General features: G+C 47.0%; 5 protein-coding genes across 7 annotated transcripts; 2 read left to right on the top strand and 3 right to left on the bottom strand.

Annotated features, from left to right (window-relative positions):
- Positions 1 to 1,383: 1,383 nt before the first annotated feature.
- Positions 1,384 to 17,652, bottom strand: LOC135248544 (cdc42-interacting protein 4-like). Its single transcript, XM_064323322.1, has 14 exons — positions 17,604 to 17,652; positions 14,603 to 14,659; positions 12,996 to 13,143; positions 12,526 to 12,588; positions 11,032 to 11,136; positions 10,525 to 10,653; positions 9,628 to 9,780; positions 9,153 to 9,335; positions 6,481 to 6,645; positions 4,733 to 4,842; positions 2,899 to 3,031; positions 2,606 to 2,682; positions 2,355 to 2,485; positions 1,384 to 2,229 (listed from the first exon to the last, which is right to left on the bottom strand). Exons 3-14 carry the CDS (start codon positions 13,101 to 13,103, stop codon positions 2,078 to 2,080), a joined length of 1,509 nt encoding a protein of 502 aa, XP_064179392.1. The 5' UTR covers positions 13,104 to 13,143; positions 14,603 to 14,659; positions 17,604 to 17,652; the 3' UTR covers positions 1,384 to 2,077.
- Positions 17,653 to 31,586: 13,934 nt separating this feature from the next.
- LOC135248541 (protein GPR108-like) lies at positions 31,587 to 43,278 on the top strand. 3 transcript variants are annotated; one of them, XR_010328452.1, is made up of 19 exons: positions 31,587 to 31,845; positions 33,183 to 33,305; positions 33,423 to 33,473; positions 33,915 to 34,000; positions 34,744 to 34,826; positions 35,413 to 35,663; positions 36,261 to 36,323; positions 36,550 to 36,651; positions 36,874 to 37,007; positions 37,156 to 37,231; positions 37,323 to 37,396; positions 37,889 to 38,006; positions 38,167 to 38,297; positions 38,805 to 38,848; positions 39,399 to 39,448; positions 39,526 to 39,609; positions 39,929 to 40,050; positions 40,427 to 42,395; positions 42,470 to 43,278. XR_010328452.1 is itself a non-coding variant. In XM_064323316.1 (18 exons), the coding sequence occupies exons 1-18, from the start codon at positions 31,753 to 31,755 to the stop codon at positions 40,512 to 40,514; spliced, it is 1,773 nt and encodes a 590-aa protein (XP_064179386.1). In that variant the 5' UTR covers positions 31,587 to 31,752; the 3' UTR covers positions 40,515 to 43,278. The 3 variants fall into 3 exon arrangements, 2 of the variants coding, with proteins under 2 accessions (XP_064179386.1, XP_064179387.1); XM_064323316.1 differs by having other exon boundaries at positions 40,427 to 43,278; XM_064323317.1 differs by lacking the exons at positions 31,587 to 31,845; positions 33,183 to 33,305; positions 33,423 to 33,473; positions 33,915 to 34,000 and having other exon boundaries at positions 34,761 to 34,826; positions 35,385 to 35,663; positions 40,427 to 43,278.
- A 3,231-nt stretch (positions 43,279 to 46,509) lies between these two features.
- On the top strand, positions 46,510 to 53,350 carry soul5l (heme-binding protein soul5, like). The gene is made up of 8 exons (XM_064323315.1): positions 46,510 to 46,711; positions 48,520 to 48,579; positions 49,464 to 49,545; positions 49,939 to 50,059; positions 50,706 to 50,845; positions 51,173 to 51,336; positions 51,652 to 51,798; positions 52,570 to 53,350. The coding sequence occupies exons 1-7, from the start codon at positions 46,692 to 46,694 to the stop codon at positions 51,794 to 51,796; spliced, it is 732 nt and encodes a 243-aa protein (XP_064179385.1). The 5' UTR covers positions 46,510 to 46,691; the 3' UTR covers positions 51,797 to 51,798; positions 52,570 to 53,350.
- Positions 53,351 to 56,249: 2,899 nt separating this feature from the next.
- LOC135248539 (keratin, type I cytoskeletal 13-like) lies at positions 56,250 to 63,184 on the bottom strand. Its single transcript, XM_064323314.1, has 8 exons — positions 62,427 to 63,184; positions 61,765 to 61,847; positions 61,316 to 61,472; positions 60,737 to 60,898; positions 59,684 to 59,809; positions 57,325 to 58,847; positions 57,076 to 57,107; positions 56,250 to 56,421 (listed from the first exon to the last, which is right to left on the bottom strand). The coding sequence occupies exons 1-8, from the start codon at positions 63,081 to 63,083 to the stop codon at positions 56,390 to 56,392; spliced, it is 2,772 nt and encodes a 923-aa protein (XP_064179384.1). The 5' UTR covers positions 63,084 to 63,184; the 3' UTR covers positions 56,250 to 56,389.
- A 10,211-nt stretch (positions 63,185 to 73,395) lies between these two features.
- On the bottom strand, positions 73,396 to 108,552 carry LOC135248580 (calmodulin-regulated spectrin-associated protein 3-like). The gene is made up of 19 exons (XM_064323377.1): positions 107,942 to 108,552; positions 94,445 to 94,716; positions 89,922 to 90,041; positions 89,556 to 89,642; positions 88,463 to 88,495; positions 86,805 to 86,852; positions 85,223 to 85,361; positions 84,230 to 84,369; positions 83,947 to 84,040; positions 83,764 to 83,815; positions 82,058 to 82,128; positions 81,749 to 81,821; positions 79,003 to 81,262; positions 76,822 to 76,850; positions 76,284 to 76,570; positions 75,745 to 75,832; positions 75,511 to 75,629; positions 74,394 to 74,512; positions 73,396 to 74,092 (listed from the first exon to the last, which is right to left on the bottom strand). Exons 1-19 carry the CDS (start codon positions 108,072 to 108,074, stop codon positions 73,790 to 73,792), a joined length of 4,467 nt encoding a protein of 1,488 aa, XP_064179447.1. The 5' UTR covers positions 108,075 to 108,552; the 3' UTR covers positions 73,396 to 73,789.
- Positions 108,553 to 110,743: the final 2,191 nt, after the last annotated feature.

Here is a 110,743-nt window from a genome sequence, read left to right as displayed (position 1 = left end):
GCTGTCAAAGCACTGATATGTCAATTAAATCTGAGCCAAAACTGCTGTGCATACAGTGTATAAAGCCGCTACTCAGTTCACGGCACTCAAGGTCCAAGAACTGCTGCTTTCCCACCCTCCCTCTACCTGGGAGTCAGGTGTGAAGACAGTCTGGCTAATCAGTATCACTGACTGTTCAGTTAATTACCTGGGATGAGAAGAAAACCAGGGCCGGATTTGGAGTCGGGGGCCAGATCTGAGTATCCAGGGTATAGAGCAGTTCTTCTCAAACTCCCCTGTGTATGCTGGTTTTCATTCCAAATAAAAATCAAATCCCAGGATTTTTGCAAGCTGTAAATTTTTCTTTATTAGGTGCTTTTCACATTTGGAGAGATTATTTACCCTTAAACCACATCGTCAGAAATACCTATGCATGCCATGAAGAAAAAAGATTCTCGTGTGCATATCGTGCTATAATGCAGACAATTCAGAGAAAAAGATTTTTTTGGATCAAATGAAAGATTTAATTTGTTTGCTGCACAATTCCAAATGTTTCATTTCATATTTTTTTCCCTTTAAACTTATTAACACAAGGCAGGCTTGGCTCATTATCATTTGCTTTGTCTTTGAATTCCTCATTATCTTCCAGATGGTTAGTTTCTGTGGCCAGGTGTCCACAATTTCACAGTATGAATGTGGGAATTGTATTCTTCATTGCATGCATGACTTAAGAGGGTAGATAATCCCTCTAAACACAAAAAGCACCAAATTAAGAAAACAATAACAGCCTGTTAAAATTCTGGGATTGCAATTGTGGTTGGAATGAAAACCAGCATAGAAAGTGGCTCCCCAGGCCCGAGTTTGGGAAGCACTGGTATAGAGCAGGGCTGCCCAGCTCTGTTCCTGGAGATCTGTTTTCCGGCAGTCTTTCAACCATTATTTGGCTCACCTGACTCAACGAATGAGCAGCTCAACAAGATCTCTAGCTGTTGAGTGTGGTGTGCTATTGTTAGGGTTGTAGTGAAAGCCTACAGGAAAGCAGATCTCCAGAAACAGGTTTGAAAACCACTGATATAGAGGATGCAAGAGGTCATATTCTCTGCATTATAAACGTTTCTACTGTAACTGATGATTTTGGCCCTGTTGCCACAGTGTCTTCAGTGGGGTGAGGGATATTTCTCCTCCCCCCACCCTTTTTCAGTTTACATTTTAAAAAATGAATGTTTTGAAATAAAGAAACTACTGGAACATTGGTGCATTTTGGCATGATTCATTTTTTTATGTGGAAAAAAACCCTGGTATTGACAGGGAACACAAATTGATTTAAAGCTGGAAATTAAACCCAAGTGTGTGGACATGCGCACACGTGCACACACACCAATAAGGACAGGGTTCAAGAACACATGAAATACATACGTGTCATTTATTATTCTTTTTTTAAAAGTCATCTATGTCCTGTTACAGTAAAAGAGAAAGTAGATACAGGTCACAGACTCGACTAAATTGTTCCACAGTGATGAAAAAGTCACTGTTGGCGTTTCTGGAAATAAATTGCAAAAAATAAAAAGGAAACTAAAGAACAGACCTCAAGATAGATTTACACATCTGCTCAACCCTTTACAAGGTTTATGAGGATTTAAAAAACTAAGACAGTGGTATTGTGACAGATAAAATATATTACTTCTTACATAAATATGATCGTCCAACAAAAAAAATTCTGCAAATGTTTGTCTTGAAGTACTGGTCTGCATTTCAAACAGGAAGTGGTAGTATGTGAGTGAAATGTGTTTCTTTAATCCCAATCATTCAAATGTGCACACACAAACACACAAATCCTCACATGTGCACACTCCTTTCTAACCCAGTCACACACACACAAAAGATAGCATTGACTCCATGTAGCACAAAAAAGGTCCACACCCACGCACACACTCACACACAGACACACACACGGACACAGACACACACGCACATGCATGCACACACGTACGCACGCACGCATGCACACACACACCCAGACACATACACACACACACAGAAACACACACACACCAGTCCCAGGCACGGCAGGCAGGTGTGTAGCTCTTGGCTAGCGCGGTTACATTCGGGGGCTGATTCTGACGTAGGAGGTGGGGATATAGCCCTCGTCCCCGCTGGAGTTCTGAACCCGTGTCCACCCGTCGCCCTTGTCCTCCTCCACCACCGCAAACACCTCGCCCTCCCGCATGGGGATCGTACCCTCACTCGAACCTGCAGCCGGACGGGCGAGAGACACACAGGTGAGGGGGGGGGCAAGTACAGGTGAGAGAAGAGCAGAGATGCAGGTGAAACAGTACAGGTGTGGCCGCAGCAGTCACACTGGCTGCAGATCTCACCTTCAAAGTTGTAGAGCGCTGTACACTGGCCGATGGGGGCGAAGGCTTCCTCGTCTTCAAAGTCATCATCAAATTCGTAGATGGCCTGGGGGGAGTCCGTCTTTTCCTCATGAGAGCGAGTACTGCCCGGACTGCGATTGGAACCACACACTGATTAAAGCATGCACACACGCCCAACACACATGCGCAACAAGTGCACGCGCATGCACGCACACTCACGCACAGCTGATCACAGCGATGCTTTGACCCACCTGGATGTGTTGTGGGAGTTGTTGTTGCTGAAGCCATGTCGGATTTCAGCTCGACCTCCCGCCTCTATTAGCCAAGACTGCAGGACAAACACACACACACACAGGGGTCAGTGTGAGACCACGGGATTGGCCACTGAGACAGACAGAGCCCAGAGGACTGGCCAATGAGAGAGACAGAGACCACAGGATTGGTCAATGAGTGACAAGAGACCATAGGATTGGTCAATGAATGAGACGAAGACCAGAGGATTGGTCGATGAGAAACAGTGAGACCACAGACAGGCCAGGCTGACCTCGTATTTGTGCATCTCCCCCTGCAGTCTCTCCACATTGTGGGCCGTCTGGGAGATCTGAGGCTCCAGGCTGCCAGCATCCCCCATCTGAGGATTCTTCTCATACACATCCTTCATCTTCTCCAGCGCCTGACTGAGGAGTGACAGAGAGAGGGAGAGAGAGTGGGGTAAAGGAAGGAGAGAGAGAGAGGGAGAGTGTCTTCATCCTCCCTAAAGCCTCACTGACACAGAGACAGAAAAAGAGGGAAGCTTTGTGCTCCGTGCACACAGCCCCCGGTCCACTGCTATAGCAGTGCTGTCAGAAACAGGCACTGTCAGAATCCCATGTCAGAATTACAGCATTCCAGAGGAAATCTTAATCCCTGCAGACAGGTACCATGGAACACCGAATTAACATGCTGAACAGGCGTTATTTTTTAAAGGGGATATAGCCTGGCCATACACGTTAATAAAAAAGAAAAGACTGGCATTTCAAACAAAATATAAAATTTGGACGCAATTCCAAACCAGCCCTATGAAGGATAAAGAATTGAAGAATTCAAGAACTGGGAAAAGCTCTAAAAAACATTTCAACTGAAATTCTGGTAATCTTTCATTCCCTTTTGTGATGCTGAAGAAAAGACAGCAATTATGAACTAGTCTAAACCAGTTCAACCCAAACCAGTCAAACCAGAACTTAAACCAAAATGTGGCTTCACAGTATCACTCCAAAGAAAAAATGGCTCAACCTTAAACACCGACACACTCCACCAAAATTTTAGTAGAAATCACAGAACAAACCGAATTCTTTTTAGCCCAAAGCAGAACCATTTAATGCAGACCAACTGTAAACAATTCAAAAGAAAAATCTGAACAAACGCAGCCTAGCAACCACACAGTACATAAACAGCAAAAGGACGGCATAAGAAATCCAAGAGTAAAGCGTCTATGAAGTCAGACAACTGCAGCTGACTAAGATGGAAGATAGCTTTCCTGCTTTCTTGTCCACCAATGTTATGGACAATTATGTGCTCCCAAGGGGGGCTGCCGGCCACAGTCAGCATACCAGACCATCCACACACTGGAACAGTGCCTTAACAGATACCAGACCATACAGCCCATCCACACATTGGAACAGTGCCTTAACAGATACCAGACTATACAGCTCATCCACACACTGGAACAGTGCCTTAACAGATACCAGACCATACAGCTCATCCACACATTGGAACAGAGCCTTAACAGATACCAGACCATGGAGCCCATCCACACACTGGAACAGAGCCTTAACAGATACCAGACCATGGAGCCAATCTACCCAATGCAAGAGAGCCTTAACAGATACCAAACCGTGGGGCCCATCCACACTCTGGAACAGAGTCTTAACAGATTCCAGACCATACAGCCCATCCTTGTTGACCAGTTAACCACAGGAAGCCTAGTTTAGTTGTTCTTACACTGTTGTTGTTTTCTTTACAAATACATATTACCCATGGCCACTGGCAATTTGCTTTGGCAATGCAGTGTCCATAGTCACACTATAATGTATAACCGACAGCCCTGTACCTCTGTAACTGCTGAAGCTAAGCAGGTGAGGGCAAGGCTAGTACTTGGACAGGAGAAACGAACTGGACCGCTAATCGAGGTGTTGGTGGGCCAGCAGGGGGCGCTTTTCCGTTCAGACCCAACAGAAACCCAATGCCTCAGTACAGTGATGGGGACACTGTGCTATAGAAGGTGCAGTCCTTCGGAAGAGAAAGAGGGAGGGGCCCAGGCACATGCATCCCACGGGCGGGCTAGCCGATAGTGTCAGGGAGCCGGCGGTGGGCGTCGCCAAGGAGACGGCGATGCTCACCTCTGGTCCACCTCCTTCTGCAGCTCCTTGCTGATTTCATCCATCTTCTGCTGCAGCTTCTTCCTGCGCTGCTCCGGAGGCAGGTGGGCAAAGTCCTCTGAGACTGCGTGCTGGTGGGAGGGGCATATTACACACATTACACACACACACTATGACACACACAAACACATATATTAAGTACATGCATACATTATACACAAACACATACATACACACAAACATATATTACACACGCACACACACTATAACACACACATACACTCACACACACACACAATAACACACACATGCACATACACTCAGTTTTTCTCTGTGTGGTGAGGAAGATAAAGCCCTTCCCAGTATTGACAGTGTGGTGAGCAGATCAACAGCCCTGTGAAACAAACCCAGCACCACCAGTAGAGCTCCACCAGAGACCAACCAACCCCCACGTCAAACCCTCTCCCCCACCGCCCCGACACAGACCCCCCCCAACACCCCCACCCCCACTCTTCCACATGGATATTCAACTTTACCCACACTGGGATACCCAAATCAGGCCTCTAATTAAATGCTGTACTGTGTCATGTTGTTGGTTTATCCATTAACTACTATCAGCTGAAGCAGATAACCGCATCGCCCCCGCTTGTTCCTTCCACCTGCATTCTTGTGCACTACACGATCTCCTCTGGATAAGAGTGTCTGCTAAAAGCCTACATATAAACGCAGCTATAATCAGGGAATGATTCAAGCCTGCGACACCAGGTGGGTGGATCCTCTGGCCAATCAGCGGCATTATTAAATCGGTTATCTGTCAGGCACTACTACAGAGCCAGATCTGAGTACGTCTGCTGGGACACAGATCAACGCTCGCTCCGCTTTTAACAACAGAAAAAAAAGAGAAAAGTGTGGAACAGCGGAGGAGTCTCGTGTGCGATAATAATTATGCCCACCAGGGGGCAACCTCTGCAATGTTCACCCCAAGTCCTGTCTCTCAGAGACCAGAAAATTCCAGAAACCCCAGTGATGGTTTCTGTGGTGTGGTCCCACTCAGGAGTGAAGACTGCAGACCGTCGCCCAGTCACAGCTAACCCCGCCAACAGGTGACCCCCTCCACAAGTGACAGGTGTTACTGTCACCTGACGTTTGCACACTCTTTCTTCCCCCTTACCATAGTGACAGAAGAGTGAGGCTTCAACCAACAAACGAAACCAAATTCCACAAAAACCAAAATGGGTGAAACCATTATATGCCATAGCCAACCAATCAATTTGAACCAAAGTGTTATTTGCTGACCAGTGCATCAAGTGGGTTAGTTTGATTGGTGCAAACAACTAATCAACTTTAAGTATACAGAATCTCTGGCCATTATGAGGTTTCTGATGCCCCATTATGACATCACTACCCTTAAACCCATCCGGAACACCATTAGAGACCCTTGACCATGTGAGTCATTACCGAGGACTTCTCTGGAGTAAACATCTGAGGGGGAAAGAGACAGAGAGAGAGAGACTGTATAACTGCTGTTCACTAGAGAGACCACAAACAGCACGTCCACTATCAACAGCAGTTAACACACACAGAGAGGAGCTCTCCCCCCCCAGGGCCAGTTTAACCCTCTCCTCCCCCCCAGTTCGCCCAGCGGGGCCTCCATAGCACCGTCAGAAATCGGGAGGCGATGTCATCCATAGTCAGCCAGCCTGCCAATCTAACGGACATGCCGGATGACGTGCGTCACCTGACCCCTGACCTGCTTGGGGGGGACTCACCGTTCTCCTCAGCGTTCTGAAGGAGGATATTCGAGGTTTAACCGTCCTATTGATCTCCTTCAGGCAGTACGACAGGGGGTCCCGGCTGAATTTGGGGGCGGGGAGTCCATTAGCTGGCGAGGGGTCGAGGTGTGTGGAGAAGGGGGTGAGTGGGGGTGGGGGGAGCTGGAGGGAGGAGGGAGGGAGGGAGGAGCCAGGAGGACGAGGACGACAAAGGAAAGAAAGGAACAACCCATCACCACTACACAGAGAGGAGAGGAGAGACAGTGAGAACACCGCCGCCACATAGCATACACGACCATCACCTCAGCGTGCAAACACACGCATGCACGGATGCACACACACACGCACGCGCGCACGCACACACTGACGTAAACATGCTCACTCGCTCTCTCACACACATACACACACTACACACATGCACGCACACACACTGACATAAACACGCTCACTCGCGCACACACAGATACACACACACACGCACGCACGCACGCACGCACACTGACGTAAACATGCTCACTCGCTCACTCCCTCACACACACACACACACACACACGCACGCACGCACACACACTGACGTAAACACGCTCACTCGCTCTCACACACACACGTACGCGCACGCACGCACACAGCAGAGGCCTATGAACGGAGCAGCACACCGGCATTTCACTGGCCGACTGAATGACACAACAGAGCGAGAGACAGAGGGACACGATCAGCCCCGTCCCACCGGACCACCTTTCCACTGATCTCAGATCAGCTGCATCCCAGGCAGGCCGTAAGAGCGTCTGCATGCCTGACTTAGACACAGCTTTCCTCACACGACACAGTGAGGAAACACACCGGTCCCCACAAAGCCACTTATTTCCAACTGATGCAGTGTGTGTGTGTGTGTGTGTGTGTGTGTGTGTGTGTGTGTGTGTGTGTGTGTGTGTGTGTGTGTGTGTGTGTGTGTGTGTGTGTGTGTGTATGTGTGTGAGTGAGTGTGTGTGTGTGTGTGTGTATGTGTGTGAGTGAGTGTGTGTGTGTATGTGTGTGTATGTATGAGAGTGGTGAGTGTGTGTGTGTGTGTGTGTATGTATGAGAGTGTGTGTGTGTGTGTGTGTGTGTGTGTGTGTATGTATGAGAGTGTGTGTGTGTGTGTGCCGGTATCAAACTAAAAACCACACTAAAACCGCTCGGCCTCTACGGAAGTTCCTGGGCCGGCGCTGGGCTACGTCAGCGCGTCCTCCTAACGCTGAGACTGCTCGGCCAGGTGCACAACCGCACCCACGCGAGTCGCCCCACACACACAGGCCGCAGTGTCAGGTGTGAGCAGCACGGTTTGAAGCCGCTCCCATCGGCCCTCTTCTGGGAGTGTGGTAAACACTGGCCTGAGTGTTCAGGACCCAGAAGGATGTCAGAAAGTTCTCTCAGAGGAACCTGTGCAATTAATCATTTAAAAAAAAAGAAAAATAAAAGAAAATAAATCAGAGGAAAGGGGCGGAGCCCGGAGACAAAGCTACATGCAGCCAATCGCAAAGCCAAAGCATATGGCGATTCAGTATCTTCACGGTGTTAGACAACAGGACACAGAACAGGAAGAGACAGGACAGAGGACACAAAAGGATGGTGGAAGTGAAGGAGGGTGGGGTGGGAGGCATGCGATTAAACCAGGGTTTGGTGCTGGGGGGGTGCACAGGGGCGCATGGTTCTGGATATCCATGGAGTTATCTTTGATGATGTCACTAACGTTCACAATTAATGCACCTCAGCACCTCAAACTGAGACTTAATCTACACTGCAATGTACACTGCACTTGAATTACTTTGTTTTTATTTTGTCGATGTGTCCAGTGTGATTGGATATACATTAACCTAATGAGATCCCACTCCTGTGCGTTGACCTGCCCAATGAGATCTTGGTTCCCTGATAAACTGTCCAATCAGACAGATTCCCTGTGGCGAGCTGACCAATGATAAAGAAATGGGAGACATGAACGGAGGGCCTGATGCAGCCTGTCAGCTAGCTGTGAGTCACGCGGTCACAAACTGAGGCATGCAATACAGACATGGGGGAGGGGTGAGACAACAGCCTGCCTGGAGTGCGACTGGTCTGTGGAATATGGTGGAATGTGATTGGTTACTTTTCAGTATGGTGGAGCGTGATTGGTCAGTATACTGCAAGGTGAAGTGTGACTGGTCAGTATACTGCAGAGTAGAGTGTAACTGGTTAGTATCCAGCAGGGTGGTGTGTGGTTGGCAGGAGGTACAGGTGTGATGGTCAGGGATTCACAGCCATGCAGCAGCCATTCCACTGTCTGCTTCCAGACAGCCAGCCGAGCGAGTCACACATTTATGGCATGGCACACATTTAACCCACACGTGACCTCTGAACTCTGACCCCCTCCCCCCTATTTACGGGGCAGGTTCTCGTTCAGATAACATACGACCTGCAATGACAGGAAGAGCCATAAACCTTCTGCAGCTGAGGGAAAATCTCCAGATGAGAGCAAGCTGTCCCTGATCAAATAGGACATCTTGTCTGTACGAACACGAGACAAATAACTCGAAAACAGGGAACAGAAATCCCGTCACATCAGTTTGGAAGTGAAAAAAAGACTCTCACGGTAAAGGAACGCGCAGCCCCAGGCCTAGCGCTGCGGGGCTGCGCAGCAGTAGCGGTTCTCTCACCTTCTTCTTGCTGAAGGGCCACAGTTTGGCCTTGTTCTTGGTCAGCAGGTCAGGCTTCCCCTTGAGGGTCCCCAGGCTGCTCTCTGAGGAGGCGCGGTTGATGCCGTGGCTGTAGTCCTCAAACTCCACGTCCCCCGGCCGCTCGAACCCGGACTTGTGCTGCTCGATGAGGAGCTGAGAGTCCTGCAGGAGCACGGGGGAAAAGGGTACACAGAGCAGGGTTCAGTTAAACGCTTACACACTTACTTACACACACACACATACACCCACACACAATTACACACATCCATATACACACACATATATACACACAAACACGGACAGACAAATGCACACATGTACATACACACACACACACACATCCACATCCACATACACATACACACACACACACACACACACACACACACACATCCATACACACATATACACACACACACACACACACACACGCGCATGAGTGTGTCAGACTCACGTTCGCTGCGTGGCTGTAGGAGTGGTTCCCTGCTTTGGAGATGCCCTCCAAGCATTTCCCGATGATGGGCATGACACGTTTCTCTGTGTCAGCAAAAGACACGTACCCCTCCGCCAGCTTCCGAACCCGCTGCTCCTCCACCTCCTGCAGTTTCTGTGGGAGACAGACAGGGGGCGCCGCACACTCAACCGTGACTGCAGAGGCACAATACGCTGCTCTGGAAGACTCCAGAACTCCCCTAAAGCACACGAGTGTAGATGCCCTCAGCCTCTCAGATTAAATTCAACCACATATTGCTTTTAGCAGCAGTCACACCACTGTATTCCACGCTCCTATGAAACGGTGAAAGCTAAGCAGTGCTGGGCTAGAACAAGGCTTACTAAAACACCCAGAGCTGCCCTAACAAGGGTATAAACACCCACAGCTGCCCTAACAGGGTTATAAACACCCAGAGCTGCCCTAACTAGGGTATAAACACCCAGAGCTGCCCTAACAGGGGTATAAACACCCAGAGCTGCCCTAACAGGGTTATAAACACCCAGAGCTGCCCTAACAGGGTTATAAACACCCAGAGCTGCCCTAACAAGGGTATAAACACCCAGAGCTGCCCTAACACGGTTATGAACACCCAGAGCTGCCTTAACAGGGTTATAAACACCCAGAGCTGCCCTAACAGGGTTATAAACACCCAGAACTGCCCTAACAGGGTTATAAACACCCAGAGCTGCCCCAACTAGGGTATAAACACCCTGAGCTGCCCTAACAGGGTTATAAACACCCAGAGCTGCCCTAACAGGGGTATAAACACCCTGAGCTGCCCTAACGGGTATAAACACCTGCGTCCCTACAGGGGTATAAACACCCAGAGCTGCCTACAGGAGTATACGGTGTGCTTACGCTGAAGATCTGTGGAATGTCGGTGAAGTAGAACTGGTTCTGCTCCTTGTTGTACTTCTGCAGCTCAGCAGCATAATCGTTGCGACACTCCTCCGCTGTGTGTGTGCGCGCATGCGCCTGCATCCTGGCCTGAGCGCACACACACACACACACACACACACACACACACGCAACACACACACGCACGCAACACACACGCACACACACGCACGCGCGCACACACACACACGCACGCGCACACACGCACACACGCGCGCGCACACACCGTGCGTGCACATGCACAGACACGCACACAAAGTCACACATAAATACACAGGTAGATATACATGAAGCACACAACAAAAATAAAACAATGCTTATAAATGAAGCTCAGTTTGGAAAGCTGAATTATTTCTACTGTGAGTATGTGGGCGTGTGTGTGTGCTCTTGTCTACGCATATGTGCACATGTGTGTTTATGTGTGTGTATGTGCACATGTGGCCATGCGGGTGTGCGTACAGCACCCACCTTCTCTACATCAGCTTTAGTGGCGTTGGTGTCCTGGTCTGCTTTCTCTGCGTTCTGATTGGCTTTCTCAGCTTCACGCCACTCCCTCTCAAAGCGCTTCTTAGTCTGCAGAGGGAGAGTGATTCAACCAAGCAGCACCCAAACACAGACCCTGTACCCCTGTATCCCCCCAATACCACACCAACACGCTAACACAGACCCTGTACCCCTGTATCCCCCCAATACCACACCAACACGCTAACACAGACCCTGTACCCCTGTATCCCCCAATACCACACCAACACGCTAACACAGACCCTGTACCCCTGTATCCCCCAATACCACACCAACACGCTAACACAGACCCTGTACCCCTGTATCCCCCCAATACCACACCAACACGCTAACACAGACCCTGTACCCCTGTATCCCCCCAATACCACACCAACACGCTAACACAGACCCTGTACCCCTGTATCCCCCAATACCACACCAACACGCTAACACAGACCCTGTACCCTGTATCCCCCCAATACCACACCAACACGCTAACACAGACCCTGTACCCCTGTATCCCCCAATACCACACCAACACGCTAACACAGACCCTGTACCCTGTATCCCCCCAATACCACACCAACACGCTAACACAGACCCTGTACCCCTGTATCCCCCCAATACCACACCAACACGCTAACACAGACCCTCTACCCTGTATCCCCCCAATACCACACCAACACGCTAACACAGACCCTCTACCCTGTATCCCCCAATACCACACCAACACGCTAACACAGACCCTGTACCCTGTATCCCCCAATACCACACCAACACGCTAACACAGACCCTGTACCCTGTATCCCCCAATACCACACCAACACGCTAACACAGACCCTGTACCCCTGTATCCCCCCAATACCACACCAACACGCTAACACAGACCCTCTACCCTGTATCCCCCCAATACCACACCAACACGCTAACACAGACCCTGTACCCCTGTATCCCCCAATACCACACCAACACGCTAACACAGACCCTCTACCCTGTATCCCCCAATACCACACCAACACGCTAACACAGACCCTGTACCCCTGTATCCCCCAATACCACACCAACACGCTAACACAGACCCTGTACCCCTGTATCCCCCAATACCACACCAACACGCTAACACAGACCCTGTACCCCTGTATCCCCCAATACCACACCAACACGCTAACACAGACCCTCTACCCCTGTATCCCCCAATACCACACCAACACGCTAACACAGACCCTCTACCCCTGTATCCCCCAATACCACACCAACACGCTAACACAGACCCTGTACCCCTGTATCCCCCCAATACCACACCAACACGCTAACACAGACCCTGTACCCCTGTATCCCCCCAATACCACACCAACACGCTAACACAGACCCTGCACCACAGTACCCCAGTACTGCATCACCACCGCCCTCCATCCCCCCCCATATCCAAAACAAACCCCCCCACCCCCCAGGTGAACTCACATTATCAAGGTGCTTGTAGCTGCTCTCCAGTGTCTGCTGGGCCTTCTTAGCCTCCGATAGGCACTGGAAGAAGGAAGGGAGGGGGAAAGAGAGAGAGAGACAGAGGGAAAGAGGGAGAGAGAGAGAGAGAGAGAAAGGGGGGGGCAGACAGACGCAGGACAGAGAGAGGAAGAATTAGAGTCAGAATTAGAGTCCCCTCCCCCCTCCAAGTCTCTCCCCAACTCCTTCTGTCCCTCCTCCCTTTACCCCCACCTTCCCTCTCTATCTATCCTCCCACTCTCCTTCCTGGATTCGTTCCCCATATATCTCACATCTCCCCCCATCTCTGTCTGTTAGCCTGTCAGTCTGTCTGTCTGTCCCCCTCTCTCTCACTGGCTGTCTGTCTGTACCTCTTCTCCCCCCCTCCCCTTCTCCCACTCTCCGTCCTCTCTCCCCCTCCCTCCCCCCCTCCACTCCTCCTCCTCTCTCACAGTTTTGCGCTCCTGTTTCAGGTCCTGCAGGTACTTGGTGAGCTCCAGACAGATGGAGAGCATCATGGTCTCGGCGATGACCTCCCTCTGGCCGGCGTAGTCGTTCATCTCGTTCAGGATGTCCACAAAGGCCTGTTGACTGGCGAACCTGCAGGGGGCGACAGAGAGGATGAGCGTGGGGAGGGGTCTGAGGTAAGACCACACGGGGGCGTGTGCCCTCCACTCAAACCCTTCCTGTAAGAGCCAGGACCGGACACAGCCCAGACACAGCTAGAACCAGACACAGTCAGACCAGAACAGAGCAAGAACCAGACACAGCTAGAACTGGATACAGCCAGAACCAGACAGAGCTAGAACCAGTCACAGGCTAAACCCGACAAGGTCAGAACCTCACACAGTCAGAACCGGACACAGTCAGAACCAGGGAGCCAGAACACATATCAGGAACAAAAGGCATGTCAATCTTTCGCCTGATCTTTCATTTTCTCTCTCACCTTCATCTATCCATCACTCTCTCTCACTTCCTCAAACTCTTCCTTTCTCACCACCTCTAACTCCCTACCCCTCTCTCTCTCTCAGCTTTCCCAACTCTCCACCACTCTCTCTTCCTCTAGAACTCTCCTCATCTCCTCTACTCTCCTCCGCTGTCCAATTCTCCATATTAATCCTGTTGTTCTCCCCCCCCTCCCGCGTGTGATTTGCGAGCAGGAAGGTCATCATGTGACGGCTCATGAGAGAGGGCCTGCGGGAGACTTTCTGACACACTGTTCCCTGTTCCCTGTTCCTGCTTCCGCCAAACTCGTCCCGACCTCCTCACAAGATTCATGGGTTAACTCCAATCGCTTATTCTGTAACCGACGTGGCTTCAAAGCGATGCCTGACTGAGCAAGGACGCTCCGTTTGCCTAATACACACTGCCTCGACTCCTCTGTCCGCGTAGCTTTTCCTTGCATCTTTCCTCGCTTCCTTAGCTCCACCCGTGGGAGGATGCAAGGAAAAAACGCACAAAAAAGATACGTGGACGGAAGAATTGAGGAAACGCGTATTAGTCAAATGAAATGTCCTTGGCTCAGTCGAGCGCCTGTTCGAAGCCACATCAGTTACAGACGAGGCAGATGGGGAGAGGAAGATCCACAGATGGATCACTTATACGTCATGCTTCAGCAGACGATGCACTTGTGTATCCTCACTGAAGCATCCGAGAGCGTCGTTCCTCCTCCAAGGAGCATTCAACAGGCTGGAATGTCCTGAAAGATGGCGGCTCACAGGAGTCCCTGTCTCTCTGCAGCTTCATGCTCTGTGAGCCTGAAGGGCGATTTGCATTCAGAATGTTTTCTCAGTGCAGTCGGTGAGAAAACACTGGCAACCAGAGCCCTGACAAGCACCTGACCCTGTACAACAGCGTCCCTCAGCCACAGTGACAGAGTAGCCTGTGCTCAAGCAAAGCTACAGGAAACTGTGTTATAACCGCAAACTGGACACAGAGTAATAATTCAGATACAGGAAACTGTGTGTGACAAAGCAAAGCTACAGGCCACTGCGTTATAACACAGTTTAATCGCGCACAGTATAATCACACAGTTTCATTGCACACAGCTGCCTCTTACCGGCACTCCTGTTCCTCCTTGCTGCCGCGTTTGGGAGTGTACTTCTTTGTCAGGTTTCTGGGAGTGAGAGAGAAAGAGTTACATCACTGCCACTCTGCAGACCGTCTCATTCACAAACATAGTCCCTGTGTAAGATCCGTGACTGCACACTGTAATCTCTAATCAGTACCTGCAGCTCACTCTAGAGATGACAGGCTCACAGGTTACCTTAAATCTGCTATCATTGTTACTGGGTTCTTCGCTCTGAAATACTTTCGGGAAACCAAAATAAATAATTTGTTTAGAAAATAATCACTCGGTCATCTCTGTTACGGCATGCCATAACCTATGATTCCGTCATTTCCGACATCATCAAAGTCCACAGCCCCAATCATCTCTGTGACCAATATCTGGTGACCTGTACTCCGGATGTCTGTCTGCAGTAGCTACCCGATACCAGTTATCACCGTTACCATGACATTACCGCTGTAATCTTTACTCAAGTGATAGACATTGGCCAGCCAATAAAGCGCATCTGAATAATGCCATGTGACCCGTCAGAGCGCACAGCTGTTTTCTTTGTGTTCATTCGCTGTTAGAGACGGGACCCAGGGCCAGTGCACATGTGACCGTCTGCTCTCACTTCCTGTTCTCTCCAAAAGAGGGAGGAACAGAGAGGGGGGAAAGAGACATGCGAGAGACAGTGCAAATGATTTATTTATATAAATGCATATATAACAATGAACGAGAGACAGACAAAAGAACAGACAGAGAGGTATATGGATAGTTATGCATACCAGCATATATAATCATTGTTTATACCAATAGTGTTTCTACATAATTGTTTACTATATTCAAACCAAAATGTTTTGTTTGTCATGCAAATAAGGCACGTGTGAATTTTAATGAGGAGACATCAAGTAAAATGCATTAATATTCACTTTCATTTTTTTTTTTTTTTAACCGTTTACTCTGGTTTATGCTTTGATGTGCCCAGATATTTTAAGCGGGCAGAGTCACTATAAAGGCCACTGGAAGGGCGTGCCTTTTGTACGAACACAAAGTCTGTGTTTGTCACGACAACAGAGCAGCCAGAATTAGAGAGTAAAAAAGGAAAGAGAAACGGAGAGAAAAAGAAACCGAGTGAAACAGAAATAGAGGACGATAAAGAGAGAGGAAAACGAAATGCCTTTCCTGTTAATCAGTGCCCTAATCGTGTGTCGCGCTACACACCCTGGCGAGAGGGCACACCCCTCCGAAAGAGAAAGGGCTCGGTCAACCGCTTCAGATAATCTGCCACCTGGCTCTGCAGCCGCAGACTGCAGTACGGAGGGAGGAGGAGGAATACAGAGAGGAGTAAGCCACTCACAGACCTGTCAGTATTATAACTACTGTTATCATTAAGTCATGTTTTATTATTATTATTATTACTAGTAGTAGAGTTATTAGATTAGTGGCCATATTATTATTTTTTTTTTTTTTTCAAATCTGGCATCTCCACTCCCACCCGAATTTGGAATGTCCAGTTCACAAACTGTGTACAAGTGCACTCACATACGCCCCCTGCTGCCGGCTCGGGAGAGCGAAGACAACCCGTGCTTCTCCCCCGAAAGACAGACGCTTCTTTTCACACCACAGCCACAAGCCGCGCATAGCAAGGGGGAAGGAGACCCAATCATACGTGAGCGCAGAGAGCTAGCCATGGGAGCTTTTAGCAAGTGAGCTACCATACCATACCAATGTTTCCTAGAAACTTTACCCCGAGCACCTCATCATGGAACGTTTCATAGCACGTTACAGAACCTGATTACGCATTACAGTAGTATTCCAGTAATGTGGCAGTGCTACCGTCTGATGGGTCCCCAGCCCGAAATTCCTGCTCTGTTCAGGCGAAATGAAAGAGATTCCTATCATAGTACAGGTGACTTCACCTTGGAGCACATCAATGGCTAAACAGTTAGTGGGTGGATCTTGGCACTGCACGCATTCAAAGGCAATTCTCTACTGCCTGCAGTTCCAAAAATGGAACGACCACTTAAGTTAAGAGGACTACAGTAAAACATGTGAGTGTCCCTCTCCCCTGGGCGAAAAGCGGATGATAACCATCACCACAATGTTATAATCACCATGGAAACACTGTGGCTTTAACAATCCTGACCCGGTATGTATTTATTTATTTATTTACTTATTTATACAGGGTGGGCTGACTGAGCGCACATGTTCTTTTACAGCAATGCCCTGTGAATGCCCCCTCAAGTATCCTAACCTGCACGTCTACGGACTGTGGGAGGAAGCCAGAGTATCTGGAGGAAACCCACACAGTCATGAGGAGAACACACAAACTCCACACAGAAAGGCCCCAGTGACGGTGACGGTGCTACCTACTGCCACCACAGCGCCGCCCTGTAGCCAATGCCCTTAGGACATTAGAGTCATTAGGGCGCATGCCGCAGCAACATGAGTGTGGGGTTATAGTGCATTAGGGCGGGGTTATAAAGTGCATGAGTGCAGGGTTATAAAGTGCATGAGGGCAGAGTCATAGGGCATTGGGCATTGGGAAGGGTGTATAAAGTGCATGAGGGTGGGGTTATAGTGAATGAGGGAGGGGTTATAGTGCATTGGAGCAGGGTTATTCAAATGCATGAGTGGGGTTATAGTGCATTGGGGCGGAGTTATAAAGTGCATGAGGGTGAGGTTCTAAAGTGCATAAAGGTGGGGTTATAGTGCATTGGGGCGGAGTTATAAAGTGCATGAGGGTGAGGTTCTAAAGTGCATAAAGGTGGGGTTATAGTTCATTGGGGCGGAGTTATAAAGTGCATGAGGGTGGGGTTCTAAAGTGCATAAAGGTGGGGTTATAGTGCATTGGGGCGGAGTTATAAAGTGCATGAGGGTGAGGTTCTAAAGTGCATAAAGGTGGGGTTATAGTGCATTGGGGCAGAGTTATAAAGTGCATGAGGGTGTGGTTACAGTGCATGAGGAAGGGGTTATTTTGCATGAGGGCAGGGTCACACAGCAGCCCTACCTCAGCTGTTTGGCGTAGTTCTGCTGAGTCGTCAGGTCCTCTATCACAAACTTGCGTAGTCACGGTCAGCCAGACTGTTATGTGCTGTCCAGCACGTCGTACTGGTCCTGCGGGGCCAGGGAGGGGTACAGTCACTTCGGCTCCGCGTAATCCCCAAAAACAAAATGCACCCAGCCCAAACAAAGCCAGTCGCGGCCTCCTCCCCCTGTGAGTGTGGCGGTGAAAAGGCCCACGGCGTTTCCGACACCCCCGCGATCCCGCGGTGGGACGCTCAGAGAACAGCTTGCAGTCGCAGCCACCAGTCTCCCCAACGCTTTTCCTTCACATTAACCAGGAAAAACTGACGTTCAGTTCAACCGCTCGACATTCTATGGCGTACCAATGTGTTTCAGACATAACTGTGATCAAGAGACATTCAGGGCCAAAATACAGGAGAAATCACACCCATGTCTATAATTTACCCATTTGTTTGCACTACTGCAACAGTCATTTGATAACGGTTGATGATTAGTGATGCATTAAAAACTAGAGCCAATCAAATTTGGCTATAACCAACGAACAGGATAAAGTCCAAATCACCACGCTTTTATTATGAAGCGAAATTATTACTATAAATGAAACGGAGATAACACCAAACAAACCTTGTCTTAAATAGACAAGTATCAGTTTATGGAAAGCACCGCTCCTACTGGTTTCTCCTGGGTAAACACCTCACAGTCCCTTCCCATGATCCTCTCTGCCCACACCAGACGCATAATGGCGTTAGGAAAGCACCTGATTATAATGGAAATCCCACCAATGCCTAGTGTTCTCCTGGTGAAACCACTTTTTGTTTTTAGGAAAACAGCAAGACATTTGCTTCTCCTTTTTCAAAATCCTACTTCTGCTTCCTCTACTGCTCTCCTCCTCATCATTCACTTCACTCGGCTCGTCTTCCTCAAATTCCCTCCTCCTCCTCCTCAGCACACTCTGAGGCAGACGGTGCGCTGATTAGATGTGTGAGAGTGCACAATGCCTCACCTTTACTAAGGGCCTGTGATTTCATTGGATGCGGAAAACGAAATCAGCAGTATTTGAAGAGCGGGCCCTTTGCCAACGAGTAGTTAAACTGCCGTTTCCACACACTGCCAGTGAGGATTGATATGCAAATGAAGGTCCCGTGGCCCACTGCTGAATGGCCGCTGAACAAATAAAATGCTCCGCAGTCAGTGACGTGATTGGCTGGGCCAAAATAAAGGGGCAGGGATACAGATGAGAAAACAGAGGACTGTCAGACAGCCACAAAGCTGGCTTACTCCCAGCCACTGGAGCAGATAACGATGGGGAGGACAGGAGAAGGCCATTCCGTAAGAGCCCTTCTGTTTGCTGATTATTAGTGCTGTTCATGTTTAGACACAAGTTTAAAGGACTATAGAAAACACTAGCCAAGTATACTCACACACGTGCAAATCTATACAAGCATACAAAAGCGCTGCTTCCAGACCTGGCCTATGCTGTAGTAATGTCTCACACGCACACACACACACACACACACACACACAGACACAAAAGCGCTGCTTTCAGACCTGGCCTGCATCATTGTAATGTGACACACACACACACAAAAGCAATGGGGTCACGCTCCAGGCCCCTCAGAGGCACTGTGGGTAACGGCCCTGGTGATGTCACAGTAAGGCCACAGAGTGTTTGTGCAGCATGTCCCAATGCCAAACGCAGGCCTGTGAGGACAGCGCTGGGCGGATCACCATGGCAACACAGCGCCTAGCAAGACGAGGGACATTCCTCCCCCCAAGGAGCGCCAGGGCCGCACGTCAACATTCCAACGTCTCTCTCTCTCTCCTTCTTACACTCCCTTTCTCTCTCTCTCTCCTTCTTACACTCCCTCTCTCTCTCTCTCTCCTTCTTACACTCCCGTTCTCTCTCTCTCCTTCTCACACTCCCTTTCTCTCTCTCCTTCTCACACTCCCTTTCTCTCGTTCTCACTTCCCACACCTCCTTGCTCCCATCTCTGACAAGTTGACTCATTGCTGTAAACAGCCATTCAGCCCATCCAGGCTCTTCCACGTCCAGACCGAGAGACCGAGGCTTGTGGATCCTGATTCCTGGACCCAGAGAGTTGCAGGGCCTTCTGGGATCCTGAGTCCTAGACCAGAGAGCCACAGGGCCTTCTGGGATCCTGATTCCTGGACCCAGAGAGCCGCAGGGCCTGCTGGGATCCTGATTCCTGGACCCAGAGAGCTGCAGGGCCTGCTGGGATCATGAGTCCAGGACCCAAAGAGTCGCAGGGCCTGCTGGGATCCTGAGTCCATGATCCAGAGAGCCACAGGGACAGATGTTTTTGTTTTCCCCGTGTAATTAACAACCACTTCAGACCCAAGGAAGCAGGCTGGGGGTTAGCTGTGTAATCATCTACTTTAAATGAGCAATTAAGCCAAGAGCAGAGTAACAACAAAAACCCGCATAGCAGACCCTGCCGATCCCCAGGACCATGCCCGGGGACTCCAGTAGGCCTACAGACCATGTACGCAGCATCCAGTCTGGACTTGAACAGCCTGCGTCTGGACTACATGACCTAGAGAGCTGTTTGGCATGCTGAAATCTGTGTGTAAAGCAAGCACTTTCTGACCACCCAGCCCCCATCTCCACTTCGTCCATCCTCACACTGATTAATATACAAATACACAGGTTTAATATAAGGTGTACAAAAACAAAAAAGCACTGCTAAACGACAGCGCTCTGCACCTTCACATAAAATCGCGACTGCACCAAACTGCACTACTGCCACAAAAACAGGCATTTCAATGACGAGTAAGCTACTTTTTTGTTGTATTGTTTACCGTTTTTAAAACGCTGCAACCCTGACAGCTGCGGTTTTGTTAAGAAATGGTGCGCCAGCAAAGACTCTCAGACCAAAATAGAATGAAGAATTCTGCACACAGCGTTCTCCGACAAAAGAACCAGACGGCTCTGAGCGGCTTCTCGGACACCTCTGGCCTAATGAGTCCCTCAAGCCTCCCAGTGGCTGGGAATGTGAAACCGCAGTCACAGAGAACTGGACTGTACACTGGTTCTCAATGTGTTTCAGCACTTAAAACAAGTCACTGATTGGCTAAATAGTCCTCCACACACTTTGTTTCCCAGCCTCTAGAATAGCACATAGTAAACAAAAAAGCCTCCAGACACTTTGCCCTTCCGGGACTGTGGTTTGGGATCCCTGCCACATACCAAATCATAAACAGCAGCCAATAAAGAAGGCTCTTTCTTGATTAACAGTCACACACTCCAACTAAAATAGGAACACTGTGGGCAGAAAAGCAGGTCTTTGATTTATAAAGGCACAATCAGATTAGAAAGAAGGGTGGACCATCCAGCTCTCCTATAAAATAAAAATTAAAAAAAATATTTGCAGCATCACAGTCGTGACAGAGATCTTTCTGAGCACGACCGCGTGTATTCGCCAGCTGAGGTTGGTGTGATCCCTGGTTTTTGTGGTATTCCGGAGCCGCCCTCCCCCCTGACCGCCATCCCATAAATGCAGTGCCTGATCCCAACCATTATAATCACAAACCGCGGCACAACCGCCATGGCACAACCGCCATGGCGACCGAGTGGGAGGCCTCTGTGTAAACAGAAGGCCAGAAACTTCAGGAACAGATCTCCATTCTGAATCCATTCTCTTCAATGAGACAAGAACATCCCCTCATCAAACTGAAGAAATTAGCAGTCAGTACCTCATATAAATGTTGGTGGTGGTTACTCTTTGCTGTATTTGCAGCAAAAGTGTTTTTATTAAGGAATCAGGCAATCAACATAAAAACGTTTCTAAATACTGAACTACAAAAATTATGAGGGTGCAAATTTCATAGCGACTGGTCAGATCTGCAAGCGTAGTTCTATGTTGTACATAATTTCTTCACACAACTGTTTGCTCATTGCCAACAATTTAAAAGAAGATTTGGCAGCCATTTTTTCATGTTACCGCTGCTTCTTTCTTGAATTAAAGGAAGGAAAGTTTGTGACTCACTTCACTGAAAATTAATCATTTTTGGTACAGAAATTGGAACAATAGAATTTTGCCCCAGCTAACACAAAATGGTCCACTGGAATGCTTTGTCAATGTTATAACATTGCGACTACACGGCAGCAACATTGTGAGTATGTTCTGCGTTTGCTGCAACAATTCTCAACCTGTTGATTACAAAGTGCTGGTTCAGCTGGTACGACCATCTGCCAAGTCAAAAGGATTAAAGATTCTCTGCAAAAAGAACTCCTTGTCAAACCTGCTAAGGTGGACGGACGTTGGACTGTCTTTCACAACCCTGGGGAAAGATGGCCGCTCAGAGTCTCACAGCCGCAATTAGCAACCCAGAGACCTCGAGGGTCACAGCCTCCGTCCCACCGGTGGGCTAATTTCAATAGCAACGCCAACCTGCCCATTTCAGAGGGAACCTTTCCTATCATCTCCTCATTTGCAGTAAGGTCAAATATGAACGACACACCTCAACAGCCGGGCTGTAGTTCTGCAACAACACAGCAAAGAGACATCAGGCCTGGGGTCAAATAGTCTTTTGAAGAACATGGACTGTTTACACATCAGTGGAAAAAATTTTTTAACTCCTGGAGGTTATGGACAATTTGGAAAGAAACATATTCCAATTTATTTTTAACTAGCATTCTGAAGAAAAATAAAACTTCTTTCCATGTTTGGTTAGTAAAATGTTTTATTGAAAATCTGCAGGGATGTGCAAGATGCCCTTCACATTTTACAAGGGTTAAAGTGTTTCAACAATGCACTGATAATGGAGATAGTGATGATGTCCATTCCAAAATATTCCATACAATTTCAGTGAGTGTTTATTTTTTCCCTATCCCAGCAAGTGCATTCTTGCAGATTTCAAGTAATTCCTGTAGCCTTTGTGATGGCGAAAGATGTTCTATGAGGGGGGTGATGGGGGTTAGAGGGGCTCATTTGAGCTTCTTCTCCCAGCAACTGGACCCAAGTCATGTAGTCATACTGTATTAATGTCTGAAACCTGGACTCAACTCAACAGCTTACAACACAACCAGCCCTGGAAAAAAAAACACGCCAGGCCGCAGTATGCTGCAAGCACGGCCACTGAGAGGGCAATTGTGTGCTGCCTTTATGCCGTGGCCAATTACCTACTTTGACCTAGTTGCCATGAGTTACCCCACAAGGGACTTACGGGAGCCAATGCTCCTCCCTCCGTCTCCTGAGGAGTATTGCAAAACAGCAAACCATTCACATTGAACTTCCTGTTCAATAGACAGAACGTTTGAGAAGTGACTACATGTTCTGCGTGTTGAATAAGCACCTAGTCTTGATGTGACACGAGAACGCCAATAATAGGCCTAGAGATACTTTTTCTAGCCTAAATGTGAAGTCCGACCGGAGTTGAGTAAAGACACAGATCGATATTCCTGCAACACACATAAAAATCCTAATAAGCATGCGGATGGCTAATAAACTTGCTCTTTCGGTGCGGATGGCTAATAAACTTGCTCTTTCGGTGCGGATGGCTAATAAACTTGCTCTTTCGCGTGCCTCGTCTCTGAAACTGCACAAGGCAGAACTAGCAACGCGCGCCAGCTAGCCCACATAGCTGATATGATGGAGACTATCATGGCTCAGCGCCTGCAGTGAACCAATGCCCGTCCACAACTAGAGTGTGAAAGAAACTCGTCAGGCACGAGTCGGCTCTGTGGGACACCGATTGTCAAACCTGGCTCAAGACCACTTAAGAATAATCTGTCAAAAAAACTGTAGCGATTGATATTCGGCCGAGGCGTTTCTTGGCCCACGGCTTGTCTGGACGCCACGTAGGCCTAGGCTACTGCCCGTGGCGAATGTGCGGGGGGTGCGAGACTGACACTGCCACAGAAGTGCTCTTCTTACAACAGCATCCACAACCCGTTTAACCGGCCACCTATACACACACACACTGGCCCGTGTCTTTCCTGTTTACGGAATGCCGCACCGACGTCCCCTCCGGAACAAGTCAGAACACCGTCTTTAAAGAGCTGACCAAAAAAGACGCACGTTGGCCGCACTGCTGGACTCGGCTAGCCATGGAAATGGAGCGCAAATCGACCATGACAAAATAAAAGGTCGCAAGCAGACGAGGACAGATTCGTCAAATTATGATTTGTGATTGCCTTGATCACACAGAGACATTTTATTCCTCCTTGCGAAAGAGCTCGGCTGTGGTCTGCAGTTTGTAGGCTACAGCTGCTATTTAACTCCGAGAAAGTACCAATTTTACACAGATTAATTAAGTTAAACGACTCAAATAGGCGACTGCATTCTGGAGATATACCCATAAATAAGTGGCATGTCCTGTTTTGCATAACAGAAAACAGTGCATTACATCACCACTCAAACGCGATTCCTTAACATAGAAAAAATATTATGATAAAATGTTATATTGCTTCTGCGATCTACCTTAGAATAACGTAAAGTCAACAAGTTAACATGTTGAGGTACACTTATTTAACTGGAACTGTAGAAATCCTGGCACCGAATCTGCGAATGGGTAGGACCTGGTACCGAATCTGCGAGGGATCGCCGATGAAGAAGCTCGTGCCAACAACACTGACCTAGACGCTGGTCACGCGAACACAAAGTCCTAAACAAGAGTTGAAAATTTTTTTTTAAGCAAAGCAGGCAGGGTAACTAAAATGCCCTCGCCAAAGCATTGCGTAGCTTATTGTCCCTGCGGCTAAAATCTCCATAAAACCGCGCTTGGTTGTAGAACGAATGAACAAGAAAGGGAGGAAGCGACCTCGAAACCTAAAATTATCCACGGTGCCTTTTTTGGGGGGACATGGCATCACTGGCCAAATCCAGTCTTTCGGGACACGACGAGTAAATGATGGAGCATCGTCTGTGAAAATTAGGGCATAATTACTGCATATGCGAGTGGGAAAATTCCGCTGTGCGCGCATTGCTTGTGTCAAATGGAATGTGGGTCTGATTTAACGTTTAGGTAGCCAGCTATAGTCCAGGGGGGGAAATCACAAGCTTAAAAGCTAGCCGAATATCAATTATTTAACAACTTGCTTTGCAAATAACCATTTGGCGTGCACCAAACCCAACATTCAAGACCAACAAGACTGCAGTTTGTGCATCCAGTAAAGTCTTTAAGAAAACTCTATCGAACTTAAATCTGAACTTAAAACTATATTCTAATGCTTCAACCCTGAGTATTGGCATTAACTGTTTGCAAACTTCATTAACAACTAAACGCCTTGTCAGTCGACGAAGTTTTCTAGTCTTTCAAGGCTGTTACAGCATCTTGTTTAACCTGACTGTCGAGCAGGTTTACAATAGTAAATTAACAAATATTCCTTGTAACCAGATAACTAACACCGCTGTTAAACCAATGAATCAACCAAAACCTTCCCCAATATTAAAACAAGTGTGCACTAATTTATATTCATCCGGCCATCTAACGATAATGCTTATCAGGGTTATTGTTGCTCATGTTACCAGAATCTACGCTAAAAACACCAGTTACAGATACCGCCCACATAGCAAGTAAACGAGGCAACCGTAGCTAGGCAGCTCGCGCTCATCCCGCAACATAGGTATAGGACCTGAGGCTAAAGGAGAAACGAACTATCCAACATAACCTCATAAAATAATACTAAATTCACTCTATGCATGTCGCTGTAACTCAGAGCGAAAAAAAGAAATTCCGTAACGCGGTCGCTTGGCGCTGGAAAGAACATCCCTTGTTCAAACAATGTTTAAATATAAAAGGGTATCATTCTCACACTTGTGCAGAGTATGTCAAAAGTTAGTCCACACACATAGGCCTAGCTAACATTAAGTAAAAAATTTTAACTACAAAACGTTAATTTTCTAAATGGAAAGAACGCTGCATTAGTTTGCCACAGTTGCTCAATTCTAAATTAGCCTGGTAGCAGCCCCTTTCTGGTGATAATTCAGCTTTAGCCACTTGTAAGAACACGAAAACGTTACGAAAAAACAAATAACTTATAGTCAGGTATTTTTTTGTAAATTTACATTAAGGTAACTTTTGGTAGCTGCCTTCTATTTGTTAGCTCCAAATATCTACATTGTTACCTAAAAAACTAGCTAGCTTGGTAATTAACGTTTGCTAACAACTTACCCAAAGCTCTGTTCCCCAACCCATTACAGAGTTCCGCTGTAATTTATCCTTAATTTAAGCAGCGCGGAGTTATCCTGATGTTCAGAAGTCGCTGTTCAAAATGTATGAACAAGCTAGCTTGGTGGAGACTGCGGCAGATGCTGAATGTGGTTTTCTGTACTAATGTTTTAAAAAACGATATCGTCAGGCATTTTCGTCTCTTTTCTCTCACTTAAGTTTTGGCGACGCAAAAGTGGGATAAACTTGTTTCGTAGCGTCACTCCCAAATCCCAGGTCTTAAAGGAGCCGGATCCCTTTTTCTTTTCCATTCACTAATTCGGCGCGAGCTTCGCCATACGCACGCGCACGCAAAAAGAAAACTAACTAGTAAGCTATTACAGTTTTTCAATTGCGTAAACACAATTCCTGAAACACTAAACACATTCTCAAAACTGTAAGCACAAACCCCACAACAGTAAAAGTGTTTACCACAACACTATGTTTCACCCTCAAAATGGTTTACTCAAGTTTCAAAATTAAACAATTGTCAATGAGTACAACAATTACACCAAATTAAAATATATCTTTATCAGTGCATAAACAAAGGCACACAATATACTAAGTATCTACATCAAAATGACACAGTCAACCCTGAATAAATGTTCCTTTACCTTCACTAGGTAAATAGTGTTGCAGTCAAAAGATTGTTACACAAGAATTCAACAAAAATATTTATTCACAAGTTTGACAGAATGTCTTTACTGTAGTAAAACCAGAACAAATGCAAGCATTTACAGTAAAGCAAAACAATGATACAGCACTGTAAATTGGAGGTGGTCAGCTGTAATGTGTAAAAAAAAAAAAAAAAATTTTTAAAACAACCAACTCAAGACATTTCCTCTAGCTTTTTACTGCCCATCCACTCACTCCTCTCTGTTGGGCCACAACTGTTCATCAACATCGCACCTGACATTTTCCCTTGCCATGCAACGTTGGAAATATCTTCTTGTATGCCGCTGCCATCCCCTGCAAGCTTCCGGTGTGATGTCCTCACACCCAGCATCCATGGCTTCTAGCAAGGACATCTGGGTATGAGGCTGGTGGTCATACACTTTCCATCTCCATGCTGAAAATAATTGGTGAATATGGTGGGAGGAACAGCATTGCCATCCTTGGATGGGCAACAAACCACTCCCCGATGAGAGGAGATGGGTGAAAGCTGACATTGTCCCAGATTACTACGTACACTGGCAAGTCAGCCCTCACCAACCACCTCTCATCCTCAGGAATGAGATTGCCATAAAGGACCTCCAAGAAAGCCAGGAGACGCTGGGTGTTGTAGGGCCCAATGAGGGAGATGTGGGCAATGACACCATTTTCTGATATGCCGGCACACATCGTTACATTGCCCCCGCATTGACCTGGCACATAAATTGTGGCCCGGTGACCTATACGATTTCTGCCACGTCGTCGAACTTTTCTTAAACTGAAGCCTGCCTCGTCAACATATACAAATATTTGTGGCGTTTGTTCGCCTCCAACTCCATTACTCTCTGCAAAAGATACAAAAACATATAGTTTAGAAAACCATGCTACTAGAGTACAGTAAAGTACATGCAGGCCTACAGTACATCCAAAATGTTGGTTATATATTCTACAAAGAAGGTATTTATGTAGCGTTACTATGCAATGGTAAGACATTACAGTAGTGTACATTGATGAGGCCTTACCTGTACATGCTGGTGCCTGACCTCCTTCACCCGGTCACTATTCCTTTCAAAAGGAACAGTATACAGTTGTTTGAGTGATAATTGGTTTCTCCTCAACACCCGGTCTATTGTGGAAAGGCTCACTGTGTTGATGTTTCCAAATATGCCATTATCTTCTGTCACAGCGCTCTGAATTTCTCTGAGTCTAATGGCATTATTTGCCCTCACCATGTTGACCATTTCATTTTCCTGTTCAGGTGTGAAAACATTTCTTCTTCCTCCAGCATGGGGTAGTGCTTCAGTTCTATAAATGCAAATACAGTAAGAATTGATAAACAAATTCAGTGTAATCTAAATTCTAAAACTTGACAAGCGTATATGGAATACTGTAAAGAAATATGTAGCATGATCACGTACCTGTTTTTAATCCTAAATGTCTGGATTATTGAGGCCACTGAGTATCGGCGGAAATTGGGCTGGACCCTCTGACCAGCCTCGGCCATGGTTAGGCCATGGTTAAGTACGTGGTCCACAATTGTAGCCCGTATGTCATTCGAAATTCTTCCAAGTCTTTGACTTTGCCTACCCTTGCCTCTTCCCTGTCCCCTGTGCCCTCCTCTCGCACGACCACCACGAATTCGGATACCGCTCCCTCTTGCAAGACGTCCGTAGCTTAGCAGTATATATGTGTTCTGATGTAATTGTTGGAGAATTGCACCTGTAGCTAAACTCTGTGTAAAGTGGACAGCATGTGTGATTGATTGTTTTGAGCTGTGAGAAAATAATTTGTGGATAAGATGGACAAGATTTGCCTGAATTTTGGATAAATTGCAGACATTTATATTTTTATAAGGGAGCCATACATGTAGACCTATTTTCATAAGGAGATCCTGAGTGCCAGTGTATTGGTTGTTGTTTGTACTATTTTGCGTGTAAGGATTTGCACAATGAACATATGTATAAATAGATGTGGGAGTGGCAATTAAATGAGAAATGGTATAATCCATTTTGATTAGGGTGACTTAATCAATTAATTTTTGTGCCAATTACTGACATTTGTGTTTACTAGTTCACAGAAATGTGCTTTATATTAGCATTTTGTGTTAAAGTAATCAAAAATGATATAGTGTTTTGAACAAATGAGTTGATGTTGGGGTTTGTGCTTACAGTTTTGAGAATGTGTTTAGTGTTTCAGGAATTGTGTTTAAGCAATTGAGAAAAAATGTAATGATAAATATCGTCTGACGTCATGGTTATGTTCGTGTGACTGCATTACGACATGTGGTTTAAAAATGAATTGTTGGACATGCTGCTACATGTGCAGTTCCCGCCTGTTATAAAAAAGTTTTTCTCCAAATATTTCCCATTTACAGTACACCGTATTTATTAATAGTGCACAGCCATGAAGATTAATGAATACATTTCCCAATTCAAACGCAATCAGCAAGTGTAATCCGTACAGAAGACAAACAATTATGGGTGTAGTATAAAGGAACTTTTGTAACCTAAAGGTCATAGGTTTGATTCCCTGCCGTGCGCTGCGGTAACCTTGAGCAAGGTACTTAACATGCTTCAGTGAATATCCAGCTGTATAATTTAATGCAATGTAAATGCTCTGGATAAGAGTGTCTGCTGAACGCATGTAATGTAATTATTCCAGTTTCTACATGCCACCGTGTGTTCGGTGATGGAACTACAGCTCAATGACTGGAATTATTGTACAGAGCCGCAAAAGTGTTCATACTATTTCACGCTGAGAACATACCACATGTGAACATTCGTTATATGTATTCGTTGTATCTCATCAGCTAATATATCAATATTTGATATCAGATTGATATCAATCAATTTCAATCAATCTATTATGCCTTCGTACACACCATGTTATCATAAAACTCAGTCAATTACAGTGCAGTCCATACGTATTTGGACACTGACACAATTTTTGTTGTTTTGGCCCTGTACTCCAGCGCATTGGATCTTAAATGAAGCAATGGATATGAGGTCAAGTGCAGTCTGTTGCTGTTGTTGTTTTGGTGGAATTTGCATGCTAGAGGAATGATTTCTGTCAGGATTTTTCAGACCGTGAGAGAGGCCAGTGATTTGAACAGACACAGATCTTAAAAGCTTCTATAATGGTCTTCAAATATATCCTTTATTCTACATATCAAGACAGCACAACTCCATTCTGTGTCTAATCTAGTACTGCCCCATCCCCCCCCCCCCCCCCCCCACCCCACCCCAACCTCCAACAGGGCTATCAAGACACTGCATGAAATGACAACAATTGCAGCCTGTTCCAGTGTGTATATTGCTGTACAGAATGATATGTACACATATGCTGACCATCTGAAGAGATAAGTTATTTAACTGAAGGTCAATTTCATAGCAGACCTGTCTGCTCTACACGCAAGAAATACTGATTTCTTAGACGGATTTATTTGATTAATTAACTCAGGAACAGCACCCGTGTGGAAGCACCTTCTGTCAATATACTCTGCAATATGTATTCATAATACAATATGCTTCATTTATTCAAGTGTTTTTTCTTAAATTACCTGTGTGCTACTGCAGTAGACTTCAGAGACATGAGTTAGCACATTCATTTCAGCTACAGAATGTCATGTCATCCCTGGAGAATCAATAAAAGTGCACTTGGCTCTGTGACAATGCAGTCATTGATGTGGCAGCAAAACAGGATAAGGAACTAAGTTCAAAGAATGGATATAGCTTCAACCTTCCTGGCAAGTTTACAGTGTGCCACTCTATTTATATATTTGCTTTTAGCTTCTGCTTTTAAGAGGCCTAAAACCCCCTCCGGTTGAACATGTCAAAGCAGCTCAGTACAATAAAGATAGTGGTAATCTCAGACGCACATTAGAAATTCCAACAGTTTCAGGAATATCTCTCTCCAGAGATGTTCAGGAAGAATGTTTCAATCCACCCAGGATCCTTAAACCCTCCCCTAATCAAGTGTAATATCTTCCTGTTTTCATAGAATAACCATCTGGGACAGACATTACCCAAAAAAAGGCAAATTGTTTATATTTCTACTAAAAGTCCTTAGCAGACTGGGTGCAGAGGATTATGGGAAAGGTCAGACGTCAGTAGGGTTTGGTATAAAATGGGACTACGCAAATGATATTTTGCCACACAATCCCCCCCACCCACCCTTAAATTGCCCATAATATCTTCCTCTTTTCATAGAATGACAGTAATTATTACTGCTCCAAATGGTAATGGTGAAATGACCTCAGAGAAATAAAGCTCTTTGTACACTATAGGCTCCAACAGACCAGTCATTCTTAAGTAATGTAAACATATTAAAATTCAGCTGGAAATTTATGGATTTATGAATTTTGTTCTCACTCCTTTGCCACTGAATTGCAGTATATGTAATCCAATAGTGATGGAGCAAGAAGAAGAAATACAGCTATAGCTATCTATGTGTACTGATTTTTATTTTTATTTTTATTTTTAATAATGTATGATCCAGCTCATCAAATGTAGTAATGTATGTCCGTGTTTTTATGTGGGTTTATGCAAGAGTTCAGAAACCTAGAGGGGGTTATAGATAGATTGATTGATTGACTCGTTGATTGATTTAATTTATTTGACAGTCATCAAAAAATACAAGAGGAAGTTCAAGAAGGAACATCATCAAGTACCAATCAAAAAAACTACCAAGAATAACACAAGAAAGCTCAAAAGCGTTCTTCCACTGGTAGAGGCCAATTCCATTTAAATTTAGCCAAATTAATAGGAAATTCAACCTACCCGCAGGCTACCCATTGGCTTTTTCAATGACTGTATTTAACTTAAATTCATTTCTAAAAGTGATTGAATTTAAATTGAATTAACCATCCCCACCCCCAACTCTGGCAAAAATGCACTTATTTTCGCTGCCTGCATGCCGGTGTTCTTTTTGTGTGCCCGTGGTTTTTACAAGTAGGTAAACACTTTGAGCACATGCCTCCATCCTGTGACCTATCGCTTTAGACACTCATCTGCGTCAATAACTCAAACGTGGAATTTTACTGGTTTAAAACCTGTCCATCATAAAAAAGGCTAGGCCAAGAGTCTTGTCTTACATTTCATTGGCACATCCACCGCATCAGGGGGCGTGGTTCTCTTGGTGTCGCTGTGGTGACGTGTAAGTTCTGACAGGAGCAGGAAGTAACCAGGAATTAGAGGAGGAATAGTTTAGGAAATACCCAACGTTAGCTAGAAACCTAGGTATTTATCTAGCTTGCCGACGGGGGCTAGATATTTGGCATACAAAGCAAACATATTTATGTCGTTTGTGAAATGGCCATGTATCAAGACGTTTGTTTTTCAGTCTTCGTGGCTGCACTCCTGTTTGGCATTTGCGATTCCAGAATACACCACCTTGTACTGAAGGTATGTATCAACTAGCAAGCTAGCTGCTTTTCCTTACTACTCGGAGCAGGGTTGCATGCCTGTTGTGTTGACCTGTTTGGGTCATTAATGTTGGCTAGGGCTTTCCAAGTTTGCAAATGAGCCCTTTCTATCAGCAGCTACCATTACCTCACGAAATCTCCTGCAGTTAGCATTTGGTAGCTAACTGGGTAACTAGCATCGCATATTATCAAATGGCATGCAGGAAGGAAATTGCTATCATACATTATCTGTTTGATTCTTTCAAATCAATGGCTGTTTAATGCTGTTAGTATCTCTCAGATTACCTAGCAATTGAATCGCTAATGTGTATAACTTATTTATGAAACGCAGGTTGTGAAGTTAGATCGACATCTAGACTAGCTAAACAGCAAGGTTGTGTGTATTTGTCCCAGCAACAGCTTGCTGGCTACATCGTTTAGGCCGCAGTCTAAGTCGGTAAATTTTAGCTAGCGGCGTTTACAAATCATTGTTCAGCATTTTAGTAACTTGCACTACCGTGTCTGCTTTTCATCTGATACCAGAAGCCGACGTACTGCTGATGCATTGTACAATTTAAATAACTTGTCAATGACAACCTCATACTGACCCAGTTTGAAAAGTTGTAACGTAATGTTGAAAGACCAGTACCTGTTTTGAACCGACGCTTCCGGTACATTCCACCGCAACCAGCCGAGCAAGCGATTGAGTGAATTCACAGTCGCGATCTCTGCTGGCAGTTGAAAAACAAGGCAAACTGTCCTCTTGAAATCGCGACAGCGTAGCCTATATTATGAGTTATAAAATGGCAACATTTGGCTTCTATATATGACTACTACATTTTAATGTAATGGTTTGCATTGTTATTGATAGATGACATGGAGTTGTATCTTAATGTTTAAATCTGGCGATCTTGATGGAGGCAATTTTCATTGCAGTGTTTCAAAGACATTGTCAATATGACCCAGAAATGTTTACATGTCTGACCTGGGCTTGTTATGCCATATTTACACTGTGATGTTACTGTTATGCAACAGTGAGCAGTGACTCCTTAAACGCTGGATTTATCTGTCTGTGGACTTTCTCCCTCCGTGATCTCATGGCTCTTCCATCCCGTTAGAGTCCTATAACTCTATTACATCTCTTCTGACTCCCCACCACAACCACCACACACACACACACACACACACAAATGAGTCAGGTCAGCCAAATCACCAACCATATTCAGCAGTGAAAACACACTTGTTCAGACGTTCATCAATTTGAACAAACTTTAGATTTCTCTCCATCCGTAAATTTTTAATATTTACTCTGGAGTGACGACACTTCCCCCCCCCCAGAATGAAACCCGCTTCATCATCCATCTCAACACCTTCGGCTTCTATGCTAAGGGCACCCTTGACGTCAACCTCAAGGCTCTCAACCTGCGCAAGGACCAGAAGATTGACTTCTCTAAATACCCTGTGAGTGTGCTCGCAGCCATTCCCCCTAGCTGCCGTTGATGGAAATGCACCAGTATCACCTTCCTGAGTAGCCGTGTGCTGAAATGACATGCCTGTCTGTGACTCTGTCCTCCGCAGATGGGCTTCAGCCTGTCCAAGTCTCGGGTGAACGGGCTTCTGGCCTACACTGTGAGTATGCTGATTGCTGGGTACTGTCTGATCAGGACAAAACTGTCTGCTGTTTACAGAGACAGGGGTGAGAGGGGTACCTGGGCAGGGGACAGGGAAATGAAAAGAGGAACCTGTACAGGTGAGACGAAGGTGCTGTGGGGACAGCTGAGTGGGTTACCTGGGCAGGTGAGTCAGATGTGAGAGCAGTACCTGGGCAGGTGAGACTGGTGAGAGCAGTATCTGGACAGGTGAGACAGGTGAGAGCTGTACCTGGACAGGTGAAACAGGTGACAGCTGTACCTGGGCAGGTGAGACATATGAGAACGGTACCTGAGCAGGTGAGACAGGCAAGAGCAGTACCTGAGCAGGTGTGAAAGACCTGCGAGGGGTACCTGGAAAGGTAAGGCAGGTGAGCAGCGTGCCTGAGCAGATGAGACTTTCCTTATGTTCCCTGTGCAGGCAGAGGACACAGAAGAATGTCAGCTGACGAAAACCAAGAGTGAGCAGCCCCTAATTCTTTTCCTCATTGACATTGACAAGCTCAGGTGAGCAATGAAATGGTCACCAGTGCATGTGTGTTTAACTTTTTTGTATTTGCAGGCAGAATGTAATTTTAGTTTTGTTTCATTTTTATAAATCAAAAATATTTTTATTTTATTATCTTTTTTGTAATTTGAATGTACATTGTTTTTTTTTTTCTTTTTCTCCCATTTGTGTAAATTTTCTCTATGTGTAGTGTGAGTGCACAGTCATGTTTGTGTTCTTCTGCAGTGTAAACGTGCGGTCATGTTTGTGTTCTTCTGCAGTGTAAACGTGCGGTCATGTTTGTGTTCTTCTGCAGTGTAAACGTGCGGTCATGTTTGTGTTCTTCTGCAGTGTAAACGTGCGGTCATATTTGTGTTCTTCTGCAGTGTAGACGTGCGGTCATATTTGTGTTCTTCTGCAGTGTAGACGTGCGGTCATGTTTGTGTTCTTCTGCAGTGTAAACGTGCGGTCATATTTGTGTTCTTCTGCAGCGTGAACGTACGGTCATGCTTGTGTTCTTCTGCAGTGTAAAGGTGCGGTCATGTTTGTGTTCTTCTGCAGTGTAAACGTGCGGTCATATTTGTGTTCTTCTGCAGTGTAGCGCTGCGGTCATTTTGTGTTCTTCTGCAGTGTAACGTGCGGTCATTTTGTGTTCTTCTGCAGTGTAAACGTGCGGTCATTTGTGTTCTTCTGCAGTGTAAACGTACGGTCATGCTTGTGTTCTTCTGCAGTGTAAAGGTGCGGTCATGTTTGTGTTCTGCAGTGTAAACGTGCGGTCATTCGGGGAACAGGACAGCCTCCTATCAGAGACACCGAAGGCCAAGGAGGAAGACGCCGAAATCCCTGGTCAGTGATGCTAAACGCTACGTGTCTCTGATAAGCGTTCTTTCCTCTCTCTCCACGTTGATGCATCACAGCAGGCTGGTGTGTGTTCGTGCGTGCGTGCGTGCGCGTGCGTGTGTGTGTGTGTTTGTGTTATTGACATGTTACTTCCTGTTGGAAATGTGAATTTTGAGCATACGTGTTTCAAAGACCAAAGGGATGCTATGTAACATAACGCTTATGACATACTGTTTCCAGATCAGGTTGGCTGTAGGTAGGTGCTCAGTCATTCAACAGACTGATTCCAAATCATCAGTAGGGCTGTGGGTAGGGGGACAGTAGTACACCAACCGACTGATTCCAGATCAATTGGGCTGTAGTTGGTCAGTAGTGCTGTGGTACACTGATTCAAGATCAGTTGCACTGTAGGCATGTGCGTAATGGGGTGCAATATTGAAACTAGATGAGCATGGCTGTAGGTAGATGTTCAGTGGGGCTTCAGTGTCCTGATCCTGTGTCAGTTGGATTGTTGGTTTGTCTGCAGTAGAGGTGCAATGTTGATTCCTGATCTGTTTGGTTTAGCAAACCCACTCTGCCCACTCTTGCACAGAAAAAAAAGAAAAGAGAGACCTCACATCGGACCAGAGTAAGACTACAGTGAGCAAAGACACGGAAGAGAAAGGGACCAAAGCAGAAATGAGTCAGAAGGACGAAGAAGGAAAAAAAGATCTGAGTAAGACTACAGTTGGCAAAAACACGGTAGAGAAACCGAACGAAGAAGAGGTTGACGAGAAAGATGAAGAAAAGCAGGACCAACCGTTGGAGGAGGAAAAATCTGTGACGGAGAAACCTGCCAAGAGCGTGAGTTTGTGTACCTGTAGTGCACTGGTAGGGATCAAGTGACCTGTGTGTACCTGTAGTGTTGGTAGGGGTCAAGTGAGCGTGTACCTGTAGTGAGTGTGTTGGACAATAAAGAACATCTGTCTATCTACCTGTAGTTTTAGTACTGAACAGGTGAGCGTGAGTGTGTACCTGTAGTGTTGGTAGTGAACAGGTGAACGTGTACCTGTAGTGTTGGTAGTGAACAGGTGAGTGTGTACCTGTAGTGTTGGTAATGAACAGGTGAGCGTGTACCTGTAGTGTTGGTAATGAACAGGTGAGTGTGTACCTGTAGTGTTGGTAGTGAACAGGTGAGCGTGTACCTGTAGTGTTGGTAGTGAACAGGTGAGTGTGTACCTGTAGTGTTGGTAGTGAACAGGTGAGCGTGTACCTGTAGTGTTGGTAATGAACAGGTGAGTGTGTACCTGTAGTGTTGGTAATGAACAGGTGAGTGTGTACCTGTAGTGTTGGTAGTGAACAGGTGAGCGTGTACCTGTAGTGTTGGTAATGAACAGGTGAGTGTGTACCTACAGAGAACAGGTAAATCTGTTCCTCACAGACTACTTCTGCCTTTTGCAGGAGGGGAAGATTGACGGGAGGACTCTTGCTCTCCAGAAAATCGGTGACTCCTACAACTTTAGTGTAAGTCTGGTCAATCCTTCCGGTTGCTACCATTAATGTGAAGATGGGGAGGACGTGGTGGAGGTCTGTCTATGGGGGTGGGGGGTGCGGGTGCTGCAGTATCAGCTGTTGGGGTTTTTTGAAAAGATGGAATCTGTGATGCAAATATCTTTACCATCATTAGTCTTGCCATTTCTCTCTCTCCCTTGTTATTCCTTTCACATCCTCTCCCCCACCCCCTACACAGTTCCATATTACGATTGGCTCCCTGGCTGAAGGTCTGTACAGCCTGAATTTCCATAGCTGTTACAACCTTGTTCCCGGAGTCAGCAATCCCTACAACCTCAACGTGAGTGCAGCGTTATTATTCTCATTATCTTGTTCTCCTGTTGAGTTTGGTTGAGTGGTTGAGTTCGGTTGAGTGGTTGAGTGGTTGAGTGGTTGAGTGGTTGAGTAATTGAGTAATTGAGTGATTGAGTGAGTGTGCGTGTACATGTGGGCCTGTGCTGTTTGCACTTTAGTGAACCTTGGTGACAGAAACGGGTGTAATGGCTGGTCCTTGGCGTCTCAGGTGGAGGTCATAGAGCAGAACCCAGGTGGTTACCTGTCAGCTGCAGAGATTCCCCTCCCACTCCTCTTCATCAGCATGGCCATCGTCTTCTTCGTTGCAGCCATGGTCTGGGTTTACACCCTCATGCAGCACAGGTAACCATATAGCTCACCTGCAGTACCTGCAGCACAGGTAATCACACAGCTCACCTGTGATATAGGTAACAACCTGCTGTGCAGTGCTATGTGCTCTGTGTAGTTTTAATATCTCTGTTGGTGAAAGTATGTTTCTCTCTCTGTGTAGGTACAGTGTGTTTAAGATCCACTGGCTGATGGCAGCTCTGGCCTTCACGAAGTCCATCTCCCTGGTCTTCCACAGTGTGAGTGGCTGAAGCTAGTCTGATTGGCAGAGCTTTCAATGTTAGATGAGATTAAATCTTCACTGCCGATCTGTCTCCCTTTCTCTCTTAGATTAACTACCACTTCATCAATAAAGAGGGACGCCCCATTGAAGGCTGGGCCGTCATGTACTACATTACACACCTGTGAGTCTTTCACCTGTAACCACAGTGTTAGTCTTTCACCTGTAACCACACTGTTAGTCTTTCACCTGTAACCACACTGTTAGTCTTTCACCTGTAACCACACTGTTAGTCCCTCACCTGTAACCACAGTGTTAGTCCCTCACCTGTAACCACACTGTTAGTATCTCACCTGTAACCACACTGTTAGTCTTTCACCTGTAACCACACTGTTAGTCCCTCACCTGTAACCACACCGTTGCTCTCTCACCTGTAACCACACCTTTGCTCTCTCACCTGTAACCACACTGTTAGTCCCTCACCTGTAACCTCACTGTTAGTCTCTCACCTGTAACCACACCATGTGTGTGTTTGCATGGGTGTGTGCGTGCGTGTGTGTGTGTGTGTGTGTGTGTGTGTGTGCGTGCGCGTGAGTGTGTGCGTGCATGCACGTGTGTGCGTGTGCGTGTGTGTGTAGAGGTCCTGCCTGTAACACACATGATTGTCTCTCTGCAGGTTGAAGGGAGCTCTGCTCTTCATTACTCTGGCTCTCATAGGCACAGGCTGGGCCTTTGTTAAGTACATCCTCTCAGACAAGGAGAAGAAGATCTTCATGATCGTAATCCCCCTGCAGGCGAGTTTGTGTCTGCCTTTAGATGAATACATGCGCCTGTGAGTTTCTATGACTGTGTGTGCGTGTGTGTGTGTGTGTGTGTGTGTGTGCGTGCGCGCACAAGCATGTGAGTATGCGTCTCTGTGCGCATGTGTTTTATCCTCTCCTCTCCTTCTCGCAGGTCCTGGCGAACGTGGCTTATATCATCATCGAGTCGACGGAGGAGGGCTCCAGTGAATACGCCCTGTGGAAGGAGGTGCTCTTCCTGGTCGACCTCATCTGCTGCGGTGCCATCCTCTTCCCTGTGGTCTGGTGAGTGGGAGAAGTCGGGGGTGGAGCTATCCTCTTCCCTGTCGTCTGGTCAGTGGGAGGAGTTGGGGCGGGGCTATCCTTTTCCCTGTGGTCTGGTGAATGGGAGGAGTCAGAGGGGTGTGGCTATCCTCTTCCCTGTGATCTGGTGAATGGGAGGAGTCAGAGGGGTGGGGCTATCCTCTTCCCTGTGGTCTGGTGAATGGGAGTCTGTGCTTGGGGGGGTAAATGGTAAATGGACTGAATTTATATAGCGCTTTTATCCAAAGCGCTTTACAATTGATGCCTCTCATTCGCCAGAGCAGTTAGGGGTTAGGAGTTAAGTGTCTTGCTCAAGGACACTTCGACATGCCCAGGGCGGGGTTTGAACCGGCAACCCTCAGACTGCCAGACAATCAGTCTTACCTCCTGAGCTATGTCGCCCCCTATGTCGGGGGGGGATCCTGTTGATGGGATTGGGGGGGGATGGTTGTCGTGTGTACAATGGTGACAATGTTCTTCCTCCTCCAGGTCGATTCGCCACCTTCAGGACGCCTCCAGTACTGATGGAAAAGGTGAGTCTGTCCATCTGCTCCATTTAACCTCTTACTAGAGTGTCTCTGAGAGACAAAAGGATGTCCCTCAGCTGGGGTGAGTCTCCTCACACATCAGCGCCCCCTGCTGGTCCGTTAGGTGTCTGAAAGTTCATCTGTTGAGCTGCAAATCAAGCGGCTTTCTCTGACTCGTGGCTGTGCGAATTTGCACAAACACTCGTCTCCACTCTCCTGAAACAAACAGCGGAGGTTTGCGATGAGCACAACTGGGGTTCTTCAAACTGGGCGGGAAGAAGGGAGGGGGGCAGGCATTTGGGGGAATGTGTACATGCTCCACACCTGGAAAATGGCTAAATCCCTGAGGTGTGAAATCAGTCAGTGTGTGGAATAGCCTGTCAAGACCAGGCATAATATGGTTCTGTATACTATGTAGTCTGCAGGTAACCAGAGCACTAGGTACAATTTAGGAAAATGGTGAGCATTGTTGGGGTGAATGGTCTGTCCACATCATTGTTATGTTATGTGTGAGAATTTGCTCATCGTCTGTGTGTCTGTGTGTCTGGCCCTGCAGCTGCCATGAACCTGGAGAAGCTGAAACTATTCCGGCACTACTATGTCATGGTGAGTGCATATCGCCGCCGTGCTGGCTGCTGTCCGTTCGCTACGCCATTTTTTGCTGACCCTCTGTCCCTCTGCAGATCGTCTGCTACATCTACTTCACCCGCATCATCGCCTTCCTGCTGAAGGTGGCCATCCCCTTCCAGTGGCAGTGGTTCTACGAGGTAAGAGCCCGGGGGGGCGGGGGGGGCTACTGTGACATCACTTGATGACATCACACACACCCTACACCTCCGGTAACCAGCCCTGTTCCTGGAGATCTGCTGTCCTGTCGGTTTTAATTCTAGCCCTAACAAAGCGAACCTCATTCAACAGCTGGTGAGCTCGTTAAGCTGATAATTAGGAGTGCCAATTTAGGGTTGAAATGAAAACGTACAGGATGATGGATTAGGGTTGGCTACCACTACACGCTCTTGGTATGTGCGCTAATGCCAGTCCCTGAGTCTGACTGGCGTGTGACTGACCTGTGTTTGGTCCCTGCAGTTCCTGGTGGAGATCTCCACCCTCATCTTCTTTGTGATGACGGGGTACAAGTTCCGGCCAGCCTCCAACAACCCCTACCTGCAGCTGCCCCTAGACGAGGAGGACGTGGAGATGGACGAAGTGTGAGTCCTCGTGTGTGTGTGTGTGTGTGTGTGTGCGCGTGCATACGCGTGTATGGATGTGTGTGTGTGCTCGTGTGTGTGTGTGTGTGTGTGTGTGTGTGTGCGTGTGTGTGTGCGTGTGCGTGTGCGTGTGCGTGTGCGTGTGCGTGTGCGTGTGCGTGCGCGTGCGCGTGCGTGTGCGTGCGCGTGCGTGTGCGTGTGCGTGCGTGTGCGTGTGTGTGTGTGTACGCGTGTGTGTGGATGTGAGTGTGTGTGTGTGTGTGCTGATGCGTGCGTGCGTGCGTGCGTGCGTGTGCGTGCGTGTGTGTGCGTGTGTGTGTGTGCGTGCGTGTGTGTGTGTACCTGTGTGTAACATTAACACTCTCTCTCACTGCAGGGTGACTGAGTCGGGGGCTCTGGAGGGCATCTCCCGGGTGAAGAAGACCCAGAACGGCCGTGAAAGACAGAGAGAGCCGTCTCTGTGAGTCCCAGACTCAGCCTCTCTCCCTCTGCTCCCTGGGCTGGGGGGGAGGGGGTGCACAGGAACAACAACCCCCCCACCCCCCCACCCCACCCCTGCCTGTGTCCGGACTACGGCTGTGTCGCAGCCACGGCAACCGCAGCCTCTCTATGCAAGCGGCAGACGTGGGCGTGTGCTAGGATCTGTCTCTCTCCTGCAGACGTGGGCGTGTGCTAGGATCTGTCTCTCTCCTGCAGACGTGGGCGTGTGCTAGGATCTGTCTCTCTCCTGCAGACGTGTTTCTCACCCCCCTCCGCTGATGCTGGGGGAGAGCCTCTGCCCCATCCCCCACCCCCCCACCACCCCACCACCCCAAGGAGGGGGACGTTCCAAAGACCGCTCTCATTCTCGCCTGTCGCCGTGTCTGTTTTCCACACCAATGCCTCTCCCGTCTTCATCCGTGTTATTTAAAGGGTACCCCGTCCCTCGTCTTCGTTCCTGTTTATTTTAGTGTGTGTGTGCCTGTGTGTGCATGTGCGTGTGCGCATGTGCTTGCGTGCGTGCGTGTGTGTGTGCGCCTGTGTGTGTGTGTGCAGAGAGGAAGGCATGGTTGTATAAGACCTGCAGGAACCTGGAGAATCAGTTGCTGTGCAAACCCAACACTCAAGCTTCGAACCATCGCTCATTCGCTTCACTGAATGTCCTTTTGATATCTCTGACTTTGCATACAGTTTCTAAAAAGAATATGAATAATAACTATTGACTGATTTTACTCTTGTTTTATTCTCTTTTTTTTCCATGTGGGTTGTGAGTCTTGTGGGCGGGTTCCAGTGTACCTGCCCAGCGTGCTATGAATGATGTCAATGAAGTCTGATTGAGTTATGATGATATGACTGTAAAACAGTTCACTGCAGTTTCATCCCTGGCAGAGTATTTATGAAATGGCTTTATTATTGTGAACTGGTTTAATCTGCGGTCTAACGGTTCAGTACCAGGTACTAAATGGCTCCACATCCCAGGATGCTCCTTCAGACTCTATACTCTATTCCACTTCTTTGTTTGTGTTCTGGGCCACCAGTCTTTCTTTTGACAAACACAACTTTGTATTGATATCTCCATTTATTAGGCAATTATACCATCTTATGTTAATATTAGGTGTTTGATAATTACATGTCATTGTATATTAATTGCTCCAATAGTGTATTGTTATTTTATTCCTTTGTGCTTCACACTTATCTGGAACGGGGTCACGGGTTTGAATCCTGGCTGTGCATGTGACAGCTGTGGCCCGCAGTCCTGTCCTGTAATTTGATTGGTTGACATGGCACCTTTTGACAGAGGGTTTTCGTTTGGCAGGATATTCCCCTTCTCGTTAACACAACAGCGACCTCTCTGGTCAGCAGGGGACCTGCAGCCTGCTTGCACCATTGCTCCATGGCCAGCAGAGGTCACACCTGCACATATTTAACAGAAAGCGCGCGCTCTCTGGATCTGACAGAGGACGTCCGAGGAACAGCCTACTAATGAGACCAGACGATTCCAAATTTGGGAATTAAAAAAAAAAAAAAAAATTAAAAAAAAAGCTTTAAAATTATTTTTTTAAATGAAACTCGGGACAAAAAAATGTCTAATGTGGCCCTTTGGCCCTTGTGTTTTCCCCTCAACAGCAGAGTTGGGATGAGCTTTATTTATAAAGATGTTTTTCTAGGGTTATTTGTGGGACTGATAAGTCGCTGATCCTGGATCGGTGCCTGTGGGTGCTCTTACAGGGTGGACTTCTGAACGCCTTGCGTCTCCAGCTGAACTCCTCCTCCGCCGTTTTTAGCATTTTCCACTCAGTGCCCTTGAAGGGCCTTTCCCTCTGTAGAGGTTGTTTGGCCCCTGAAGGGCCTTTCCCTCTGCAGAGGTTGTTTGGCCCCTGAAGGGCCTTTCCCTCTGTAGAGGATGTTTGGCCCCTGAAGGGCCTTTCCCTCTGTAGAGGTTGTTTGGCCCCTGAGGCAAGGTTGTGAGGCGCCGTGTTTCCAGGCGCTTACCGCCAGCCGCCGCCTCTTTTTGGCGTCTCTGAGTCACGTGCAGGGTACCCCCGGTGGGTACAATCCTGCCAGCTGCCCATCTGCTGCCCATTGGGAAAAGCTATGACCAATCACACGCCTCCCCACAGGGGGCGCTGGCCCCTGTCAGAACCGGTACGGTACCGGGCAGTCGGACTGTCTCGCTGCCCTCAAAACCAGCATGTTGAAAGTAGAAGCCACTGTCCCCCCACCCTGTCCAATCAGGGCTTTCAGATAGTTAAACTCAGAGCTTTTTTCCACAGTACTGTTCATTTAAAACGGAGGGCTACAGGGTTCCAGCCATCGCCCCCGGGGTGTGCATCTCCCTCCTGCAGTCTAACGATAGAATGTTGGCTCCTGCACTCCCTCCCTCCACCAATAGGACTCTCAGCTTCGTTGCCACGGGAATCCTCGGAACACTGTTGGAGGTCCAGCATTGCCATGGAAACCTGCTGGGAATAAAGTGAGGATGGAGGCAGTGTCCTACGGGTCTCCTGTACAGGACAGGGGGAGGGACACGCCTCCCTTAAGTTTTCCCCCTTTTCTGCAGTTTTCTACAGCAACCTGTAAGATGCGATATTAATTTAGTTGTTTTTGCTTTGGTTTTCCCTGTAAATGTTTGGTTTCCCCCTTCCTGCTGTGCTGTGTCTTTGGCTTGGCCTTTTTGTAGAGATGGTGGGGAAACCCACGTGCACAGTGTTAAACAGTGACAATAAACAGACTCTCAAGGATGGAAAAGTGTGCGGTGTCGTGTCTGCCAGCGGAGCAATCTCCCATCATGCCTTTCACCACCTAGCCACAGGATGTTCCTCAAACCTGGGCCCTTTTTCACGATGCAGGATTACTGAGTTAGCTGGATGACTGCACTGAGTAAAACCTGGAGCTCTTCCAAATCTAGAACAGGGACCGAAATAAAAAGAGCTGTTCCAGCTTTTACTCAGTCTTTATATATATAGCACCTTTCAAAACAAAGTTACAAAGTGCTTCACAAGACGATAAAAAATAACAATGCAATGTAAGAAGACTACAACAAGAATTAAGAAATATAAAAATGTATAAAAACAGGAAGAGATGATTACATAAAATGAGATTATCAAAATCTTACTTCACATAAATATGAAAAATAAAAAAGTAAACATGATAAAAAGTGATAATGTCAGATAATCACATTTTATCATTTTTACTATTTTTTATTATGTCGGATGCTCAATAAAGTTATCCACTCAGTAATCCTGCTTTGTGAAACACCCCTCTGAACACTGCTCTGTCTGCAGTTTGTAACGCTTGGAGTAGATCTGTCTCCAATCCCCCTTTCTTTCCCTCTCTTGTTCTCACCATCACCACTCTTCTCTTTCTCTCTCTTACCATCTCTCCTTCCTCTCACTTACCTCCACCACTTTGAACCACCAAAAACCCTCCTATACATTTTGGGATGTTGATAAATTGATAAAGTCAATAATTTAATTCTTTTGAATGGTGAAAGTAAATGAAAAACGACTGTGAAAATTCAAAGTCATGAGACTGCAGAATCACCACAACAAACTAATTTAGGGGATGTAAAAATTGACAAATAATCTAAATTCTAAATCATGCTGGAATCTTTCTGTAGTTTAAAATAAAACTTTGGCGATTAAATGAGATCACCATTCCAGCCACCAGAGCTCCCATTACATTACATCACATTACATTACAGGCATTTGGCAGACGCTCTTATCCAGAGCGATGTACAAAAAAGTGTATAATCATAACCAGGAACAAGTGCGCTGAAAACCCTAGAGAGAAGTACCGGTCCAAGTGCAAGGAACAAGTTCAACTTCAACTTGGACCCTGTAGGTTAAACTGATTAACACTAACAAACAAGAACGGCAACAACGCAGTCTATGCAAAAATACAAGCAATAGTTAAGATGAGTGCATTAACTAAGTCAACTACGAAACAGCTACCTGGTTACAACCCTAAGCTTACAGTCAATTTAGAGATTACAGGGAGGTGGGGGGGATGGGGAGAGGTGCAGCCTGAAGAGGTGAGTCTTCAGTTGTCGCTTGAAGTGGGTCAGGGTCTCAGCTGTTCTGACCTCCACGGGGAGGTCATTCCACCATCGTGGGGCCAGAACAGACAGGAGACGTGACCGGGATCGGGAAGCGCAGGTGCGAAGAGGGGGAGGTGCCAGGCATCCTGAGGTAGCGGAACGGAGGGGTCTGGCTGGCATATAGGGTTTGAAGATCTTGTGGAGGTATGCTGGGGCTGACCCCTTGACTGCCTGGTATGCTAGGACCAATGTTTTAAATTTGATGCGAGCCATAACAGGCAACCAGTGGAGGGTAGTGAGCAGGGGAGTGACGTGGGAGTGTCGAGTTGCAGCATTCTGAATGAGTTTCAGGGGTCTCATGGCAGATGCCGGTAGTCTAGCCAGAAGAGAGTTGCAGTAGTCCAGGCAGGATAGTACCATTAGCTTCCCATGGCATAGTGCACTTGTAGTTCAGAAAAAGAGTACTGGCATTTTCAACATACAGTGGATAGCAAGGTTTCCTCGCAGCAAGATTCCCAGCCTTTCTGTGTGGAGTTTGCATATTCTCCCTGTGACTGTGTGGGTTTCCTCCCACAGTCTAAAGACCTGCAGGTTAGGCCAACTGGAGTATGAGTGTGTGAATGAATGCATTGGTGACCTTCATTGGATTGGTGACCTGTCCAGGGTGTATTCCTGCTCAATGCATGCTGGGATGGGCTCCAATCCCCACCCCCTAAGACCGTGACCTGGTATAACAGTGGTTAGTTTTTCGGCTTTGTCTAGAGTTCAGCACGTTTGAAACGCATTAAAAGTATTGTTTTATAACATCATTGTCTTTGGTTCTCTTCATGAAAAGGGAAATAAATATGTTCCCCGTCAAGCTGGGAATTTGGTAAACAAAGGGGTATATTTCACAACCTTCCAGCTATGCGCCAATTACTGTAACTAGTATGCATTATCCAGTAACAGAAATGGCCACCGGAGGCCGCTCTAGAACCCCTCACCCCAGACTTTCATAGCCCTGTTGCTGCCCGTGGCTCCACTGCAGGTGTCTTTTGGCGCCACCTGCTGGGTTTTCCACCAATTGGACTGAATAGTGTTCAAAAATATTTCTCAGGAAAAATACTGAGCTCCATAATGTGTGGGACAAGGACTTTTTTCCCTTAATTTGGCTCTGTACTCCACAATTTTAGATTTATAATCAAACAATTTGCATGTGATTAAAGTGCAGGTTCTCAGTATTTATTTAAGGGCAAACATTTGAGGGCAACATAGTTTGGAACATAATAATATAATGTAAATGAAAGTCAAGTTTCGTACATTGTTGCATGTCCTAGCATGCACTGACCGTGTGAAGTCAAACTGTGGTTTGGCCGTTGTCCTGACTGTTTTTCTCTTATTACTCATAATGGCTTCCTTGACTTTCATGTACAACTGTGGTCCTCATGTTGACAAATAACAGTCTATAACAGACTCCAAAAGCAATCAAAACTAGAGATTAGAGCCTAGAATCAAGGCCTAAAGTAAGACTTAGGACTAAAAGCCTAATCTTTATACACCTTGCGCATCAAAGGTGAAGCAAATGTGACACCAATCAAAAAAATTTCCTCTTTTCACCTGTCCATCACGTCCAAAATCTGCTTTAAGTGTTTACCTTCCAGTCTAGCTACGCTTGTAATGCATAACACAAAAGTAAGTATTTAAAAGCTCTGGAAGATTTTTTATTTTATTTTTTTAAACACCCAGCCTAAAATATCCTTCCCACAGCAGATCTTATTCCAATCAACCAGTTAGACATTACAGACTGTCCCAGCTGGGCCACGCGCAGTAACCACCCCATGTGCCTGAAAAAGCATCCTGTCTTAAACTTCATTAAGCGATGACAATCCATTTACTGTAGCCTGGTCACAGGCAAGGAACAGGCTTTCATCTGCTTGCTTAGTTGTGGTACCATCGATACGGCCAGAAAGCACCGTCATTCGGTCGTACGCGGCACTACGCGCCCTGCGTGTATGATGAGTGATGACCTTACGCGCTGACCGCTTGTTTCATAAGCAACGTTACGACAGATTATAAAGCTGCCGGATAGGCTCACGCGCAGCTACCATTTGGAACCCCATTTCGGACCGAAAGCATTCCGCGGATGGACAAGTGCTCCAAAATGTAAGTACCTGCCGGAATAAACGCATCTTTTCTGATCTCATACTTTGGCAGCCTGCGCAGTTACTGCTGCAGCTGCGCGTTCCTCCCTCGCTATGCAGCTGTGGAACGCCAGCTAATTTTGTTTCCAATAACGTTCAAGTTCAGCGCACTTAATCTTATCACCGCCCTATTTGGCTATTTACGAATCCAAATGCTCATGTCCTTTAATTCAGTTCGGCACACTGTTATCTAACATGATCCAGATTCCAGAAATAGATTTAGCTGTTTTGAGAACGACGCGCTAATCCTCTACTTTACGAGGGTGTACGTGCACCTTGGAATTCATTTTTTAATTTAAAATGTGAAGAATTCAGTTAGTCTTAGGTCGTTACGACGACCAAATTGTAGTAGGCTATTATCGAGGAAATGTTCACGGAATTTGTAAACCGCTATATTCACCAGTTCACAACTTTATTTTTAAAAACATATACATACAGATGTAATGGTTTGTGGAGGCATATTAGATTTATTGGCAAACTGATTATTTTGTTTCAAAATTACAACAAAAAGGTATCGCTTCATTTATAAATGCTTATGCATGCAGTATTTGCCCAAAGACGTGTGGGCCCCAGGGCTCACTTGCAAAAGAACAAAAAGGTTTAAAAAAACGATCGCCAAATTTAATCATGAAGAATTGTTTTTTTTTTTTTTTTTGTTTTGTTTTTTTTTAAAGGAGCTAGCTATTTTCTAAACCTTCTTCGTCGTGTTCGCAGCGCTGCGCAGTTGATTTCCCTGCGTAAACTAGAAATGATGCTGAGTGGACAGTAACCTTAAGGCAATGTGCCCTTCGCCGAATAAAATTGTCAGTTGGGTTAATGAACCGAACCGACACAGTGACGATTCAGTGCAGTGCGGTCGTTCGGGGGACGATGTATTTATTTATTTATTATTATTATTTATTTATCATGGTATTACCTCTGATATCACATGGCACATGTTTTAATATAGAATAGTTCATATTGATGTTGATTTTGGGCTGTATTAAGACACAACATGACGTTGACTTTGAGTCACAATTAAATGCGCAATTAAATTATTCCCTTGTACATGACATAACCATATCCAGCACAGCAAAAGCTCGTCCTCGATCAGGGTCGCTTTCATAAAGGAGCGCTCGCTGTTCTAGAATATTTTGCCGCCTAACCCATAACGGATAAAATTATGGATGGACAAGGGAAACCTAATTCCAGATCAGTACTCTTACGCTGTACTCTTATCCCATGATTAGGGGATCTGAGCTAAGACCACTTTGACATTTAAGACCATGATGGTTGAGGTTAGGGATACGGACAGCGGAAACCTGTTCACAGATCAGCACTCTTTTAACTGAGATGCTGTAGGAACGCGGTCGTGTTTTTTCCGCAGTTTTACCCTGAAGGATGTCGACGTCCGGGTGCGCACGGGAACAAGAGTGTCGAGTGCAAAACAGCCTTCCTTTTTTCATGCTACACTTGTGGGGTGGACAAAAATCACATAAAGTCTCCCTCCCTCCCTTCCCTTCCCTTCCCTTCCCTACCCCCCATCCTCTCTGCAAATGGGATGATGCCAAAGCCAAACCACTAGCCGAATAAAGAGCAGCCTGGCACAGTCCTGCCCATTGTGTGCCCACAGATCCTGGCACTGCCACATTGTGCCATTCTGGGGGGGGGGGGGGCAGGGTGTATATGTGAGTGGTTGTGTGTCTGGTGCATGTGTGTGTGGTGCATGTGCGTGTGTCTGTGTGGTGAGTATTTACTGTACATGTTTTACTGATTTTGTGTGTTTCTCAGGGCCTGTTTGGCATGGCTGATGGGGTTGTTGCTGATGACGGCAGCTGAAGCCAGTGTAGGGTAAGAGCTACAGACTCTCTGATGTCTCCCTCCTCTAGGGTTGCCAGATTTAGAATTAGTCAAAACCAGACAACATGCACAAGTGAAAGCTTAATTGTGAACGAGGTGAAGAGATCTCAGAACCTTTCACATCCTGGGGGTGGAGGGAGATGATGTGATATAGCTACCAGGACAGATAACAGACCGGGGGGTGGTTGAGACTCAAATGCATTACAAACTAACAGTACATATCAGTTACTCAGACCAGACATTATATAGTTCTGGTTGGGACCAGAAACTGGACCCGTACAAATAATATGAAAAGTGGACATTCTTTGCATCTGGATACCCTAGTTTCCCCCCCACATCAGCAGTTCATCCTGCTGACAACAAAATGCAGCTTTCTAATACTGCCTGATCTACATGCCAACTCGTTCTCTATGTTTTTCTCACAGAAGACGATCTTCCACCATGCTAGAGAATTCGAACTCCCACTTTTATATTACAAAACTATTCCCACTGTGAAGAAAAAAACACATTCCCACTTTATAGACATTAAATCAGTCACACTTCGAAGAAACTAAACCACTCTCATTTTATAGCCATGAAATGACTACTACTTTATAGCTATGAAATCAGTAACACTTTTTTAGAAACTAAACCACTCCCACTTTACAGAAACTAAACCACTCCCACTTTATAGAAACTAAACCACTCCCACTTTATAGACATGGAGCCGTTCCCACTTTGCAGAAACTAAATCTTTTTTTTAAAAAGTGGCCATGTCTATCTGTCCTATGACAGGAAGCTGCATATTCTGCAAGTCTGTGAGGAGAAAGTGATTGGACCAGGGTGAACATGTATAATGCGTAATGGCAGACTGTAACAACTCTGCTTCCTTCCAGCCCCAGTAACTCCTCCAGCTTTTGCACAGAAACAGAGGAGTGCCTCCTGTTTGACCTGGTATGCAAGACCCAGCAGTATGAGGTGAGCTGAGGGACACACAAACACACACGCACGCACGCACGCACACACACACACACATATGCACACACCCACACACGCACACACGCACGCATGCGTGCACACGCCCATGTACACACGCACACACACAGAGACACACACACACACACCTGCAGAGACACACTGAGACCTACAGATGTTTTTAGGCAGGCGTACACACACATATATTCACATACCCACGCACACATACACCACAACTCAAGTACACATACACTCACAGACACAAGCACACAGAGGCCAACGCGTAGATTGGTGTGAACGTACGCACACACTGATGCCAAGTCCAACAGACAGCAAATTCAAACTTTGTGGGTGTGGTTTGGAAGGTGAAGTGACTGACAGGTGTCTGTTGGGCAGGTGCGTCATTATGGCCCCGCCCGGTGGGTGTCGACTGATTCGGAGGCCGTCTTCATGGAAGTGGGCACTACTGTGGCCTTCAGGAGGCTTTTCAAGTACATCGCAGGAGCCAATGAGGAGGGTGAGGATGTGCCCCTAGCTCTGCGTATCTGCCTGCAGGTGTCACACATGTACACCTATTGGCATACATATTTCTTCAGGTATTTGTGCAGGTCTGTTTGGAGGTGGGTCTGTCTAAAAACGTATGTGTGTGTTTGAGTGTCCTTTTCTCTGCAGGTGTCTGTTTCTGTGTGGGTCTGCAGGTGAGTGAATGTGCCTTAAGGAGGCAGTATACTTCAAATGGCATACAAACATTTCGAGCAAGAACCTCTGGTGAACATTTCACCAAACACCGTTGTCAGTATACTCAATACGAGATCCATGTTCTTCATTTTATGTCACCCCACGCCACTGTTACTTTGTACAGCTGAGAATCATTGACACCGAACTTCATGGAAATTTGGTGCCGGGAATTTATACACATTTTGTAGTCCCATACGGTCAATCATGATGCAACCAACCATGAGATGTTTGGATGGATCAATTGCAGACAAGGGAAGGGCTTGGAACTGGTGGGCTGTTTGCGAACTGTTGCCACTGGGGGCTTGCACACTACACCGCATGAAGTGAAAAGTCGCTTGTTTAAACGCATTATTTTGTTTGAAAAGTTCTGTTGCCTTTAATGTTGCTTATGTTTCTGTGTGTGTTTGTCTAAAAACTGTCTGCAGGTGTGGTAGTTAACATGACAGCTCCCGTCCTGCTCAAAATCCCTGAGGAAAAGAGGAAGTGGAAGGCGACAGTCTATACTCTCAGCTTCCTGTTACCATCAGTCTATCAAGAGAGCCCTCCCAAACCAACCAATGAGAAGGTGAGCCTGCCAGTTGCCTCCTCATCCTGGATGTTTGGTGTGCCTCACCCAATAAAAGCACTTGTCATCTGCCCAGTGGTACAGCCCATCTTCCGTCAGATTTGTTCTCCAAATTTATGTGATTCAAATATAATGTCCTGGTCTTGTCTGCCATTTTGTTATCGACATCCATAGTGTTTGGTGTGTCCTCTCGCCCATCACCTTATCTGTATGTCTCAATCTCTCCGTTGACCTAATATGTGACCAGCTCGATCATAATCAGTCACACTGACCCCACAACACAGCTTTTGCTTTTGTCTGTTGATGGCTATGGCACCTCCCACGCAGGTGTACTTCACGGACATGCCAGACATGACCGTGTACGTGAGGAGCTACGGGGGCTGGATCCTCTCTGTGACGTCCGGCCTTCAGGCCCACCTGCTGAGGGAAGACCTGAAGGCAGTGCAGGCCTCCTACAACAGCACCTACAACTACGCAGTCGGCTATGACAGGTGCCCGCCCACGCCGCAGCCGAACTGACCGAGATCGAGTGTGTGGCCGTGCGTGTCTGCGCCTTTGTTTGTGTGTGCGTCTGCGTGCCCGCATATGTGTTCGTATTCATTTGTGTGTCTGTGCATGTGTGTGTGTGTGTGCTTCTGTTTGTGTGTGTGTGTGTGTGCCCGCATATGTGTTCGTATTCATTTGTGTGTCTGTGTGCATGTGTGTGTGTGTGTATGTGTGTGCGTGTGTGTGTTAATATGTGTGTTTGTTTGTGTGTGTGTGTGTGTGTGGATGTAATGAGATCATTTCTGTGTTTTTTACTGCAGTCCTATGAAGCTGTTTCACAGACACAATGAGGTGTGGTACATCACTGAGGGAGAGCCAGTGTGCACCTTCCCTCAGCCACCCACCTCTGAGGTCCCCCAAATCACTACTACTAATACAACTACAGGAAATACCACACAGATTTAGAGGTACAGCTTTGCATGTGTGTCTGTGTCACATGAGTGTGTGCGTGTGCACATGAGCGTGTGTGCATGCCTTTCCGTGGATGTGTGCATGGGTGTGTGTGTGTGCATGGATACAGGTGTGTGTGGGTGTATGTGTGGGTGAGTATGTGTGTGTGCTTGCGTGCGTGTGTGTGTGTGGATGTAGGTGTGTGTGTGTGGGTAGGTGTGTGTGCACGTGTGTGTGTGAACTATACAACCGACGTTTACATTATCGATCTCTTGCTAGCCAGCAACAGAGAATTCTGCGAAGAGCTTGATGACATAAACATCTGTTGTGTCGTTTTTTAGCGATATCGTAAAACAAGGGGCTAAATTTTTATAAATATTAATTTTTTACAATCAACTGATATGCGAAAAACACATTGTTTGGAGAAAGAGGTTGTGTAACAGTATGCTCGTAAGAAGATATGATTGAAGTTTTCCTCTATGGGAATCCAATTGTTTCAAACCACTTTCGAGAGCCAGTCACTTTTTTGCAGTGGGCGGGACATTAGCACTCTCCCGACAAGCGTGTGTAGTTGGCCACTAGCGCCTGTTTACACAAACAAGCAACTCAGTTGACCAGTTGCCATAAGTCCATTGATTTCCATGCGGAGCAACCTGTGCAAGCTAAGCAACTGACGTCACCAGAGAAACATTGCCCGTGGCAACCTTTCAGAAACGAACAGCCGAAAGACGATGCGAGTGTAGCTTCTGTCTCGGCCTGCTCTCACGTGTGTCTCCTCTCTTTCTCAGGGAGCTCGTGGAGGATAACGTCCCGCTTCTGCTCGACACCACCCATCTGTCTGTCTGTCTGGCTTCCGCTAAACCTACCTAGCCCGACTGTCACTGGTACCAGTGTGCGCCCCCTTTGCAGCCAGCTAGTGCATGCAATGCACCTGTGATGGATCAATCGCATAGAGCATCCTGGCCAATAGGAACGCTGTCCACCAGCAGTAACTTTGCACATTAATCAGTAGAAATCTCTTGAGGGGGACATTAGTATGCAGATACAAGTAAAAGAAAGTCAAAGGTTATGTGAGACGAAGGAGTTGGGCATTTAAAAATGTTGGCTTCCCTTGATAACATGGCTGTTTGTCAGTGTAAAAGCACAGAAAATGAGGTAGAAGTGTTATACTTTTGTACAAGTGAATATCGACATGTAAATCCTACAGAGGAAAATATGTTTGCTGTAATATTGGTAGGACTCTGTTTCTGTAGTCATAACTTTTAGGCTTGTGGACTTTACTGTATGACTGGTATTTTAATGAAAATGTAACAAAAATCAAATAGGAACAAAGCTATGCATCTGCTTATTTTGAAATGTACTGAAGGCTGTTAACAGTGATAAAGAAACAAACACATTTCTTGAGTCACTGTGGTGAATCAGCTGGCCTGTCTAAATTAATTTTTACTCATCGTACTCAAGATGCATTGTGCAGTTCCCTCACTTCACAGAGCTAATGTAGGAGCCAAGCTTGTGTCTTCCATCTGCAATGCATAAATAAATTGTGTTGAAATCACTAACGTTAGCAAACGAGTAGTGTTATATATGTTATATAATGGTGTTCTTCACTCATATACATTTAACTTAGTGGACCTAACGACGTGTTACCCTAACGATTTTCCACTAGATAAACCACAAATGGTGTATTATTAACTGTGCCGTGTATGAACCTAGCAACCATCTGTGGGGGGGGGGGGGGGAATAAATTCTATGCATCCATGTATGATGTAGCTTGTTCAATACCTGATCACACTATATATTTAACAAGTGTGCATTCACTACCTAACTTATCTACCCAGCTGAGCTAACTGGCTGTTTAGGAGACAATTTGTTTTTTCATTGTCAAACAGACTAAGAATCTATGAGCTATAGCATCCGCTCTTATGTCCGAAAGCCTCTAGCAAGAAAATTATTCTAGCGTCGTATGTTGACTTAACTAGTTTGCAATTAGCATTGTCGCAATTACTTTCTTACGTGCATCAGGTTGTAGCAATATCATTCTTTAATGGAAAAAGGGCTATAGCTAATTGGACTGTATCTGACTTGCTCCATCTTCAATTTCACAAAATATGAAGCAGGCGATAATTCTGGAGATTTCTGAAACAGGAAGGTAGGGCAAAAAAGTAATCGCCTAAGATCTTTTAGGGTTTATTTCTTGCCTTCTTTTCAATAAAGTTATGTTTTTAATGTTGTGAATCATAAAATAGGACTTCTTATTCTATTTGGCTGGTGTCATAATATCTGGTGCTTACCCTTTAAACTCTTGAACCCAACCGTTGTGGGAGCTCCTGCATTGATGTCCCACACTGCTGTGAGTGCTCCAGGCCTCTCTGCATCACACCACCTGCTGTTGTTCATGGCAGAGGAACAACGGCAGACACTCAAATCAGAATGCGTGTCCTTCTACTGCCAGCCGAAGGTCCCTGCATCACCAGGGCTTCCAGAGGGCTCATAGCCACCCAACACTGTGGGACCACCAGATCGCCTCATGACTCTGTGTCTCATGGAGCCAGCTGAGGGTCTTTCTGGGGCTACTGCTCTAGCGCTCCTTGAGGCAATGCCTCTTTACCTCTCTAAAGGTCTGCCAGAGACAGGCTCACCTCCGCCCTACTCCAGAGGCTCCCTGAATTCATTCCGATCGCTTATTTTATACATCCTTGCCTCCTCAGTCCTCGTGTGACCCAGAAATCGATCGTGCTTTGCTCTCTTTAAGGACGTTCCAATTTATTAAGTGCTCCACAGAGGAGCAAGGAGGATGCTTCAGCAAGGATATAGGAGTGTAGCCTTTGCGGAGGTCTTCTTTTCTTTTTTTTAGCCTGTGATGTGTAAATGATCCACTTGTGGATCCACCTCTCCAAATCTTCCAAGTCTGATTCTTGACTGAGCAAGAACCATTTGCCTAACATATGTTGTCTCGATTCCTCCATTCTCATACCCGTTGGGTGGAGCTAAAGAGCAAGGAAAGGACACAAGGAAGCGACGCAAGGAGTGAAAATAACCAACTGGGATGAACCCCATCACCCTGTCCAGGGGCTCGCCAGAAGCCCCTCTTGGGGGGGACTTCTTACTGCTACAGGCCTGCCAGGGGACTCCTCGCTGCCTGCTGGTGCAGGATGTCCAGAGAGCCCCTCAGTGCTGACCACTATGGGCATTCCTGAGGGCCTCTTTCTACTCACCACTGTGGGGACACCCTGAATTCCCGGTTGCTGCTCACCGTTATTTGCACCCTGGCTGATATATGTGTCATGGTTAGAGGGGCTGCCTTGGGGACTTGATCTTGAGAGGATCTTTAGGGTGTCCCCTTATGCCTTTCCCTGGCTTTTTGTCCTTGCCACTGCCTCATCTGGCGCATAGCTAAAGGGAGAGGACTGTGATGCCAAGAAGGGTGAGATCAGAGTAGAGGCCTGTTCCTTGGTTTCTTTTCAGCAGCTCTGGTGTTGCATGGAAGGGGCTGCAGGCGTGAATGGTGCCACATCCACTCCGAGGGAGGGCAGCAGCTGTAGCTTACTCCGAATGCTGTTGTTGTTGAGTGTTTTATTCATTTACAAAATCATTTATCGCTTTGAGTATGGAATTGGGGGGCGGGGGTTTGTTGTATTGTGTGAAGCACTTTGTGTTACATTTCACTTGTATGGAAAGTGCTATACAAATGAAGTCTGATTGATTGATTGATAATCATGCCAGCTGCTGACAATTGCCTGAGTAGAGGGCTCTATTAAAGGCTTTGCTTCCCGGCTTAAAGGGGAGACCTTTCCGCTGCCTGTCCACTGCATGAGGCCTGTTTCCAGACCCTTTTCATGCCTTTGTATTTGATAGTGATGTCTGGTTCTGTCTGTGTTCTCATTTTGCAAATCTCTTCGCTTCATTTCCCCGCAAGGAGTCAATAAAAGGTGGACAGCTAACCCTGCTCCCAGGGTTTATGTTGTTCATTCACCACGTCACATATTGACCACCCCAGAGATGTGGCAGTGTGTGTTTCCAGAAAATTAACATGTTAAATATTTAAACAACCGTATATCTTCCAATAGGAAATCAATAACAGTGAGGGTGAAGGAATTTCTTGCTGTAAGAGTTGTCAAAGTTTAAATTTTTTTACATCGCGAAAACATTCAGTTATGATACTGATTGTGGAGGACGTGACCTCTAATTGTTCTGCTGTGTGTTTTTCAGGGGTTGGGAGAAAACATCTTCATTTGTGTCACTGAATCAATTGGCAGTCTGTTTCCACACCAACCTGATGTCATGGGGGGGAGCCTTTATATTCTTTATCCTAGTCAACAAGGGTGTGTGGATTTAAGGTTGTGTTTTCTTTCAGACCATCCCATTTCAATACCACCCCTCCCCCACCCGCTTCAAACTTAATGGTTCAGAAAAGCAAAAACAAAAAAACAAACCAAATACACAAATAAAAACTCAAAAGACACAAGTCTCTTGCTGGGAGTCTTGAGTTTATTTCAGATCTGAGAACCAGAGCCTGTGGGTTCAACTGGAGAGCAAGGTGCCGCCTGAAAGGGTGTCGGTTTCCGCCCCAGTTCTGAAATGAGGGCGACTCCAGGCCGGTGAAGGGAATTATATGTTTCCAGGCACGAGCATTGGACCACCTGATGGGACAAGGAGGAGATGATCACGGTACTCACCATGACTCCGTTCTGTCTGAAATCTGCGCGTCCTGATTATCACTACAGGGGACCTCACTTCGATCGTCACTGAGGATGAGACCAGAGGGCACTGCCGGATTAAAACTATGGAGCCACACTGGATCAGATGCTATAGTCTAAGGCAGGGCTACCCTACCCTGTTTCTGGAGATCTACCATACTGTCAGTTTTCAGTCCAACCCTAACAAAGCACACCTCATTCAACAGCTAGAGATCTCGTTGAGCTGCTAATTAGTAGAATCAGGTATGTAAAATTTGGGTCAAAATGAGAACCTACAGGATAGTAGATCTCCAGGAACAGGGTTGGACAGAACTGATCTAGGGGTATCTGGCTGCTTGCTATTCATTTAGATAAGTCATGAAATGTTTACGTTTTCATAATTTTGAAACCCTGTGACACCAACATGGCATGCACACTGACTGTCAACATAATAGCATTGCTCTAGCATCATTAGTATCTGGGTAGAAAGGAAAGAGAGATGGAGTGATAGAAATTTAGTTGGATGACAGAAATAAGGTGGGGGTGAGAGAAAAGATTTTGAACACAGACAGGGATGGTGAGAGTGAAACTGAGGGATAGGATGGATGCAGCTCTTACCGCCACTCATGGAGGAGGAAGATGAGGAGGCACTGTGGAACAGGAACACAGACAGGTCTTAGCATTCAGGGCTCTCGCCTGCATTCACTTGATAGAAAAAAACTTTGAAAAACATTTGATTCTAATGAAAGGGTTAATGAAATGAATGCTCATTAAAGTTTAAATATATAAATGGCTGAGATTTCTGAGCATGAGAAAATGTCACAGCGTACCATAAATTCTTGGACCCACCAGCCGCAAGGAACTCACCTGTCGGGCCCGGTTCCCTGTCCCATGCCAACTTGCATACCTGGGATACCACCAATGGTCGTTAAGCCTTGCATAGGCTGCATACCACCAAATTGCATCGCACCACCTTGCATCATGCCAGTTTGCATACCACCAGCTTGCATCATGCCAGCCTGTGACGCAGCAGCCATAGATGCTGATGAGGCGCTAGATGACTGTGAACTTTCAGTGTGAGATGAACTGGAGCTGGCGCTATGGGTCTCCATCGCGGCTGCAGAGGACTGCTGTGCCATAGCACCACCAGCCATCATGGCAGAACCGCCACCGACCACCATGCCACCACCACCAGCCATCATAGCTCCACCAGCCATCATAGCACCACTTTGCATTGCTGATGATGAGGCGCTAGATGACTGAGAACTTTCAGTGTGAGATGAACTAGAGCTGGCGCTATGGGATTCCATCGCGGCTGCTGAGGACTGCTGTGCCATAGCACCACCAGCCATCATGGCAGAACCGCCACCGACCACCATGCCACCACCACCAGCCATCATAGCTCCACCAGCCATCATAGCACCACTTTGCATTGCTGATGATGAGGCGCTAGATGACTGAGAACTTTCAGTGTGAGATGAACTAGAGCTGGCGCTATGGGATTCCATCGCAGTTGCAGAGGCAGCCTGCTGTGCCATAGCACCACCAGCCACCATGGCAGCACCACCACCGGCTACCATGCCGCCACCACCAGCCATCATAGCTCCACTAGCCATCATAGCACCACTTTGCATTGCTGCTGAAGAGGAGCTAGATGACTGAGAACTTTCAGTATGAGATGAACTGGAGCTGGCAGTATGGGACTCCATCGCAGTTGCAGAGGCAGCCTGCTGTGCCATAGCACCACCAGCCACCATGGCAGCACCACCACCGACCACCATGCCACCACCACCAGCCATCATAGCTCCACCAGCCATCATAGCACCACTTTGCATTGCTGATGATGAGGCGCTAGATGACTGTGAACTTTCAGTGTGAGATGAACTGAAGCTGGCACTGTGGGACTCTGCCGTGGACATACTAGCAGCCTGTGCCACGGCACTACCTCCCACCATGCCGGCAACAGCACCACCTGCCACCATGCCGGCAACAGCACCACCTGCCACCGCCATGGAGGCCCCTGCGCTGGTTGCGCTGGACGCCTGCATGGTGGAGGAGCTAGCCACACTCGATGAGCTGATAGACTGACTGGACATGGAGGCCTGCTGCATAGCCATAGCCGCGCCCGCACCCGCGACCACGGCCACGCCCCCTCCCATGATCACTGCCCCCACGTCGGCCCCCTCCAGAAGCTGTTTGTAGGTGGCGATCTCCATCTCTAGCTTCATCTTGATGTTGAGAAGGGTCTGGTACTCCTGGGCCTGAAGCATGGCTGAGTCGCGGAGGGTGGCCAGCTCGTTCTCGTTGGCTATCACTATGCTGTTCAGGCGCTGCAGCTGCATCTGGAACTGCGTCTCGATGTCCACCAGGGTCTCCTCCAGGGTGAGTTTCTGGAAAAAGGGAAATCGGCAAACGTCCATCTCTGAAGCTGTGCATACGAGAGGTTGCATGCAACCGAAGACTCATGCACCCACTGACATTACACACTCACAGACAACGCCCATCCACTGGCATTGTTAGGATCATATGTGCCATTAAAAAAATGACATTACATTAAATTACAGGTATTTATCCAGAGCGACTTACACAACTTTTGTTTAATTTAGACACACGTATCTTTATCCTTTGTCACAAAGTACTGACGCAAACACAATGTCTTCCAGTTTAATTTGAACACAAAGAGTGCTGCTGCTGTGTTAAAATCTATACAAAATCCAAGTTAAATTACATTATAAACATTTAGAAGACGCTCTTATCCAGCGACTTACGCAACTTTTACATAGTATTTTTTATTTTTTTACATTGTATCCATTTATACAGCTATATATACTGAAGCAATTCAGGTGAAGTAGGGCAACGGCAATGTCCTACCCAGGAATCGAACCTATGATCTTACGGTTACAAGCTCAGTTCCTTACCCAGTGTGCTACACTGCCGCGTAAATGACGTACACTAGTAATTTCTTTCCCCCCTGCCCCTACCCAGGAATCAAACCAATGACCTTACGGTCACAAGCTCAGTTCCTTACCCACTGTGCTACACTGCCGCTTAAATAACGTACACTAGTAATTTCTTCCCGCCCCCGCCCCTGCCCCTGCCCCTGCCCCTTTGTTTGGTGGCCCCCAGGCCCCCAGGCCACCGCACTTGTGGTGAATGGAGAGTACCGGCCCTGTGTACGTGACGCTCACACGCGTGTTACGCTCACACGCGTGGCACGCACACTCACCGTCACTCGCAGGCTGTCCAGCTCCGTCTGCAGCGTGTGGCAGACCTTGCGCGTCTCCAGGATCTCCGTGCTGGTGGTCACAGTTGTCTCAGAGCTTTGCTGTTCCTCAGCCTGCTTGACCTCTATCTGTGGGACACAGATACACAGTACAGGTGCATCCTGGGATACCTGCACTCCACTCTCATCAAAATAGGCCCGGTGTCATAAGGATGTCACCAGCTCGTGAAAGGCCGTACTTTACTTCATGCATACGCATAGATCACTGATCGTAAACACTAAATCTGAGGTGGTTCATTTTGGGAGTAATTTTAGATATACCAATTTGCGCTTTTTCAAACTGATATCATGAAGGGTAACTAATGAACCAACGAAAAAATGAAGGGTGAGGCCATTTCTTTCACAAACTGATATCAAAAAGGCTAATATGTGCTTTAATGAGAAGTAGGCTTGATTAGTGTAATGTACTTCTCCCAGTGGTATCGCAAAAAAATATTTTAAAGGCTGCAATTGGATAAAAATACAACTGTCAGGCCAGAAAGAAAGCTCATACAATTCCAATACTCTCATCTTGCATTGGCTACCTGTATTTTAGAACTGATTTTTGGTTCTTCTTTCATTGTTTTTTAAAGCACAGGTGGGCTCAGTGTCAACACGTTTCTAATATACTGCATAGATACCAGCCACAATGCAGTGTTGGGTCACCCAGTTCCAGCATGCTGAGTGTCCAGCATGTCAATCTTCTTGACTTTTTTTATTTGTGATTATTATTCTTATTTTCTGTGTTCTTTCCTATGTTTCTGTGGTCTACTTTTACAGAATGTTGTTGATATTGCTAGCCTGTTATTATTATTATTATAGTAGTAGTATATTATTTACTTAACTCTTTAGGCAATATAATGTTACAGCATTTCAAACACACTTTCGAGACAGTTCCAGAGTTAAGCTTAGTTTAACCTAATTTTGCATCAGACGCAGGGCATTGGTGAATCACAGTTGAAATCGTTGGCTACCGCGAGAGACTTGAGTGCGCAGAGAGTGACAGCACAAGCCTACCTGTTTCGTGTACCAGCCCTCAACCTCCTGGCGATTGCGCTGGACAACAGTCTCGTACTCCGCACGCATCTCCTCGAGGACCTTGGCGAGGTTGGTGGTATCAACTGCCTGGATGTCCACGGTCACTGTACCGGCCATTTCATTACGCAGCGCAATGACTTCCTGTTAATGTAAAATATAAAATAATATTTAAATACGACAATGGGGGCGACAAAAAAATTCAATATGAATCGGTAAACTACGAATACAACATACAACAGCTTACAAATGACATAACAGCTACATTTGTGAGTTGAATGGGTGCTAATTATCTTCAGTGGTTTTAACAACAAAATATTGGTTTCTTCCATTCTACTACCATTCGATTTTTCTCGCTGCTTCTCATTCTGTTCACTGTTCACTCAGTGAACTGGCGCCAGAGCTGTAAAAATTTCGAAATAGCATCGAACGTGTAAATCTTTATTATTATTGTTATTATTATTATTATTATTATTATTATTATTATTAAAATAAGTGTGTTGGAAATCTTACTGAGACCACTGAAGCTCTAAGTAACGTGTTGTGTAAACAAGATCTTACCTGCTCGTGGATCGTCCTCATATGTGTGAGCTCGTCGGTTAGAAGGAGAAGTTCTTGACGCAGAGCCTGGATACTGAAGTCGTAGTCAGTCTTCAGGGCTTTCAGTCCCGCGATGTCTCCTTCTACTGATTGCCGCATATTGTACTCAGTTTCATACCTACATTACAGGCAAAACCGACGAAAAAACGTTCGGAAGTCAGTGAATCGCCATTTAATTTCAAATCCACGTTATATTTCTACGAATATTCGTTTACGTGTGCCAATAATTTAAAAAATTCGCAAAAAAATGGCATAAAAGATGCTAGTGTACGCAAACAGTCTGACAGCGTGCAGCTGGTTTGCAAGCTGGGATTTTCCTTAACTTTATAACCATCGTACGTGTGACTGTCCTCGTGATTGCCCTCGTCACAAAACAAAACAACGAAATAAACAAAACAAAAAAAACGTACTTCATTCGGAAGTCATCAGCGGTCAGTTTAGCGTTGTCCAGCTCGAGCGCGGTGCGCGCGTTATCCAGCAACAAAGCCAACACCTGTGAAGACAGAGGAGAGCGTTGAGTCTACTGACCGAAACTTTCAAAAAACGTTCGTTTACATTCCCTTGCAATTAAATCGTTGTAAGTGGCTCACACAAAAAAAAAAAAAATCACAATAACCGTTTAATAAACACAATAGGCAAATTTGTAAGTAGTTTGCATATGCATAATTGGGGCACAAATAGTTAAACCACTCTTTCCACTGAAGGACTGGTCACACCTCTATTCTGTCACTCTTATAGTTAAAATCAAATGCTAAATGTGGATTGTTGCACAGCGTTGTGATATATTTCATAGATATTTGTCTGATATTTATAATTATGCGCTGTTATTTCTGTATTAAATGCATGTACACCTGGAGAGGCCAGACAACATTTTGAATCTGTTCAGGAAACCCATTCATTAAAAGAGGTAAGGTAAATAATATGTAATTTATTCATGTCAAGCGAGACAAATTCAGAATCCCAAAACAGGGAATGTCATTAGGGCACATGGGAAGGATTGAATGGAAAGCAGGGTGAGCTCTTTCCAATGCAACCAAACCAGGGAAGCTGCCTCTCTGACCGTGTGGCCTACCTGCTGTCTGAGGGGCACCAGCTGGTCTTCGTACACCTGCAGATCGCGGATCTGGACCTTGTTGATGGTGAAGGCACGCAGCTTCTCCTCCAGCTCGCGGTTGGTGATCTCCAGGTTCTTCACCTTCTCCAGGTAGCTGGCCAGACGGTCGTTCAGGGTCTGCAGGAGCTGCTTCTCGTTCACCGCGAACGGGGCATACCCCATGTCTGACGGCGCTCCCGGCATTCCCGGCACTCCGTACAGCGCGCTTCCGCCGGGCCGCCCAAAACTCCCGCCAGGGTAGCCTGAGGTGACGATCCCGCCACCGCCCCCCACCATCCCCATTGCACCTCCGACGGTGCTAGCCTGCCCCATTCTGATCCCGCCGCCGCCGGCCATGGCAGAGCTCGCGCCGTAGCTCATTCCCACGCTGGAGACCCCGCCGGCCACCCCGCCGACCACCCCGCCGTAGCCCACCCCGGTGTAGCCCACGGCGCCCCCGCCCGCCCTGTAGCCCAGGGCGCGCCCCGACATGCCGGCCGCGCTGCTGTACCCCGAGAAGCTGGTCTGGGCGGCCGAGCGCCCCATGGCCATGGAGCTGGCGGTGGCGCTCCGGCGGGTGCTGGACCCGAACCCGGCGAACGACCTGGCGGACACGTTGCGGCTTCCGTACTGCATTATGTCTGCGAGCCCTGTTTTTGAGAATGCCGAACTGCAGGAGATCTGTAAGTGACGGCGGCTATAGTAATCCCCGTTACTCTGGCAGCTCTTGGTGTAGGTGAGCGCAGGGCTCTGAGATATATAGCCAGCTGCCCCAGTGAAAACCACACCCACGTCCCCTGCTATTGGCCCCCGTGTGTTGGCAGGAGGGGGGTGAGGGATGAGGGGTGGGAGGGATGGGGGGGCAGGGGGTTATGGGTTTAGGAAAATTTTGCAGGTGTGAGTTCTTCTCATGTTCAGTACCTGCCACAGGTAACCTTCCCTCCAACAGCAAATACACTACCAGACCGACTAGAGGTGAGGTGCAGCCTTTGCACAGCTGTAGGTACTGTCATTAATTCACAGAGTTTAGCCTTTAGCTCACACCTTTCACACGACCACGCTTTCCTGCATTCCTTTTCTTCCCAAGTGGTGGAATCCTTAACGATTTCCTTAAAACAATAAACTTTAATTATTTAGCGCTCCTCGTATTAACCAACCATTCAAAGCACTTCCAATAAAAGACAACATCACAACAATTTGTGGACAAATATGCATCCCTAGGATGCAGGAGCCAGTGTAGGCAATCCATCCAGGCCATTAATGAATCAATCTGCCATTTTGCTGTTTTCTTTATAACTATAATTAGACAGACTTCAATGGCAACTGCTACATAGGGTTTATTCAGTCTGGGTGTTTCTGCATTTATTTAAGCCTTACTGATATAACGGGCATCCAGGGATGGCAAAACAAAATAAGATTTCAGATGAAACAATTAATTGATTGGATCTACAATACGATGATCCACCCCACCTAACACAAGATGTCTTCACAATGTTACTGGAATGTTCTGTCAGTGTTGTAACATTCCCACTGCATGGCAGCGTTTGTGTCAGCTGGGTTGTTATGAGCAGTAAGACATCCATAAATTAGCGCTGACACCAGATTATCTTGGCTTGTTTTTTTTTTTTTTTGTTTTTTTTTTTTTGCCTGCACACTTAAGATCAAACTTCGAAGCACTGTTCAGGCAAAGTTGATTGAAACGAATGATAATATGATGTTAAGAGAATACGTTATAAGAAAGAAAACATCTGAAATTTTACTTTAGCTTTTGTTCTATACATTTTATTAACCTGTACAATTAGGCGGCACTGGCCTGTCATGCATCAAAATGAAAAAAGGGGTTCACAAGACCACCTGCTTCCCAAATCTGCAACTAACTCCCACGATTAATGAAAAGGCACCCCTGTGGAGATACTGTCACAGCGTGCTCTCACCGTTCCCTGTGCCGCCCTCGGAGAGATATTCAAAGCAGCTGGGCTGTATTTCTGTTTCTTCTCAGCTTTGGTGACAAGACAGATGAAGGTACTGCCAAAGAGTAACATTTGTATTGTAAAGAGTCACCTTGAATATGCAAATTGAGGTACTGGAGATCTCAGTTCCCAGCGACATGCACACAGCTAGGATAATCCTTCACCGCTCGCTCAGAAAATAAAATGGGTTCTTTGGCTTGTCTCCATCAAGGAACCTGTTCTTTATGAAACTCTGTATGGTAAATGGCAGGTGTGAAAAGTCTGAAAGCTCAGAGATTAAACCACTTTGCCTGGCCTGGAACCCTTGAGCTGGACCCTTGAACCCATGGAGACACAGAGGAGCCTTTTGGAAGCCCTTTCTTCTGATAGTCTGCCATTATGGTAACTTTGTGTGGCAGTTGGACGGAACCCAAAATTTCAGAACAATTTTAAGGATAATCAAGCGTACTCTTATGTAATGTGATAATGTTATCGCAGTTACTGCTTGGAACCTGAACTTCTCTTCAGGCAAGCTTTCTAACTTTAGTTTATCAATGCATTTAACTAACAAATCAGGCAAGCCTCATGTAACGCTCCCATGGATAGCATGGGCTCTCTGTAGTGTAAAAAAAAAAATCAGTTATTCACTGATTATCCCGATAGTTATTTTGAAACATTACATGAATGGCTAATTTAATTCTGCAGGCCATAGCTTTAAAGTCACCTGGGCTGTATATTTGTGTCAATATGCAGATTTATGCTGAAGTTAATTGAACCTGCTGTGTCATAACCTGTGTAAGTCATAAATTTCAGCGGTGTATTAAGACAAATAAGGGGTGCCTTAGCTATATGACAGCCAATATATGGCTCCTAGTCTTCTTCTAGTTACCAGGTTTACTTCCATGGGCCCGGATAGCTCAGTCGGGTCAAGGGTCAAAGGTCAGGGGTTTAAGTCGCTGGTCAGGTGCCATAGTTTACAGTGGCTGGCTATAGACCTTCATGAATGACCTTCAGGCTTCCTTTGCCCTCTAAAAAGACGTCTGTCCACCTGACCCAGTCAATGAAGTAACTGAGCCTTTTCCCTCCTGCTGAACTTTGTGTCTCGCTGGGAGATTTCAGTCCCACGATCCTTTGCAGCCCGCAGGGCGATATTCAAAGCTGCAGGTGTGTGGGCTCGGGGTTCTCAGCTCCTCCTAATTTCACTGATAAATCATAACCTGCAGCTTCTTCTAGGGCGAGGTCCAAATGGCTCCAAACTCACATTTCCATAACGGGCCCGCTGTTGCACCGTTCATTTGCTTAGCAGAAAACGAAAAAAAGAAATGATCCATTTACACAGCTGGGATTGTGGGAAAAAAGCGGGCAGAGGGTCTGCTCTCCTTTAAAAAAAGAAGAAGTGTGCCCATAGCATTGCGCACGGTTTGAACAATCCTGCATAGCACCACGCACGCAATGTTACTGCAGCAACAGAATGCAACAGCCTAGTTCAGTCCTTGCAGACTGGCACAGAATAGCATACACACTGTGTACGGGAAACCAATTTAGACATGAATGATAAACATTTTTAAAAAAGGATTACTGTCTGCTGTGCAGGCTTATGCAATCTCATTTTTAAATTGTCAAGTAAATTCATTCATTCAAAAAACAAAAAAGTGTTTTGGGTGTCTCAAGGCACCAGAATTGTGCGATGACTTAAGGCTTTGCTTAAGACATGTAAGGTCTGGAGGGGCAGCTTAAAGTTTGAAATAGGATTTGGCAGGTTATAGCACATATATCATGAGTCAGTGGCTTGAATTATTGTATCTAGTTGAAATCTTTCCTGGATAAATCATTGAATCATCAGGTGAAATAACTGATTGGTCGATGAGTAAAGGACATGCTGGAAATTTGGCAGACCTGTTACATGGGTGTGTCAGCCGGGACATGGTCATGGGCAGGGTCCTACCAAAATCTCGGCCGTGAAAATCACATCACGGACCTCAAAATCAGCTTCTTCCAAACTGATCCCATGTACTTGATCATTTGCCATGGAATGACCTACATTGTATTGAAGCTTAGAAAATTTTAATTGTTCAAAATTTACTGTGAGAATTTGGTAGGGTCCAAGTCATTGACTAACCTGGATCCAAACCCCAGTTGGGTTTTTAGAAGTTTGATTGTCAGTGTGACGTTACATTACAGGCATTTAGCAGAAGTTCTTATCCAGAGTGACTTATACAACTTTATGCATCCACTTATACAGCGGGATATATACACTGAAGCAATGCACTACCTGGCTCAAGGGTACAACGGCAGTGTTCCACCTGGGAATTGAACCTGTGACCTTTAGGTTACAAGACCAGCTCTTTACCTATTATACTACACTGGCCATGCTGTTGTGATCGTAGTTGTGGTCTCCTCACACGTTTGCATAGTTGTATAGTTTGTAAATGAAAGAGTGGTCTCTTAAAACTGTATTGTGCTTGCTTGCACTCTACTTTACACTAAGTGTCAATAGTAATGCTAATACACTGATATCTAAACAGACATCTCCCAATTCAAGAAGTCTGCTCATCATGATATTAGTACGTTGGCTTCTGGTTCTGCTGCAACTTTAACAAGCTACCTACATATGTGCACAACTGCTAGCACAAGTAGCAACATAAAACAGGCAGCAACTTGTTAACTAACTGGAGTTACCTGTGGACTGAATTTACTTGCAAACAAGGTAGCCTGCTGTGTGTATGACTGGCAAATAGCCTGAGCAGATGGGAGTCTGAAATTCTGTTAGTGAGGCAACGCAACTCGTTTGAACATTTGTCAGTGAATTCCAGCTATCAGGAAGATGCTAGGAATAGAATTTTCTTTTTAAATCAAAATGTGCAAATATAATTGACAAACTGAGCTAAGCTAGGTTGATTGCATTACTTTTGAGGTTCAGTGTATTGGTGACAATTGGCATTTTTGAACAAGGTAAAGTGTTTTATGGGATTTATAATTGTCTGGAAAAACAAAATTCCTGAAAACACAGGGGGATTGCCAGGTGATAAATGATAAATAGTACTCTGCCTTCCAAACTTTGGAGAAAAGGGAAGAAAATAATTTTCTTCATGAATTTTAAAAGCCTAAAACACAAGTGACAGAGAGAAGAGAGCGTTTTGTGCAGCAAAAAGGCCGTTCTGTTCCAACAGAGCACATTTGCAAAAACAGGGTGGGTCTGTTCGACCTCTTCGACAGAAGAGCCTCAAACTATGATGATTCAAATGAACTCATAAAAGGTGTTTAATCATTACCAATTTAAAAAAGGATTCAAATGATGATCAGATCTGGATACTTTTGTGTGAGAAAGCATGCAGAAACATGTGAAGCAAAAAAATAAGATTATTTATGCAAACCTTTTTTTTGCACTGAGCCACTGAAACCAAAACATTATAACATTTTATTTAATGACAGGTAATGAACAGTGGAGAAGTGGCAGAACAGTATGTTGTTCTCTATTTATATTGTATCAAAAACCAACATATATGTGTATGTAGTTTAAAAACTTCTAAAACATAATATCAAAATTGCGCTGCACCATGATCAATTAAAAGACAAATAATACCTTATTTTAGGGACACTGTCAGTGACAGGAAATATCAGCGGAGAACAGGCTGAACTAAATGTAATCCTTTATTTCATCTCTTCTTTCCCACGTTGAACTGGTTTTGCCAATATACCACAGCATACCATTTATGTCATTAAAGTAGTGCTTTTATCAGTTGGCATCTTTGAAAAAATAAAATAATAGGTGTCATTTGTTCTGCAAATATTGCTTGGTCACCATTCTAAATATCCACAACGTCAATGTGCAGTGAGGTTTTTGATAATGTAACTTTACCGCTATTATGTTTGTAATCATAACTGTCGCAGGTCTGCTCCCGCTATACAAACATGCAGAGGCAAGCATTAGACACATAGAGATGTAAACTCATTCAGTCACACAAGCTTAGTCTGTGTTGCTCTCTCACTCCCACACACACACCATACACACACATACACATCATACACACCACACACACACACACACATACACATGCACAGAATCTGTAAGAGCACAATAAAGTGAAAAACCCCCCAAAAAAAGTTTTTTATTAGCCTGATCCCAGTAAACGTGGATTATGTACAACTTGTTCTGGGGGGGGGGGGGGGCGGTCCTTGGAGTCTTGTGGACTGACAGAGAAAAAACACAAACCTTGAAACCTTGTACAGAACACATAGGCCAATGTGATGCTATGAATGAGTGATTTTACAACTCAGAATGAGCAGCTAGTCTGACAGGAACAAAGACTTCACATTTTTCATCTTTACTCAGTCTTCTGAGGATTTGCGCCTGGAAGACAAAGTTCCTGTATAATTCCTTTATAAGAACGCTTCCTGGCCCCCAATGCACCCCCACAAACAAACCGGCAAGGGCACACACAGACACATTCACATACAGGCACAAGCACACACACAGTAACAAACACACAAACACACACACACACACACACACACACACAAACACACATGAATGCATAAGCACACACAAGCACACACACACTAACAAACACGCACACACATCACACATACACACAAGCCCACAAACACATACACACATACACCCCTTATGCAAGCTTATGCACACACCCATAAACACATTGTCACATGCATCCATCTTATTTTTTCCTTCATCCAGATTTTTAAGAATGTGTGTAGGATGCAGGGGGAGAGAGAGAAGCAAACAGACAGGCAGGCATACAAACAGACAGACAGATAGACAGACAGACAAGCAGACAGATAGACAGGCAGACATACAGACAGATAGACAGACACACAGGTAAGCAGACAGACAGATTAACAGACAGACAGGCAACCTGACAGACAGACAGGCTTCCTGTGGTACACACTTGTCCATCAGGCTCTGCTGCGAGGCAGAGACAGACAGGCTCAAGGAGGGAAGGGTATAAGGCCAGATGAGGAGTAGCCCCCGTCTGAGGGTGAAGAAACAGAGAGTGAAGGATGAGAGAGGAGTGAAGGAATGACAGAGAGTGAAGGAATGACAGAGAGAGTGAAGGAATTATGGAGAGAGTGAAGGAATGATGGAGAGAGTGAAGGAATGATGAGAGAGTGAAGGAATGATGGAGAGAGTGAAGGAATGATGAGAGTGAAGGAATGACGGAGAGAGTGAAAGAATGATGGAGAGAGCGAAGGAATGACAGATAGAGTGAAGGCAATGATGTAGCAGAAGTGACAGGAATGGTCAGCAGACTGACTGATGGAACTGCTGAATGATCGGAACTATGATGTGGAACAGGGGTATGTAGAGGAGTGTGGAACAATAGGAGGGACTTGAGATGTGTGACAGAGGGGTATTTAGGAGGGATGTGTGGACAGAGTGGTATTTAGGAGGGATGTGTGGAACAGAGGGTATTTAGGAGGGATGTGTGAGAGGATAGGAGGGGTATTTAGGAGGGATGTGTGGAACAGAGGGGTATTTAGGAGGGATGTGTAGAACAGAGGGGTATTTAGGAGGGATGTGTGGAACAGAGGGGTATTTAGGAGGGATATGTGGAACAGAGGGGTATTTAGGAGGGATGTGTGGAACAGAGGGGTATTTAGGAGGGATGTGTGGAACAGAGGGGTATTTAGGAGGGATGTGTGGAACAGAGGGGTATTTAGGAGGGATGTGTGGAACAGAGGGGTATTTAGGAGGGATGTGCGGGGCAGAGGGGTATTTAGGAGGGATGTGTGGAACAGAGGGGTATTTAGGAGGGATGTGTGGAACAGAGGGGTATTTATGAGGGATGTGTGGAACAGAGGGGTATTTAGGAGGGATGTGTGGAACAGAGGGGTATTTAGGAGGGATGTGCGGGGCAGAGGGGTATTTAGGAGGGATGTGTAGAACAGAGGGGTATTTATGAGGGATGTGTGGAACAGAGGGGTATTTAGGAGGGATGTGTGGACAGAGGGGTATTTAGGAGGATGGGGCAGAGGGGTATTTAGGAGGGATGTGTGGAACAGAGGGGTATTTGTGAGGGATGTGTGGAACAGAGGGGTATTTAGGAGGGATGTGTGGAACAGAGGGGTATCTATGATTGGCATATGGGGCATTTTCATCTCAAAGCTGGTAATGTATCACCCCAGATTACCACAACTCCAGACACTACACTGCAAACTCTGGCCACCCAGCCACAGAAGTCTCTGGTGCTTAGATATACCCACAGTGACTGTGTTGCACTCAGACACACGTCCTTGAATGAATTTTAGAACGGAAGAGAAATTAACGCCTCAGCTTCAAAGTTAGGTAGACAGGACTTTCAATTCAAAGTTAAGTCGGCATTATCAGTTCAGCACCCGACCCACATTAAGAGGAAACGTTATAAATTCAGTACCTGACAAATCTATAAAAATCTGAGGTGTTACTCATTTGGGGCAAAGAGTAACAGTCATTACCAACCACAACCAAACCTGAGGGATATAAAGAGAGAAAGGGATGGAGAGAGAGGTAGATGGAGAAAGCGGGGGAGTGAAAGAACATTTAGTGATAGTGTGAAGGATGGAAGGCAAGAGTGTGTACATTTATAAATTACATAACACAGCAGTTAAAAACGTTTACTTCACTCTCTGTAGGTCTGATCTGGTAATGTGTAAAACACTCAAACGCTTCTTGAGCTTGTCTGCCAATAACATGTCACCAGACAGAATTTATTTGAATTTAATTATTTGAGGGTGAGAGAGAGGCAGAGAGGGAGGGAGGGAAAAAGAGAGGGGGAGAGGGAGTGAGAGAGCTGGCGCACTACAGCAGAGGAATGGAGAGGGAGACAGAGAGGAAGACGAAGGTCCAAAGAGGATGGTGTAAGAGCGAGTGTTCAGGTGATGAAGACTGAACTCAAGTCTTTATTCCATCTGCAGGTCTGTCATGCCAGAATTCTTACTTCTATGATGGGGTGTGGCAGGGGTCAGGGGTTGAGGGGCTGGGGGGGGGGGGTCAGTTTTGGCTCATCCATGCACACAAAAAAGATCTCCCATGCTGTTACAGTGGTTATTCTTATCCAACTTCATACAAATTATTGTGGAAAAAAGAACAAAGAAAAAAAACAGCCTATTGATACAGATCTATGTACACGCGTCCCGTCCATGAGTTTCCTTTTCTTCTCAGTTTTCCCCCTTTGAAAACTTTGGGGAGCTGCATTACTTGGTGTCACGTTTGCCGTTCTTCTTCTCTGGGTCCTGGACCCCCCCCCAAACATTTTTCGCAAAGACGGGGGGAGAGGAAGCCAAGCACTGATCTGAGATCAGTATCGAATCTGAACACCAGAGTCCTCGGTTTCATATGCACATAAAGAGCACTATGCACAGCTCTGGAGAAATTTAAGAGACCACGTCAAATTTGCAGGTTCATAGTTTATGGGTATGTGTCTGTGTGATATTTTAATATTTTTGATATTTTTGATATCTGACTTCTCCCATGAACTTTTGACCGCATTTGTTTATAATTACAAACAAATTAAATTGTCATTCAGAACATTTATTTGCAGAAAATGGCAACTGGTCAAAATATTTAAAATACAGCATTGTTATACTTTGAATTATGGAACCTAAACAAGTTTATGCCCATGAATAATATAATAAAAATAACAATGTCTTCCCTCAACTATCAATATTTGGTGGATTAACCACGATTCTTCTGCAGAAAATATGGGGTGCTCTCTTAATTTTCTCCAGAGCAGTAATAAACATCTACCTCGATGTATCCAGCTGAACTGCTGAGAGAGGAGAAAGAAGCAAAGGTTCTCCCTCAGTAGATCACCTTGTGTCCAATGTCTACTTATTTTTCTTCCAGTCCAACTGTACAGGAATATTAAACGGTCTTTTTACAAATGGTGACAGGAGCATGAGGCAAACCCCGCCCCTTTCCCCCCATGCTGAGTACCAAGTCCCCCCCCCCACCCCTCAGCCCTCGTCCCTCATCCCCTGCCCAAGGCTCATTATGAACCTCAGCTGTCCTTTGAAGACCAACAAAAAACAAAGGTTTTGGTCTGTTTTACATTCAAGAAATTTGTAACTGCCGTTCTGCTGAAAGAAGATGCTTTTCCTCAAGCAGATAAAGCAAGGAAGGCTACAGCTGCACATACCCTGATTCTCCTTACAGAGACCGGAGCAGACAAACACCAAAGTTCTTCAGCTGTCGTCACACACTCTTAGCTCTGCGTGTGTGAGTGTGTGTGAGTGCATGTGTGTGTGTGTGTGTGAGAGAGAGCGTGCGTGTGTGAGTGTGTGTGTGAGAGAGAGCGCGCATGTGTGTGTGTGTGAGAGAGAGAATGCGTGTGTGTATGTGTGTGTGTGAGACAGTGTGTGTGTGTGTGAGAGAGAGAATGCGTGGGGTGGTGAGGTTGTGTGAGTGTGTGTGTGTGCGTAGTGTGTAGTGTGTGTGAGGAGGGTGTGTGTGTGTGAGAGAGATGCGTGTGTACTGTGTGTGTGAGACAGTGTGTGTGATGTGTGTGTGAGAGAGTGTGTGTGTGTGTGTGTGTGAGAGAGAATGCGTGTGTGTATGTGTGTGTGAGACAGTGTGTGTGTGAGAGTGTGTGTGTGAGGGAGTGTGTGTGCGTGAGGTTGTGTGAGTGTATGTGTGTGTGTGCGAGTGTGTGTGTGAGTGCATGCGTGTGTGTGTGAGAGAGAGCGCGTGTGTGTGAGAGAGAGAATGCATGTGTGTGTGTGAGACAGTGTTTGTGTGTGTGTGTGTGTGTGAGAGAGAGTGTGTGTGTGTGTGTGTGTGTGTGTGTGTGTGCGTGAGGTTGTGTGAGTGAATGTATGTGTGTGCATGTGTGTGTGTGCGTGAGGTTGTGTGAGTGTATGTGTGTGTGATGAGATGACTGATCAGGCACAAAGCCCCTTGTTGTTTATATCCAGTAAGATGTAAGGAAACTGCAGGAATTTCTTTAAAAAAAAAAAAAAAAGAATAATAAAATCTAATGTTTCCCACAAGGGCACCAGAGGAGTTTGGCAGAAGACTGAGTTTTATTTTGCCTTTCTTTTGTTCATTTCTTTTTCACTTTGGGGGTGTGGTGTGGGTGGGGGGGGGGGCAGACAGGAAGTTGACCAGTACATGGACCAGAGAACAAGTGTCCCCTCAGCATCTGGAGAGAAGGGAGGGAGAGAGAGAGAGAGAGAAAGAGGAAGAGAAAGAAGAAATCGCTGCTCCCCCATTAGCGCCTGTGGCGCCCCTGGTGGCTGCCCCAGGAATCTTCCATAGTCTTCATAATGGAGACCGCTCTATTTCTCCAGCCCCCACTGAGAAGAGACAGGGAGGGGAAAAAGAGCGAGAAGGGGGGAGAGGGGTGAGCAAGGTCCATTGTCCACAGTCCATTGTATGTAGGGGTGCGGCCCAGAGTCTTATTTTGGGGTGCTGGGCTTTTTGGGGGTCCCGGGGCGCTTGCTCTGCCACAGGTGCCCGGGGATGGTGAAGGCGTCGACGCTCATGGACATGGTCTTAGACGGGATGGCGGTGAACTGCTTGCGGTCGGAGCTGTACTTGTAGATGGACTCCACCAGGGCGGCGCTGATCACGCGCGGCCCGATGCCCGTCAGCCGCATCATCTCCCCCGTCTCCGGGTTCATGGTGTACACCGCCCGGAACTGGCAGCTGGAGTCACGGAACAGGATCAGGAAGTGGTTGGCCGTGCACTTCTCCATCTCCTGAGAGAGAGAGAGAGAGAGGGAGGAGAGTGAGCGAGAGAGAGTAGGTGAGAGGGAGAGAGAGGCAGGGAGCAAGAGAGATGGAGAGAGAGACAAAAAGGAGGTAAGAGAGAGAGGAGAGATGGAGAGAAGGAGAGATGGAGTGAGAGTTTGTATCTAACACAACAGGTTGCACATTTCACTGTGCATATGATTGACTTGACAACACTAAGACCTGGCACAAGCACAGCCAATAAGATCAGCTGACACAGAAGCCTGGCCCAGCCCGGCCAATGAGAGTGGCTGGCGCAGGCAGACTCACCTCCACAATCTTACTCCTCTGCTGTTCGTTGACCTTCCCGGCCAGGCAGCAGCGGGACAGGGCGTTGTGGATGATGAACTTGTTGGATTTAAAGCTTGGCTCCTTGAAGAGTTTTGGCCCTGGAACAGCCAAACACCCAGATCAACCAAAAACCCAGATCACACCTGCACCCCCGAAAACCCACAAGCCCAAAATCAAACCAGAAATGAACACTCGGGCCTGCACAGCAAACGTACATGATGAAGTCAAAATCATAGTCGTAATGTTTTACACAAAGCGCTACAAAGTCCATTAGAACCAACAGAACATGCTATAAAAGAAAAAAGCACACACAGACACAAACACACCGTTAAAATGAATATGGGTCACTAAATAATAAAGACACCTAAAGCATCAAGACTCAGAAGAAATAATCAGAAGAATAAACTCGTTACTGAACAGCAAAGTCTAATCTGAGTTGAGCAGTAGGCCACTTGATGTCCTCTTAAACCATCTGTATGATCCAAACAGGAGCCAGTGACCACTGATAGCTCACTGTGCCCAAAACAGCAAAGCTGAAATCCAGAAGCAAATCCATCACCAGAGCTTCGAGCTTCAGGATTCCCAATAACTTCCCCGGATCATCCGGGAAACAGAAACTATTTTGGTCATCAAAATAAAGACTCAAGCATTGTCCTTTAAGCCTCTTTTTTCAAAGCCTGTTTCCTAAATTACAAATCAATATGTCACCAGAATCGTGTTGCTCTTAAACTATGGCCTGAAAACCGCTGTGGTCACTGGGTCAATGGCCCAATAAAAACAGATCAACTGTCAGAACTTAACTGACAGAGCACTTAGGGGCTCAGATCTGGACATTTTCATTCACAATGCAGGCAGTGAGCGCCGTTGGCAAGGTCAGGGAAGGTATGGCGAACAGGTAAATCAGAAGCGATCTAGAACATTCTCTCAGGAAGCCTGTTATTTCATTTTTGCTACGGGGTCAGACAGTGGATCCGAGCCCACAGTTAGGAAACGTAACGCGTGGGGCCACTCGAAGGCGGCAGGACTTCACGGACACCCTCCCAATCCCCCGAAGCACATTTGCCAGTCTTGAACCGAGAGATCCAGGCCGCTTCACCTGTGTACTCTGGAATGGACGCAGGGGAGGAGGCGGTGGAGGCGTTCTCCCAGTCTTTCTCTCCATTCTGATTGGCCAATCGGCTGGGTGACATCAGCCTCGAGGGTGACTGAGATCGGCTGGGAGGGGAGAGAGACAAGCGTGAGAGACTGGAAAGAGAGATGGGAGGTGTAGGGAGAATGAGAGAAAGAGAGAGAAGGAGAGGTGCTGTGTAGCTGAGGGGAATGTGGTTACCTGGGTGATTGCTTGTTGCTGCTGGTGTCGTTGGCCATGCTGGACAGGTTGAGAGATGAGTGGGAGTAAACTTTACTGAGCTTCGAGCCTGAGAGGGGCAATCACAAAGACAGTCAATCATGGAGAGCCAAACGCAGAGCCAATCACAGAGAGACTAACACACAGAGAGTAAATCACAGAAAGCCAAACACACAGAGAGCCAATCACACACAGCTAATTACAGAGAGACTAACACTGAGAGAGTAAATCACAGAAAGCCAAACACACAGAGAGCCAATCGCACACAGCTAATCACAGAGGGAGCCAATCACAGATAGCCAATCACACGCAGAGTCAATCACAGAGAGAGGGCAGCCAGGGGGCAGTAGAGGGGAAGTAGAAGAGCAGTAGAGGGGCAGGAGAGAGGTAGCAGAGGGGCAGGAGAGGAGCAGTAGAGGGGCAGCAGGGGGCAGTAGAGGGACAGCAAATGGGCAGTAGAAGAGCAGTAAAGGGGCAGTAGAGGGTCAATAGAGGGGTAGCAGAGGGGCAGGACTCCTTACCCATGAAGCCCTTGGCGGGGCTGCGGGACAGGGCCGAGTCGTCGTGGAAGACGGTTTTGGGCCGCTGCTTCCTGACGGTGCGCGCGGCGCTGGGCTTCTGCCGCAGAACCTTGTCCAGCTCCTCCATCAGCTTCAGCTGCTGCCGCCGCTCGTACTCCTGCCGCGTGAACTCGTCCCGCCGCTGCGGCGTGCCCGGGGTCCCCGCCCCGTCCCCCAGCCGCCGAGGCGCGCCCCCCGCCCCGTCCCCCACCCACCGCACCAGCGGCTCCTCTGAGGAGGAGGCGGGCCTGCAGGAGGGGGGGGGTGGTTGGGGGTTGTTAGGGTGTGTACGCTTTGATTAGTGGTGTGGATGGTGTGTGATAGTGTGGTAGGGTGTGTGTGCTACTGGTCTCTTTGCTTAGTGTGTTAGGATGTGTGTGTGTGTGTGTATGTGTGCGTGTGTGTGTGTGTGTGTGTGTGTGTGTGCACAGTACCTGGTCTCTTTCTCTTCTCTGCTCCTGCGTTCTTCATCCTCGCCTCTTCGCGTTTCTCAACGAGCCGCTCTACGCGGGCCATCTCATCCTCCGCCTGTCTCACCACAACACACAATCCACACACACACACACCACACAACACAACACACAACACACACACACACACACACACACACACCACACACACACACACGACACACACACACACACACACACACACACACCACACACCACACCACACACACACACACACACACACCACACACACACACACCACACACACACACAGCACCACACAGCACACACCACGCACACACACACACACACACACACCACACACACACACGCACACACACACACCACACACCACACACACCACACACACACCAACACACACACACACACACACCACCACACACACACGCACACACACACACCACACACCACACACACACACAGCACACACACACACACACACACACACACACGCAATACACACACACACACACGCACACACACACAACACAACACACACACACACACACACACACACACACACACCACGCATACACACACACACACGCAACACACACACACACACCACACGCACACACACCCCACACACAACAACACACACACACACACACACACACACACACACACATACACACGCATCACACACACACACGCATACACACACACACGCACACTGCACGCACGCACGCACGCATACACACACACACAGACACACACAGACACACACACACACACAGAAATCAGAAAACAGGATCATTGACTTGCCCAGGTTGCTGAATCCCTGCCTTGCCAAAGACAAACACACTCTTCAGTTCCACAGCTCCTCCACCTCCACACACGTTATTGAGCTAGGCTGGGATTCATGGGGGTTTCAGTGTGTACTGAGAGAACTTGTGCCCAGCAAAACAAATGCCAACTGTCAGGGCAGGTCCATTAGCCAGGGAACAATATTTCAGTTTCAACTGTTCTCCTGTATGTCTTAACTTACATTGTGTGTTTGTGTGTGCATTTGTGTATACGTGTGTGTGTGTGTGTGAGAACGTAAGTGTGTGTGTGCATGTACATTATGTGTATGTATGTGTGTGTGTGCATGTTTGTGTGTACTCCATGTATGTGCATTTGTGTATACGTGTGTGTGTGTATGTGAGTATGTAAGTGTGTGTGTGTGTATGTACATTGTGTGTATGTATGTGTGTGTGCGCATGTTTGTGTGTGTATTCCATGTATGTGCATTTGTGTACACGTGTGTGTGTGTATGTGAGTATGTAAGTGTGTGTGTGTGCATGTACATTATGTGTATGTATGTGTGTGTGCGCATGTTTGTGTGTGTACTGCATGTATGTGCATTTGTGTATACGTGTGTGTGTGTATGTGAGTATGTAAGTGTGTGTGTGTGTGTGTGTAGTGTGTGTGTGCATGTTTGTGTGTGTACTCCATGTATGTGCATTTGTGTATACGTGTGTGTGTATGTGAGTATTATCAGCATGAAATGCATCCTGTACAGTAATGGTCTCCTCTACGTCCAGGCCATGCTTTAGCTTCTGTTTGCTGGGTGGAGAAATCTGGCCCTGGCCACATAACTGAAGATGTCTGTGAATAATTAATTAATTGGCAGAGAGGTCTGATTGGACGTGCTGTGAGCAAACTCTCTCAAACCGCAGTAAATGAGCCCCTCTTTCATGCGTGCGGACCAAGAGAGCATAAACACGCTGCTCGTCCTGCAGAAGGGAAGTGCTTACGGCCGTCCTTCAAACACCACCCACCTTTCAGTGTCCTTTCATTTTAACTTCTAAGAATTGTTTTTAACCATTACTATGTTTTGGCGATTTTCTGATTTTTATGTATTTGCATGAGGACTTTTGAGTTGATGACATTTTAATGTGTAAGAATGTCAAAAAGCCAATAAAAGAGAAAAGTTTCTGTTTCTTTTCAGTTCATTTAGCAAAAATGTAAAAAAAAAAAAAAAGCAGCTGCACTGCTTTAAACTGACTATTTTAGCAAATAAACTAGAATTACAATTAGAATTAGAAAGTAAAAAATTATAATTATGAAAGTACTAGTCATGTAATATTGAACATTTGGGAATTACTTGCCTTGGACAGCAATGACAATGAAGCACATCTGTTTTTAATTCAAATTTTGAATTCAAATTCAAACTGGTTTTTAACCGATTTCCCTCAAATCTGTAATGCCGATGTCAGCATGTTCTAATGACCGATTCCCACTCCCACCCCCTGGGACTGCAGAAAAAGAAATACAGTATTTGGGAGACAAAAGTGGGGTTGAGCAGTAGGGAGTAGCAGCGGGTGTGGCTGCTGAGGACGGAAGTGGGCGTGGCCCCTCACCCTGAAGAAGAAGCCGAATCCGCCCCGCATCTCGGGGTCCGTTTGGTCGCTCATGGAGTCGGAGAAGTTCTCGGGCCCCTCGTCGTCCCCGTAGCTGGGCCCCTCCCCCTCGCCTGCCGCCCCGCCCCGCAGGGAGGAGAGCGAGATCTCCATCAGGCTGCCGCGCTTCCCGCCGTAGCAGTCGCTCTCGAACGAGCACTCTGAGGGGGCCCCCGAGCTGCTGCCACCCCCGGGGTCCCGCCTGGCCGGGGCCCGTGGCACAGGGGGCCCCCCGGAATCCAGCTCCAGGCAGAAGATGGCGGGGTCCTCGCTGGACCCCGTTTCGGAGGAGCTGTCCTCGGCCGGCCGGGGGAGGGGAAGAGCCCCCCTGGGCTGGGGCTGGCCCTGGGGGCTCTGGGGGCCCCCTATTCTAAAGGAGGAGGAGGTCTGCACCTGGCACTGGCTGGGGGAGACCCGCCGCAGGTGGGGGAGGGTGTCCACAGTGTGGGTCGTGGTGAGCATGCGGGCCAGCGGCGGGAACTTGAGGTCCAGGGGGCGGGCGTGGTGCTTGGGGCTCTTCGGGGGGACGGACTGCGCCCGGCGGGGCTGGGACGTCTGGGGGGATTTGGGGGGCGTGGCGTGCGCTTTGCGGGAGGGGGACGGGGACGAGGAGGCGGAGGCCAGGTCGCGGGTGGACTCGCGGGAGAGGCGCGGCAGAGGGGCGGAGCTGGCCACTGCGGCGGCGCTTTTTTTGGGCGCCACGGGGATGACCCAGGCCTGGGTGGCGGGGGCCGTCTTGCGCCTCATCAGGAGCCTCTGCTGCTGGGACAGCCGCTGCATGTCGCTCTGCAGCGAGTTGAGCGCAGCGTTCAGCCGCGACACCGCCATGCTGTACTCCCCCAGCGGCACCGGCCCCGCCCCTTTCTCTTCGGGCTCCGCCCCCTTCTCGTCCAGGCACACCGGCTTCCCCTCCCCCGCCCGCGTCTCCATGGAGAAGGTCACCTGCTTGTCCAGCCGCGGCGGGGGCTTGCAGTTCCCTGGCTGCTCCACCGGGGGAAGCACTGGATCTCCCTCTGCTTCCTCCTCCGCCTCCCTCTCCATGCGCTGGAGCCGCTCCTCCAGGCTGAGGCCAGCGAGCGCCTCGTCTCCCTCCCCCTCCAGCCCGGCCTCGCCCTGCTGTTCCTTCTTCAGCTGCAGGAGGGCGCTCTTGCCCAGCCGCTGCCGGTGCTTGGCGAAGATGGCCTCGATGCGCTTCTTCTGCGCCTCGATGGCCCTCCGCTTCTCCTCCAGACGCGCCCCCAGCTCCGACATCTCCGTGCTGAGGGCGGGGCTCTTGCTGGGGCTCTCCTCCGACCGCTGGGCCCAGGTGGTCATCTGGGGGCCGCCGTCCCCCCCCGGCGACGCCGCGTCCGCCGGAGCCATCTTCTTCTTTCGCTCGGCGAAGCTGGTCATCCTCACCCCGCCGTTGGTGTCCGCGCCGTTCCCGGCGGGCTGGCCGCGCCCATTGGCAGGCGTGGCCGGGGTGGACCGCACCTTCGGGGGTTCCTCCGAGGCGTCCGAGTCCACGCTGCCGTCCCGCAGGACCGAGTCGTCGTCGCGGGAACCGCTGGAGGTGCGGCGTGGGCGGCAGGATCTCCCCGGCTCCGCCCCCCCGTCCGCGCTTCCCTCCGCCCCCGAAGGCCGGTACAGCATGCCGGAGCGGGAGGGGGCGGAGCTGCTGAGGCGGGCCAGGGCGGGGTCGTCGTGCAGGAAGAAGCCATCCGGTGCGCCCTCGGGCAGGAGGCGGGGCTCCAGCTTGCCCTCGCTGTGGATGATCTGCAGCGCCTCCTCGATGGTGGGCAGGTCCGCACCCTCCCCTATGGCTACGCCCACCCCGTTCTCCGCCCCGCCTCGCGTCTGCGCGCCGCGGGAAGCCCGGAGGAGCAGGGGCCCGTTCTGCGGGCCGGGCCCCTCGGGGGCCTTGCTGAGCAGGTGGCTGAGGTCCTCGGGCGGGGTGTAGGGGGCCCGGGTCATGGCGGGGTGGGCGGGGTTCAGGCTGTCGGAGCTGACGGAGCGGGTGATGGCCCCCACCGGGTTGCCCATCACCACGTCCACGTCACTGTCCAGACCAAAGGGAATACTGAAGGACACGGCCGAGAGAGGACGACTGCGAGAGAGCGTTACAGCAACACATTACTCAGCCTGAACATCTGCATTACCGCCTGAGCATCTGCATTACCGCCTGAGCATCTGCATTACCGCCTGAACACAGCTACCACACAACATTACTGCCTGAGCATCTGCATTACTGCCTGAACACTGCTACCACACCACATTACTGCCTGAGCATCTGCATTACTGCCTGAACACTGCTACCACACCACATTACTGCCTGAGCATCTTCATTACTGCCTGAACACTCACATTACCCCCTGAGCACTCACATTACCGCCTGAACGCAGCTACATCACATCTGGCATGATTATGCTAGTTAAACAATTTTTTAAACTGTGTTGCAAACTTTAAAAAGACAAACTATTTACTTCGAACTAACTGAAGCTGAAATTGTGAAGAAGGATGGAGGGAGGGAGAGGTAGGAAGAAAGACCAAAGAGAGAGGTCCTGTGGTTGTTAGCGTCTGTTTAGTGGCTCACCTGATCTGTTTCCTGCTCCACGCTCTCCCCACGCCCTCTACAGGAGACAGTGAAGTAGACCGAGTCAAAAACCCTACAAACACGGAGTCCCACAGTCAACGGACAACACGCAGGCACGAGAACACGCACACGCACACGCACACGCACACGCACATGACACGCATGCAGACAGATCAACAGAGAATGCACTGAGGACTGGCCATAACATAACACAACGGTCTACAAGCGCAACCACTCCAGAAATCTTTTTGAGGCCTACAGAATGTGTTCAAAACTACAAATCCCATCATTCTGCTCTCTCTCTCTCACCTTTGCCCCCTGGTGATGCTGGTGAGGAAATAGGCAGAAAGGGCTGCTTGAAGATGAAAGCGGGAGAGGCACTGAAAGAGAGAGGAACCCATTTTTTCCCATTGTATTCGTCTGCTTGACAAGGACAACGCAACCCATCCATATAAAAAACTACAATTCAAGCAGAAAAAAAAACTTCCAGTTATTTTCATTCTTGGTCCTGATGGGCCACAATGTCTGCTGGTTTTTGCTTTCACATTTACATCAGCAACCAATTCAGACCCAAGAAGCCAAACGTTATCAATTAAGAGCCGATTAATGTAAGGTGGTTTTACAGATGTGTACTCCCAATCAAACCTTCAAAGAAAAACAGGGAGTATTGTGTTGACAGGGAGTCAGAAGGGTGTGATAAAGAGACAGAGCTCAGTTGCAAAACATCCTACTGGATCAGCATCATGTATACCTTAAGTTGGTGTCATTGATGGCGTGGTACAGTGGGCACTGACTAAGGAACACAACTCAAAACAGGTCAGCATTTAGCTGTAGCACAAAAGTTAACCTGGTATGACAGGCTTACAGAGATTGGACACGCAGGATAAATAATGTTACTGTTTTGCCATGATTGTGTCTTTATTTGATGACTTGGGGGTATCCTTTGATCCTTGGGTATATAAGGGGGAAAGTGGAATGGTCTGAGGATACTCGTCAACTGCTCACCATACACATATAGCCATTCCACTACGCGCATGTATATTACCATTATTGAACACACTGTAGAATAAATTGCATTCACTTTGGGGCGACATAGCTCAGGAGGTAAGAGCGGTTGTCTGGCAGTCAGAGGGTTGCCGGTTTGAGCTCCGCCCTGGGCGTGTCGAAGTGTCCCTGAGCAAGACACCTAACCCCTAACTGCTCTGGTGAATGAGAGGCATCAATTGTAAAGCGCTTTGGATAAAAGCGCTATATAAACGCAGTCCATTCACTTTAACCTGGCATTCCTCTTTGACTCTTACCATTGCACACCTAGCAGTTTTAAGCTCTTAACATGCACATAGAACTCAGGATATCTGCACCCCATAGTCACCTGTCTATACACTAGTACCATTGCAGGATACACAATTGTATCTATGCAGGCCACACACACTAGAGGCATGTCCATGTCTACCAAGTTAGACAGCAATCCGTTTAGAGCCACACTACTGGCAGATCATTTGCAGGCCCCTTCTATGTAAAACTGTTAGCAGAGAGGAAAGGTTAACACATTATTTCGGAATCAGATATCATTATATAACCAATATATCATTAAACTATTTCCATTCCAGGAGTACCGGGTAAGACTGCACACATTCCTTCGCCACTCAGGTACTTCTGCTGTTTGGTAAATCTGAGGGGATTCTTACAGTAACAACAAAAACCAGCAGACCCTGTGGCTCTCCAGGAGATATTAGAACTATTCTATATTGTTCTGTAATGTTTCAACAACAAAAAAAACTAAGAACATAATTTAAATGCATGTATTAAAATGTTAAAAAGCACACAACTTAATTTACACATTTTATGTAGCAATAAAAATTTTATTTCTTATTCATTTAAAAAGTAGTTTCCAGCATTAGTGAGGTAAAATCTTTGTGCTCATATGAAACTGTAAGACACGAAGACACTTCGGCCATGAGTTTGAGATCCCCACTAAAAACAGACAGCTTCCCCTCCTCTTCCTCTCCACTCACCTGTTGCTGTTGCCACTGGTGGGAGTTGCACAGTCGGGCAGAACTGAGATGTCTAAAGGGAGATGCATTACACAGGAGTCTGTTATCTACCCAACGTCAATGTGAACGGAACAGCTTCTCCGAAATCGCACATCTGATGGATTAATGCACACACACATACACACACGCACACGCACACACTACCTGCCAGGTCCAGTGTCTCTCGCGGTCGGACAAATTCAGGCCTGCGCACCTCAAACCACTCCAGCAGCTCCGCCATGAAGCTCAGGATGTTCACCTGCAGAAAGGTGCTGGGTTACAGTAACAGATACACACATGCACACACACATCCACAGACACACACATCCACACACATACATGCATACACACACACACACACATTCATGCACAACACCCACACACACACACGCACACACATACAGAGTGTGTGTGTGGGTGTGGAGACTGAGTAACTGGACTGAGGTACCCTCAGGCCTGGCGGGGTATAGAGTAGGTCCTCCAACAGCAGGGGGCAGCAGATCTTCAGGCAGCTCTCACAGAAATCTCGGATCAGCTGTAGATTGTACAGGCTGTCCGCTACCGACATGGTGTCCTTCAGGCAAACATCTGACAGAGAGAGAACACATACTCACCTGAGAGGCTCAAAGGGGCAACAAAGAGCCACATTAACAAACACGCTACAATTCATACCAAAGCTAACACTAACACGCTACAATCTGTACTGAAGCTAACACAAACACGCTACAATTCATACCGAAGCTAACACAAACACGCTACAATCTGTACTGAAGCTAACACAAACACGCTACAATTCATACCGAAGCTAACACAAACACGCTACAATTCATACCAAAGCTAACACAAACACGCTACAATCTGTACTGAAGCTAACACTAACACGCTACAATTCATACCGAAGCTAACACAAACACGCTACAATTCATACCAAAGCTAACACAAACACACTACAGTCTGTACTGAAGCTAACACAAACACGCTACAATTCATACCGAAGCTAACACAAACACACTACAATCCGTACTGAAGCTAACAAAAACATGCTAAAGCCCGTACTGAAGCAAACATGAACATGCTACAAACCGTACTGAAGCAAAAACAAACAAACAATAAACCATAAAGAAGCAAATTCAAATACACTATAAACCTTACTGAAGCAAATACAAACATGCTATAAACCATACTGTAGCAAACATAAATACACTACAAACTGTACTGAAGTAAACAGAAACTATATAAACTGTACTGAAGCAAATAGAAGCACAAAAAACCACAACCACACTGCATTTAACCACTCTGAGAATGGATAGGGTGAAGGGGCGGGGTCTGTAGGAGAATGGGATGATGGGGCAGGGTCTGTTGTAGAATGGGGTGAAGGGGCAGGGTCTGATAGGAGGTGAAGTCGGAGCCTGAGCTTAGCGTGAGGGTTGGCATGGCGTACCCTCCAGCCGTAGCAGGTCCGGGCAGTAGAAGTGGATCACTGCGGCAACTGCGCAGCCATTGGACAGGTCCTTCACCCCGGTGACCAGTGGGAACGTGGGCGTCTGTTTGGGCAGCAGCTTGTCCTTCCTGTAGCGGATCTGCAGAACGGGGACAGACAGAGTGAGTGTGGGAGGACCCAGGCAAGTCTAGGAGGAAGGGGGGTGTGGTCAGTGAGTGTAGAGGGAGGGGCTTGTGGTGGTTGGGTGGGTGATGTGTGAATCGGAGCAGGACCACTGCATGAATGCGACTGTTAGATTGACAGCCAAAATGGCTCAGAGTGCGGCACCCGTTCCGATTCCATTTTTATGGCTGTGGCTGTAGGTCAAAGGTCATGCCTTGCAAGGTCGTGCAAAGGTCATTCTCTGTGTATGGGAATGGGGGTGGGATTGTATGTGTGTGGTCCAGTGCAGTCAGGAAACTGAAAACAGGAAGCTGTCCAGAGTGTGAAATTAAAGCATGTGCTCTGCAGATACATCAGTGGATCAAAGTGAAACATCACAACCCCCCCCCCCGCCCACCTCAGCCACATTCCCCTCCCCCTCCTGTGACACAAACCTTGATCCCAGCGTCATTTTTCTTTTTTTTTTAAAAACACACTCCACAGCAAATTAAAAACAGGCCACAGGATCACAAGTTGAAAGCCAGCCAATGATGTTAAGACTGCAGGAAGTAGAACAACAAAATGAAAACTGAAACGAAACAAAACGGAATGAAAAGCCACGACGACAAAGCTGCATCCTTTTCTCACGCCCTGCACGCAAAAGCACACAGCACAAGGACAGACCGGCCAGACAGGGACATGGGTTCAAAGGTCAAAGGTCAAATGGGGTGGGGAACAAGGGGGAGGGGGTGCAGTGAGTGAAAATGAACGGCTGAAAGAGAAAAAGAAAGATAATTCAGAACAAAAAGGGGCGGAGTCTGAGACAATGGGCGTGGCCTCCACTGTGACCACGCCATGGATGTGATTGGTGGGCAGGGTGGGGGGTGGGGGCAAACTTTGGAAGGCACCAGCTGTCTGTGGATGAATGAGTGAATGCTTATAAATGAAAAAATGGTTACAGTGAGCTGGGTGCCACTGCCCAGGCCTGCAACAGCGCCCCCCTATGGCACTATGCGGTAGGCCTTTTTAGTCTGAAAACGCTATACACATTCTAGCAGGCCTGAGACAACAAATATACACTTCAAACACCCCAAACCGAAACACGGCATAAAAATCAAACACACTTCAAACACCAACTCTGAAACACCAAAACCCAAAACACCATGTCAACCTTCACAGACACAAATCAAAAGGAACTAACAAATAAAAAAATTTTAATTGAAATCAAAAACACAAGCTCAAATGCACAATGGCAGGGTGTTAACTTGATGCCGGTACACAGAGCTGGGCAAACCTCTTGGCTCGGCCAGTGCATTTGATGGTGGATGCTGGCAAGGTGGGGCGTGGTGCGAGATGGGGTGGAAGGAATTGGAGGTAGTGGGGAGAGGTAGTGGAGGTTTGGGACAGAGAGGGAGGGAGGGCAGACTGGTCGATACATTACCACAGGCGGCTTATTCCCCGACTCCTTCAAACAAAAAGCGATGGCATGCTGAATGTAAATGGCAAAGAAAGGAGAAGCGTAAATGCCATGTCGCCATGGGAACCGCCACAGAGTCACACGGAAAAGGGGGGGGGGGTTGGGGGGGAGGGGCTAAAGGGGGCGGGGGGGCAGGGTCAGTGGGGGTCATGGCATGCGATTTCCCCCGATTGGGCGGGTGGAGAGACGGAGAGGAGCGTGCGTCTTTGGGGGGGGGGTTGGTTTGGAGTGGCAACCCTCCTGGAACACTATTGGTTAATGCAAGCTGCCCCCCCCCCCCCAGCACATTGTACAACCGCCACCCTTCTCCACTGTCTGTTAGATCATTTCATTGGCTGAAGGGGTAAAAGTGGGTGGGGCCTGGAAACAGAAAGCAGTGACTAAACACCTGGTCTTTGTTAGTCACCACCGCTAGAAGCGTACAACAAGTATTTCATATTTCACCGGTAAAAAAAAGACATTGTGAATAAGAACAGCTAAGAAGACTACATCCAAAATATTTCATCACAAAAAACAACATACAAAACGGAATCATCCTACATCTCTGTACCAAGTTATATCACCATCAAAACATGCTACTTCTTTTCTATGACGTGTACATAGAAATATGGAAATACATTATTTTCTGCACAGATAAAATTGTGTTTCTGAAGCGTACGGTGCATCACAAGCCAAAGTTATGATCTAAGAGACTTCAGGAAAGTCAATGATGCATTTCTGGCTGTTAAACACAACCGTCTGAATACAGAAGCAATAGATGCTGGGATACTGGGGGTTCAAGCCAAGATGGAACCACCAGATATTCTTGCTTGGAGTGGTGTCCAATGTCAAGAATACAGAAGGAGACAAACAGACAGAGAGAGAGAGACTGAGAGAGAAAGAGGCAGACAGACAGGGAGAGAGACTAAGAGACAGAGAGACACAGACAGACAGAGAAAGAGATTGATACAGCTAGACTGAGCAGCACCACAGTGAACGATGATGCCTTTTTCACTGGCTGTGAGAACTGACAGCAGAGAGCAGAGACATCCAAACCAACAAACATCCCCTGGACACATCACAAAGGTGAGGCCTGGGAGGAATTGGAAAGGTCAAAGGTCATTCCCAGCATCCATGGCAGTTGAACAGTCAAGAGCATAAAGGCTGATGTACTGCACAGACCATCTGGTGCCAAAGGAGGGAATGACACCAAGCTTTTACAGCAATCTGTGTGTGTGTGTGTGTGTGTGTGTGTGCATCTGACCACTACGTACGCAAGCGAAAAAAATTGCGCTTGAGTCAGTGTTAGTGTGTATCCATGTGAAAGAGAGAGGACGTGAGTATGTGAATCCATTTGAATATATCAAAATGTATGAGTGTGTATGCAGGCCAGAGAGAGAGAGAGAGAGAGAGAGAGAGTGTATGTGTGTGTGCATGAGTGTGAAAGACAGAGACCATGTGTGCATATGTGCATATGTGTGTGTGTGTGTGTGTGTGTGGATTTCCAAAACTCAATATCCAAAGCTGTGCTGTGCTCTGTCGCCCTCTCTGGCCATCAGTGGTATTACACAGAGCTGAGGACGCTGCAGACAGATAGACGGACAGACAGGCAGGCAGGCAGGCAGAAGAGAAGAGGGACTTACAGGAACCAGTTTCCAGTACCAGCGGGTGGGGCACTGTGGAGGGAGGAGCGAGGTATGGAGGAAGGATAGCAGAAAGACAGGATGGAGGCATGGGAGGGGAAGAGAAGAGGAGAGGTGTTAGCAGCTTTAGGAAGGAGCCGCAGCTGGAGGTCAGATTGGACAGGAGGCAGCTGTGTGTGTGCATGTGTGCGTGTGTATGTGTGTATGTGTGTGTGTGTGTATGTGTGAGTGTACGTGTACGTGTGTGTGTGTGTGTGTGTGTACGTGTACGTGTGTGTGTGTGTGTTTGTGTGTGGGTGGCGTGTGTGTTTATGTATGTGTGTGTGTGTATGTGTGAGTGTACGTGTACGTGTGTGTGTGTGGTGTTATTGTAGTCGTGTTGTGTGATGTGTGTATGTGTGATGTGTACGTGTATGTGTGTGTGTGTGTGTGTAGTGTGTGTGTTGTGGTGTGTGTGTGTGTGTGAGTGTGTAGTGTGTGTGTGTGTGTGTGTGTGAGTGTGTGTATGTGTGTGTGTTGTGTGTGTGTGTGTGAGTGTGTGTATGTGTGTGTGTGTATGTGTGTTGTGTGTGTGTATGTGTGTGTGTGTGTGTGTGTGATGTGTTGTGTGTGTGAGTGTGTAGTGTGTGTGTGTGGTGTGTGTGTTGTGTGTGTGTGTGTATGTGTGTGTAGTGTGTATGTGTGTATGGTGTGTGTGTGTGTGTGTGTATGTGTGTGTGTGTGTGTGTGTGTGTATGTGTGTGTGTGTGTGTGTGTGTGTGGTGTGTGTGTGTGAGTGTTGTGTGTGTGTGTGTGTGTGTGTGTGATGTGTGTGTGTGTGTGTGTGTTGTGTGTGTGTGTGTGTGTGTGTGTGAGTGTGTATGGTGTGTGTGTGTGTGTGTGTGTGTGAGTGTGTATGTGTGTGTGTGTGTGTGTGTGTGAGTGTGTATGTGTGTGTGTGTGTGTGTGTGTGTGTGTGAGTGTGTATGTGTGTGGTGTGTGTGTGTGTGAGTGTGTATGTGTGTGTGTGTGTGTGTGTGTGTGTGTGTATGTGTGTGTGTGTGTGTGTGTGTGAGTGTACGTTTATAAGTGTGTAAAAGTGTGCTGTACTTACAGAGGGCTGGACAGGCTGAAGGTCTGTGCTGGGTGGAGATATCTGGGGAGGATCTCCTTCTGTGCTCTCTTTCAGCTTCTGATTCAACTGCAGGACACACACACATAAAGAGGACACACACACATGCAGGTGCGCACACACACACACACGTGTACATAGAGAGTACACACACATGCATTCGCACACACACACACACACACACACACACAGAACCAGCTGGTCAAATGTCTTTGTCAGTACTTCAGAAATAAGAACAGTAGCACAGTGAGAGCTCCCAGGCGCTGGGAGATTGTGGGTCAGGTTCAGACCGAGTTCCACAGCAGGCCGGGTTCGGCGCGAAGCCCGGTTCTGAGACAGGAGACCCACCCTGTTGATCCAGTACAGCACGACGTTCTCCCAGCCGACCCCGCTCGGCATCTTCACCGCGCTGACCGTCTCCATGGCGACCGCCGACATCAGCGCATCCATCACTGCCAGGTGGGCGCTCTGCACCAATCAGAGGAGAGCCCCGGGAAGATCAGCAAGCTCCAGGCCCACATACAAAGCCTCGCCACTGACTACCTCGTAAAACACTAAAGCGTTCATCCAGCAAGATTCTGGCACGGTGTGAAAAGTCACTTTGGTTCAAAACTGTGTTATTCCCAAAATACTCCGTCTAGAGCAGTGGTTCTCAACTCGGGCCAGAAAGGGCCGGTATGGGTTCAGGCTTTTGTTCCAACCAAGCAGTTACACACCTGATTCTACTAATCAAGGTCCTTAGTAAAGACTCCAAAGGTTGATTAGTAGAATCAGGTGTGTAACTGCTTGGTTGCAACAAAAGCCTGCACCCACACCGGCCCTTTCTGGCCCGAGTTGAGAACCACTGGTCTAGAGTATACTCCATCAAGAAGATGAACTTACCACCCCATTTTAAATTCTATCACAAATGGAGCTTTGTGAGTTCCAAGACCATCTTTTAGCCAGAGACTTCCTCCTTTGTTTATGACATGATTTTAAACAAATCTTAAGTGTTACAGACATGACATAAGAATCACGGGCAGGGAAACGCTGACCCTGCAGTCACATGCACCTTTTTCCTGTTTGGTCCCCTCTGTGTTCTCCGGCAAGGTTTTCCAGCTGCGTGTCTGCAGACTTTAATGCCCCCCTCCCTCCCTCTACCGCCCCCCATACCGCCCCCCTCCCCCTCCCTCTATTTGTGACCTTAACAGAGGTGAGGCTGCAGGACTTTACGCAGAATTCAGGGGAAACCAAACGTTCTTGGAACGAAAATAAGTCTTTATATTATTATTATATTTCACTGCAAAACCGACACGTTTGAAACTGATTGTGAAACGCAGTTGCCAAGGGTACCTAAAAATGCAAAGTTCACTGCTGAGGGGGGAAAAGGCTGCTTAACACAACAGAGGATACCCCCCCCTCCTCCAGAAAGAGAAGAACGAATGGCCAGATGTTCAGTAGAATATCTGCAAGCTGACCCGTGATTTTGGGAAAGTGCTGCAGACGGACAAACCCGAAAGCTTTTCTTGTCTTGCACAGTCGCACTCTAGCGCAGCCGATGCGTAATAAATTCGTTCTAATCAACTCCACGTGTCCGTTTGTGAGGGGAACATCCCCAAAACGTGACTTCCCCTCCATACTGAATGCATTTACGAAAACAAACAGCCAATGTGAGCGTGAGTAGTGATTTAAAGCATACATCGAGGTTACTTAAATAGGTCTGACGTCAAGTGTGACCAGCGCATAATATGCAGCCTTGCTGTGGATGATTAAGCAGGGCCCTCTTACATATTGCATGGCCCGATATTAATCAGGAGTCAGGGTCAGGAGTTAATCTCACTGCATGAAGCAGAAAAGAAACACATTTGATGAAATTAGGAAAAAAAAACGCGCTTCCAACGCGTCCTTAGGTTGAGATGATTCTAGGCTGAATCATCTGCTCATCTGCTCTTAATATCAAGAGCGACCCACCCATCTACAGCAGGAAGAGCGCAATTTCACACCCCGCCACTAGGAGTCTCTACTGCTCTGCTGGATGGAGCCAGTGCACAGAACACAACATGTGCACTGGAGGGTGTGTGTCTACGTGAATGTGTTATAGGACTGGGTGTATGTGTGTATGCATGTATGTACCTGGGTGTTTGTGCGCATGCGATCTTGTGAGATGTACGCGTGAGTGTGTGTGAGTGTGTGTGTGCGTGCACGTGTGTGAGTGTGCGTATGTGTGTGTGTGTGTGTGAGTGTGTTTAGCAACTCTATAGGGACACTGACCATTGGCCTCTGGAGAGGTCCTTGCTCTAGGTGAGGTGCAGAGGTCAGTCACACAGTAGTCCTGCCAGGCAGACCCACGGGCACTGACCCTCTCACACTCCGCCCTCTCTTATGTCAATCATTAATGCAGCAGGGCAGCCTGCTCTTAATATACACTCTAAAATCAAGGGCATTGCAGCTCTGACTCCACAGCCCAAACAAGCAAGCAAGCAAGCCACATTATCTCTGCACTAAAGGCCACACACACACACACTCACACACGTGACTTCCAGTTCTGTACATGAGTAGTAACACGGATAACCTGTCTGTCATGCTAAACTGCATATCACTGGAGTGCCATGTCTGACCTTGGGAATGACGTTCAAAGAAAACAAGACATGGGTGTGCAGTGGTTTATGAGTAAAGACTCAGGGAGGCTTTGAACAGAAAAGTGTGATCATCTAAACATCAGCGGAGGTGGAAAAGGTGGGAAACCGCGGTGGAGTGGGTTCAGGTTATGTTCGCTTTCATAACAGGAAGAAGTGAAGCATTAACTATGGTGAAACTGGTGTTAGCACATCGATTTCCACTCATCTCCAAAAACAGCATTCTCCTCAGAGAGAAAGAGAGAAAGAGGGAGAGAGTGAGCAGGAGAGAGAGAAGGAGAGAAAGAGGGAGGAAAGCAAAGGAGAGATGGAGAGAGACAGAAAGAGGAATGTGTTACACAACACAATTGATCGTTGCTTGTTATTAAGTGATACGTGCTAACAAGATCTGCTATATTGGGCTAATAAAGATGTTTTTTAACCATCATAGCTCCTGAACTCTGCAACACACACACACACACACACACACATGCAGAGACACACACACACGCCCTGGCCCAGTACAAAACAATGCAGCTTTGCAGTTACACTGAAATACACTACATGGCCAAAAATATGTGGACACCTGACATCCAACATCTCGTCCAAAATGATGGGCATTAATACGGAGTTGGTTCACTCTTCGCTGCCATACCAACCTCCACTCTTCTGGGAAGGCTTTATACTAGATGTTGGAGCATTGCTGCAGGGATTTGCTTCCATTCAGCCAGAAGAGCATTAGGGAGGTTGGACACTGATTGGGCAATTAGGCCTAGCTCACAATTGGCTTTCCAATTGATCCAAAATGTGTTAGATATGGTTGATGTCAGGGCTTTCCCCAAACTGTTGCCACAAAGTTGGAAGCACAGAATCATCTAGAATGTCATTGCATTAAGATTTTCATTCACTGGAACTAAAGGGGCCTAGCCCAAACCATGAAAAACAGCCCCAGACCAAGGGGTGTCCAGATACTTTTGATCATATAGTGATATGATTTAGCAGACACTAATATCCGGAGAGATCCAAAAATAAGACGTATTCACCAAGGCTATAAAACAGCGGGAGATCCGGAACATTGATTCAGCCACAGATCATCTGACTCCACTGAGGTCTCTGATTTGCTATGACTTCATCAAACTGCGAGCGACCGAAGTGCACATTGCGGGTTTTTTTAAAACAAAGTGTGCTTAATTCCATTTTAAGGCTTTTTAATGTCACAAGTGTGACTAACAAGGTGTGAAAAAAGTGGTAGACCTGGAACATTGATTGCGTCATAAGACCAGCCCAAAAACACATTTTTGTGATTTTTTGACGTTTTGTTTATATGAGACCTAGGAGCAATGGAACGGGCCTTTAACTAGGAGGTCATATTAAATGGGTCGCTAAACTGGCTGTTAGGTTAAGCGTGAAAAGGCCCAACCCAGAGACTCACAGATCTAGTCATGTGACCTAGTTAGTGATTGAGAACAGCAATCCTGTGAAGGTGCAAAAGTGTCGCTGGGTTGCCATAGCCAAAGTAAATTTGTCATAATTTAGTGCCGAGCTACTGGTGACCCCGTGCCCCCACTTCTCTCCTTCTCCATCTCCACAGCTTATTTTCAGCTAAATTCACTCCCCCTCTCCTCTCTACTCTAAACAACATCCACAAGCCTTCTTTCTTTTCCATCAGGGAGAGGAGTACCACAGTATCACACAGAGACAGCAGTAAAGTGGTTCTACATGCATATATGTGTGAGTGTGTGTATGTGCGTGTGCATGCACGTGTGTGTTTGTGTGTTTGTGTGTGTGAGTGGGAGGGAAATCCCACCTATTAGACTGGGGTGGTGTAGCAGCAGATTGCAGAAACAGACACACTACGCTTCAGCTAATGCACTGACCCACTTTCCCATCTCTGCAGCGACAGACATCACCAGCCAAGCCCAGAGCTCACAGCTCCACATGGCCAGCCTGAAGTCTTTCAGACACACACACACACACAAACATACACACACATACCCATACACACAAACATACACACACACATACAAACATACATGCACATACACACACACATGCAAACATGCACATACATACACACACACACACAGTGTACCACAGTGCCTCACATAAAAGAGCTGATTGATGCTGTTGGTGTTGTTTATAAAAGCAGAAACCACAGCTGGTGTCCCGAAAATTCTGTACACCCATCATCCCCCCCCCCCAACAAACCCCCTCTCTTCCCTCAACCATTACACACCCCCATAAAACAACCCCCCCCCAAACCCACTCCCCTCTCACCATCCGTATGGGTGTGTGCCGGAGGTCTGCATCGGTCACCGGGACGTCCCGATCCTTCGGGGGCGCGGCCCTCTTGGCGAGCAGGCGCAGGAGGCTGGGGCCGTCTCTGGGGGGCCCTTCGGACGGGGCGTGGCCCCGGGCCCCCAGCAGCTGGCCGTAGGCACGGCAGTACAGCTCAGAGGACAGCAGTAGCCGCGTGACGGGGGGCTTGATGTGCTCCTGCTCATACTGGTCCCGATAGAAGGGCTCCCGCAGATCCAGCGGAACATTCTCTACGGGGGGAGGACAGGGACAAACAGAGCAATGTTACTCTCAACAGGACAAACACAGCAACATTAGTCTCTACAGGACAAACAGAGCAACATTACTCTACAAACACTGCAATGTTACTCTACAAACACAGCAACATTAGTCTCTACAGGACAAACAGAGCAACATTACTCTACAAACACTGCAATGTTACTCTACAAACACAGCAACATTAGTCTCTGCAGGACAAACACAGCAACATTACAAACACTGCAATGTTACTCTACAAACACAGTAACGTTACTGTACAAATGCAGTAACGTTACTCTCTACAGAACAAAGAGAGCAGCATTACTTTGCAAACACAGCAACATTACTCTCTACAGGACAAACAGAGCAACATTACTCTCTGCAAACAGGAAACCGCAACATTATTGAACACAGGGAGACAAGCACAGCAACATTAATTAACAACAGAAGACATTCAGAGCAACATTAACATCAATGGAGACAAAGGAGGAGGCATCAGATATTTGCATTTACAACAGCCTAATATTTGAATATTTTACGGTTCCCAAGAACTAATATTTGAATAATCAAACTTGGCCTTTTTTAAGCTTCAAGTTTGTGTGGAAAATTCTCTCTAAATAAAGACCCACCAAGAAGATATCCGCAATGTCAGGCAGTAAATCTAATAATCTTAAAGAACAATGTGTCAAGCTGTGCAGGGACTTGGCTTCTCTCTGATGAGAATCAATGACTCTATAGATTTTCCGACATGTCGAAATAATCAAGTCATGATTTGATGGTTGATTGGTCAATGATTTAACGTTAGCGCCCAGAGAACATTTCAGGTTAGTTCCCTAAAGGAAAAAAAATCCATAGAAATGTTTCCTGAACATTCTGTATTCGGTAGCCGAGAGAGGAAATAGACCAGGAAGAGCAGTTCAGGAGTGTGTGAGTGACACACGAGGGTATCTGAACTGACAGGGTCCCCTCACTGTGAAAACCGGCCCCAATCTGACCCCACCCCCTAACTGCCCCTTCATTTGTGATCTGACCCCGCCCCCTAACTGGCCCGTCATTTGGGGTCCGACCCCGCCCCCTAACTGGCCCGTCATTTGGGATCCGACCCCGCCCCCTAACTGGCCCGTCATTTGAATGATTCAACAGAGTAAAGTGTTACAGCAACCAGGACAGCATGTCTGTTACACTGAAGAAATTCTGTGTGCGTATGTGTCTGTGTGTGCGTGCATGTGTGTGCACGTGTGCGTGTGCATGTCTGCATGCGTGCATGTGTGTGCACATGTGTGTGTGCATGAGTGTGTGTGCGTGTGTGTGTGTGTGTGTATGTCTCAAGCTGAAAGACAGGCTCTGAGGGCTCTGTCATTGTAGGGTACAGCAGCAGCAGTAACAGAGAGAGACTGAATCACATGACAGCATGGAGACTCCCTCATTCCGCCCCCCTCCATCTTCTCCCCCTATGACCCACATTCCAGCACCCTACATCCGGACATCCACTCAAGAAGCGAGCCTAATCTCTGTGATTGGACGCCAGCCTCACAATACCAGCCTTAGCGCCTTTTCTGCTCAGCGTGGGACGGGCACAGATGCACCACACAGGGGTGCAAGCATCGTCCCTCTCTCCCTGGCAGGAGGGCCGAGTTTACCCCCAAAGTTTCCGCTCCTCGTGTTTTTTGAGGCGGACATGAGCACACAGTTATGCAGCCCATTTGTGAACAGGCGTTATGGGGACCTGCTTGGTCCTCGCTACCTTTTCCACACACACACACACACATCTCTGGAGAAACCACAGTTCAGCTCAGTGCTTGCTGAGTGCACTTCGGGGACCAGTAGATGTCACAAACTGAAGTACACACACACGCTCATACCCACACACACGTGCATGTGCTTTCTGTATTGTATCAATGCCATTTTTACCAATACAACGAAACAAATAAAGTACATAAGAAATATGCAGCTAGGTTGCTGGTGTGTACAGTGTACCACTGCTACAGCTCTGGTCATTAAATTACATTAGGGGCATTTAGCAGACACTCTTATCCAGACCGACTTACACAATGTTTACATAGCACTTACAATTATACAGCTGGTCAAATACTGAAGTAATGCAGGTGACGTACCTTGCTCAAGGGTATAACGACAGTGTCCTAGCGGCGAATAGAACCTGCGACCTTTAGGTTATTAGATTGACGCTTTACCCATCATACTACACTGCTGCCCGATCAACTCTGGAACATGCCGGAACATGCTGACTCTGGCCAGAAGGCCTGAGACAGGGACCTCAGAGAACCGCAGTGCCTGCAGGTCATTCGCAGCCTCTTTTCAACCGACAGCCAGTGTAGCCCTGGAAACAGTGTTTCAGCTGGAGCAAACCCCGCTGGACCCGAGCTCACTCCAGTTAGCACACTGCAGAGTGAGCTGGGCTGGGGTGGGACGCCTGCGCTCGACACTGGACCAGCTAAGACGCGCTGACCGGCCCTCTTCTTGGCGTTAAATGTTGTCTCATGTTTGTATGTTTCCTGGGTTTGCCTGGTCGATCGCCAGTCCAGAATACTGAGTTTCTGCTCAGATTGGTAGGTTTCGAGGGGCTGTTCAGAACTAAGCTGTTTTTAGTTTTAAGGGTACAGTTTAGAGGTGCTGTTTCAGCCAGAACGTTGGGGTTCTCAAAGTAACTGTATTTTTGGGGGTGCTGTTAAGGCCAGATTGTTGGGATTCTCTGAGTAACAGCAGCTTTGGGGGTGCTGTTTCCTCCTGTTATCCTCCTGAGTCTGACCTGCCTCTGTCTACGAAATAAAAACAGACACAGTCTGTATATCACATTATCTGTACTGCAGAACCCCACAACCAACAGAGACAAAGAGCACAGGGACTCATTAGTGCCTCCACACACACACACACACACACACACAGATACACACACACACGCACACACAGATACACATACACACGCACACACAGGCGCATACGCAGATTCACACACAGAAACATCTGTGCAAAAATCCACCACTGCACCTCAGTTTGTACACATGCAGCATGACATTTAAAATGGCTTCATTTTTTCTGCCTTAAAGGCCAGCAGGCAGAAACTGCTGAGAGGAGGACAGAGAAGAAGACAGAGAGAGAGAGAGAGAGAGAGAGAGCGAAATCCTGTTCTCCTGAGAACAGTGGAACAGGAAGCTCTCTGTTTTAATTAGAGGGGCATTAGGTCTCGGCAGATGGAGGGAGTTCACCGCTTCACATTAACTCCGCCCGAAAGATCAAAGGTACATCTCATTGCCCTGCCCTGAAAGGGCGGGGACCTCCAGGACCCACGATGGGAGAGAGCGCACACAGACACAGCTCCGGCGCAGAGAGCCAATCACACGGCAGTTACAGTGGCAGTTATCCGTCGTTTCAGATGGAGATAATGTTGTTCACATCAGTGGGCCTTGCCATGGCGATGCAGGCAGGGGCTGGCAGGTCTATGCTGTGTTGGTGTAATGCGGGTAGGTTCACTGCAGGTTCGAATCCGCACAACAAGAGCTTACATTTAGGCTACCGAGCTAAATACAAAGGCCAAGAGAACCAATCACACTCCTACGGCTTCACCATCGATGATATTACACCCCGTGTAGGACTTCCTCACGCAAACTTTGAACAATGCTACATTGGCATTAACACGCACAAGCACAACTTGTTTTCGCAAAGCAATGAGGGAAAATGATTCAATGATTTATCAAACTACCTGTGTAAACAGCACAGGTGAACATGTAATTCCAGCAGGCCCAGCAGGAAGAAAAAGACCTTATTAATATTGACATTTTGGGCTGAACCGTTTGTTCACGATGACTTGTACAGAGCCGTGTTCCGACTGAAGATTAACGGGAAAATATGTAACCGCGGCGATGGCTGCCAAAGATAAGACGAAGCGAGAGAGATTACGGCGAGGCCAAAGCCGCTCTGAGAGAGACGGGGGGGGGGGGTGCGTAAATAACTGCGGGTTTTTCAAATTAATACGTTTTCACCCAAAGCAGGTCGTGGCGCGGGGATTCTGGCCGGGCAGTGGGACATGCTCGAGCCCAATTGTAGCGGTAGCGGCTAATGGAGGCGCGGCGCTAATCACGGTGTTATGAGCACTCAGATCAGGATGGAAGTGCAGCCAACACCGCTGCCATTGTTTGAACTGGCATTAGGACTCTATTAAAAAAAATTTTTTAATTGTAATTGTACCTTTATGTAACCATTATCCATTACTGCAGATTTGTATGCATCTGCAGTGTAGTTGAGTATAAACCCAAGACGAGTAGTCCAATTGAATGACTGGGTTTCTACATAAATAAATAAAAAGAGCAAAAAAAAGGTCTGGTAGCGCTCTGAGGGCTAGCTAAACGCTCAAAAGACTGCCTGTTACCGACCCAATCCAGCATCAAAGACGAGTGAAGCAACCAAAAAAAAAAACTGGCCACACGTGCAAAAAAAAAAAGTATCACCAGCACTTTGTACTTTCATTGATCGTGGATGCAATGGAGCCTGATATACAGTATCAGGGGTCTTTTCAAAGGGGACACCGGAGCAGCGTACGGGGACCCCATCAGAGCCTGATAAGATGGGCTACTCACGAGATAATCGCTACGAATAAACAGATTGGGCTAAATCACGCCCTGGCGCTCATTGACACAGTCAAGCACTCAATGCTCATGCAGGACAGCTGCCTCAAACTGAATGCCCAGACACGTGTGTGCCTTTAACGTCAATGCTTGCGCCAGGTAACACTGTCTCCACATACCACCAACAGCACAGGCTAGACCAGCGGTGGTAATAGAGGGACTTATTTGTCTGTGGATTTCACACCATGAACTTCTGCTCTTATTTATTTAATGAGCCTAATAATTTGCATGATCTGACATTTTAGCTAAATTTCACAATAGGCCTGTGAGTGAAAGCTGAAAGCTGCTGTTGTGTCCCTGAATTAAATATTTTAATGCGGTCTGATCAGCTAATTAAGCCAGGGGTAACTGGCCTTTTCAGTAACAGAATTGCCCACCCCTGCTCAAGAAGCCACAACTGACCTCCTGTTTCGTAGGCCACATCTGTATTTAACCAGCTGATATATTCTTAAAAATTAAGAACATAAGAATGACAGAGGATGAGAACAGGCCATTCAGCCCCATCTTGGCTCGTCATTTCCCAACAGATGAGAGAGCACCTAGCACTGCATCAAGCCTGGACTTAAAGGCCCAGAAGGCCACTGGTTCTACTCTACGACCTGATGAGCCATTCCATGAATGGAGGACTCTTTGTGTTCAAGAAATATTCCTCGATAACAGTATAGAATTTATCTTTAACCAGCTTTCACCCACGTCCCCTTAGTCCCCCTGCGGGCAAAAGCAGCAAACACGCGATGGACTGCTTTCACCAGCAGAGGGCAAGAGTTGCGGGTTGATGAACGTGTGAACGTGTCTTGTGGGCGGCACAAGAAAATAAGTCCCTTTCCTGATTTTTCACAATCCTATTTTTTTTGCCGTGTTCTCCATAAACAGCTCCAACATCATGTTCTCCAAAAACAACTCAAGTCGTGTTCTCCAGAAACAACTGCAGTCATGTTCTCCAAAAACAACTCAAGTCGTGTTCTCCAGAAACAACTGCAGTCATGTTCTCCAAAAACAACTCAAGTCGTGTTCTCCAGAAACAACTCAAGTCGTGTTCTCCAGAAACAACTGCAGTCATGTTCTCCAAAAACAACTCAAGTCGTGTTCTCCAGAAACAACTGCAGTCATATTCTCCAGAAACAGCTCCAACATCGCGCTCTCCAGAAACAGCTGCAGTCGTGGTCTCCAGAAACAGCCACACACCTTCTCAACACCGTTTCCAAGAATCATAGAGCCATTAAACTCCCTGGTTCCCTCCCCTAAGCCCTCGCTCTGGATGCTGACTCTCTGTCTCCGTGTTCACGTCCAGCGGGCGCGGCCTCGTTAAACCATCGCAGACTAGGAGAGTCCACCAAAACGAGCGACAGATAAATAAACAACCGGAGAAAAGAGGCCAGAGAAGAAGAGAGAAGGGTAAGGCCAACAGAGAGAAATTGAGAGGACAGGGGGGCAATGGGGGATGGGGAATGGAAGGATGGAGAGGACGGAGAGGTTCCCCAGCGAGAGGAAGAAAAGACGGAACTTGGGCTAATGAGAAAAGCACAGCGGAGGAGGAAAGCGGGCCAGGGAACGAGGTTGGCCAGCTCTGTCTACACTGGGGCGCAACGTAGTATAATGGGTAAGGAGCTAGTCTTGTAATCTAAATATCACAGGTTCGATTCCCAGGTAGGACACTGCCATTATACCCATGAGCAATGCACTTAACCTGCATTGGTTCAATTTATATCCAGCTGTATAAATAGATGCAATGTAAAACGTTGTGTAAGTTGCTCTGGATAAGAGCATCTGCTAAATGCCTGTAATGTTACTCCGTAAATCTCCTGCTGTGACCGTCATCTTATCAATGAGAGAGGAATACTGCGGGGGGGGGGATAAAGATTCTACTTTAGAGATAAAAATCCTCTATAATGCTACTTGTTGGTGACATTACCACCACAAAATGAAGTGAGAGATAGAGAGAGAGAGAGAGAAGATGAGAGATGGGCACAGATGTTAATGTTTTCTCGAGCACACCGTTCGCCCGCTGCATCTGAAGTTAAACTTCACGAGGCTCTGTGCGCGACCGCTCGGACGACGCATCAGTTTACCCACCGACGGAACGCACCGCGGAACTGAACTGAGCTGAATGGTGCCGATAGAGGGAAAGGAAGACAGGAGGAAGAGAGGAGAAAAACCCTGAGCCGCGGTATGAACGGTGATTGAGTGAAGGACACTGGCAGTTTTGTCAGCGGGGGCGTTGAGGCTTTGCAGCAGAAAGAGCTCACTGTTCTCTCTCGAACCCGAGAAGAGCAAAGCTTTCTGCCAACTGACAGAGGATCTGATCGCACCCATTTCATCCCAAAAACTTCCCTTCCTCTCTCTCTACGCCCTCCCCCCCAACCTTAAACCAGGAGCAGCATCAGCGCAAATACTGTTCTGGGCTGCACACCTGCCCCCAGTGTTCAATACAGGGGTTCCCTGGTTTTTGTTTTAGCCCAGTACTAAGACACCTGATTCTACTTATCAAGCTCTTGATGGAAGACCATGATTAGTTAATTAATTGAATAAGGTGTCTTTGTACCAGCCTGAAACAAAGACTGGCTGCCTCACTGGTCCTTTTCGGATAAGACTGGGGACCCTCGGTCCAGTAGAATCACACGCCTGTTTAAAGAAGCTCATTGTGTTGCTCAGGTACAATTAGGAGAAAATATAAACAGGCCACTTCAGTCTGAAGAGTCTCTTGCAGTTAGCAAAGCAATAAGGACACAAACAAGCAAGATCATTTACTTAGCTGCCTACAAGTGGCAGAAGAGTGAGGCTTCATGAACCCCATCATGGGCGGGGCTACATTGTAATGGGCGGGGCTATAGTGTGGTGGGCGGGGCTCCAGTGTGGTGGCAGCCTCTGCTTTGTGTGAGCCAAGTGAAAGAACTTCTCTGTGTAGAAAAAACGCTATGATTGGTTCAAGTCAATTCATCACAGATGCACGTTAAACAGCATCCTTACATTGCTACAGTTAGACAATGAACAGGGTCAATTGGAAATAAGCTAGGGCTGCACGATATATTAAATCACATTTTTTTTAGCGTAATAAGAATGACTGCTGCCACAGGGCATATTGGCAAACTTTGGTCCTTGTTTTTTGTAATCGTACTTGAGGTGGTAAGAAATAACCAAAAACGCTGGTGACCGCTGCAGGACATAGCACTGCGATGGCCCCTTTTCTCTACACTGTAATCTCAAAACAGAATTTAAGCGGGTTTGAAGCAGCAGTGGACGTAACCACGGTAGCGGTGTGACTGGGCATGTGCGTAACCAGAATGCGGTGACGCCATGGCTCAAACAGACACGAGCTGCCGACTGGGTTCACTAATCAGCAGAGAGCGATGGCGTCAGGGAGGTGACCTCAGTCTGCATGCTCAAGATTTCTGGGAAGAGAACTGATGATGTCATCAAGTTCAGGTGTTGAGGATGGGGGTGGGGGATAGATATGGAACTGCCTCTAAGATAACTCATGTGCATGCTCATACACACACACACACACACACACAATGTGCATGCTGATACACATTTACAAACACAAACACTTGCACACACTCACATGTATGCAGATATCACACCATATACACACACTACTTAATCACATCATAAACTGCACAAATACACACCATACAGCATAAAGTATATCCAGTATACTGTAAATTATACCCAATACATCCAAACCTTTCATAAACTACACTCTACATACGACATGCCAAGGATCATATATTATAAGCATACTATAAAAAATAGCAACTGCATTAAAACTGTTTAAACCGCAATGAAGGTCATTGTTACACAAAGTGTGTGGCTGCATCGTGAGGACCTGGACCAGAGCCACACTGAGTGATTCACTTCCTCTCAGCTCTGAGCTCAGGCAGTCCTCACACAGCCACACAGCTGAGACACACACACACATAAACACACACACAAACACATACGCACACACACACACACACACACATGCACACACACATAAACGCACACACACACACAAACACATACGCACACACACACAAACACACACACACACATACACACACACACAGACACATACACACATGCACACACACAAATACACACACTCGCACACACTCACACATATACACATACACACACACACAGGACCTTCTGTTCACAAAGCATCAGGCCTGTAACTCGGGACCTTCTGTTCACAAAGCATCAGGCCTGTAACTCGGGACCTTCTGTTCACAAAGCATCAGGCCTTTAACTCTGGACAAAGCATCAGGCCTGTAACTCTGGACCTTCTGTTCATAAAGTACCAGGAATCTAAATCTGGACCTTCTGTTCATAAAGCATCAGGCCTGTAACTGTGGACCTCTGTTCACAAAGCATCAGGCCTGTAACTCAGGACCTTCTGTTCATAAAGCATCAGGCCTGTAACTCTGGAACTTCTGTTCACAAAGCACCAGGCCTGTAACTCTGGACATTCTGTTCACAAAGCATCAGGCCTGTAACTCAGGACCTTCTGTTCATAAAGCATCAGGCCTGTAACTGTGGACCTTCTGTTCACAAAGCATCAGGCCTGTAACTCAGGACCTTCTGTTTATAAAGCATCAGGCTTGTAACTGTGGACCTTCTGTTCACAAAGAATCTGGCCTGTAACTGTGGACCTTCTTTTCATAAAGTACCAGGATTCTAAATCTGGACCTTCTGTTCATAAAGCATCAGGCCTGTAACTCTGGACCTTCTGTTCACAAAGCACCAGGCCTTTAACTCTGGACATTCTGTTCACAAAGCATCAGGCCTGTAACTCTGGATCTTCTGTTCATAAAGCATCAGGCCTGTAACTCTGGACCTTCTGTTCATAAAGCATCAGGCCTGTAACTCTGGACCTTCTGTTCATAAAGCATCAGGCCTGTAACTGTGGACCTTCTGTTCACAAAGCATCAGGCCTGTAACTCAGGACCTTCTGTTCATAAAGCATCAAGCTTGTAACTGTGGACCTTCTGTTCACAAAGAATCAGGGCTGTAACTCTAGATCTTCTGTTCATAAAGCATCAGGCCTGTAACTCTGGACCTTCTGTTCACAAAGCATCAGGCCTTTAACTCTGGACATTCTGTTCACAAAGCACCTCAGAGTGTAGTGCTGATCTGGGATCAGGCTTCAGTGTGTGAGTGCTGTCTGGATCAGGCCTGTTACTCTGGACAGCTCATGTGTGAGTCTGACTGGTCAGTCAGTGTAGTGCTGATCTGGGATCAGGCTTCAGTGTGTGAGTGCTGATCTGGGATCAGGCTTCAGTGTGTGAGTGCTGATCTGGGATCAGGCTTCAGTGTGTGAGTGCTGATCTGGGATCAGGCTTCAGTGTGTGAGTGCTGATCTGGGATCAGGCTTCAGTGTGAGTGCTGATCTGGGATCAGGGTTCAGTGTGTGAGTGCTGATCTGGGATCAGGCCTCAGTGTGTGAGTGCTGATCTGGGATCAGGGTTCAGTGTGTGAGTGCTGATCTGGGATCAGGGTTCAGTGTATGACACTGGAAGGAGGTGTCAGAAACGGAGAGAGTTGGATTAAAGAAACATGCAGTGCATGGTGCAGCCAGGGATGTCAGCCTTTAGAGCTGGGCTGGGCTTACGATGAGAAAAACATGCACGCTCTACTGTAAATGGAAACAACACCGTACAGCATGGGTGTCAATCTCCAGTCCTGAAAGACAGCAAAGTCTGCAGATTTAACTCCAGGCCTGGAGGGCCACAGTGACTGCTGGTTTAACTCCAGTCCTGTGGGGGTGCTGTGTCTGCAGGCGCTTGTTGTTTCATTTCAATCAGGCCTTGAGAACAAGGTGTGCGCATTCTTTAGCCAATCAATGACTTAAATGAACCACTGTTGCCGAGAAACACAGAAATCCAGCAGACACTGCAGCCCTGAACGCCCAGTTGCAGAGCACTGTGTCTACGGCAGTTTGGGTGGACAGTAGACAGTGACACGCCAATACTGAAATATGTCACCTGCTGCTTCTGGTCATGCCACCCCAGACATGCCAAAAAAATGGGAACAAATACCTCTCAAAGGTCACTGCAAAACTCTGCGAACCGTTCAGATTGAAAGCCCAGCACCCCATTTTGTCGCTTCTGAACAGCAGCATCTACTGTTCGTTTCGTTTTTGTGGCTTTGGTTCAAATCAGTTTATAGCCTACCTCAATTTCACATCAATTTATGTGGACTCTTTGGTGACTTAAATAGATCACTTAAGTGCATGAAACAAATAAAAAAAAACCAGCAGATGATGCAGCCCTACAGAACTGGAGTTTGACATACCTGCCGTGTATACAAGGATAAATCGATGAATCTTTCTGTAACTGCCACACAGACGGTATTCCACCATCACAGCAGAAGCAACATTGTGGGCCTTCTATCAAACTGTAACCTTCTGCTGTGCTGCTCTGCACGTGCTGCTTGGAAACCAAAGCTGTTAGTTAGCCGTACGGCATCTCCGAGGACTCATGAGTCAGAAGGAGGGCTGCCGTTAATGCGTTGATCCCTCAGGGAGCCTAAGTCACTTAACCTTAACCAGTCAACGGCAAACAGCACCTGGGCCCATATTCTGGGAGTAGGGAGGGCTGGCTGATCCAGGGTCAGTCCTGCATTTTCACTCATTAGGTCGTCATATGAACGGCAAACCTGATCCTATATCGGTACTCATAATCTAGCAGGTTTTCAATAACACAGACCTACGGCTACAGCGCACACTGACTCTTTTTGGGAAACTCAGCAGTTTTAAAAATACGTTTAAGTTTGAGGAGGCAAAAAAGTTGGCTAATTAAAATAAACTCGATACTCAGCCACTGCAGTTTTCCAGAGAAATGGCAGAGGATGGCACAGCCTCAACGACCTGGCGTGCCCACCGCGACCCCAGACACTACAAAATGCTGCTGACGGCAATCTGTATTAATCTAAGACAGAATGCCCATTGTTCAGCATTTATTTCATGCTACAGCGAAGAAAGGTGATAGGCTATTCTAAAGCAAGGAAAATTTTTCCAACAAGGAAGTATTCCAAAAAGACGATAGAAACTTATGACAGCACATAACCGGCGCTTTGTATAAGAATGGATGTGCGTGACCCACAACAAGGCCGTGGTGAGGTGAGGTCGTCGGCAAACGGAGGCAACAAAGCTCGGAGCGGCCGCTGTATGGAACCGTCCTTTATAAAGACTCCGTTTACATTCATTTTACAGATAAGCCGCTCTTACTGCGAGTGAGTGGGGGATCATTAAGGTTCCACACCCGATCTTCCTCGAATCCTTCAACATGATTGAAAACGTGGATAATTATTATTATTATTATTATTTTGCCAGTGGGATGGAGGGGGGCGTTGGGGGCTGTGGCTGTAGGGATATCTCCAACGTTATCAAAAATTTTAACGAGAACCTTATCAGTTCAAGACATACAGTGCTGAAGTCCATTTAAATTCCACAGTGGGCGCGTGCGCTTGACAAAGGGCTTCCCCGTGGTGGGTGGGTGGGTGTGTGCGTGCGCGAGAGACGGGCAGGGTGGTGTCGGTACAGCACGCGCTGGGCTCTTTGTTGAAATCAACGTTTCAAGCATCGACCGCCATCTGGACTGAACTCACATACAGCCTATCACAAATATAAACACAACTACCTGCATGTCATCAGTATTAGTTAATATAGTATAACACAAAAAAGGTAAGGTCGGCACATCTCTAGTATCCTGGAGTCTTTATCAGAATGTCAATCTATTGCGTCCATTGACAAAGTGATATCGCTTCTGGTATTTTTCATGGAATAAAGAAATAAAGATTTTAATTTTAAACGATATTATCGTAAACTGATTAAGAACAATTAATTTAATAGCCTACATATGACTGTCCCAAAGAAGCAAGACAATGCGACTAAGTTGATGCGCGGGGGCACGGTAAAGAGTCTCGTTTCTGCTGGTTACTTAGACATTATTTTCGCTGAGCCCAACGAATTACAGCTGCTAATGCACTATACAGCTTTCCATGCATTATCCCTGCTGGACGATTTACGCTAAGAGGTCGGCTGGGGAACGCGACTGAAGCATCACCGACAAAGGATTGCGTCGAATGTGTGTCAGGCGCCACACAGCACAATACGTCAAAACGGGTTGCCTTATTTTATACCGAGTACATAACACAAAAACAAAAAAACGAACCGTTATCGTTCTGTAGCTCTTAGATTTGCAACACTTTCGGTGCCTCGCAGCAAATCGGATGAGAGCATGCCAAGCTGACTGGCAAGGCTGGGCATTCGATATGCTTTGTGTGTTATTTATGCGGCGACCACGGTATTACATCCTAGAAACCAGAATCCCTTAGAAACAGGGTGGGTTGATAGAAACATATCCAGACCACATTTAAACCGCCTCTCGATAGGCTACGCGCACTGGTTCTGCTATACCGTCCGTTAATGCTCGTTGCGTCTGACATAATCGGAGACTACAGACAATGTGCAATTCACCTTCGTGTCGCTTGCCACTAATGACAGGCGGAGAACAGCATGCTGGCACACGGACGCTGGGAGCTTTTGGGGAGCGGATCGGGACAAAACAAAAACGCAGAGACGGTCAACACATACCTGCAGTGCCGTATGCTTTAGCCAAAAGCCACCCTAAACTAGCGCATATTTTGGCTCTGTTGAAATCGTACTGGTCCAAAGGCTTTATCTCCGGAACCGTGAAAGCCTTCCTCATCGCAGTCGAATCCACCATAGCAGAATCCGTGCAGTGGCCTCCGGTGGGGGGAGAGGGAGGGGAGCGAGCGATACAAAGAGGAGGTAGCTTGGGGCGTAAAAAAAAAAAAAGAAAAAGAAAAACGAGATGGAAATTCAAGGAGTCATTCTATTCTTATCTCTCCAGCTCGGGCCTGGAGAATACATACATTGTGCATGTTGGTGGGTTTGGAGCGGCCGTTCTAGAATAATGTAATAGCATCCGAAATAAGAGGGGGTAGATTCAAGGAATCCCTTTTAAATCCGGGTAAATGATGTCAGGCGAGTTCGCCCCGTCTTTCCTTTCTTGAGACGACAGTTTCCGTGTCTAGGAGAAGACCCCTGTTTCGTCGGATTTAGAGGAGAAAAGACATTATTTGACTCCGCTCCGCTGTCCGCCCATAGCGGTGTATTTTCTGCGCAGCTGAGAGCGGCGACCCGCTACCGGCTGACCGAATTCCAGGTGCTCCACACGCACGTCATTCACCAGACGACTAGCCAATCGAGTCCAGGGAAGAGACTCAGGGACCCAGAAGGGGCGGGCTCTAATGCGTGCAAACCTCACTAAGAGGTATAGGGCATGAAAAGCTAGCTCATTGAAGCAGGTGCAATACAGGGTGTGCTTGTCATTGGTGACGCTTGTCCGGAAAATACCAAGAGTTTCTGATCTGTAAATAATTACTTACGCTCAACAGACAATTGCTGTAGGAAACAAATGTGTTTGATAGTAAAACATTATTTATGGTTCAAGTGAATTATAATATTAAAAAACTATAACCAGACAGACTCTGATAACTCATATTTAACACATCCATGAAAATATAAATCTATTTCGAGGCCATTAATCGGGTATTGGCTTAGTATGAATATTTGAAGTCGCGCGACAGGTCACTTGAAATGCGACCAACCGTCCGCTGGGAAGGCTTTTTTAGTAACCCTGTTGGCGTTATCCATTTATGACCCAAAACGCAGGACAATCGTTCCATATTATTGCGTTAAGGGCACAAAAACATGCTGGGCCTACTAATCTCAGCTCGTGGGGAGAATGTTTTGGCGATTTCAAGTCTGACAGCCTGCGGAGGACTGTGGGCTCCTCTGTACCATAAACAATAGATTTATCTCAAAGGTCAATGTTCAGCAAACGCAATCTTTATATCATAAAATGTGATGTGCAAGTGGGGGTGGAACTGGCGCGGTCCAACACTTAATACATTCCTTGGCACGGAAATATTTACAATGATTCAGGTGCCTTAACCCTTTCATGTAGCCTATAAGATCACAAATATAGTATGTGATTAGAATGTACCTTACTGAACATTCTAATGCTGATGTCACAATCACTACAAGTAACTGAAAACAATGGAGTTCTAGAACACTGACCTTGAGGTTTGGGGGGAAAAAATTCCAAAAAAGCTATTCTTCAAAGGGTTAAAGTCAAGTCATCATCTTGTTTCCAGTCATAGATCATTTTATTAACTGCCATTCTGCCATGGGCCATTCTCATTCATTATTACTGTTTAGTTTTTTTATTTTATTTATTTAGCTTAAATTTCATTTATTAATTTGTATCATTAGTTATGCTCATGTGCATGCAGAATGCCCTTACATTTTTAGGTACAACTGCAGCTATTGTATTTATTTTACACAGCAGAGTGTTTGTGCTATTTGTAAAAGCCTGAAATACAAAACAGCGGACTGTAGAATATATTTTAATGTCTTTTACATGATGCATTTTCCTTCAATGTATTTCACAGTTCAGGGCACAAGGGCAAATCTTTCATTTGTGTATCATTCTTGTCTCTTACATTTTTCAGTCAAATGCAAGCTCAAGTACATTAACAGCAAATTCACATTTCCATGGTAACCAGAATGTACAGTGCAGTCCATAGGTATTTGGACAATGACATGATTTTTGTTCTTTTGGTTTTGGCTTGGATGATAATACACAGAAATTAAAGTTGAAAGACTGCACTTTAACCTCATACTCCCTACTTCATTTAAAATTCAATGTGCTAGAGCACAGAGCCAAAACAACAAAAATTTTGTCACTACCCAAAAACTTACGGACCTCGGCCTATTTTATTAATTTATTTATTTTTGGAGTGTAGGACCACACGTTACGTTGCACTGGAAATAAAGTCTGCAGGGTTTACCGCCTCGGCTGCCCGCCCAAACCGCACTGAAGAACCGTTCTAGTAGAACATGAACTGCATCAGCGGAGTGTCTCTGTAATAGAAGCCCTTTGTTCCTCCGCACGCGTCGCTTTAATGTGCGGCGATGCCGCAGCCACTCCGCTAGATGAGACCGTTATTATCGGGAAGTAGAAACGGAACACTCCACGTTAACGGTCACTTGCACGCGCAGTGCACTTAATTTAAAAAAAGTGTTTCTTATGCCCATAGTGAAACATTCATCCTCACTCGCTGTTATGACAGCTTAAATTTATGTGACTTTATGTAGTGTGTATAATTTATTGTAGAATTTTACTGATATGGATATTTCAAAAAAAAAAAAAAAACTACATAACATATTTGTAAATGTTTATTACATTCGGTTAGCTCAGAAACTGCTCATATTAGCGCTGATAGAATAGGATAGTGAGGACCAGTGCCTGTGTGTGTAGCTACTGCTAGACTGTATTGCATATGTTGACTATATCTAGCTGTCCTC

Source organism: Anguilla rostrata, chromosome 2 (genome assembly GCF_018555375.3).
Source record: "Anguilla rostrata isolate EN2019 chromosome 2, ASM1855537v3, whole genome shotgun sequence".
Lineage (NCBI taxonomy): Eukaryota > Metazoa > Chordata > Actinopteri > Anguilliformes > Anguillidae > Anguilla > Anguilla rostrata.
Note: the sequence above shows the minus strand (reverse complement) of the source record. Positions and strands in the feature narration are given on the sequence as shown.

Bases quoted from the DNA above. Each gene is read 5' to 3' on its own strand.
- LOC135248539 (XM_064323314.1), bottom strand. From the start codon at position 63,083: ATGCAGTACGGAAGCCGCAACGTGTCCGCCAGGTCGTTCGCCGGGTTC. The intron at 61,473-61,764 runs GTACGTTTTTTT...CCTGTAATGTAG, and splicing joins GCTGATGACTTCCGAATGAA to GTATGAAACTGAGTACAATA. The intron at 57,108-57,324 runs GTGAGTTCCTTG...CCTGTTCCACAG, and splicing joins CAGGGAACCGGGCCCGACAG to TGCCTCCTCATCTTCCTCCT.
- LOC135248544 (XM_064323322.1), bottom strand. From the start codon at position 13,103: ATGAACGACTACGCCGGCCAGAGGGAGGTCATCGCCGAGACCATGATG. The intron at 11,137-12,525 runs GTGAGTTCACCT...CTCCCTCTGCAG, and splicing joins GCTACAAGCACCTTGATAAT to ACTAAGAAGCGCTTTGAGAG. The intron at 9,781-10,524 runs GTAAGCACACCG...TGTCTCCCACAG, and splicing joins ACATTCCACAGATCTTCAGC to AAACTGCAGGAGGTGGAGGA.
- LOC135248580 (XM_064323377.1), bottom strand. From the start codon at position 108,074: ATGGTGGATTCGACTGCGATGAGGAAGGCTTTCACGGTTCCGGAGATA. The intron at 76,851-79,002 runs TAGAACATGCTG...GTGGTGAGACAG, and splicing joins TGGGAGTGGGAATCGGTCAT to GCGGAGGATGAGATGGCCCG. The intron at 74,093-74,393 runs GTGAGTCTGCCT...TCTCTCTCTCAG, and splicing joins AGAGGAGTAAGATTGTGGAG to GAGATGGAGAAGTGCACGGC.
- LOC135248541 (XM_064323316.1), top strand. From the start codon at position 31,753: ATGGCCATGTATCAAGACGTTTGTTTTTCAGTCTTCGTGGCTGCACTC. The intron at 36,652-36,873 runs GTGAGTGCAGCG...TTGGCGTCTCAG, and splicing joins GCAATCCCTACAACCTCAAC to GTGGAGGTCATAGAGCAGAA. The intron at 38,007-38,166 runs GCGAGTTTGTGT...TCCTTCTCGCAG, and splicing joins TGATCGTAATCCCCCTGCAG to GTCCTGGCGAACGTGGCTTA.
- soul5l (XM_064323315.1), top strand. From the start codon at position 46,692: ATGGACAAGTGCTCCAAAAT. The intron at 46,712-48,519 runs GTAAGTACCTGC...TGTGTTTCTCAG, and splicing joins ATGGACAAGTGCTCCAAAAT to GGCCTGTTTGGCATGGCTGA. The intron at 50,060-50,705 runs GTGAGGATGTGC...AACTGTCTGCAG, and splicing joins CGCAGGAGCCAATGAGGAGG to GTGTGGTAGTTAACATGACA.